Raw genomic sequence first — 144,179 nt, forward strand, 5'->3', positions numbered from 1 at the left:
TCAAACTGGGATGAGTTATGAGGTCATTTGAAGTCCATCATTCCACCGTGAGAAAGATTATCCTCAAGTGGGTCATTGCTGCCAATCTTCCCAGGAGTTGACTTCTCAGCAATCACCTGCTTCTCCAATCACCTGCAGAGTATTTTAAAGCAACTCTTTATCTCCACTCACCTTGATTACTGCGGCTGTTTCCCTTTTGTTGTATTTCTTCATTTCTTTTACAACATGTTGAGAATACTTTAGAAAGGCTGAACCTCTTTAGGCTGTAACACTTCACCATGATTTATATGTTTAAGAACAGTGAGACAGTACATCGATCTCATGTTGCATTAGAAAAAAATGTTCTGCTTTTTGGCATCTTTCAAATAAGCACTGAATTTTAGAACAAATATAAGTTACATTTTGACATGTGATAGCTGAAAAACCTAAAACAGATATGTGGGACATACATTTATAAGCATTCAGGTGCCACTATACAAGCATAGAGCATAATAGCAGTTTTTACTTTTCATTTTTCTTCATTACCCACTGGCATGTTTTCTTTTTACTGTGTGAAAGGTTGTTGTGTAAGACCGCTGTTGGTATGTCACATAGCTGACTGCAGTGCACATTATCTTGTAGTCAGGAGATAATGTTAAAGGCTGTGTGAGGTTACTCAACTGGTACAGAAGTACTAGAATAAAGCAGCTCTGTGTCAGTGAGTAGGTCAAACAAACAGTTTCAGGTCAATTTTCACTAGAGGGCGACAAAGCCAAAAAAAAAGCCGAACAACTTCACTCCTTTTGACCTGGAATGTTGTTTAGTGTCTAGGTTACGTTTTCTTAATATTGTATCTGAATACTATGACCTCTTGGGATTTGGACCTAAAAAAGACTTTGTTTTCAATTAATTGATTAATTGTTTCAAAAGAGAGTAGCAGCAAACAGAGGAAAAAGTGAGAAAATAAACAGAATTGTGTGCTTAGTCATTTAATTACATCAACATTTACCCCCATACCTTCAGAAACGCAGGCTAGTTGAATGTTGATAATAAGCTTCTTTGCATAATGGAACTTTTATCGGCGTTTGTTGATGGCACAAGGAACCGCGTTCACACACAGCGATTTTTGGAAGTGTTCCCAAGCCCATGCAGTGATTTGCATGACTGGATCATGCGTGTTTTTCATAAAGTGTCACCTGAGAACTCAAAGATCCCCAATGTTGATTTTTGGTATTGCACAAAGAGATTTCTCAAGATTAACAGGGAGAGTTGTTGGAATATTATGTACTTCTGCTGATAAGGCATTTTGATTTTATTTAAGTTTTACATTGAGGAACATTATTCTGAAATTGCTCCACAATTTGTTTTGCAGTTTTTTTCTTTGCAGATTTGTGAATCTTTGCCCATCTTTACTTCTGATAACCTCTGCCTCTCTTAGATGCTCTTTTTATATCCAGTGATGTTACTGATCTGTTTCCACTTAACCTGATTAACAGTAAAGTTTTCCTCCAGCTGTTTCTTTAAAAATATAAAATATGAGCTTATAAAATTTGCAGATCATTGGATTCTGTTTTAAGTGAGATTTTGCGCACCATGCCAACGTTTTTGGAAGTGAAAGTGTGTGATAGGAACTGATTTGTGTTTTGTGTTGATAAGCTCCTATCTACATTTAAAGCTTGCATTACACATCTAGTCCACATAGTGGCACTGCAACAGCGTGTGAATGCTGCTTCTCTCAGTACAGCTGTTGGATTGAAGTTAAAATTTATTTTAAAAAAATCTAGTGTTGCACATTAGATAAGAAAACAATTAGAAAAAGAACACATTTGTACATAGGGCTGAACAACATTATAACACACAGCATGTGATTTTGTCCTGTCAGTGTGAGTGCTCTGTCTTTACTTGGCTTCCTGTTGAGTCAGTATCTCTCCAGCTGCGTCCTAATAATCTCAAAAACCTGCAAAAGGTTTCGATTCTCTGCCAGTGTGATCACATGAGATTTTGAAGACAAAGAAAAAGCAAAAAGATGTTTTTCAAGGGGAAATTACCCATCCCATACTGGCTTACCTTTAGTTTTTACTACATGATGATCATCATCATCACCTTTATGTATAAAGCACTTTAAAACAACCACAGCTGACACAAAGTGCTGTACATTGGAACTATAAATAAAATTACATGAGATATAAATAAAAACCAAATAAAAGAAAAGTAAAATAATTAATTAAATAACTAATTCAATTAAAAGAGAAACTAAGTCTCACTGAGCAACTATACAAGATATAAAACATGACTTTCTTGATACAAATACATAGATAGCCTGAAAAACATACACTAGAAGACATTAATAAAGGGGTAGAAATACATTAGGACATCGCTACATAAAGTGGCATCCTCATATCTCAGGGTTTTGTTTTTTATGCACATTTGTCACACTTACATGTTTCAGATCACCAAAGAAATTATAATATTAAACAAAGATAACTTGAGTAAGTAAATATTCAGCGTCTAAGGGATTACTTCATTTGTTAAGGGTAAAACGCTGTCCAAAGCTATTTGACCCTGTGCGAAAAAGTAATTGCCTTTCTTTGTTAAATTATTAAACAACTGTTAATGTTACATAACAAAATTACTCCAAGACTGCACTGACAATTCATCCAGGAGTTCACAAAAGAACAAAAACAAACCAAAAAAAATACGAACTTGCCTTATATTTGCCGGAAAACAAACATCTTGATGATCCGCTAGACTTTTGGGAAAATATTCTGTGGACTGAGAAGACAGAAGCTGACCGTCTTTGAAGGTTTGAGCCCCGTTATGTCTGTTATAAAAACAATACTCCATAAAAAGAACACAATATCAACAGTCAAACACGGTGTTGGTACTGTGATGGACTCACAAGCTAGTGTACTCATAGTACTGGTGCCAAGATTGGATAAATGGAAGCGGTGTGACAGCAAGGACAGAAAATCTGTACCACATCAAACTGGAGATCTGTCAGCTGTGGTGACGCCTCGGGAAATAAGGGAGCAACTCAAATTATCTACCTGTGTGTTGTGCATGAAGATTGCTGGAAGCCTAATTTTACCCTAAAGAGTCATCTCCCCTTCCCTAAAGAAATAATTACACAGCCTATAAACTGCATGTTTGCCATGAACGTTGAACAGCTAGCAGAAAGGAACGTGGCAGATGTTGGCAAATCATCAATATGGTTTGAGGAATATAATAAAAACAGCCATAATATTTAAAAATGCAAAAAGGTTTGTTTTTCTTTTTCTTGGCTGGTTTTGATTGTTCTTTAAATTTAAACTTCACTGTCTATACACAGTGTCTGTGTTCTATGATCTTTTTTTCCCCACAACAACGAACTAAAAAGCCCTTCATTTTTACAGAATATGTGGGGGTTGGGTTTCATTTAGTGAAAACCCACTTAATTAATTCACCCTGACCTGGAAAATACTAAAGACACGCTGAAAAGGCCAAGCTGTGAGGAAGAATGATAACTGGTGGCACAGGACCACGGCACAACAGCTTGAAGGTTTAAAAGAGGGGAACGGGAGGGTCAGTGCTCGTTTATTGTTGACTTTACTTATTGTCATCCAGTCTTTGTTCATATCAACCTATTCATGAGCATGTGGAGTTTGCTTGGAGAGGATCTTGGAAGTTGGCCGGAGTTAATGTCTGTCAGAACATAAAGGAAGATGACATTAGCAGCCTATCAAGGTCAAGGTTGGTGTTGGGTGAGTTAAGCTTTACTGGAGGGGGTGGGGGCAAAATGCAACCAAAGACCCAGAGGACAGGATACACACCAACAATGGGCCAATAACTGTGTGACAGTATGTCAGTCAGAGGCCACTCTCAGGAGGGTAGACTTGTCTACGTGCTAACATCTGTTCCACGAGCACAACATAATCCCTTTGTGTTTAAAATCCATGGCTTCCTCCCTGTGCACAAACTAAGGCCCTCTTTAGAGAGTTTCCCCATCTTGTCAGTTGTTTAACTTCAGCTTCAAATCAGCTGCTTCGCATTTATTTGGCTTAAACAGATACATTTTCAGTTTTCAGATCTTCAGTTTTCTGTGAGGTAAAAATGAGTTCATGTACTGCAAATAAGGGTTTTCTTATCTTGGTTATTCCATTTTCTTTTTACATGTATCTGCTTTCCCTCTGTACTCCATATAGGACATTTTTTTGTTACTGTTTTTCTTTGTCTTTTTTAAATAACTGGGTAACACAATGGTGCTGTTGTATTACCATAATGAGAGTACAGCTTATTTGAAGTGTCATCAGAACAATAGTGGGCTAATCTCAATGGGAGCCAAGGCCAAGCAGAGATTTGGTGTGCATGTGAGGAGGTTTGGGGGGGTTTGGTGCACACATGGCACTGGGGTGAGCCTAATCACAAGCTCACAGAAATCCTCACAAATAGGAGGGGGGTTGGGGATGTCCCTGGGGTTACTCATTTAGGTTTGGTGGGCATTTAGCTCCAGTAGCACAGCACGCCTTCGTTTAAACATGAGGACCTTTTTTTTGTTCTCTCCTCCATGCATATACAAGGCTGAGGTAGCCAAGGGAACGTCACCTTATAGCAACACCAGCACGTACTTCAGCTGGTTCATAATAAAATGGACAGTTTCATCCCTCCCATTTCCTTTCTCCTGGAGTTTCTGTGGATTACTCAGCTTTCCTATTGTTGAGCCAACCCCATGTAGGCACAACAGTGTGGCACTCCTTTCCTTTCCTGTGATCACTGGAAAGTCTATAATACACTGGTGTTCTTACAGGCCTGCAATCTAACCTCAACTCCCTGCACAGTATTGCAAATATATTGTGATGTCAGATGGATAAACATGATGTGATGAATGAGAGTGAACCAAAGCATTAAAGCAGCCTGTCAGAAAAGCAAAACGGTGAGTAAAAACATGCTAAAAGGCTCCAAGGAGAGGAGCTGTGGGAAACTGGGGTTTGGATAGGGTTTCCCTTTGAATTTGGCACTGCAGGTGCTCCATTTGACATGAGCAACTAACATGAGCAAACATGAGCAAAATAAAAATGAATGATTGGTTATATCAGAAGTTGTTGCACCTGGCCGTCCCCAAAATCTACTGAAAACCTGGTGCTGTGGAGCTTTTTCAGCTCTCACCGCCAAAGTATTGTTGTTGTTGTCATTGTTTTATTGATTTGTCATGTGGTGTTTTGTACAGCAACCTGTTTGGATCGGTTGGAGAAGACATTTAGCTGGTCGTGGGCCATTTTGCATCCCTGATCCTTTTCTAAAACTCACATTCATTTTTCCGTCGTGTAAAAACTGAGCTGTGGGAAATATATAACACTTTATTCCACTTCGACAAAACGCTTCTCTGACTTCTGGTAAAACTCTCATATGATCGCCATAAAAGCTGCTTGCTATTTGTGTGTCTATTGTGCACAGTTAACAACAACATAAATATATTGGGGAGGTACAACCGCCAGTGCGAAGGGATTAACTATGCCTAATGGACTAAAACTGGCTAAGTCTGGTGCAATAGGGAATACATTTAAAATTACAGCGGTCTTACGAACATAAATTGCTGAATCGCTTTTTAAATCTCCATTACTGAAAGTAGTTAATCTTGGGCTTACTCTGATACAGTGTTTTGTTTTTAATTGTCTCTTCCGCTGAGCAATGGTGGATTTGGGCAGCAGAGAGCGCCTCTCTATTGGCTCCCAACAGCAGCAGTGGGAAATTCATCTGCCCCATCAGGGCATCAGTGGAAGGTAGCGAAGAGGAGGAGGAAGCCGGCAGGAGGCGGGGAGTGTGAATGGATGGGACTCGCCGTGTGCGTGGAGTGTGGTACAGAAGGTTACTATGCCGAGCAGGCAGCAGCCTCTTCTCCTCCTGGACTTTTCAGCACGACTTCCTCTGAAGCGGCTCCTCATTTTAGCAAGAAGTCTCATTGTGAAGAAGCACCCGCTTTTAATAAGGAGCGCGTTTTTTTTTGTCCTTTCAAACTGACCGGTGTGCGCTCAGACGCTCTGCGGACAGACAATAAGTAGGAGCGATCACATCACAACAAAAGAAATACGGTAAGAATGGTTTCATTCGTACGGGAACATACCGCTTAGAACCGTTTGTTTTTTTTCTGGAATAATCTAATGTAAACACAGTGTGAGGGGACCTGTAACAGGCTTTCTGGCAGCCACACCGTTTGTTTTGTTTGTCTTGGATTATCAGTATGTGCTCATGTGACACCTGACAAGATGTTTGCTCTTCACCATACTCCAAGCTTGTAAATTAAACACTTCATCAACTCTTTGAAAAACTATATTGTGTGGCAAAAGTTTAAAAACACAAATCTTATGACTGTGACTATGACTGGATCCTATGACTGTGCAACCCGCCTGCGTTTTCCGTGACTACTACTGACCCAGTGTCAGCTGGGTGCTGAACTGTTGACATGTCAACGTGAGTGACTTGCTGATGTGTTTATGACGTTGTCAATGATTAGTGTGTCCCAGTCAGTAACAATTGTGGTGCGCCGTCAGGTCAGCATAAAACTGAACTCGTGAACATTTTTTTTTTTAAATGCAAAAGTCTTAAAGTACTCTGTGGTCAGCCGGTCATTCTCCTGTGTGTGAATATCCTGTTTCCTGGCCAAAACAAACAATGGTTATCCAAGCACGTGATATCCTGTATGGGTCTCATATGAGTGTATTGTGTAAGTGTGTGGATGGTGAAAAACAAAAATACTTTAAACTGAGCCTCTCTATATAAGAAAAGAAGTCAAGGCAAGAGTTTCTCTTCTCTTAAAGTGGAATTCATTTGTGATGATACAGCTCTGGCATGAGGAAACCCAGTGACAGGAAGTGTGTGAGTGATACAGAACAAAGGAACGGGGCTGCTTTGTATAGGTGACTATATTGAAATTGTGCCTCATGGGTGCAACATGTGCTGCCTGTCTTTCTCTTTTGACTCACATACAGAGGCAAACTGCAAAGGCAGCGCTGCTTTGTGTTGACTTTTAGTCTAGGATGTTCAGCTGCTTTTAATGGGGTCAGCGCTTCTGATTCAATAAAGCTATTAACTGTCGCAGAATATTCCAACGCTTGCCTCGGCACATAGGAGTCATTTGCCCATTAGAGTCCATTAACAGCCTTAACCACAGGGCCGGTTTTTTAAAGGGTAAACAGTAATAAACACCACGTCAAGTCCACCTGTGCAGTGTGACCTAAGCTGCACAGGTGCACGTCATTGAAGAGACGTGTTCTCACCTCTCCTCAATGAACCTGCTTTGTGTTAAAAGTTGCTCATCAGCATTTTTTTCTTTCCCACGCATCTAATCATGCATAGGTATGAATGATAACATTTGTCAGTTAGACTATGTGATACAGTCACCATGCAGGTTCATGCAACCCAGCACTTTCAGCAAGCAGAAATCCTGCCAGACTGGTCTGAGAGATGTCTTCCACTCTGGGAGATCAAACTTACTATCAAAGAGTGCCATGTGACATGATGATGTAAACAGCAATTCTTCCAAATTTTACACAGAAGTATAAAGTTTGCTTGCTCCTTTAGCAAGCTTGTGAAAACTTTTAAAAGCGGACATCAGGTATTTCAAGGGCACGAGATTCAGACAAAATATCATAAAACTAACATAAAGTATATTTAACAGAGCAGGTGCCATCTTAATCTTAACTAGTATCGTTTGAGCACCAACAAAAATCTGCATTAGTGCATTAGTACTGTATTGACATGACATTTTTTAACACTTCAGAGGTACAGAATGCATTCTTCACTCATTGTAACTAAACGTGTGTAAATCCAATGCTTAGATAGCATTAGCTAACATAGTTTTACTGAAATGTTTAGATGCTGCCGGCCATTTACGATTTGTATCTACCAATTTGTGGTAGGTAGCATCAGTCTACAGAAACTCTAGCAGAATCTCTGTGTTTATGCTAACTTTGTTTTCTCCCTCTGTTAAAAGCAACAAATCACAGAAGAGTCTCTTGTGTGACTTGTGTTCAGATATTTCTTTTAAATTTAAGGAAGCTTGAACTCGTGGCCTTAAAATGCATTGTTTTTGTGCATCTCCTCATTTCCTTTAATTGCTACTGCATGAGGGACTTCTGGAGTCTCAATGACTGCATTAACGGGAAATGAGTGAAACTGAATTCTTCATTTGTAAAACGAGAGTTAGCTTTGCAGAAATTCCAAACATAAAATAGATGTTGCCCTTTGATCATCTGACAGTATTCAAGTGTTGGGTCAAAAAGATTTCTCATAACTAAAGCAAAAAATGTGTGTTGATTAGACCTCTCGGAGTGCTTGAGGCCTAATTAAAAGGTCAGACGCTGGAGTGTTTTTCAGTTCAGTGTTTGTGGGTCATCAGTAATCTATATTCACAGTGGAAATCTATTCAGATCACCAGACCTCAGGACATCTGAATGAAGAGGTCATGCGGACGTTTAGTGAAAATATTTAGTCCTAAATGTTTTATCACTAATGTGTCAGTCCTCCAGTGTTTGCAGTAAATGTATATACACTCCAGTCCCAGTCCTAGTTCTTTCCATAACATAATCACTGAAAAGTTGTGTCAACAGGAATCTGTTCCTCATTGGTAGTGAAACAGCTACGCAGTGTGCAGACATCTCTTTTCCTTTCAGAAAGGACATCCTGAGTAAAACAAAGAGTCTGGACCACAGTTTCGCATTCAAAGCACAGACACTGGGAAATTTCCCACTTTAATTGCCAGTTTCAAAATTTGCAGTACCAAAAATGCCACATGTGTACAGTGATAGTTTTCGCTTGGTTGCTGAGGGATGCGGTCCTTTAATGCGGTGTGCTCAGACTCTGTTTGTGTGTTTATTTCCCTTCAGAATAAAGCAGAAAACACTTGCATCAACCTTGGAGAGTGGATCTGAGCTGGGTTTGGTATTCCTCTGGGAGTCTGTTTCCATATCATTTAGATAAAAGAGACTGCATTAAAACAAGCTCCAATCTGTTTAAGGGCAGGCCCTTCCCAGTTTGTGGACAAATTCCCCCTCAAAATGCATCATTCAAGACCACCTCCTTATGAATTATTTAAAGGATGGACACAAGGTTATATTCACGGGTTACCCACGCGTATCAGTGGCTACTGAACCAGGGACAGGCACAGAATAAAAGGGTAACATTTGTGGTAAAATAAATCACAGTTTCAACTGTGCATGGCTATACCAACATAAGTGTGTTCAAATTGGGCGAAACAGGCAGTTGGCGACCGTCTTGATAAGAAAGCTGGTCCACTTCAGAAGACTTTTGCACAGTATAGCACAGCCCACCTTTTTTTAAAAATCTTTATTAGATATTGCTATATAATGTTGTTGTTTTGTTTTTTTACACACAGCTAATGTATATACACTCCAGTCCCAGTTCAAACTCCCAGTTAAGTCCAAAAACTAGCTGTGATGCATTACATTCAAACTCCTGCTTTCTGGGTGACACCGCTGTCCTGTCAGTTTTTCTACTTCCTCATTTGACAAGATGTTTATCTGGAGCATAACCCTGCAGGCTGTACGGGAGCCCAGTGAGTTAACAAATGACAACAAGGGGTCCCAACAGTATCTAAAGAGATAGGGTGACAAGGTGCTGTTAATTAGGCATCTGAAATGTTGCAGTATCACTAAAGTGTCAGTGAATACAAGCCAAAAATCCCATCTTGCAATTTGTCTACTTGTATCACCAAAAGTGTTATTAATTCATTTTTATGGTTATATTTCTGCACCTTTAAGGGTCATGAAAGGATTCTGTTCAGGATCTAAGGTTGTCCACTCCACTGTTTGGTGTCACAGTCCAGTGCTTTATTCATCCACCGTCAGCCTCATCCTCTTCCCTCTAACGTTTCTTTGGTACATGCTTTGTTTATCCAAAGAAAGTCATTGCCTGTGACCATAATCCAGCCAGCGATAATGTTTGCCAACCTTGTGTAATTCGGAGAATAACTGAGGGTGTACAGATAACAGAAGAAGCAGTTTCAGTGATACTTGTTTCTATTGCTGCAAAACCCTGTCGTGGAATTATTATTATTATTATTTTTACTATGATTCCAACAGCAAGCGGGTCAGTAATGTTCCCATTTATTCCAGAGGATAAACAGTAAAACCCACATAAATGTGTTCGGGAATAACCGGTGTCTAAAGCTTCCGGGGAGATGCATAAGCTAGAGCGGACTCACTCATTTTATGACAAATGTGGAAATTATGAAGCAGTGGATACCAGTTTTTTGGCATCATCTGATTATTTTTAAAGAAAAAGCGGTGCTGTTAATTTGAGCCAGATACAAACACATAAACTCAAAGTAATGATTCTTCATCCTAATTTTAAAATGCAAAATGCAACTGAAATATATAAAAATCAAAGATTTACTTATTCAAATAATTAATAATGAAAGAAAATCTGAATGTATACCAATTAAGTACATTTCATTTGACCTGATTTTAACTAATTTCATTACACAAGTACAGTCAGATATTTATTATTATTATTATTAATAATAATTTATTTTGAGTGTATAGACCAGGGATGTCAACCACATACAGCCACCATGAGTAAAATTGCAGAAAAAAGTCACAATAGTTGATTCCACAGACTGTAGGAAAGTCTGTGCAATGAACTATCAGGACCTTTTTAATAAAATATAAAGTTTTTGTTCATTTATCTTTTATTTAATTTGGTGGAGTATGAATGGTAATGGGAGTGAACAGTCTTCATCAACAGGAAATCGTTGCACTCCTTCATGGATTAGAGTTTTTGTCGGGCCAATTCTGGCCCCCAGGCCTTATGTTTGACACCCCTGGTATAGACAGACACAGGCATTTGAATGCCATGTTGGTATCAGGATAGGCAAATAACCATTTTTAAACAATGTCTCTCCATCCACTTACATTTCCTGGTTTTCCCAACTGTCTGTATTCATAAGACTTCTTGAATCATAACACTGTGTACTGCTGCTCAGGTGTGCAGTTGAGATGTGGATCTTCTAGCAGACCTGAGCAGAGGAGCGCCTTCCTCCTCCCAGTTTCAGCCACATCCTCGGGCATTTAAGGGAACCTTGAACCGAACAGCTCAGTGCACAGTTCCGCTCCAGAAGTGAACACCCCCGTTTCTGTTCTTCCTCCTGCTCCTCATCATTGCCTGTTTTTCCGACTAGAATATAATTGCTGTGAGGCTGAGAAAATGAAAATAACAACAAAGCAAAGCCCTCCACCACCTTTCTTTCTATCTGTGCTGCTGCTGTCGGCTTGCCCGGGAGGTTTTTTTTTTTTTTTTTTTTTTTTTTGGAGATATGGAGGGGAGTGACTCTCCCTGAAATGATGCCGCTTGTGCACCTCTATCTATTCAACAATCCCTCTCCTGTAATCATTCCCCATTTCTCTGTATTTCACTCCTGAATACACACTACACCCAAATTACACATTAGGAGAGCTGCGAGGTGGTGATGTAAAGGCGGGTGCTTAAAAGCCTGAATGTTCAGAATGAGAGTCCCTGCCCGGCAAATGTGTGTAAGGTAAAGGCGGAGGGATGGACGGAAAGGGCTTGAGTTGCTATTATTATCCTCTCAGGCACAAATGGAGAGGTACATGGTGGTGGAGCTGGAAAGAAAAAAGCAACCGTGCTTCCCAAGCAGACATACCCCACAGCTTCATACCCACAATGATCAATACTCCTCAGCTCTTAAAACCCCATGTGAGTGTTTCACACATTTAGTGCCAGAAGGGTTAGAGGCATGTTAAAGACACACACTGGAGACTTCTGTGAATATGCGATGCCCTCATAACTCCTCACAAAGTAATTTCCTGCTGAATTGGTTAGATTTTTTTTTTCAAATCATATCTCTATAAATTTATTTTGTGTGGGTCTGTGGCCGTACAGAGTGTATATATTGATGGCTGGATACTGCAGGTGCTCGCTCACTAGAGCGTAGCATTCATCATTAATAGAGGGGTTACCTGAGCTTCCTCTTGTACTGGGTTAATAGTGGAAAGCAACGCCCCCGCTCCAGCTAATACACATGCAGACACTAGCTGCTCACAGATCGCATGAGTTTAGAAAGACAGAAATCATCCAGCTGCGGTCACCTTCACCATGGCAGCTTGGGATGAGGGGAGGAGTTGGGGGCAAAGGGGGTGGAGGGTGGGTTAGAGCGATCTGCAGGAAGTAATTATCACCTGCCCTGTGGACCGAAAACGAGCATCCTGCTGGTTCACTCAGACAGATCAGACTGAGCTTTCGGACATGGATGAGCGTCTGCATTTTAGCTCTAACATGCAGGAAAGATTTAGGAGTGTGACACAATGACAAGGAAACTGCGTCATAGGGGGAAAACCTGTAATTCAATAGAAAAATACGACTTTGATCTAGAGGGTTTTTTATTTTCAAGGTTGCATTGTGTTCCTAAGAGGCTTGTGTACTGGGTTTGTACAATGTGAGAGTACCCTTTAACCTACTTTATACTATTGTATCAGCCGTGTGCTTACTAAGCACTTCACAAAAGTGTGCTAAGCAACAAGTTGAGGTCTTCCCTCAGCAATGTTACCTGCAGAATCAGACCTGGACTAGAAATAAATGATGTCAGGACAGCATTTGATGACACTCTACACTGGACTTGGATGGAAAGCTGATATGGGGGTTGTGTGCAGGGCACAGTTATAACAGGTGTCGAGCACACCGGGAAGAAAGATGACACTCGGTGTCCTCAGGGGCAGCGGTGGTTGTCATAGTGGCGAAGATGATCAGTGGTTTAAAATTTGTGTGGTTACATTTAAATGGTTTTCCAGAATGGACTTCTGAATATCATCAAAATTAATCACATTACATTTTAGGCATGCCAGAAGTACCAGACATTTGGTAGTTTGTGGTAGTACCAGTAGAACTGCATGAGTCTCGATATCAAACCAAAATTTATCCCATGTACTTAATAATTGTAAAAAAAAAAAAAAAAAAGTAGACTGGGTACTGTACTGTAGCGTTAGCAAGTTTAGCGTCATTAAGCTAGCTTACGCATTTAATGTTAGTCATTACAAACATTTTAGCGTATGGACTGCAGCAGCTAGGGGCAACACTAGCTGTCAATATGGTAAAGTGTATTTCCAGATAACATAAGCAGGATAATACTTTGGATTTTGTTGAATACTGGACTGAAACTTTGTTTAAAAAAATTGTTAAAAAGATCAAGATCAAGATATAAACAGAAGATTTAAATTTCTAGTTTATAAAATTTCACTTGCAGTCGTCACCTTTGGAAATCTCTCATCTTCCTCTCTTGTCCTGTGCTTCTCTCTCAGTCACACTTTAACATTCTACCACGTAGAAAAACGTTGCTCCGTTTACATTTGCTGCTCTTCTGTTCTACTAGCATATTGCTAAAGTACTGTTACCGCAACTTTACATCTGCCCCTTGAATGCATCACAGTGACGATGAGGGAAAAGGGAGGTTTTGAAGATGTAAGCAGGCTATGTCCTTATTTTCCGAGTAAACATCACCATGGCATCAGATGGAAAGGCATGAGAAATTAACTCATTTGACAGTATGAATTAACCTGCCCATCACATTTAATTGCTCATTAACTGAAGGTGTCAGAATGTCATTCCAGGCCTGTTTAACCTCTGGCCGTATGCAGCTTCCTTCAGTTCCAGAAGAATTGCTTCCCTGGTAGAAACGCTGCAATAAAAGACAAGCAAAAAAACAATATCAATAATATACCACTGTGTTTTCAGAATTTTGATATTGAAAAGTATTGTGCTATTTATTCAGGTAACAACTCTGATTTCATGTCATAAAGAAAAAAATTCAAACATTTGCAACATTTTCTGCCTTTATTACTTTTATCAATATTATTATTACAACTCACAAGTTATTTCAATTCAAAAGGTGACTGGGCACCAATAATTTGCACTTTGCTGACAACTTTTGCATGTTGTCTTTATCATTTTCAGTCAAGCCACAAAATTAGAGTTCAGAAAGACTCAGATCCTGTTAATGTTTCTGCTTTGATGCCCTTCGTGTTGTTTTCTTCTTGCTTCTTGCTCGCAGACCACAAAAACGGTTACATGTCATACTTAATGGTCTCTCTGGTTTTAGCTCAGTTTAGGTCTCCGCCTGCTTCACTCACTTCGTCTGATGTTTTTTGCTGTTGTTGGCATCTTGGTCAGTCTGTCATTCTGTTCTGTGGGTCTCTCTGAGTTTTTTGGCAAAGTTGTTTTTTGGAAGCTGCAAATACACAGAAGGAGAGCAGCAAGTGAGGACTTTCAAGCTGTAAAAGCAAAACGATGAACTTAAGAAATTCTCAAATTTAACACAGAGGCAGGTGGTTTGTTTGTTTTATGACCTCTTTATTTATTTATTTATTTATTTATTTTTAAACCAAAGAGTTATTTAAACCAGTTTCAAAATGCAAATACGGATTGGTTCAGCTTTGTGCTTTGCAATGCAGCCTAGTGGACTATATTTTTCAGCTACTGCCTCATCTCTCTTCCTAATCTCAATTTTTGGATGCTTGTGTGTTTCTTTACCACAAGAACTGGGTTCTTTGTCTGAGCTTTGAGCACTTTTTCTGTCTTCATGGCAACTCCTAAGAATATTTACAGTTAAAATTTTAATTTGCTCTCATGTGGTGTGTTTTCAAGTCAATAAAATATTGAAAAGCAATGAGACATGTTTTCCATCTGCTGTGTAGCAGCTGTTTCAGAATTTGTGACCATATAAACAGTAAAAGTATTGAATTAGACATACTTGCAGCAGTAAAGCAGAAACAGATGCCCTGTTTTTTTTTTAATATTTAGGCTCTTTGCACTACAAACTCCATGCACATATAAATCCCCATTTGACTCGCAATGAACTCAACTCCACTTCAAATCAAGGCACCTCATGAAATTGCTCTGACAATGCCAGCACCTTTGGGAGCTCTCGGCCCGCTGAGAGCGCTTGTATTCATACGACAGGATAAAAATAGAGGTATTCTACCATATTGGTGGCTTAATACTGACAGTACAGTATTCCCATAAGACCTCCCATAAGTCTTTACTTTAAAGTGATGTCTCCGTGAGTCTCACGGGTTCTGCAGTGTGCCTGCGCAGGACAGGGGGGTAGACATGTGCACTTCACAGCTGCACATCTGTTGTGGTTTCTCAGACATGTGTTATATGGCCAGATAAGGCCATATCACTGATCTGATTATCTAGTCACTAAATTGGATTGGGAATGATAAGCCAGAGGGACTCACATGTACAGATGCAGATATCATCTGCCAGGTCTCTACTAATCGCGAACCGTGGCCACAAAATGGATTTAGACACTTCAGAACGGAAATGTTTTGATTTAACAGATGGGAACGGGAAGACTCAAAGGAATTTCTAGTGTCGATAATTTTACGTGTGTTAAGGGCACAATTTCTGTTATCAGATGAAAACCTGCCAATACATCAGAGTATCAGATCACTTACCCGGGGTGAAAATCAGATTAAGAAGCAACATTAGGAATCAAATTGAACATCCACAAATAATGTAACCACAGATACTAAGAGTAGCATTAATGCAGGCAGGCTCAGCCACAGTACCAGCAGATCACATCTGCTGACATAATTCTAATAAATTCCTCTGGGAAATTTCTTATATAGGGCACCGACAGCTGCTGTACCTCTGCAAGCTGCTTGGCAACCCACCTTCTCCTTGCAACCTAGCTCTCCCTGTTATGCTGTATCCAGCTTAGTCAGTGTGCTGGGTCTCAGATATAAATGACTGCGGAGCAAAGATTGAAATGCATTTTTCAGCCAGCTGGTGAGCTGTTTTAAATATTTGCAAATAATTGTCTGTAAAGTGTATGAAATTTGTATGAGTTGTGTCATAATTTTCCCAGAGCCATCTTTTTAAATTGTCCAAAAGTAACTGATTGACAGCTGACTAACAGCTGTATTTCTCTTTAAATTCACTCGTGACTTCTGATTTCGTGGGGTTCCAAAGCATCATATTTCAGTTTTTTGTATTTGCAAAACAGTTCTTAGTGTTTCAGATCATAATACAGATTTAGATCATAATACCCTCTCAATAACTTCACCCCGTGCATGGCCTCAAGGCTCATTACAGACTGATAGGGTCTCCTCCCCTCCCCCCGCCCTCTGCTCCGTCCCTCTTTGTTTCACTGGGATGCCTGTGGTGATGTGCACAGTGGCCATTCATGTTTTTCGTCACTTGGATATGATATTGAAAACTTCTGACACTGGCTCTTTATGCTTCTTCTAAGAAATGCCTGGGCAAATCTGTGCACCCGCAGTCCCTTGAGGCAACATTTTGTCGTGGCAGTCAGTGTTGGGCTGTTGACTCATATTGTGGCCTCTAGGCCCCCTGCACCCTTCCCCCAGCTCCTGACCTCCTCCTCTTCATAGCATCTGGGTTATTCACACACATGGTTTGTCGTGGCCTGTGGCCTCCAGCGTGCCCCTAAGGGCCATCCTGTACAGCAAGAGGAGCTGGCCCCAAATCCCTAGTCACAACCCAAAAGCCGATAGGTGCATGGTGGCAGCCTGAAGCCCCGGGCCCTTGCCTCTTTCCCGGTCTTCTTTTCTTTTTCCACCCCCCACACTGCCCAAACACACACAGACACACACACGCAAAGCTTTTCTGTCTCACCAATGATTGCCAAATGGAGCTCTATCACACAGTGTTAATTGGCTGTAATTAAGATGTCTTGTGGTTTCTTAAACAGATGCGGTGACAATTTCAGTCAAGATGCATAATAGATATCTCTCACTTACGCTGCCTTGGTTGTCAAATCTGAAAGCTTTTGTCTTTAAAGGATTAGTTCTTTCTGATTTATTGATTTCAAGCCATGTGTCAGGGGGAGGTTAACAACAGTGAGAACACACAAGATGCATAACATCTGATAATCAGCGTAGCCATGCTTGCACTATTAAAGCCCTTTAAAAAGTAGGACATAGACTATGCATGACCAAAGATGGCCTTTTTAATGTTTTATGTTCCACATTTGTTCATCTGTGATGTATGATTACAAATCATGCTCTGATCGGGTGTCATGATCTCAGACAGCTGTGTCCACCTGCTAAATTTCTAACTACAACTGACAGTCGGGAAGCGTGATAAGTGTGTGTGGGTAGGGTCCTGTGAGGAGACGGTACTGTAAGTGAGAGTGCCGACCTGCGTGCGTTTGTATGTGTGTCAAGCGTACTGTCCAAAATGTCTTCCATTCAGTGTGTCAGCTGCAGTCTCTGTATGTGGCAAAGCTCGTCAGCTGCAGGCGTGTGTGGGTGACAGCTGTTTCCCTGCCCTGCTCCGGCTCTGTTCTGTTCACCGGGAGGCCTACCTCGTTTAGACTATTAATCTACCACTTACTGTACACGGTAATTGCCATCCCATGTTGAAAAGAGCCCCGGGACAAGAAACCGTGATGATCTTGGCAGCGTGGCTCCCCTTGTCATGCCCTGCCTTGTATTCTCTACAGATTCAAGCCTATTAACACGAAGCTTCAGGGATAGAATTTGGCTAAATTGTAACAACTTGCCTGTCTGTACTCTTATTACATTTTCAATCCACATGTCACAAGTGAAATAAGAGCTTTATGTGAGGAGAAATGGTGTGACATTGGCAAAAAAAAAAAAGCATGAGGAAAACCCTCCAAACAGAATAATTTACCACAAAAGGATTGCCTCCATTTGCCCCCAAGGGTTGTCTGACACCCTGTTACCCCATCTGCTGGCAATAAAGGTGCATTGCAGCGTCCGCAACAATGATCGTATTCTGTCCGAGGTGAAGTACAACAGCAGCTGGAAAAGAATGAGCCTTTAAGTGAGCACAGCCTTGTGAAAGCACATGACTAATTCAGAGTGACACACAAGTGACATCAGAGGGGGTGACGGACCATGCTGTGACCTCATGGTGTTTACGGCTGCTGTGACAGTGGACGATAAGAGGGAACACAGGTGATAAATTCTCTCTGTGAAAGCATTTATTTAGCTGTCGAGTAATCACTTTACCTTGAACTGAGTGGACAGATTTGTACTTGCAAGCTTGTTTTGTGTGAGATTTCAGAAGTTAGAATGAGTGTGTCACTATGATCACCAGGAGACAAAGAAACCTATTTCAGGCATGCAGAGATCAAAGCTGGTTTTGTTGTCTTTTTATGTTGTTTTTAAGCTTCAAGCTCATTTGTGCTCATGAGTTTGCAGACACAAAAAGCAGAAGATGCGCCATTAGTCACGATTGGCCGACACCACAGAGCCCAAAATGCAAGTAACTTGGGAACATAATGGAGCAATTATGTGCTAATTAGCCACACATCCCCTCTAAGAGTTAGAGACTGAATGACTATTCAATATGAGATTTAGTATTTGAGTAGTTGTCACAAGGTGTATACAGTACTGCATCTGCCCAAAAAAGCAGTTATTTAAGATTTAACATTACTTACAGATCACACAGAGTCACAGAGTATCAGATAGATATTCTAAATATGTATCTACCCAACGGATGATATTAACTTTTATCTGGAAAAGTTCATATCAGTTAGTTCCTCTTTGAAACTTGGTATAGAGAGTAAAACTGTGTGTCTTAAAGACAGCATCTGCATGTCTATACACTGATAATTGTTTGTTTAACCAGTGTACCTAGCTAATTTATTGTTCACTCTACATAATGAATGTACCCACTACCAAATGGGTTCATTTAATTTTGCAAGAATCAAAGAGTGATCTTTTTTTTTTTTTAATGCAAGAAATTGTTTTCAGGCAGTTTAAATGCTTATTAACCAGGCAGTTTATGTGACATGCTCTAAGTGGAAAGTCAAGATGTTTACATGGCAGAAATGTGTGCCACAGATGCATAAGCCCCTGTTCATGTTTCAGAATGATGTGGACCAGAACACATCGGCCTCCTTTGCACACATGGCAAGCACGTGTGTGTTCAACAGCAGCAACAGTGTCCACCATATGTTTGGCTCTCTCGACCGCTCCCCTCCAGGCAGCTGTGGCTTTGCACGCCTGTCCGTGTTTATTATAGTTAGCTGCAACTTTACATTTAGGACAGTGAATCCTTTCACTTAGAAGTAGATCCAGCTGATTCAAGTGAGATGGATTACAACATCACATGTATTTAATCCTTTCTGGACGCTTGAAATGAATGCAAGAAAATGAAAGTGTATCCCTGGCATGCTGTTCGGTACAGTGATGGCACATTACCAATCTTTTGTTTGCCAGGGGCTGCCAATCTGAAAAAAGATGACTTAAATGAAGTAGGAAGGGAGCTAAAACAGACAGTAGCCTGTGCACTTCCTGCACAGAGACGGTGCATGCATAGCTGCGCACACAATGCATTTTAGATACATGGCGGCTCCTGATGGGTGCTAAGGTTGTGTTTGTTTACACACAAACCTTCACTTCCTGCCCTGCTTTTTCATTGGTAATTAATAATACACAATTTTCACTAATAGGCTCCTTCTCTCACCTCTGTCTCCACCCTTCTTCTGTGTTGTCATTGCAGATGTAGCAGACGGTTACATTGATCATGTGCATTGAAACGGCACCTTGTTGTCTGTGGCCACTTTTAAATTTCTCAGAAACTGGGATCACATAGACAAACATCAGGATATTGCTTCGATGTGAGCCGCAGCACTCCCCCATCTCTCCTTTCGTGCTGTTTTTGCTCAACCTTCTCCAAGTTGTAGGTCTACTCAGGTGTTCAGCTCACGCGTGAAGTTCACCTATTATTTACAGCCGTATGAAAGGAAGAAACAAGGCGTGTTTGCATCAAAGCCCTCCCAACTGATTTTCCCCAGACGGTATCACTTTTAGTTTTGCCTCGTCAGTTTTGCCAGCCATGCTGATCCAAACAGGACCAATTATTTTTAGTGTTTCTGCAGAATATAGAGGGTGGGAATGTCTGGACTCCTCAGGAAATTGCTCCCCACATCCCAGACAAAGTGACGGACCATTCCCACACCCTTTCTCAGACAATGAAACTGAAATAAATGCTGAAATAAAAAAGTAATGCGAGAGATGTAGTCATTCGCTTTTGCCCAATCCCCCCCCCCTCAAAAAAAAAATTCAACATTATACTACTGTGAGCCACAGATGAACGAATGTGGGACTTTAGAGTGGCCAGCTGAGGTTTGTTCGCATGTAAGTTGTATTAGTATACAAGTGTGTTTATGTGGTGGGAGATGGAGCCTTTGCAGCAGGGGCTTTGTGGTTCTGTCCTGCCCTCCCCTGCACTCTGTGAGGCAGTGTTTTGGACTGGGGCCCAGGACCAAGCCGGAGGCACGCTGCTCTGCTCCAGCCTCTCCAGAGCGCCGACTCTCACTGACATTACATCAGCTGGGGGAGACATAGTAGACTAGTGTGTGTGTCTGTGTGTACTGGAGTGTAAGTGCTCCCTTTAAGCTTGTTGCTCTCAAGCAAAACAAAGTGGTCCACAGATCAGCTCTTCTACTCATTCTGAAAGTGCAAGGTGTCACCAGTAGAAGAAGAAAGAAAGGTGGCCAGCGGAGAGAAAGAGCATTCGGACATGGCTGTGCGTATCATACGTGGGATGGAGGATCTGGTGGCATCGGGTAGCCAGCTTGTCTGGAGCCTGGCGCATCAGACACTGAGGAGCTGGTACAATCGTGGGCTGATGCCATGCAGACGCTTCCTAGAAGCCTGGTTCAGGATTGGGAAATGCTACCAGGTATGAGGGCATTAGTGTAAATATCTCAAGTGGGAGGAAGTCAGATAAAGCTGATTTTACTAGCTGCCTGGGCAGCACTTGTGATTAATTACTGTATTGGATTTTTATGGCCAAACTTTCCTCTGACTGAAGTGAGTCAGTGCTTTTTCCTCATCTGGCTCATTAGTGCATGCATGTGTTTATTTGTGTGAACGTGAGGAGGCACAGGCTGCCTCATGCTGAGTCACAAAGTCTGTTTTTTTAACAAGGGTCCCTCTCCCAGGACACGTGGTAATCATTTGGAAAGCAGCGTGACCGGCCGTTTGATCTCGGCGTTCCGGGTAACAAGGGGCACTTCCAAAATTTTCTTTGAAATGCGTGGTTCCTGGAACACCTGAGCGCTGTCTGCGTGGTTTACGCATCTTACTTTCATGGACGTCATCTGGGCAGACTCAGGTTTCTCTCTCGGGTTTTGCTCTTTCCCTGCATGCTATCATGTGAAGGTAAAGTTCATTTGTGTCTTTGAAAGAGCAAACAGAAAACCTGACACTGACTTCTTTGAAAAGGAGTTCTGAAAAAAGACAGGTATCACATCCCTTTAATTTTAAAGCAGCGCTATTTTCATTTTCATAGTACTTGAAATTGACTTCCTCAACCCCCAAAATGCACATAATACAACAATTAAATGTAAGCATTCCTCTATGTCACTGAAAAGTTTGTTGTTTCCTAGAATTAATCTCTGAAGCATCAAAGTGGGCCTGTCTGTGTAGCTTTCAGTCTGTATTATTTGTTTAACCTCTTCATATATTTATAATATTATAATTTTGTTTTCCTTTGTATAACCACTACTTATCAGAATCAGAATCAGAAACTTTATTGTCATTGTCATGAGAACAACGAAATTAAGAATGGTCCCCGATCATTGCATCATCCCTAGCAATATCAAAATATAAATAAAACAATAAAATTCAATAAATAAAATAGATAGAATACTTAAAATACTAATAAGATATAACAGTAAAACATTCACATACATTCCCACACACATGCTTCAGGCCGTGCATAGATTAACACAAGAGTGGCGTGATGGACATTTTTTTGTAGTATTCAGATGTGTTATTGCAGTTGGATAACAGCTGTGTTTGAGTCTATTAGTCCTTGCTCTGATTGCCCTGTACCGTCTGCCTGAGGGCAACAGTTCGAACAGGGAGTGGCCAGGATGTGAGGTGTCTTTTATGATGTTTTGGGCCTTTTTAAAACAGTGGGCGTTGTGTAGAACTTCCAGTGTGGGGAGAGGGCAGCCAGTGATCTTTTGGGCGGTGTTAATGATCCCTTGGAGTGCTTTCCTCTGAGCCCCTGTGCAGCTAGTGTACCAGATGCATATGCAGTAAGTTAGAACACTCTCAATGGTGGCTCTGTAGAAGGACACCAGCAGTCTCTGTGTGATGTTATTCCTCCTGAGAATTCTCAGGAAGTACAGCCTGTATTATTTGAATGAACTGATAACTAGATTGGGAAACCATGGGTTAATTTAGTGAGGTGATAACCTGATTTTAGTCATCATAAAGAACGATACAAGACCTTGTTTCTGCTGTGCACATTATTTTACGGAGGACAGGATACCGTTATAGACACTTTTAACAAATAATTAAACATTGACACGGAGAGTAAAAACTTATGGATGAGAGGCTTTGTGTCCCACGCAGTTTTAGATAGTGAGGTCACTTTAACGACTGGCTGTGAGTTTAAAATCGGACCATTATCTAAAGACCTTTGTCCCTTTCTTTCTGTTTTGATGTCCCCGGCTTACAACAATACAGCATTGATAGATAGGCTCTTGGAAGGACTGTGGCTTGGACAGCAACAACAACTCATAAAAGGGTTGCTATAGTGATTAATCCCTGTTTAAACAATGGACATTACTGTCATCTACTATAATTCTTATCAAGGCAAATCTTGTTATGTGTGGAGTTCAGGAGAGTCCTAAATGCAAAAATGTGGCTAAGAGGTAATATAACAATATCAGCTTTAATACGACTTACCAAAACTGTTGCAAGACACAGTTCAAACATAAACCAGCAGAAGGTCAAACAGCACAACACCAAATCAGAAAGGCAACCGTACAGGTGGCCAGTAAACAGATAAACTGATGACTAACAAAGGGAGGACAGGAGTCTAAATACACAGGGAATTAATGAGACTCTGGTCAACGCAATCAGAATCAGAATCAGAATACTTTATTGATCCCTGGGGGAAATTATTTTTTGTTACAGTGCTCCATTTCAAGAGGCATGTGACAATAACAAGGCTAGAAAAAAAACCCCAACAACAACAAAAAGAGGGAGTAAAAACGTGACATGACGCACACGAAAAGATAAGAAAGAAACACTGACAGACACAGACAAGAAAGCCCAGGAGACACAAGACAAAAGAGAGCAAGACACAAAGAAGTATGAAAAGAGAACCACATAATGGGCAGACCACAACAAAGCTGCCAAAGATGTGTTTCTCATACAGTCGAGCTGCTGTGATTCTTTATGTTTGTCTTTGGCAGAGATTCAGAGGCTTAAACCTTTGGACACGTGCACAGTAGACAGAGGAGGTCGTTTTAAAATCTGGAACTTTACAGCTTTCAGCAAAATTATGGCACAATAAAAAGTTAGCATGACCGTACACACAACTGAACACACACATCCAGCTGTCTCTGGAAGCGTAAGTCTCACTGAGGTTTTGGGTGTTGAAAAACAGCAGCTTGGAAAAGCAGCCTGTGCTGTATAAAAGTGAAATGACTGCTCTGTTGTGGTGCTGAGAACGATATGTCCTAGTACATTTAAGGTTAACAAAGTGCCACAAGACGTCTTCCCTGCCTGTGGTCTCCCTGAATGGAGGTCAGTGTGACCCTCAGTTACCTCCAAAGAGGCCAAATCCCAAAAGTTGTCACCTCAAGTAGGGTAAAGACCCTGCAATGACAGAGGAAAACCCCCAACAATCAGACAACCCCTATGAGCAAGCACTTGGAGACAGTGTGAAGAAAAAAACTCCATTTTAACAGGAAGAAACCTCCAGCAGAACCAGGCTCAGGGAGGGGCAGTCATGTCCTGCGACTTGTTGGGGGTGAGTGGAGGAAGGCAGAACAAAGGACACTGTGCGAGAAAGCCAGACTTTCAAAATAAAAGATGAAATAGCATAGTGGTGTGTAAACACGTGGAGAGTTCCAATGATGGAGAAATGCTCAGTGCATCATAGCAAGCACACAGCAGCTGGGGCCTATTACATCTTAACTAAATGATCACCTGATCCAGCCCCAATGAGAAGCTTTAACATTATCACTATAAGCTTTCTTATATGTTGAGATTGTGTTTGCTGGCGCTTCTTCCCTCTAGTGTGTTTCACAGGCTCAGTCTACTACATGATATTACAAAAACCACTTTGGGCTGGTCAAACTAAGAGGGAATGAAGTTTTTGAAAGATGAAATAACATTGAACCATGTCAATGTTTCAGCTGTGCTTGTAGTCGAACTTCCTTTTGACAGTACCAAGCTAGCTGCTTCCCATTGTTTCCCATCATCATGCCAAGCTAAGCTAACAGCTGCTCATGGCAGCCTTATATGCAGCTACTCTACAGACAGGAGTGTTTGAATAAAGCCTGCAAATATGAAGTGTGTTCATAGTACATTGTAGCAGACCGATGCCTCCACTAGCAAGGAATAATATATGTTAACACAAGGAAATGAATATAGCAGTGTCGCTGCATTCCTCAGTGCTACATAGAAATCCCTTTTCTGTATTAATGGCACTTGGAGTGTGCACGTCTCAAATGATCAGAACCAGATCAAAGTGTTGGTGGCAGCTTAAAAAATTAAGTTATAAGTTATCACAAGACATTAATGTTTACGGTGCTCTGCAGTGAAAGACAGTTCTGCTGACTGCAACATAATGAGTCTTACAAACCATTCATCATAAACAATAGACTGGGAATTCAATTAAACTCTGGAGGAGGACATCATTGTCTTTCACTGCTCTTTCTTTACAGCAGAGGAAAAAGTGGGATGACGACATCTTAAATGTTTTCATAGGACTAGTGTTGATGCAGAGGAAGGATATGTGGGTGAAAAGGACACACCAGCAGACAGGATATGGGATCCTGTCTGGCGGCAAAAGAATCTCCATGTCTTTTTCTGAGATTCACTGTGGCCTTATAAAAAGCAGACCTGTGGCCAAAGTGTTGCCAGTGGACTTTTAAACAATAGTTTTCAGACATGTAAAGAGAATGATCTTGTGAAGACTTTGATCTTTGGGAGCGTGGGTCCCAAATGGGTGCTTAGCTTGTGGATTTTCTTACCTATTCACTCCTTCATCACAAAGCCAATCGTGACACTGAAGAGGACCTGAAAAGAGGCCTGAAACAGTGGAGGCACAGCTTTGAGCTGAGACGCACAGGTGGATGTGGAGACAGTGAGGTGTTCTGGTGTTGTTTTACAGGAGTTGTCTTTGTTTCTCCCCTCTAGATGACAGAGGGCCGCCTGTGCCAAGTTCACCTCCTTGATGACCGCAAGCTGGAGCTGCTGGTTCAGGTACGTCACCCTTTTAATTTATTTCACATTGTATTTATGGTGTTTTATGTTTAAAAAAATAATAGTAGTAGTAGTTTAAACTGAGCTCCTGCATATTATTTAAAACTTTACAGCCCAAGCTTTTGTCCCGTGAACTGCTAGATCTGGTAGCGTCACATTTTAATCTGAAGGAGAAAGAGTACTTTGGATTGTGCTTCATAGATGACACGTAAGTACATTTCCACATGTGTACACTTTAATGCAAAAGTGCACTTGAGGAAAATTTACTTTAACAATAAAAGGGAAATAATTGAAAAATAGCTGTATTGCAAAAATGATTTTCTTTTTTTTCTTTTGCAATTAATCCCTGCTCAGTGGCCAGAGTAACTGGCTCCAGCTAGATCGTAAAGTCCTCGATCATTACTTCTCCAAGACTTCGGGGCCTTTGGAGCTCAAGTTCCTTGTGAGGTGAGTGAGTGTTTTACTGGAAGCATCAGCCTATCATGTCTTATTGTTCTACACACTATAATAATGAGAGCCCCGTTTTGAAGCAACATCCACTGTTTCGTCATGACCAGCAGGTGGCAGTAATGGAACATGGTTTAAATCCAGCTGTATGTCTTCCAAACAGCATTACTGTGTTGAACATGATGATGTGCTTAATGCTCAAACACTGGCTGACTTGCACTGGCAATCTGTTTCTAGTAAGCCTTACTGACCCAAAATAAACTTTTCACAGGTTTTACATTGAGAAGATCACCCTCTTGAAAGACAACACAACAGTGGAGCTGTTCTTCCTAAATGCTAAATCTCTAGTGTTTAATGTAAGTGTTTGCGAGCAAAATGTGTTTTATATAATATATATGAGCAAAGAAAATCAGCTCACAGCAGGCTATGTGAAGTTGTTACATCTGAAGCAAAATATTTTAAAAAATTATTATTATTTTTAATATTTTGTATAAGGGTATCCAAAACTGGCATTTTAATAAATTGCACACAATAGCTGATTGCATTATGGGAAGGTGCATAACAGCTCTGGGTAATTTAATTTTGAGTAAATATTAAGAAAAAAAATCTACATGATGCACATTTTAAAAATAAAACATGCACTTTTCTACAGAATTAATATTGCCCATTTTGATTCCCTATTGTTTTAGCATGACAAATCACAAATTCCCATCATTTTGCTTCAGATGTAACAACTTCCCATAGCCTGCTATGCGCTGATTTCCTTTGCTCATGGTTCTTTACACTGAATTGTTGTGCCTACGTAATATTTATTCATAATATACTGTTATATCTCTCAGTAGGCCCTCTACCACCGCTCAAGAGCAGAATGCTGCTTTCAGTGGCAATTGGAAACCACCTAGTGTTGTTCTAATTTACTAACGGTGTTATCAAAGTCGAATGTTAATGTTTAGGGTACATTCAAACAGAACAAAAGGTTTCAACACAGAAATGAAAAACTCAGAGCTCCGGAGTCACTTTCCCTTTGTATTTTAGTTAAATTATTTATAAAAAAAAATTAAGCAAAATTATTGTGCTACTTGCTGACAAGAGTTAATAAACGTTAATAGATACTGGTGTTTGATTATTTTTAATCATTTTGAAATAAACTTAAATGTGTGAAGTTCTGCGCAAATTTGCTAAAAGAGGACAGGGGAACGTGGGGTATACGAGGAGCACATGAAGGCAGCACGTGATCAAACGTTGCGGTTGCCGTTTTTTCTTTTCGCGGGGAGAGCAGACTGATCTCCATGGGAGACGCAGACTGTTGAACCTGCTTTCGGACCGTACCACTTTGCCGAGGGGGCAGCAACTTCAGTCAGGGCATTAACCCAGGCTCTCTCTGCACTCCGGTGTGTGCGTTAAGTTTTAACGAGTAAACGACAGGATAAATTCGGGGACTGAAAAACATGTTAAATCCTCTTCACGGGCAGTTTTTTTTTTTTTTGTAACACGGGGTTGACTTTGCGAGAGTGGTTCAGTCGGTAACGGTGGGACCGAGGTACGGGACGGGAAGGTTTTTCTCTCAAGTCAAGTGTTTCAAACGGGCTACACATTGTCTTTTTAAATACCCTTGCCAATTTTTTTCGTCTTCTTCTTCTTCTTTTTTTAACAACAGGAGACCATTGAAGTGGAGAGTGAAAATGTGTTCAAGTTAGCCGCGTTCGCATTGCAGGTAAGAAAGATTTTGTCGCAGCCTTTCCAGGCTAAAGTGTTGTCACTCAGCCCAAACGAGGACGCTCGGTGGACTCGCAACATTTGAAAATAGTTGTCTCTTGAGGGGGTGGGGGGGCTACAGTCGGAGCTGTTGTTACCCAAACTGTGCCTTTTTATATCAACAGTGACGTCTAAAATCACCTTATGCTTCGACTACATGCTTGCTTTTAGCTATTAGCTATTGAAATGAATGAAATTCAAAATTAAACGTGTTGATGTTTACTATGTAATGTTGCCTTTGTAGTGACTGACCTCTGCGGTAATGTTAGCTACTAGCACAGTTTATTAAGTCTTGACTTTTCTAGCAATATTTTCACTAATTTCTTTGTTTTCCCATTTTTAGGAGGCCAAAGGAGATTACAGCAGGTAAGAACCCCTTGAAATATTGCCTGGCTCAAAGGTCTTTATTACATCAAGTTGATTTTCATTCAAAACAGTACTATCTGTTGAAGTTTAGAAAGATGTTTTGATGTATTGGATAAACGGATTTCCATACACATTTTTATAAGTTAAGTTATGCACTTGAATGCAGGCTTTGCATAATCTATAAAGTATTTGTTCCTGTCATCTATAAAGGAAGCAGAGTTTGCCAAGTTCATTGGTCAGTTCTGTTTGTTTAAACGATGGCTGTCTGTTAATGTACAACTTGCTGGCTCAGATTTTGTATTATGGTGGACTTATCTGAGTTAATAATTTTGTTTTTTCTTTTCTTTTTTTTTTTCTGGTTGCTCTTGTGGCATTTACCTGAACCTCATGTGGCTTGGCATTATCCACATAGTGCTTTCAAAGACAGATTTACTATTAATTCCTGCCTTTGCGTATGCAATTGCAATGATGCAATGTGTTTGTGCTCTAAACATATGGAACACTTTACAGATTTACTTTTTGGCATGTAGTGATGGCGTCATCTATTAATAGATGTCACGTACCCTAACAAACATGGCCTGAATGACACATGTACAAACATGGGACGTAGTGTACACGATTGGGTCGATGACACTGGTGGGAGATTCTGTTCCAGAGCTCAATAATCTGTTCACTAGTTGTGATAATGCTTTCATAGTCAACTTGCTCTCAGAAGCCTGCCTAGTGATAAAGTGTGTGTGTGTGTGTGTGGGGGGGGGTTGTTTGTTTTTTTTGTTTGTTTTTTTTGTTTGTTTTTTTTTGTTTTTTTTCCCCCTCCAGTCATAGAAGTGAAGGACATTTGCTGCCACTAGTAAACACTGGCCTGTCTGATTGAATGAGCAAGCAGCTTGAAGCAGCCTGAACCTGCATGTGTTGTCTCTTTGCTTTGCCTCTAAAGGCCTCTCCGTCCATTGTGCAGAAACAAAGATTTGTGCTTTGTAAGGCAAGTGCGCTTGTGTTGTTTGAATGGCGATATATATGCAATGCTGAAAATGCAGTTCAACCTCTTGTCAAACCTTTGCCTTTGTTCTCCTGCAGGAAAAAAAGGGAAAAACACAACTTGGCTGCATCTGCTTGTGCTCATTAACTTGCTCCATTTTCTTACAAGCGCGACTGACCTGATAAATATTAATTACCATTTATTATAGCTTCAATGCAGATTTATTCCTCTTGTGTTTCATTTCAGTGTGTTTTGATTTCAGGCTTGTTATATCCTTAAAGTGTAACATGCACTTTACTGTCTGAACTTTCAGTTCATGTGGGTGTAGGGATGGGCTGTACTTTGCCCTGACTCTGAAAGCACAATAAAAGAAAACTGGCCAACAAATCTGGAAGAATCAGAGAGGATGATGGGAAGTTTCCAAATCAAACAGTTCTGTTTTAGTTTTTTGGGAGTTTCGTTAGTCTGTATTTGCAGGGATATCTACTTGCATTGTGGTTGCTAGATTTTAGGCTGTAAAACACAATAGATTTTGTTTACTTTACACATTAATAAATAGAATGGATTTCCCTCAGTGGCAAAATACTTTTTTCCTTGTCTGACTTGATCATAGCACCCCCATCCCATTTATCTACCACTATTATTGTCCTGGTGCATCCCCCACTTCTCTGTGGAAGTATTTCTCATCCCTGTCAGTGATCTCCTTTATTTCTACTCCTGTGAGAGAATAGGCCAAGTAAATCCCCTCAGGAAGCATATGAATGTGCCTCCCATATACTGTATCAGCGAAGGGTCCTGGAGCAGTAAAGATTAGCTGCGGAGGAGTCAGGGAGCCCTCCGCATACAGACACAGCTGCCTTAAGAGGGATGAGCCAGACCCACTGTCCAATTGCAGACAACTTGGCGTCAGGAGGACTCACTGTAGTCATGCTTTTGTTTTGGTGTGGGCTGGCCCCCTGCTGTGATTTGAATTAATGCGCCATCAGGTCTCCCATTGTGTTCTGTGTTAGAATTCCTTTTCCTGTGCAGTATTGCATACTGATTCACACTTTATTGCTGTCCTCTCCGCACCTGCAGGTATAATTCACAGCAACAAGTTTCAGCAGTTCTCTGGGGTTTGGTGGAAGCATTGGAAATCACTGAACTGATTGATGGCTTTAATTATGCCTTACAGTTTAAAGAGCGGCTGGGGATTTTTTTTCTTTCTTTTGAGTAATTGTAATTACCTTCAAACGTAATCTTCAGACATTTGTCTATTCATCTGTTGATGATTTCGAGTTAACTTGAGTGTCTGTTTAGTTCAAAATGTGCGGCGCATAAACCGGCATTACACCCAGACAGTTTTGGTCTTCAGTTCTATTTGCAGGTGTACCCTGTAGTTAGTGGTCGATTCACAGCAACCAGCTCTCTCATTGTGCTCTCTTCCAAACTCGCCATGTCTCAGCCCTGTGGAACAGCTGACACATGAGCATTATCGCTCCCACACTGGGTAGGCTGCTCCGGGTTGGGCTGCACTGGGTGTAGGAATTGCCCCCACGCTGCATTCTGCGGGAAGATAACAGACATAGTAATGAATTCCAGATTGCTGACACGGCAGTGCGGCTGCAGAGTAGATCACCTCGACAACACCAGGCCCCAGCTCCCCATAAAATGTATGCCATCAAACACACAGCTAAGTGCCGTGGCAGCAAAACCCAGTCAACCTAGGAGAGGTAACTACAGGGGAGAATGAGTCAGGAGCCTCTGTCCTTGTGGTGGTTCACTCTTTTCCTTTGGTTTAGGGAGCAGGTTCGCATAGCTGGATCGTTAGGGTTCCGTCTTACCGTTTGATTCCATTACTCTCTGAAGATGAGCTAAAGTGATGACCACAAAGTCAGCTTGAGGTTAAATGGTTATGATCTTAAAGTCATTCAATACTTATTTTCAAGGTTATTGTAATTTAGTTAGATAGCACAAGAGCTGAGGATGTTCTAATAGCTTTATATTAAATATGGTGTGATCTACATATTAATATTATAGGCCTGTCTGAGAAGACATGGATTGTTTTGTAATAGGACTGGCCCATACAGTACTTTTCAACACAGGCAGAGGCTGCCAAGTGCTTGTGAATGGCTTTTGTTCAGGTCTCCAGTGGACTGGCCCGCCAAGCCTGAGCCGTTTTTGTCTGACAGAAACTGTAGACCCAGTGCTCCCATCTACAAGAGGCTGCAGTGACTCATGGTTCAGTATCAGAGACCTTGACAGTCAGTAACACCACAGTTCTGTACAGATAAAGTGATTACAACAGTTGGTTGGTTTGTGCATGAGAACACCCCTTCTTTGGCTTACCCGTGAAGAGGAATCGATATACTATTATTTACATGCAGTAAATTACATAACTGAAGTGGCTTACTGCGGAGAACCTGCATAGAACGGCTTTGATATTTTTTAAGAGATTATTTTTCTCCAAGCCCTTTGTGACTTAAAAGCTCTGCATGTGCTGCGCAAATGAAGTCTGGCAAGACATGAATAAAGCCCAAGTTTTGTCTTGGCGGGACGTTATACTCTTTCTACCTCAGATAAGAAAGATGAAAACAATATCCTGACAGTGCACCTTTTTTAAAGATCTACAAGGGTGAGTTATTGCTGCCATGCCTTAAGATTGAAATCCAAAACGCACTGTGAAAGTCCGAACATGTGGAGAAATGTTCTCGACACATTTTTAGACTTTGGGTTGAGATTTTTGCGTAAACACTGAAATTTTCTTTACTCATGGTCAACACAGGCCACTTACTTTAAGGCCAAAACAGGATACCTTGGACTTCTAAGCATGATTCCCATGTATAGGAAGTCTTGTACACTATTGTGTGTTAACAGGCAATAATCGGTGCAGTTTTGGTGCTTTACTGTCACACTGCCAGCAATAAAGGATAGCACAATAACTTTTTCTGTTACTGTAAATTAACAGAATTTTTTTCCCCCACTCCAGTGCTGAAACTGCTACATCAGACCTGAAACAGCTACCAGTCCTGCCCACCAGAGTATTAAGGGAACACCCGTCTCTCAACTACTGGTAAGATATCTGAGATCTTGTGGTCTGAGAAAACCACAAAATGCACGAGGATAATGAATGATTAAGTAGTTTCGGATTAGCACCAAAGAAACTTTTAGCCAACACCACAGCCCCTTTCTTCACGACTCTAACAAATCTGCTCACTGGTCAGCAACGCCTGGTTGAACACAGCAGTTAACTCTTCTGATGAGCTTTTTTAGGTGTCAAGGTTGAATGCAGACCTAGTCTCTTATTGTCAGAAGCTTTTTCCTCTGACAGTGTGACTCATTAGCGTCTGGGTCGTGTTAATTACGTTTGCTCATTAGTCCTGGAGAGCACTGGGAGGTGCTGACAGCCACAGACTGTCTGAAAGATCACTGTCTGCCTCTTCAATCCACTTTGCTCTTGCTTATCTTGGTCATCTGAGGCTGCTACAGTCTCTGAAGCTGATACAGCAGTTTAATATCCTAATTAAAATTACATTGTTATGGTGCTTGGGTGACCACATGTACACGTCTGTCGTTCTCGCTTTCTCTGTGTGTTAAGTTTCAGTATGTTTGCAGTGTGGCTGTTAAGAAATGATTACAATGGGATGTAAATGTGAGGCGTTTGCAGGAGAGGTAGACGAGAGCCATTAGCAAGCCAGTAGGGCAGACTGCATTTTCTGCATGAGCAGTCAGAAAGTGTGTTGGAGAAATGGCCCTCGCACAGCAATCCCTCTGTGGCTTCAATATGCTACACTTGATGGATTATTCATTAAATGTTTTATCTATCCATTTACAGTGAGGAAAAAGTGATTGAACATTACAAGAAGCTGATAGGACTGACCAGAGGGCAAGCCATTGTTCAGTAAGTCATGAAAACAACTGTGTGTGTGTGTGTGTGTGTGTGTGTGTGTGTGTGTGTGTGTGTGTGTGTGTGTGTGTGTGTGTGTGAGACTAAAAATGATTTAAGGCTGAACTTCTCTTCTGCATTACAGCAGCTTCTACGTCAGGTCTTACTCTTTAACTTAACATGTCTGCTCTGTGGTGGCTGTTGTTTTAAGAGGTGACTGTCACCATGCCAGAATGTGTCATTAATTAGAGGAGGTGCTCTTAGAGTCGGCAGTTTGCCAGCCAGCCTTGGGAGAGTGTCAGCCCTGCACTGTTTTTCCCAGGACTGTAATTCTGTGCAACCCTGGGTCATTTACACTCCGATGATTTCTGCCCTTGAACTGATCAATGGACTCTGTCACAGCCCTGAAACAAATCGATCAGCTTGCCACTTCAAATGATTGTGGCTTCTCAATGGCTGTAGCTTAAATCCCACTCAGTCTGTTGTATTACAACAGCCAGATGACAGTGATGAAGTGTAAGTGGCTGAATTCCTGTTAACCTGTTCCTCTTTCACTGAAGGTATCTGGCCCTGGTGGAGTCCCTGCCAACATATGGAGTCCATTATTACCCAGTGAAGGTAATGGCAGTGCCTTGTGTCATACAGTAGCTTAACATTAAAACAAGCTTACGTCTACATCTAGTCTAAACACATCAATCTAACCCCTATTCCTACTTTTTTTTCCTATGATGGTTGAAATGTGAGCTTTTTGATTCAGCTAAGACAGCAATCTATCCATTCAGCTTTTCTCACTTTCTTATTCATGCACAGTTTTATTTTTCCCTTACCAAACCTAATTAAATCAAGGTGTGTGAGGAGATCAAACAGCAGTGTTGAAGTTTTAAGAGCTTAAATGTATTTGATCTCTTCTTGAGTTGCAATTGTTGTGAGCCTAACAGGGTAATTACTTTGGTAACAGGCCTCTTTCTTTTTTTTAGACACACCAATAAAGTTACCTCTAAGGAGTGAAAGTGTGGTTTATTTGCATGTGTGTGCTTTCCTGCAGGACAAGCAAGGAATACCGTGGTGGCTGGGAGTCAGCTATAAAGGCATTGGCCAGTACGATTGGCAGGATAAGCTGAAACCTCGACAGGTGGGTTGACCTCTCGTTATAGCTGCTGTATTTGCCACAGTTGCTCTTCTTTCTCTTGTCCTGTCTTTGGTGAAGGTATACTTGTACTGCATTCATCTGTTTGTCAGATGAATCTACTTTGCCAAATTGCATGAAACTTTATGGAGACACAGAGCCTGAACTAAAAAAGGGATATGTTAAATTTTGGTTTGGATCTGCGTTCCTATTTATAATTTACTTGTTTTACTTGTTTGTTGCTTTTGTTTGGTTTGCAAAGTTACTCAGACTAGCTTAGGGTGTGGGCTTTATAAATAGACCTGGCTTTCTTACAAGTGCCATTTAATACTTGATCAAGTCACTCATCGAATGTAAAGTTGAAAGCTCTTAAGTTTGTGGAAGTATGATGCATTGAGGGTCATTGAAAGGCTTTGTCTGATGACAACTCTGCTTCCACTCATGTGTTTCTTGCTGGCTGGTTAATGATCCATCCAGACTGTAAATAGGTGTAATTAAGCCTCTGGTTCCCATGCCAGTCAGGAGAAAGAGGAACACAGATAGGGGGGGGAAATATTTTGGAGTGTCAGTATGTGCGTAGTGCTTTCAAGGCTGCAGGAGTAAATACAGTATGGACCAGTATTAGCAGGGGTGGAATGCAGAGTGGTATGGATTATAAAATCTGCTTTCTAAGTTTAAGTGGTAAAATACACAAAGACCTACACTTTGAAAAAATAGTGTCATAGTCCTTTTTTGATTAATTCTAAAAATATATCACCAGGCCAGTGTGTTAAATAAAAATAACAGCTCTTGCAAAGCTGTTTTTTTTTCTATAATTTGTAGCTTACTCCAGTTATATAAGATTAGTGGCTTTAAAATTATACTTATAACTTGTACTGAATTTGTAGTGGTGTGTGTCTTAAAACATCACTCTGGTAATAATGTAGTTTGTATAGTATCCATTGCAGTGTAAAGATTCCCTGCTTATAGGGCAAACGTTCTTAATGTGTAGCTGTGTCCGTGATTGTTGTCTCCTTTGTCTGGGAGGTGTCATTTAATAATGTTCTACCCAGGCATTTTCACTGGCCTCTTTCTTTAGTCTCATCATAGCTGCTTTTATACAGTATGAACCTGTTGACATAGCAGGGTGTGCAGTACTGAGGCAAGGCATTAATGGGCAGACGCACAGCGTGGCTCTCCCAGCAGTCCTATAGGAGGGGTAATTATGGTGCTCCAGGGAAGCAGCAAAGCTTTGGGACCAGAGTTTTCTCCTCGATAGCCAAGTGGATAGGTAGAATTTGTATTTTGGGATGTTGGAAATGTTCATCCAAAGCAAGACTGCCTTTTTGCCTTTTCTAAGTCTTCTACTCAGGGCAGGAGCATAAAAACTTCATAAGAGTTTCCTGTTGGGGGGGGAGAATGTGGCTTTTTTTTTCTTAATAACTCTTTTTGTTGTTCTTGCTGGTAATTAGAAGCCTCTGTTTCCCTCATTTTCCTTTACCTTGAAGGGAGGTCTCTATATCCGGGTAGTATTCTTGTCTTAGTTCATAGCCCTTGTATTCCACCCATCCCATCCCTCCTTGCCTCCTGCCCATCCCCTCTCAGCATGCTGCATTCATTATGGTAAGTGTGTGTGTGTGTGTGTGTGTGTGTGTGTGTGTGTGTGTGTGTGTGTGTGTGTGTGTGTCTCAGAGGGAACACAATTGATCAAACAAAACAGTTATCTGTGGATGTGGGTGAGGTGCTGGATTTTAGTATTAAGGGGAGGTCAGTTGACCATCACGGCAGTTTTAAATGTAATTTTCAATTCTGTGTGAACATTTTCCCTTCTCAACAATGTTGCTTTGAACAGTTTTTCATTAAATAGATAACAGGAAATTAGTACTTGCTGCCATTGTTGTAGTGCTGATTTAAAGAGGACAAAACATTTGCTCAGTGCTGCTTTTTTATTTTTTGATTGTATAAGTCTAGTAAAACTAAAAAGCAGCTATGATAGCTTAACCCAATATTATCTTCTTTCCACACACCCCACTTTGATCACTTTTAACTGAATACCCTGAAACTGAAAAGGCCCCTTTCCCTGCTGTGCTTTAGAAAAGTGACATATTTAGTAAAGTGAATACTCTCCCGCTTCCATTATGCATACATAATGGAACTGTATATAAGCATGTAGATAACACCCACTGATTATCTATCCCAAAGATCTGAATGTGGAATGGGAGGAAAAAGATGCAGAATTGTAATTAGGAAGCCTGTGATGCTTTAATATGAAGGAGCAAAACTGGAGTGCCACAACTGTTTCTGGGACTCAGGCAGATGGCAAGTCGACATTTAATTTCTTCTTAAATTAAACCAGGAGTCAGTCTCCCTCTCTCTCTCTCTGCGTCACTTGGGCTCTCTCCCTTCATGTAATGGGACCTCATGCTGGTCCACACGTACGATGAGCCAGCAGAACCAAAACCAGTCTTCAGGTCATTACGAGACAGTGTCAGCTGGGGGTATAAAAGTGTTCTCACTCTCTGTTCAAGAAAAATAAAAACTGAACAAACTTCTTTTCTATGGTGTGTGTTTTTGTTGTTTTCCTATTTTCACTCAACTCACCTCACTCCTGTTATGAAATAAAACAGGATGTTTTTTGTTCCAGGAGCTACATTTTTATCAGTTTATCACTACTTTGAGCTGTGTGTCATGTTGTGTCATGCCATGGAAATGTACAGTGTTCAAGTAGAACCCTGGTATGTGACGTACTCTGTGATAGGTGTGGCAGATCTTTTTCTGTATTGGCATGTGAGTCAGGGCTCCATTTTAAAATCCATGTATGATTTTTGAGGACTTGTGGCCCTGGGGGTCCTTGGGCTTGTGGGTGTGTCTCCATGAGAACAGCCTGATCCCATCTGAAACCACAGGCATTTCTGGCACACTTCCACCTGCCTGTAATGACACATTTGGCAAAAACAAGGAAGATGACAGAAAATGAAGACAGAAAATTTTTGTGTGCTGTTAATTCCGGTTAGTTTTCTGGTTTTAGCAAACTGATTCTGCTTTCTCTAAATGTGATCTGGGTGATTTCATGGACTGTTTCCTCTTTGAGAGGTCTCGTGATTGCCGAGTTTGAGGTGTGTCACATCTCTAACATTTTTTCGAGCAGTGGTTCTACCAGAAGCCGCCTTAGAGTTTTATTATGCGCTGGCACACAGGTGTGAAGTTTCTCTAGCAGAATGAGTGAGCAAACACAAGTATCAGTTGTTACTGTGTGATTGATGTTAAATGGTGGTGACTAGACAGTGGTAATTTTCGTGAGGACCTCCACAAGAAAATTAGGTCTTTAAATGTGTCTACCAGCTGCTAGGAGTGCAGTATTTAGTGGAATGATCTGTCATGCTGGAATACCCTGTTTGAACTAAGCATTTATGTACAGTTTCAGTATTGTAGGCTCAGGTTGTAGGGTAATTTGGGCCATGCTGTGTGCTCACTTGCTCTCACAATGGCAAAGAAAGCCACTGCTATTAATGATTATCCCAAAGTTACTTATTGCCAGCATGTTTTCTTGGTGGGGGAGATGGTTGTAGTGGATTATTATACATGGCAGTGCTCCGTCTTCTGTTTACAGTAAGGGCGGCAGAACACTTCCCACATTTAGTGTGGGGCATTTAAATGTCTGTGAGTGACAGTAAGCAGAGCAAAGGTGAAATATCTGGTTCATCAAATAGTTGTGTACAACCTGCTTATCTGGTTTGACCAAAAAGGAAGAGAGCTGCGTAGAAGAGAAGGGGGGGGGAAAGAGAGTGCAGAGCAGTACTAAGCACTGGAGGCTGCAGGAGGTGTCCCTGCTATCGTAGGAGGAGAGAGAGGTGGAGGAGGGGTTGGGGTTAAGGAGGGGGGTGGGGGGGCGTGGCTATCTCAACCAAAACTCTTGCAACACCTATCTGGCTTCACAACAGACAAGAGAGAGTATTGTTCGAAGAAGCTCAAGCCCTGTGGGAAAGTCAAAGGATTCAATACAAGTCCAGAGAATTCCTCAGAGATTTGATAAGCACAGATACAACGTTCACGGTAAGCCATGTTGTGGTGTCCACTAGTTACCTGTCAGGCTGATTTAAATAATCTTTAAGTTGGCATGTTTTAGTATCTTTGTGCTCTTCTCTAGATTGTTAGTGTGCTGTGCTTTCTGTAATGTGTAAAGCATTGTGTCTGTCACTGCTGTGATGTGCTGTACTTGTTTTACTGAGAATAAACTCTGAAAATGGAACTGGATACTGGATTCTTAGCCCGAGAAGCATGTGTGTGTGTATATATATATACGTTTTTGTACAATGGGGCGTTTCAGTCCTTGTCTCGTGAGTTGGTATCAGGTAAAGCAGTTTCTATGAACACTGGCAGCCCCATTGTTTTGGTCTTATTATTATGTTTTTTCCTGTACGTGAGCAGAAAAGAGTTCTTGAAAGGCAACAAAAACTTTAAATCTGTTTGAGTTGTTTCCGTATCGGTAGAACAGATGTTTCTTCTGACACAGAGAAGTCGTGTCTGTTCTCTTCAACAGAGAGAAATGAAAAGCTGGCTTGCTGCCTGGCACAGTTTTGTTCCTGCAGTTGCAGCAGCTTCATAATTACTCTTTTGTTAGCCTGAACTTACACCTGACTGGCTGGCCCACTGAGTCCCATTCATGACTTGAGCAGTTATTTTGTATACGTTATAAACCGTGTTCACAGGCAGGCTGCTGTGGCTGAATCTAAGCCAGTTTTCTAGATACCCACCTCTCTGCTTAGTATCTTTTGGTGGTATTGATTCCTCTTTTTTGTTCATGTAATGTAAATCCATATTTCTATAGTGTTGTGTTGGCTGATGTGTGCTCAGTGATGTGTAATCTATCTCTGTCTGTCCCTTCCCCTCCTTTCCGCCGAACCCTCTCTGTGTCTCTGCAGTTGTTTCAGTGGAAGCAGTTGGAGAATTTGTATTTCCGTGAGAAGAAGTTTTCAGTGGAAGTGAACGACCCGCACAGGTCAGAAGACAAACCCACTTTATCTTCACTTAACCTAATAGCTGCTTTCCTTGTATTCTGAAGTGTTCCCATTTTAGCAACTGCTCTTGCTTCCTTATCCTACACCTTACACACTGTGAAGGTCATCTGCAGCCACTGGCCCATTTAGGACACCTTGTTAAAGCCTTTTAACATGTCTGTTAAATGAGTCTTTTCCTGCTGCTCAGTGGCTGTTTATTATTCTAAGGTTGTTATAAGCCCTCTGCCCTTAACACAAGCTTTAATGTGCCACTTCCAGCAGTTAAAGCCATTATTAAACCTAACAGACAGCTTCAGATTTAAAATTATTCCTCATATCTACTTAGTATATTATTACACAGAGATCTAGAAGTTTTAATTATTAGTTTTAATTAGATTTAATAATATTTTTGTTCTCCTTGTGCTGTCTAGTTATTTCTAATTTCCTTTGATTTGTTATATAGCTGTTATGTATGTAACGGGTTCTGTAGTTGGATAACAAACACTGTTGCTGAACTACGTGAAATGCTTCGTTGACACTTGAGCCCTTACTTCCTTTATGTACCCATATAAATGTGTTATCCATGTTATCGCTCTGTAATCAGGTTAACTAGCTAGCAGCTAGTTTGGCACTCCCTTAAGCATAGAATGACTGCCTCGCATTCTCCATTTTCGCCAACTTGCTAGAGCTGTGTCCACTAGGTCTGACTTTAAAATGTTTCATCCACAAACAAGCATGTTCTTTTGCTGCCAGTAAGAGCTGACTTTTAGAAGTTTCTAATGCTCTCTGAGAAACTGAGCACCCGGTGGATTAGTTTTTGATGACAGTGTCCTCACAAGAATAGGAGAGTCTGTAGTTGCACTATGCTGCGAGCTAATGTGGCTGAAGTAAGCATTTGATCATTTGCCCACAGGCCAGAGCTAAGTGAGCACCGTAATACTGAAGGACAATCAAAAATGACTTAAAGATTGATTTGAAAACAATAAATAAGAATTGGCTGTGGGTTACTGTTTTTTCTCTTTGTGCTATAGTGGAAGCTAAACTTGGCTGGATTTTTTTTTTCTTTTTTACTGTCATTCCCTTGTAATATATATTTGTAATATAAATACATGAAAAACAAGTTGATTAAAACCTTGTGCTTTATGGGATGATATGACGAGTAGTCTTTTCTGGATACATACCAGATTCATACTGTTGATACCAGCCAACAGATCTTAGACCAGCATTAGTTTGGCTTATATTTCCTGGGACTGTTTGGGGCACACTGGGCTTTAGGTACACACCCAAAATAAAATGAGGAATCTTTAAATGAACATATTATAGGCACTCGAATTTAAGCAATTAAACAGATTGTATCTGCAATACAGCAAGTATTGGATGTCCATCTTATCTTCTACAGAAGAGCAGTGACCAAGCGAACCTTTGGACAGTCTGGCCTGGTTATTCACACGTGGTATGCCAGCCATTCACTAATTAAAACCATCTGGGTGATGGCCATCAGTCAGCACCAGTTTTACCTGGACATGAAGCAAAGCAAAGTGAGTGTCTGCCTGTTTTTTCTCCTCCATGATTCACTTTGCTTTGTTCACACTGTCTGCCAGTTTTTCTATTGTGAAACACAAAGAAACAGTCTACACCAGTTTACACCAGTAATTTACACTGTTTGATGTGTTTAGAGAATATGCATGGTGGTTTCTCGGAGTAGAGTCAATCATAAGATTGAAGAGACCATAATGGACTTTTTCCTTGTTTTTAGTTTTTAAATTTTGAATGCTAAATCTTCTTGTTATTTGCATGTTTTTAGTTTGTCTTGTGGTGTTGACCTATTTTCAGTAGGCTGTAAAAGGAGTAACCTCTAGATGGATTGCAACAAAGAAAAGCTTGCAGTCTTTTTCAGTTTGAACAGTGACCGAATGATGTTTAAACGGTTTGTTGTGTCACAGCCTTTTACAACAATGACTGTTCTTCATGTGATACACTGCCTGATCCGTGTCCCTTACTCGTGACTAGTGTAAATATCTTGACTCAGAGTTTATCGAGGGCTTCCAGTTTTAAAGTAAACAGATTCCATGCCATTGAGTTTTATGTTGGAAGGTTGTTAGGTCTTAAGTTTAAAAGCTGTTATAATTCATGTAACCAGACCCTCTCTAATTCACTTTTGCAAAATGAAACTGAAAGTGCACAAAGTGCTTGAAATTGCACCCCAGGAAATACTTTTATGATGTTGTGGATATAGTATTCATTATAGAATTGTAGTATTTTACGTATTTTTGTTTTATTTGTAGCTTAAGGTGGGGGGATAAGGGATAAGGCACATGTGCACAAAGAAAGTATTTAGTTTGGAAAGCACAGAAAAGTAAAATACACTGTGAATTAAAAGCAAAGATCCTGGAACAAGTGTTCAACTCTTCCGGAAACGCACACTGGGCTTGAGCACTGAGGCAGGTGTTATGTGTGTTATGTGCATTTCATAGTTAAGATGGTTGAGTGTGTGCGGTTGCAGTTATATGAAGTTATTCAGGCTATGTCTTGGAGGCGCATGGCATGTCAGGTTTGATGCCATGCACAGGAAGTCAATGAAGTCAATTGATGATAAATATTTAGCATGCCACTGCAGCTGTCATGATGCACTGTGCTATCAATAAAATTAAATACTATCGCCTTCCCTTTTCTCCTCCTAATCTTCTCTTTCCTCACTTACAGTCAAAGATGACCACTACCAGGAGTTCAGGAGACATCGCAGTAGACCTCACTGAGATCTCCGCCCCCCGGATCACTAAACTTTCCAGTATTGAGAGCAAAAATCACCTAATAATGGCCAGCAATGGAAGCCTAATCTCAACTGGTAAGCAGACAGATAATCAAATAATGACTTCTATTCTACATCAGATTGATAGGTGATAATGTATTAATTTTTTTTATTTTATTTTGTCCCTGTTCCAGGTTCTGCTGACTCTGAAGTCAGCGAGGAACAGAAGAAAGAGAAGATCGCTGAATTGAAAAAGAAGGAAAAGGAACTTCAAGACAAACTGTCAGCGAAACTTGAAGAACTGAAAAAGATCTGCTTAAGAGAAGCTGTGAGTGTCTGTCTTACTGGATTTGTTTCCAAAAGTGTCAAATTCTCAGCTGACTTCTGGCTGCTATTCTCATTTGCAGGAGCTTACAGGAAGATTGCCTAAGGAATATCCCCTGGCCACAGGTGAGAAGGTTCCTCACGTGCGACGGCGTGTTGGGACAGCCTTCAAACTGGATGATCTTTTCCCCTATGATGAGGTGAATGCAGATATTTGTTTGTGCTGTGGTTTTGCTGTGTGAGGCTGCTGTGAGACTTGAAACACCATTAGTGCCCCACTGTTGTTGTTTAGCTACGGCTCATTTAGATCAGCTGACTTTTTAAAGTGAGGCTTTTGGAGTTCAGTTCTGTTTTTGAGGCCTACACTGTGTAACATATCATATGAGACTCTTATGGGGAGCTGTACCTAGTTTCTGTCTTTAACTAAAGATGAGTATATAAAATGACTCTAAAAGACTGATGTCTTTGTGTTTTTAGCTTTGAGTGCTTTATGTCTGTTTCTTTGTTCATATGGGTGCCTCTGCTCCAACAAGATCTGTGTGTTTTTTGGAAAGTCCCCATTAACTGTGTCAGTCTTGTGTTTTCCTACAGGATCCACATCTGAGGAATCTGGAGAGTCGGTTTGCCTTGCAGCAAAAGATTGTGGAAGCAGCCATGAAGCTAGCCAATGAGGCTGACCTGTGCAAGACTGTGAAAAGGAAAAGGAAGCACAACTATCTTGACGCTATGAGAAACCTGGAAGAGATTGAGAAACAGATCAACGACTACAGGGTCAAAAAAGGACAGAAACCCACTCAGAGAGCCTCACTGATCTTACAAGGTAGATTTCACGAACAGTGGCAGTGACACATACTTGCATATCAGAGCTTGTAGAACATTAGTCATAGTGAGACAAGACTGTGGATAATAATATCAGAGACATTTCTTAGAACACTTGTCTCTCTCTGTCCTCTGACCAGATGATCCCCAGCCTTCAGAACTCAGCTCGCTATCTGACAGCCTCACTCTGGATGATGGTTAGTGTGCTCAGTGTGCATGTGCTTCCTAAATCCCATCTCATTTATGAATGAGTTATACTTAAAACAATGACTTTTCATTCCCAGATGATGAGCTTGGCTCCCAGAGGCAGCGGTCTCGTTCAGTCCAATACTCCCCCAGACCACACCACGCAGACACTCTGGATGCTCATTACAATAAAGACAGACGAGCCTCTGCCAATGACCAGCTCGCAGACAGCAGGTATGCGACCAGCACCCACACTCATGGAGCATACTTTATTAGTGTCCTAACACTGTGACTGAAGAGGAGACTGAATGTGAGCAACTACACAACTCTGTTCAGACACAGTATACAGGCAGAGCTCAACACACAGGCAGTTGGAAGTATGCGTGTAAAATGCTAGAAAATAAAAACAAAGATACATGTAGGCAAGTTGAGAGAACCACTGGATTGATGGGTATGATGACTGATGACAGGGAAACATGGCTGAACTGTTTTTCTGTGGAGATACGCAATGCCTGTTGTTTCTCCAGGGGCCTGAAGCGTGAAGCTAGTACAGACCTGTAGAGTAGATCCAGAGCTACATTCCTGACAGTCAACCTCCTCCCTCCTTCTCCTGCCTCTCCAACAGTCTGCTTATCAGCCCAAACACACCGGCTTTAAAAATAGATGAAAAAACAACATGTCTCTGCCTGTAAAGGAGCAAACAACAATCCCAAGCTGAGAGGAAAAGGGAAACAGAAGGCGGTGCTGGAAATGTTGTTTAAACACCAGCTACTGCGTTAGTGTTTAGAGTGGTGCGGGTGATGTTTTACTCTCAGGTTCATTTAAAAGAAGGGTGGTAAAAGTCATAATGCTTGCTGCTGCATGAAAAGATTAATGGTCTATGCAGTGGAACTCATTCAGGTGTAAGGAATGACTAAAGTGCCGCAGTCGAGCAAACCCTGTTTTGTTTTTTCCTTTTTTTTTTCTTCCTTTCCTAGATTTACTGTCAAGAAGATAGTGGTGTTAATCATCTGAACATATTTCCTATCTGTGTTCTAGATTACATTATGACCAAGACCAGGAAGCGCACCATTACAGTCACAATGACACCTTATCGGTCTACAGCAGCCCATGTAAAGCAGCTTCCAGGCAGCCACGTGATGCACGCAGCATGCCACCCACTCCCCTCCTCACCCGCAACGCATACAGCAGCACACAGCTGAGGTATGAGCTTTATGTAGTTCTTTCATTATTTTGAAGACCCGCTTCATAAACGGCTCTTATGCATTACATTCACTAAACTTTAATTTTAATTGCAGATCAGAGGATTCTCCACAACACTTCCGCCAGCGTAGCGGGAGTCTGGAGTCACAGTCTCAGCTCATGATCGAGACCAAACCATCCATGCCAACACTGACTGTCCCGTCAGCTCGACGCAGCAACAGCACCGAGATGCTCGATGACGGTTCCTCCTACACAAGCCAGTCTAGTGTGGAATACAGCGTCCCTGGTAACCACCACACCCACGGGCGCAGAGTGCGCGGGCGCCACAGAAAAGACATGTACGCCAACACGGGCAGCATGCCCAACCTGGCTCAGCCAGACACTCGGTGCTATGGCTACCAGCCTCGGGCTCGGCCCACCACAACAGCCTACTATGTCACAGGCTATCCCAACTACGCAGAACCGGAGCCTTACTCCAATGGAGTCTATGTTTACGACAATGAAATGGAGGGACACTATAATGTTAACCCTTCCTACCACCACACCCAAACAGCTTATCAAAGCCCCAGCGTGTATGGTCACTACGGTAATGACGAGATAGACGGTGCATCACAGAACGTGTACGCCACGATACGGCCATCCAGGCAGCGTCCAGTGCCTCGAAGCAACGAACAGATCAACAAGAACATCCAGAAGGCCCTGGTGGCTGAACACTTGAGAGGCTGGTACAAACGTAACACTGCACAAAAACAGGCTGCGTACGACTATGAGTATGACAGAGGCTCCCAGCAGAGTCTGGGCTATCCAACCACACATGCACCACAAGCCTACAGCAGCAGGAACCTTTCCTACTCGTCAGGTTAGACAATTTCACAATGTCCTCTGAATTATGTTTCTAACACTGGTTCTACATGTTGGTGGGTTGTTTTCTGACTTGTACCATTTTTCTGCCATGTCCTCAGTAGCCTCCAGTGGAAACTGGCACAGTCACATGACCGGCAGTGCTATGCTGGAATATGACATGCCCGTGCATGCACCGCAGTCTTTCTCTTACAGCACAGCCTCCTACGCCCACTCCACCCACAGCAGGTAAGATGGGAAAAACCTGGCCCTCAGCTCTTCTACTTATCCAATAAGCCACTCCCTGATCCTTCTTATCCTCAGAGTTAAGTGCTAGTGTTTAATTACCTAGAGGGAATGGCTACAGAAAACACGAGCTGCTATTTGGTGTTTTATCCCTTACACCCATCAGCAATGTGAAATAATGTGTTGCCAATTTCATCTTTTCTTCACCTTCACCTATAAATTATGAAACTGAATCCACAAACAGGCCAGTGTTTAATTTCACAGCCGTATTCATTGATGGGATTAGAGGATCTGTGCTGCCCGCAGTCAGTTCCTCCTAAGAGCTTAAAAATGGTTCTGCTCTCCCTAACTGTCCACTGGCCCCTGCTCTCTTATAGATATGGCGACTCCTGGCACAGCCCTGATGGCCAGAGGTGCTGTGCCTTTATCCCTGCTAGTTCTTCCTCCTCTGGTTATCCTTCCACTTCCTCCCTGCCCTCTTCTTCCTTTCCCTCCTCCTCCCCCTCCTCCTACTACTCCCCTGGCTGTCGGGTCAGGCAGGTGGCCTCCAGCCCTGCGCAGCCACAATCCTCCAGAGGGCACAGGCTCAGTAAGGTGTCTTTTTCTAAAGGTAGCTCATAGTAAGTAAACAGCATCGGCCAGACCCCGTGCAGTTGCTTCTTTTAGTGTGCCCGCAGTCTGACTCGTGAGTCTGCTTGTTGATGTTTTGAAGTGAACTTTGCATTTTTGAGATGTTTGACTGATCATTCAGTGTCATGTCTGATACTGTGATTGCATGGCTTCCTTAAGAAAAAATATAAAAAAATATAAATATGCTTGTCCTACTTCCTCCTCAACTGCCACATTGTCATCCAGTGGTCACATTTCTCCGCAGTCTTCCTTTACTGTCAAGATTTTGTTTGTTTTTGTTTGTTTGTTTTTTCCCTCCACTCTTTGCCCATGCGCTTTCATTCACCACTGACCTTTGCCCCCCTCTCATGCACAGATGTCTCCCAGAGTTTGAGTGGCGAGGATGTGATAGGATGGCATGCCCCCCTGGGTATTTAGAGAGGTGTGGTGGTGCTTCCTATGCTACTGACCAGGAAAATTATCCCCTCCCCCCCAATAATCAAAGTCACAGGAGAGAAGAAAGGGTGAGAAAGTGTAAAAACTTCCCCACATGGTGATGGTGATGTGTTAATTTTTATGCATAGCAGGGACTGACAGAAAGCACCAGATCATTTGATTCCACTGACGAACTTTGGTGCCTCGTGGTGGTGGTGGGAGAGCACTTGTGTGGCAAAGGGAAAATGTGACCCCTGAGCACTGTTGCATTGGAAGGCCATGTGTTTGTGTATAGACGGCTATTGTGTCTGTGTGCATCTGCCTTATAACTGGGTGAGAATGTTTGACCCTGGCTTTGAAATCAGCATTCACATTACAAAATCTGAAACACCGGTGATGGCTCACATTGCTGTTTTATATTGACATTTTACCTTTGTAGTTTAGATGCACAGCCCAGGGTTAATCGATTCTAACCCCGTAGTCAGTCACAGTCAGCAGTTTGCAGCCTAATGTGTTTGTTTTGTGTGTTCATTACAGATCCTATATAGATGTCAGCCAAATGGACTCCCACATCAACAGCCAAATGCACACTAACATGGACCCCGAAGAACAGCTTTACTGGCATGAAGACTCAAAACCAGGAACAATAGTTTAGCCGGATACCTTACAACTGTGCAAAAACTTCACCTTGACAAAACGTCACTGTGCCTTAAACTGCACTTCCCTGTTTTGTAATTTCCTTGTAAAAGGAACCCAAAGAATGAAGGAATTTAACTTCTGTGGAACTCAGCACGTTAAATGAAGTATTCTCATTTCTGGATCTCTTGAACGCAGTTGCCAAACTGATGCCCATCCCTGTATTTTAAATCACAACAAGAACCCCATTGGAGTGTCTAATCATGGGGTTGCGAGTGTTTGTAGTGATGGGACCTGTGCACTGAAACTATACCAAGCCCTGCAGTGGACTGAATGGTATAGCAAAGGGTATAGCATTACTCTTTAGAGATACTGAACCAAGGACGAAAACTGTCTCTCTAAGAGGATACCGAGCGGCAATGAACAAAGAACATGACTGATCCTGTTGTGCTACTTGCACACTCATATGAACACTGTAACCATGAAGGATTAGACACGGATTTATAAGGTCATTAATGAAGCACTGAACTCGTTAAATAGGAGTCGAGAGAAAAGGCTACTTCCGGAAACATTCTGCAGTCACCTGATCCACGTTTCTATTACAACATCTGTTACCGTTCCGGTCTCTACACTCGTTTGTCATTTACAAAGTATTCAGTTTGCTTCACTGTCAATACTTACACCATAATTGAGCCAAATGCTTATTTGTTGCACCACTTAAGTATTACCTGAGTCACCAGTTTCGAATATTACTGCCTCTGTGGGAAGACAGAAAAACCAGTTTTGTTTTGTTTTGAACATGGTTATTTCATCCATGCTGGAAATCATGGACTGGTGCTCCAAATTTCTCTCAAGAGATTAAAACTGTGTAAATGTTGGTATGTAAATACACTGGCTTAGTCTTTTTTTATTATTTTAGAGCATTTTTATGTATTTGAAAAGCATGTAATATATAGTAAACAATTATTGTTAAGCTGGTTCTTAGTAATTTGTATAATTACAATGGTTTGGATTAAAAAAAATTGAATTTCCCAGTGCTTTTGTTTGTGGGTGATATTTATTTAAAACTGAGCCTTCGAAGCGTCTTATCCCCCTTAGTGCAGGACAACACAGGATTTAAATCCAAATCCTTTGAATTAGCTAAATGAACGTCTGCTGGGCCAATTCAGTTAATGAAATTGGGTATAAAAGTGCAATAATCACCACTTCCAGAAGGAAAATAGGTAGAAAACCTAAAGTGTCATTTACATTTAATGACTGCAGAACACAACACAAATGAGTTTTCCTCATATAAATGGTTTGGAAGCTGCTTATCTGGTGTTCATTCAAGGAAGCAGATTATAGTAAGAGAGATAACTCTAAAGTACTGGGTTTTTTTCTTTTGAGCATCTTAAGAATGAATGAATACAGAGCTGCAATCACTCATAATGACAGTCAAGTGTGAATAAATGAGCCGGTTTTAGAAACTCACTGCTCTGCAGAGTTCTGTCGCTCTGCTGTACTTTCTCACTGCCTTGCTGTGTAACCAGGCGCTTTTTTGTGTGTGCGGGTTCTTAAGCTGTAAACCGACCAAACCAGTCTTTAAAGGCTGTCACACCCACTATGGGCTATAAAACCTCTCCTTGTGTCTTCTGTGTGAATGACAAGCTAGTGTTTATAGCATCAAACCCTCCCTGCAGGCATTCATGTTATGAGAAGTCTGTTTTACACATGTTATCCGAGCCCTCCTCCCTTCACATTGTACTATAACCTTTCACTACCATTCCCCTTCCTTTCCTTCCTGTGCTGCTGCACATTTTCTATCGATGTATCCTGCCTCGGGTCCCCTCTTTAAGACGGCCAGAGTTGAGCAGCTTTCCTTGCTCAGAGTGCCTCTCAGTTTTATGCTTCTTGAGCAAGCTCAAGGGAGGTCTTGGACAATTCCAGCTCCTCGGGCAGCGAAAGAGGGGGAGAGCTCTTCATCCAGCTGTCTCCCTGTCTCGGCCGCGCCACACCAGCTGTAGTTACACATCATGGGAGGCTGTTCCAGCTGACACTTCACTACATAAACAATAGATTTCTATTGACTTTCTCTTTATCTAAAACGCAACACACAAAACTCTTGTAATGCAGAGTGGATTAAGGCTGTACATGGACTCCAATACCTGTGTGACTAATGGAAACGTCAGTTACGCAAAGTATTGAAACCTGTCAAGTACTGGAAGTACTGGCATCAAATATCTGTATTACAAGTTCATTGACTGAATGGTTTCTGATTTAAACCTGCACTAAACAGTGTTGAATAGTGTATTAGATTACCATGAGAACCATAGATTGTACATAAATGATCGACACAGCTCCTGGATCCTGAAGTGCCTTAGACCTGCATTCTGCATAGAGGCTTATGGGGAAAAACAACCCTTGGGGCAAACTAGGGAAGAGAGTGGTTGGAGACTGCAGCACAACCCAAATTATCATGAATGTGTGTAATGAACTCCTCACTTCGTGTCCTTGATGGGGTCGCTTCGTAGACAGGGACCATGTCTACGACCACTTGCTGTCAGTTGGCTTCTTCAAAAAGACTTTGGTGCCTTGATGTGGTGATAAAATGATAAGATGGAGTCAGTCTGCTATCAGTTTGCAACTGAATGAGGTCAAGTGGCAGTTACAAGCAATGTGTGAAAATACTGAAATGAACTATAATAAACTGCAAATGTGTTACAATCAACAATGGGAACAGAAATTTCAAACAGCTCCAGAAGGACAGTGATCCAAGTGGAAAATGACCCGCCTGCTGGGCAGCCTTGCTTTATATAGGTAATATAACCAGTATAACGGTCATATTTTGTGTATGACAACTCATGAGTGGGTACTGTCCGTTGATTTTCTGTCAGGTCCCCCCCCCTCGTTCAGCAAGTCTGTTTCCAAAATGACAATAGCAATGGCGGAAACACACGCACGATGCCTGACAACTGGACTTAAATAAACAATGGGTGGCGTCATGGTGGCATGGTGTCCATCTTTTGTATACATTTTCTTTTGTGTAAATAAGTTCAAGGAAAAGAAAAACTCACCAAATCCCCTAAGCTCCATGGCTGTCCGTTTTAGGACCTTTCAGCTTCTTGTTTCCGCATTACAGCCCCGCAGCTAATATGTTTTAGTTCAGTTTCACTTTTTTCATTAATCCTTGATTTTCGTCAGTGCAGGCAGTTATATGATAAAGACTGTAATAGACCAGCTGTACACTGAGTGATTATTAAATATAGAATGTACAATGTTCCCAATGGTAGCACACACAGGAAGTGTCACACATGAAACACTAAACTGAGCAGCCACAGGGCTCAGCCAAACTGAGATTAAAATGGCTTGAAATCATGCTGTGCTTACTCCCCGAATCCTGCGACTTCCCCAGGATTCAGGGAGTAATGACTCTGACAAGCTATGAAAGGTGAACGACTGGATTAGCTGACCAGGTCACATGCTCTCACAGCTCATTCCTGTCTCTTCCTTCAAAAGGAGGCAACAGCAACAACAACAAAAAAACAAAAAGCCCATGGACAAACCGGAAGGTGGAACAGCTCACATGAGGATACAGCAGACTGCACAGGTCATGGTGGGTCATCATTAATGGGTCACATGATCGACTGTGGTGTAGGTCTAAGCAGCCGAGATCTGCTGAATGACAGGCTGTTTGAGTTATGAGGCTAGCTAACCAGCTTAGCTAGCCACAAGCCAAAGCCTCTCAGGGAAAAGGAGGGGGGTGGGGACGCAGGGGTCAAGTGGAAGGCAGCACAGCAAGTACGCGTAACCATGCAAAAGCAAGCACTGTGTACTGTACATTGCTCAGTGACCCGTGCAAGAAGCGCACAGCAGGTGAAAGCAGCTGATTTTTGCCCAGAAATGCACAGAAACAAGATTTTGGTATTGTAGAGTGTAAAAGAGGCCTCACTCCTGGAGAGACTGTGAAGAAGAAAAGACCAAACACACACACCTGTTGGGTGTGCAGCAGCACACGTGCTGATACGATCTTCGCAGCAGCTGCATCAGCAGCTAGAACAAGGGCTTCCACTGTGCCCTCTGAGACATGACTTTACTTGACTAGACTGCCACCGGTGCTTATACTCACTCGTCCAAGTTTCACAATATGGATGCTGATGAAGCACCGCAGGACATAAATCAGTGCTGAAGTACAAAAAGGAGGGGAAACCCAGCAGCTGAGTCTAACTGAGCAATGCGAAGAGATCATCATCTACAGCAAACTTAGAAAGCAAAGGGTTAACATGGACCATCCTCTCGTTTTCCCCTCGCTGCCGCTTCAAACCGAATAACAGAGCATTAGGTTCTGGATGGATTCTTGTTATCTGCAATCAATTTTAAATGGAATCCAATAAAAGAGAAGCTGACACAGCGACTAAATCAGGTTTGGAGGTGAGTGAGTGCAGATGAATCTACTGTCAGCTCTCTGCACTATAATCTACTGCAAGCCCACTGATTAGCATTTGGGGTAAGTGGAGAGGAAAGTAAAGTTAACCAATCCATCACTGTCAAGATGAAGCACTCAAAGATTCAGAGGGAACACTGATGGTCACGGGTCACCTTTGAAGTCTTTATTTTACAATATTGACAAAGCAGTTTGACTTGAGACACAGCAGTCCTCTCTCTTTTGTCTACTTTTTATTTGGATGAGCATCGGGTGGGCTGGTGGACTGAAGCTGGTGTTACATTTTGCGTGAGCAGATTATTCAATCCAGCCTCCGAGCTTCTTGGCAGTACAGCTAAACTGAGCGTGCACTCTTCATTCTTTGTTAAAAGGCAACACTCGTGCTGCTTTCGCAATTTTAGCTGAGTACAAACAGACAGGGCTGACGGCTGTTTCTGAGAATGATTGAACACAGATTTCGTACCCAGGGTTAAGTCTGCAGCTGGTTTTACAGGAACACTTGCACACTGCATAGCAGAGATGTGAGGCTGCACTCACACGCCCTCATCACTGTTCGGAGAAAGAAAAAAAAAAAAAAAAAAAAGTACCCTGACGAGTTCTGGGTAGAGTGACAGAAGCCCTGAGGTAAAGATAAAGCCCTTTAGATAACAATCTTTCATTTTAAATCACAAGCTGTGCATGAAACTTCAAGGGGTTTAGACTGAGAGAGACAAACGTATGAAATCTAAGCAAAATTAAAAAAAAAAAAAAGTCAAAATCTTTGGTGCACAGATGTGCATTTGGTTCTTCTCAAATCCAGTCACTCTTTAACTTTTAATTCAGAAAGTTGTTTATCTTTTGAATGGTTTCCTCCTGCTGACCCAGAGAATCCAGCAGAATGCCCATAAACGTCTTCTTCAGTCCAAATCCATCCATCTTGTTCTCCAGCTTATTCATCATATTGCGTTTGCGACATGAAGCATGTGCAAATATTACTGAAAAACAAACCCGTAGAAAAATGTCAGCTGTAATATCACACTTTGAGGATCTGGAAAATGTGTTTCATTGATTTTGAAACATTTCATGATGTCACAAATGCAGTGATCATTATGCTCTGAAGAATTATTAGACATTCAATCACCCAATCCCCTCTGAAAGCCAAACTTACAAGTCAGGGGTAAAGTGATGGCCCACATGAATACCAAGATGCTCCCCAGCATGGAAATCAATATGCAGCTGGTAACCATGATCAAAATGATGAACGCTGAAGGTTTCTGCTTCTTAAAGTTGTTGATCGCAGCTCCGTTCTCCCCCACCCACACCGAAACCACGAACACGACCGACACCACGACTATGGCTATGAGCGTCTCCAGAGGTTTCAGGATCCTGCAAGGCAGCAGCATAGAACATATGAGGGCAAGTTTAAATAGCTTTGGCATACTGCTGAACTTGACGCCATGGTAACGACGTACAACCCTTGTGTGCAATATTCGTCTACCCAACTCCAGGTCCTACCCCTCGGGTTATACCTCCTTATGTGCATTTTATAATATGTAAAATAACTTGTGTAAAGTGCGCTTTTCTACTGCTCAGCTTCACACGATTATGACACTCAGGTATACACAGACATACACAGCCAGTAAATAACTCATGTTCAGTCCAAGCATGCAAAAGGCCCACTTTCACTTTGTACATGCTGCATATAATGTATTTTGTCAGTATATTTATGTGATTTAAGGCTCTTTTTTTTTTTTGCCTTAATGTCGTTATGCTTGCATAATGACAATAAACAGTCCCGAATCTTGAATCTGACATGCAGCTGGAGCACAGGCGCTGTTCTTGTGTGCTAACTGGCTCCATCAAGTGGTCAGATGCTGTGTGTGCAACAGCAACTGCTGAGTGGATCAGATTGGTTTACAAAAATCAAATCTCAGATTAGTTTAATTGTACGAAACAGCAGTAGGGGCAAATCAAGAAAAATTTAGCGAATAAAAAGAATTAGAATAAAGTCAAAATTTCAAGATTAGAGTCGCAATTCTATTTCGAGAAAAAAGTCGAAATGTGGAGATTACAGTTGTTCAAGACAAAATGCCACGGTTGCTCTGCCCTCTGAGTTGGTGAAACTACTTCAGAATCAGTTTTAGCAACAATGAAGGGAATGATTTCTCTTTTGAAACAGCTTGTAATGGACAGTTCGTAGGGCATCGATAGTTTCAATATCAGAGCATGTATGTTGTATCACACGCTGGCTGATCACTAACTCATGTACACAGGCAAACGTGGCAGTTTGTCTTGAAACAACTCCATTTTTCTTAATGTGCCCCTAATACTTATAAATGTGTGTTCACTTGGGATGATTAATATTTTTCCACTGAAACTGAGAAACGCCCCTTGCTGTTTGCAACCTGATGCCACTAAACCTGTTTCATAAAAGAAAAATGGAAAAGTTGTGAAATGCAAACAAAACAAAAACAGACAAACAAAAAAACCCCAAACAACTCTGGTGGAACATTTCACACTAAAACTTAGAAATATGACTTGATAGAAAACAAGCATCCAAAACAGGTTGAGTTTGCCCGAAGTGTTGCTGTTAAAAGATTCAGAGAAGACAGTCCAAAAGTGTGGGGGTGTCACCGAGTTAGCTGTGACCTCTTCAGACCCTTGCGCAACACTGCATAATAGCACAGGAACACTTCTAAAAACTACTGATGAGAAATAAATTTTAAACTGGTGCATCCACAAATGCAAGTTAAAACTGCATATAAGCAAAACCAGAGCTGTCCTCTTTGCGCTGACCACATTCAAGATGGACTGGAAAACTGTGCTGTGGATATTCTCAGGGCTAAAGAGGAAAAGCAGAATCAGTGATGGTATCAAGGTGTGTTAGCGCACATGTGCATGCCTTCATGCATGTGTGAAGGCCCTGATAACACTTAACGATTTAAATACTTGGAGCAACATATACTGCTATGCACATGATATCCTTTTCTTTTTCTTGTTTCATGGAAACTACAGACAGTGCAAAAGATGCCAAACCACATTCTTCAACAGCAGGGCTGCTAAACTGGCTCGTCGGCGGCTCAGATGTCTCACACACTAAAAACATTTAGAGCACTAAGGAACAGAAAATAGAATTAACTTTTGTGAGGCTGAAATCTTACAAATCCAGGATAGGACAATCTGAGCATTTATTACATTTTCAAAACACAATAACACTTCTCATTGTCCAAATTTGATATAATCACATTGTCTAAGGTTTAAATAAATCAGCAGATTGAAGCATTCTATTCTCATCTCCATCAAGACATCAAGATATCTCTTGTGCCTGTGCAGACATATTTGCTTTGTGATAGAGCCAGCCTTGGCACGACGACAGTGATGCCACCAGGCCAAGTCCATGACCTCAGTAAATGTGGCTAGTGGCCTGCTAAGCAACTTAGTCAGGCTTTGTTGGATTACTGGCATCAAAAAAGCTCAAGAAAACTTCAGGAAACACGGCTTGATGAAGGTGGAAGCGGTTAAAATGTAGCATGATCAACTCATTGTCATATGCAGATGTTCGTCCTTTTATAGCAGAAAAGTTAATCTCCACAAAGTCCACAGAGGCTCTTTGGGCATTCTGTAGTACTTTTACTTGGAACTTTTCCTTTTGCAGTGACTTTTTCTTTTAATGTCTTGTTACAGTCACCTCATCTATACTTTGACGGTTTAGCTCTACTTCCTCATATTTAGCTCTATTGTTTAGTCAACATGGAGAGCTGATTTCTTGCTAATTTGTAGGAATGTTGCTCTAATCCTGAAAATCCTCTTCTTCTTGTAGGTTTGGTCTACAGGTATAATACTGAGTACACTGCACATAGTCCCTACTTAATCTGCCTACACTGACTTTTAATACTTCTTTGGTAAGCTTGCAAAAATGCCTTCAAACCGTACAAACAGTATAATATTACACTGATTTATTTTCTCCGAGTTATCATATATCATATACAATAACACTATAAAACAACTGACTTTCACAAACACACAGCACAGAGACTGTTTGCTCTACACTGAATGGAAATAGCATCACAGGGTTTTCTGATGTTAAGTGGTTAAGCCATTCTGTCCAACTTGTTTGAACTTTGACACGTCTGAAAAACCAGACGTGTCAAAGTTCTCCCTGACAAATTTTCCAGTGCTCACTAATCAGGAGACTGGGGGCCTCTGATTGAGTTGCTGTTTTATCACCAGTGCTATCTGCAATATAACAGCTGACCAGAAGGCTTATGGGGCTTTCATGACCACAGCAACAGTGTTGTGGCACAGCTCAGTGGACATCATTATTTTTAGCAGGCTGGGCTTTAGAAGGGGGGGGGGGGGGGGGGGGGGGTAGTGAGAAGCAAAGCCAGGATGTTTTAGATCAGAGATAATATATGTCACATCTACCTTGTATGTAGTTACAAGATAATAGACGACTTCAGAAAATTCCTTTGCATAGGCACGTGTCTGTGCATGGATCTTGTTTTAAGTTATTCTACTTAAGTCCATTCTCAAAATTGTTTGCAGATACCTGTTTCACTGTTTAGAGCAGCCCCCACAAACGCAGGCTGTTTCTCAACTATAGAGTTAATATATGTGCATTTTAACACTGCTTAAATTACATTCTCATTTAATGATCGGTCGTTGGTTCTGGCACCAAAGAAATAAAAGTTCATATTCAGAATATAACAATAGCAGTGCATCACAGTCATTGTACTTTATGCGAGCTGGGTAAATAAACAAAAAAGACGAAGTTCTCTGATATAACATTACTTACCCGACGAGGAGGAAAACGGAGGTGACCAAAGACAGATAATTAGTTTGATAATAAAGCAGGTTGCTGACGACTCTGTTGTTCCATTTCGTAAAATCTTTGTCTGGTTTTGCGAATCTATTTGAGCCCGGAAAGAAGTCGGTCCACGGTCGGAGCGGTGCCACCTCCACCCTAGCCATCACTTCTGCCCCCTTTACTAAATCTGACAGCGCACAGAATCTGACAGACAATCGCCCTTAACTTCAAACCAGAATCTCGCGAGACTTGTTGTTGCACGTTCGTTAAAAACACTGCCTGACGAAACCTCGCGCTATTGGTTAGTAAAGTGCCCGGTATGGAAACTCTTCCGGCCAGCTTTCACGAGAGATAACAGGACGGTGTTATGGGAAATAGTGGCGATTTATGCGCATATAATCTCCTTGTTAAGTTGTAGGTCAGTTTGTCTGTTGTTTTTGGTTACACATACGTTGGCGTGGAAAAACATCAACGTGAAATGTTCACGAGAGCTGCTCGAGCATGCGTTCAGTGACTCATAGCTAGCTAGCTCGATAGAAGTAGTGATACACAACCAAGCAGCAGCCCGTGACAACGTGTCTTTTGTCTGTGCAGATGTGGAGCAGGTTACTGAGTCCTCGTGTGAGTGGTAGAGCAAGTTTGTGTTGGAGAAGCCTGTTTACCATGCAGCTAAAGACCAGCGAGTTCCAGTCCCTGTTCACTGATGGACTGAATGGATTGGCAGGTGAGGCACAGCTGCGGAAGGACACGTGCTAGCTGCACGGTCACTTAAACCTCTGAGTTTTCGCCTATTTGTGAAATGTTAACAGAGGTGGGACCAAGTCATTGTTTTGCAAGTCTCAAGTAAGTCTCAAGTCTTTATCCTCAAGTCTCAAGTCAAGTCTCAAGTAATGTCAGGCAAGTCAGAGTCGAGTCTCAAGTCACTGGTGTAAAAGTCCGAGTAAAGTCACAAGTCTGAAACTTTGAATTTCAAGTCCTTTCGAGTCTTTAAAAAAAAAAAAACGAAAAAATAATGTTGCAGTTATATGCTAAATGTAAATATTAGACCATGTAATTTTAAAATCTGTGTTTTTCTCAACACATGACAAAATAGTGAACTTAGAAAATATACACAAATTGTGAAATTGCACCTCTTTAAAATGCAGCTCAATTAAACCTAGCTCCAAGAATAATTTTCACCGACAGTTCTGAGATAAGCTGCATGTTATTCTTGGATGCGGTTGTAGGACCGGCTTTAAAATCGCATGACAAAAATATCATACACATTAAAAAAAACTGTATCACCAACGTAGCCTGGACAACATTTGCTAGTTAGATGAAGTCAGCTATCTCATCGTAGCATATTTATATGCATATTTATAATCATACGGTTCTTGGAGTGAGTGCACACACTCATGAAGTTTAGTAACTTCAGGTCACTGCAACAAGCCCAGGTACAGTTTACCGACGGATGGGTGCAGGACCTTGAAATGCACCGTGTAGAACGAAAGACCATCGTACATATCATAAGTTTACCAGTCTCACAAATCGTCGTCATAAATACACATTCGTTAACCGTTTATTAATAGGACCTTTGAGCTCAATGGTAATTAATTAGTAGTGGAAATAATTTCTGGTAGCATCACAGAAATGTAGCAGTGACAACAATATTGTATGCTGTAATCGTACTGGGCAATTAGTGATACAAAAAACCTGTTTTATCCTGTGAATAAAAGTATATGTTTTTGTCAATGTACCATAATAACAGAAGCGAAACGCAATATTGTGTCAGGACAATTCACTGTTTATGCACAATAAACAAAGGAGCATAGCGCGACAATTTCTGTTCAGCGCCAGACTTGCTTGTAACCTATATCACCAATTATGTTATGAAAATGACGTATTAACTACTAAAAAACACTGACCTTTGTGTAAATGCTTGGAGCAGACTAACCTGTGAGCTGGAGTGTTCTGGGACGTTATATTTGGTCTTTGAATGGCTGCAATCCAGGCCATCCGTCGCATCTTTGTTACTTCGGAAACATGGCTTGAACAATTTCTCTTCAACGACGTAATCCGATAACAACCGATCTCTTTACCCGTCGGCTTCCCGTGGCTGTCATGCGACCGGCTATTGCAGTTAATAATACAACAGCTTCTTGACATTTTTGTGTTTCTTTTTTATCGCTGTATAACTGATTTTAATTGAAAGCCTGCGTGCGCTAGTACCGCTTGCCACGAGTTCCCAGAATCCTTTGCGGTTCTACCCGTGAATGACGTCACATTTTCAATCTCTATACAATATGCATGTATATTTGGGGTAAAATATCAAGTCTTTTCAAGTAAACCGGTTCAAGTCCAATTCAAGTCCCAAGTCATTGGTGTAAAAGTCCAAGTCAAGTCACAAGTCTTAGAACATTTTTTCAAGTCAAGTCTAAAGTCATAAAATTAATGACTCGAGTCTGACTCGAGTCCAAGTCATGTGACTCGAGTCCACACCTCTGAATGTTAATACCCGTGCACAATGACAGAGTGACTGACAACTTGATCACTTCCTATTAAAAATAAATGGGGACACTCGGAGAGCAGTTAAGTAACGAAGACCGCCCGTCGGTCTGTTACTTACTTTCTTATACAATTAATTATTAATGCAGTTTTTATTCAACATCGAGGTTTTTTATTAGGTACAGGTTTATTGTTTTAATGCATTGCGCTTCCATGGCGAGAAATTGAGTTTACTATACCGGAAAGAAGGGTTTGATGATGGTTCTTCTATGTTGATAGTAATAATTGCTTTATTTATTTAGTATTAAAACAGAAAGCTTGGAAATTGGGACCAAATATAAAACGGGATTTAAAAAGAAAATAAATATTAAGACAGAAAAAGCACTGCATCAGAAACGTATTATATTGTAAGAGCCAAAAAACACACGAAGCACTCTGAGAGCCCAAATCTCCACCAAGGCAGCTCACTCGCTGGACAGTAAGAAACACTTTTAAATAGCTCTGTGTAGCATTATTATTGTTTTGACCTTCAGATCAATCTACTAACCTTGAATGAGAGGTTTAAAGCCCAAATGGGACATGAAATTCTAAATCTTTATACAGTGCTAACCACACTTGTAAAAATCATAGTTTCTAAGTTATAAAGCTTTTTGTCAGTTTATGACCAACAAGTCATTAAGTTGACCTTGAAGACCTCAGTGGGTCTAAGCCAAAATTTAATGGATATCATAATTAATGTCAAACTTTTGAGCTATCGTGTTTACAGACAGAAATACACACGTGCATAAACAGTACCAGAAACACAAGCTCCTTGAACGAAAGCAAAAGAGAATTAAAAACCAAATGAGAATATAAAGCAGCAATAAGAGGGCGAAAGACAAACCAGAGAGATCAATGATGTCACAAAAGCAAGTTTATAAAAATGTGGTTTTTTTTAGTGATTTCAAGTAGTCACCAATTTTACCTTATCTCCTTGGGCAGATTGTTTTCGAAAGCTTGGGGCTGTGATGGCAATAGCACGGTCACCTTTAGATTTAAGTCTTGACTTTAGAGCAACCAGAAGGGCCTCAGCTGCTTTAAAAGTGACTAGTAAAATAATTTAAAACTTTTAAAACACATTATAAAACATGTAGAGAGGTAGAAGCAGAGCTGCTGCATTTTAATCTGGTTGGAGGCGAGACTGACTTTTCATTTATGCCAGAATGATTGAATAGCCTGTGGATGTTATTTTGAAGAAGCCGGGCCAAATAGGTTTTCAACGTTTGCGTGAAAAGTCACCAAGTTATAAGAAGCTGTCATTCCCTGATGTTGTCCCTCAACCTGCCTGAATAAATCCTGTTGATTAAAACAGCCATAGACCCTTTTTTCACATATTTTGATGGTATGAAAAGCAGAGTTGGATTTAAGTGGGAGTCACGTCAGTAAAACATGATAGTGAACTAATCAAAAACAGAACATACCCCAGAGTGACTGATTTAACTGATATTTGTGATGATGGCTGCATTTCAAACTTCACTTTAGCATCTTTGATGCAGTGCTTCACAGATGATGCAACTGTTCTTTCTCTTCTGTGTCAGAATGTCTGCTTCAGAACCAAAGCAGTGTGTAAAACTTGCCCCCTTTTTTTTTAAAGGTATATTTAGACGAGAAAGAGATCGTGAGATGTAAAACTCCCTGTTTTATTAACAGACTAAGGATGAAATAGTTAAAATTTTTAAACTTATCAGGTGATTTGCAAGATAGCAAATACACTGCAGAGGTCAAAACAACCTCCAGGCACAACTTCTGAAAAGTTTCCTGAGTGTGTTTGCACGGTTTTTCCAGAGGTGTTTGAGAAACACCAGCATGAGCTGAGGATAGCTGGAGGTGCTGTGCGGGATCTGCTGTCTGGGAAGCGGCCTGAAGATGTGGATTTTGCTACCACAGCCACTCCAGAGGAGATGAAGCACATGTTTCAAACGGCTGGGATCAGGATGATCAACAATAAAGGAGAGAAGCACGGGACTATCACTGCACGAGTAAGAGGCTCTGCTGTGTAACGCTGATGAAGTCTTTCATTTGTCTAAATAATGCTAAAAGCTATTTTGAACACAGTGTTAAACTTAACTGTCAGCGACTGCTTAACCAAACTTGCTGTCCTGGTATAGTTATGGTAGCTAATGTTGTTTGAAAGGAACAATAACTTTATTACTGATTTCTTAGAAAATGTATATTTTCTGTCTGTTTTTGTCTAATAGAAAATAAAATGCACTTAAGAAAATAATAAGTATTTAGACAGCTACATTTGAAGTGTACTCTATAGATAGATGCTGGGTGTCATTTTTAAAGATTTGCATGAGGTTCAGATTTTAGAGTTGGTGTTTATGGTAAATATGGGTGAAGGGGAGGTCATGTGAGTTAACAAGGCAAGAATTAGTGAAGCTTAAAAATGCATCGCAAATATTAGAGCTAGTTTGTCCAAATCAACACTTGTGATGATTCTTAAAATAAAAACCAAATGAAAAAAAAAACAAGCCAGTCAAACAAGGTTTTAGGCTGAATGAGCTTTCTTCATAATTAGGATTAAGAATTAAATGTTTTAAAATTTAAATGAACAAATCAAAAAGTTCGTCTCATACAGTAGCTGTTTTATATTTTAAGGTAAATAACCTACAGAATTACAAACTAAAAGTGTAATTGTCCAGATTCTTCACATCTGTTTATGACCACGTGGTCATGTGAGGGTCAGTTATAATGGTGGAATAAAGTAAGTGTGCAAATATAAAGTAAATACGTGAGCAAAGATTGTGATGATTCACTGAGCAGCCAGCTGCATCATCAGTCTGATCAGTCAAATCTTAAATCTTAATGGAAAGATTGTAATGGTTGAACGGCCCTGATGCATTGCATAAATAAGCAGCCCACTAACAGGATGATCTTGATGAGTGTTTCCTTTATTGGGTGTTTGCAGCTGCACAATGAGAGCTTTGAGGTGACCACACTGCGAGTGGATGTTCAGACCGATGGACGTCATGCAGAGGTGGAATTCACAACTGACTGGCAGAAAGACGCTGAGCGGAGAGACCTCACCATTAACTCCATGTTTCTGGGTAATTTCCCTTCTTCTCCACTGAGCCTAAAAATGGACTGTACAAAGAATTGATAACACTGAGCTTCTTTCACCTGTACCTTCACCTTCACCCAAAATCTAAAAACCATTTTCATCTAGCACGTTTTATTTTTTTTTAATTATGATGTTTCAAGTATTGTACAGCTGTGATAATGGGACAGATTCACCATTTAAGAAATAAATCTGGTCTCCAGAAAAGTGAAGCCAAAATTAGGAATGTGTTCGTGGTGTTTTTCCTGAAATCTGTTAACTGATGCTTGACAGTGAGTTCAAAAGGAAGCTTAAGCCACAGGAAGCACTCGAGCAGGTTGTCCAGAATTTTCTTGGCAATCACAGAGCAGAGAACTTGAGTTTGTATTGAGAATAAACACATTAAAACAGTTTTGGAAGTACTTAAAATGTCAGAAATTATGTTGCTATATTGATATTTAAAAATGTCAAAACATCAGTGATGTGCATCTCAAACCTGCCATGCAAGCTTAAATTAGTTTTCATATATGCGAAATCAATGTAAAAACAAACAAATTAAAGAGAACTAGAAGAAGAGTCGGTCTGAAGTTCCCAGTTGCAACCAAAAAGTATTGTTTTTGCATTCCAATTTTTTTGTGACAAGTTGTGTGACTCTGCTTCCTATAACAGGTCTGGACGGCACATTGTATGATTATTATCGTGGATATGAGGACCTGCAGAACCGTAAAGTGCGGTTTGTTGGCAGTGCTGAACAAAGGATCAAAGAGGACTACCTGAGAATACTACGATATTTTAGGTAACTTTCTCATTTCTTTTTGTATCTACTTGAGACTGCGAAGTTTAAAAAGCAGATTGTCTTCCTTGTTTGACGTGAGCCTACTAACCACCTCACTCCCATCATTTTGTCGCAGGTTTTACGGCCGAGTTGCTTCGGAGCCCGGTGACCACGAGTCTGAGACACTGACTGCCATCAGGGAAAATGGTCACGGACTGGGCGCTATATCGGGAGAGCGAATCTGGGTGGAGCTAAAAAAGTTGGCGGTCGGGAACCATGCTGCTCACCTGCTACAGCTGATCTATAGCCTGGAACTGGCTCAGTACCTTGGTGAGAGAGGGAGGGCACGGCTGGGTGTCTTAATAATTAATAACTCCAGATAAAAAATGTTTATATGTTTATGTTCAGCTGTTTTTAAAAAGAAGAAAAGGTAAATCTGACATTTTAAGAGTTTTTCACATTATATCCAGCACTACCAAAGATGAATTAGAAAAATTAATTATTTTAAAAAGGAAATCATGATGGTTGCAGCTCAGATGTCAACATTAGTTTTTCCCTGTAGGTTTTTTTTTTTTTTTTTTTAATTTTATGTATTTATTTAGCTGACGGTTACACATACACTCATACTCATAGAACTGGTTATTATTTGTGAAATATGCTTTTTGTAGACAACATTTTTTACCCAATATGGTCAAATTTGACCTCTTTGTGTAGAGCATGGTATCCCTTTTGCCTTGGCACGGATCCTTCTTAAAAGTGGGCTGAGGGGATGGCAGTGAAATCATTGTTTTCTTAGCATAGGTCTGGACATAATGGATCAAATGTGCCAACCTTTTTCTTGCAATTTGCAGCTGTTTATAACTGGGAGAAAGTTTTGGTTTCCTTCCCTGAGATAAAGAGGATTAAGTGCCTCCTGATGTCTGTGGTCCTCTGAGCTCTATTATTGTCTCGTATCTAATAAGGTTCTATTTCCTCTGATTTAACTCTTGTTAAATTAGTATTTAATAGGATTGAGGGAGAAATCATTCTACCAAACATTTTCTGTCTTGTTACACGTCAGTTCTGGTCACTCCCTCCTGTCCCTGCTGCTCCTCAGGGTTACCTCCAGATGGCGATATTGACGAGATGAAGCGAGTGTGGCAGAACGCCAAAGACCGCTCTCCCAAACCCATGACCATCCTGGCTGCTCTGTTCCGCTCCCCAGAGCAGGTGGAAAAGATGGACATCCGATTGAAGGTGTCCAGAGAGGAGAAGAACCTGGCACTGTTTCTGGTCAAATACAGACGGGAGCTCTGCAAGAGAGAAGATGAGCCAGACAGCCTCAAACCTTTCACTGACTTTATTATTGACGTAAGTTTCTTCTTCTTCCACTCAGTCTGTACAGAGAATATTATTTCCAGACCAATGTGGTCACTGATATTAGTCACATATGTGTTTAAAAAGCCAGTTTCACAGACATTAATTAACCCTTTGAGTCTGTGAATGTTCCCTACCATAGCCTGTGTCGCTAATGTTCAAGAGTTGCCAGCCTGCAGCCGTCATTCACAACAGACTGCAGCATGTTCTCATCCGACTGTTACGGCTTTGTTTTCAGAGGCAGGAAGTATTTAGGAAATGTGTGGCATCGTTAACCAGAGCTGAACCAAAACCACTGCTGATCTTTGATGAAATATTTATCTTTGCAATGTTTGTAGAATAAAAAAAAATCGTTTCCAAAACATTCTGGTAGTTATTTTTGTAAATGGTGCATATTTCACAAATCTTAGCTGAACCTTAGTTTGTGTTAAAGCAGTATTTGTTTTAGCTGTTATTTTAAAGTTGTTTTGTTTTTTTATGTGGAAATGTCAACATAAATCGCTCTGGTGTTTAGATTTGCTAAATTGATTTGACACTAGTTTAAGCTTTGATCAGTTTTCGTTACAACCCAGCTCATAAGCTGAAACACACCGGAGAGAGACTGACACCAGAGTTTATAGAAACATCAGTTTTATTTTTAATTAGTTTATAATCTCATCTATCAAAGCCAGCCAACACTGTGCACTGCCACTGCAGGAGAGCAGGGGGTAGCAGAGGAGCCTAGAACAGGTCAAAGAGCCGAACCAAAACCAGATCTGTTAGGGTCAAATACTCTACAGCAGGGGTAGGCAACTCCAGGCCTCGAGTGCCGGTGTCCTGCAGGTTTTAGATCCCACCCTGGGTTAACACACCTGAATCAAATGATTAGTTCATTACCAGGCCTCTGGAGAACTTCAAGAAATGCTGAGGAGTCATTTAGCCCTTTAAATCAGCTGTGATGGATCAAGGACACATCTAAAACCTCCAGGACACCGGCACTCGAGGCCTGGAGTTGCCTACCCCTGCTCTACAGCTACCAAAACACTCTGCTAGTTCTTTCTGTAGTTAGTGCATCTTTCACAAACCGTAGCTCAACTTCAGTTTTAGTTGTAGCAGTATTTTTTTAAAACTGTCATTGAAGTTCTTAAAGACATAAATATGAAATTGTGTTTAGATTTGCTAATTAGACACATGATTCCACATTCAAGCTAAAGTATAATAGACAATTTCAACACTATAAAGCCTACATTATTGACATTCTACACTTTCTTTATATTTCCATGTATAACTAGACATACATGCTGGGCAGTATTTATAAGGGAATAGTATTGTCTTTTATATGTAGTTATTTTGTTTTCTTTGTTCTTTTTAAATGTACTTGAAGTTTAGTGCAGTAAAATTAACACATTTTAGGGACTAATTGAAAAAAAAAGTGTTGCCAATGCAAACAAAGGCAGCAGGATTTTACAGATAAGACATTTTATGAAAGTTTAACCTAACTTGACCGCAAAGAGAGATCAGAGGTACAAAGTACTGTGATATTTAGAATCCGTATATCAGTCGCTATATGCTTGTGGTCAGTACAAACAATGGTAGTAAGAACCATAGTTTTAAATGGCTCTATACAACATTATTATTATTACTTTGACTTTAAGATCAGTTTATTGGCCAGGGGTCAAATGCGACATATTTTAAATCTTTCTACAATATTTTCTATATGTTGAAACTACACACCGCACTTGTAAGTATTGTTTCTAAGTCATAAACGCTCCCGTGCTATGGAAATGTGCTTTGCTACCAGCGCGAGTAGTCGTGTCTTGAGCTGGTGACAAAACTAATTATGGAAACTAACAAACATACTGATTGTGACATGAAAGCCTCGTAAATGTCAAGACGAGGTAGATTTTTACAATGTTTTGTACACAGACAGTAAAGAGTATGACCATCAACAGGAAGTATCCTGAAGTTTAAAAAGAGCCATCAAGACATTTATGCAAATATAGCGAGTAAAGGAGGGAGTTGGTTTATTTCTGGTTTATTTAATCCAGTGACTCTTGCTTCATGTCATTCAATTAGTGAATGAAAATCAGCTGAACAAGTAAGAGTTTTAAGTTCCACCATTTAATGGTTGCAGCTTTCTTTAAAAAATAAAAAGTGATCGGTGCAGAGTCAGCTTAGGCCAGGAGGGCTGCCTGGTTTATAACATGCTGGTGGATTCCTGACTGTGAGCGAGGAAGTGAACATGTTCAACACCTTGTAGGATTAAGCAATAATTGAAAGATGGCATGTTTACTGAATATATAAAAAGTCAGTTTGGGAGAGACAGTGTTCTGTTCTCACCATTTTTCTAAAGTTATTTTCAAAACCAAATTTAGTCGTTGTATCTTAAGCTGTCACTTTTTTTAGACTGTTTTTGTTCTTATATCTTTTAATTTAATTTTTGTTTTACTCAGGTTGACATTGATAAACAAAAACACAACCCTTCCATCACCAGAGGCACCACTGGATAAAGTAGACGGAGAAAGAACGAAGACTGGTTTCTCTGGTTTCTCACTGGGCTTGTCTCGCCTTATAGAGCAGATTTCTTTATTTGGGTTTTGCTGTGTGCATGTTGGTTTGACGTTGGCTGAGAGTCAGTTGGAAAAATGTGCAGCTGCATATTTTTAACCACTCAGGATTTAAGAGAATTTGAGTCAAAACGGTGGCGACAGTTTAAGATTTGTCTGCTTTTGTTGCCAGACCGCTGTCAGTCAAACCTGATCAGACCACAGTGTCCTGAACAATTCAGCCAAGTATTTACTGTAAATGGTAAACCTTTCTTACTGTTGCTTGTGACTGGGATGTTCTAGAAAATCCCTCTGTGGTTACTTCGATTCACACACATGTCGCATCCTTTCAGAGTCGGGAGCTGGATTCCCAGAGTAAAGTGTGCGAGCTGCTCAAGTACAAAGGTGAGGAGAAGCTCCTGTCAGAGCTGAGCAGATGGTCCATCCCTCGCTTCCCCATCAGCGGGCACGATCTGAGGAAGCTGGGCATCACCTCGGGCAAAGAGATAGGCGCCACCTTACAGAAGCTCCGTGACATTTGGAAGAAGAGTCATTACCAGATGGACAAAGATGAACTGCTGAGTTATGTAAAGCTATAAACAAGCAGAGGAGCAGAAATGTTTTTGTTGTGTTTAGATGGTAATCACATGGACGCTTGATGCTGCGACTGCACTGCTCCTGGGTATTGTTTGAGCAGCCTGATGCTCAAACAATCAGAAAGGACGCTACGGTGAGTGAGACATGAAATCGGGCGGAAAAATGCTCTTTAGCCTGAGCCTGCAGCCTTGGGCCACTATTGTTGATGCTCAGCCAGTTGAATTCTCATCTTTTGCAGTAAACTCGCTCTGACCTGTAAAGGACGACAACACATGGAATAAATTCAGTTTATTCACAGTAGATGTTTATTTTCATTGTTCACATGATGATAGGAAGCAGAGGAATGTTTGTGTCTGTGGCTTTTTTATGTTGACTGTATTTCTGTTTTCTGTACAGATCATTATACACTTCTACTAAAAGGTTGTTTTCATGGCTGCCCTTTTCTGCATGCTCTGTACAATAAAAGGTGGCCCCTGTGTGTGAATGCTAATGTTTCTGGCACTGTGAGAAATAAATTTTTCTGTGCTGGAGTGAGATTGCTCCTCCCTCCCACAGAGATGAGACATAAAACCCGCTGATCTCCTTTACTACCGCTCTCTGTGTATGAAGAAGCTCAACAGTTGTTCAGCCCGTGTCCCTCCCACCGTCGTTTTTACATTTCGATGAAATCGCCAAGAGTTTTCTGTATCGTTCGCATGCCGCCTCTGCCGCTGGATTCACCTGGAGTGGTTATTTAATCCCCTCTGTGCTGCGCTTGGGTTGAACGCATGGCTTGGATCGGTGTAAATATCAGTAACGTCTCTTCGGAGAGTGCACTGATTGGTGACGATCCTCGGGATGAGCGCTTGGCGCAGGTGGAAATCGCCCTTCTCGCCATCATCTTCATCACAGCGGGGATCCTAAACTTTGGGATTTTGCTGGTGCTGTGGAAGCGCAGGAAGCCGCTTTCCAGAATGCGCGTCTTCGTTTTCCACCTGTGCGTCGCTGACTTGGTGGTCACATTTTTCCAAGTCTGCCCCCAACTCATCTGGGACATCACCGACAGGTTCATCGGTCCAGATGTGCTGTGTCGGGCGGTAAAGTACCTGCAGGTGGTCGGGATGTTCGCCTCCACGTACATGATCGTAGTGATGACTATAGATCGGTACCAAGCCATCTGCAATCCCATGGTAACTTTCCAGAGGCGCAGGGCGCGCTGGAACGGTCCGGTGTGCGCCGCCTGGTGCGTCTCCGTCCTCTGCAGCCTCCCGCAGGTCTTCATCTTCTCTCGGGTCGAGGTCGCTCCCGGCGTGTACGATTGTTGGGCGCAGTTCATCGAGCCGTGGGGACGGAGAGCCTACGTAACCTGGACGACTTTGGTGATATTCGTCCTGCCAATTCTCACCGTGATCGTGTGCCAGGTGCGCATCTGCCGCGCAGTGCAGCTTAACTTCCACATGAAGACGCACCACGTCGGGAAAGCGGTCAGCAAGCCTCCGTCATCGAGGGCCAGCAGCGTGGCAGGAGTGTCCAAGGCCAGGGTGAAGACGGTGAAGATGACCGTGGTCATCGTGCTCGCATACATCCTCTGCTGGACACCTTTCTTCACCGTGCAGCTTTGGTCTGTCTGGGACGACGAGGCACCCACACAGAGTAAGAAGACAGTGATCCCACAACACGCAAAAAGGGCACAGTCTGACATAAAAGTCACTGGAAAGCAAAAAAAAATTGTTATTACTGCAAGTTTAAGTGGCTACAAACGCCATCATGCTCAGGAAAACAATAGAGGAGGAAACTAGAATTTTCTGCATAATTGCTTTGAACTCATTCCACTTATACAATCCCGTTACATTTAATACATCCAGTAAATTACATTATTTCTAACATCTACACCTTAAAATCTCTTAGTATTACAATGAAAGTGAACTTTAAAAGTGAAATTACGAGGGACGGATGCCCTCTCCACTTGAATGAAGTCACTGTAATCGACAGACAGTACATTAGGTCAAAGGTTAATGGTCCTTAATTTCACAAAGCATCAACAGATAACTTAAAATAGCCACAAATCTGTAAGAGACAACCAAGCCCAAATAAAGTGACTCTCATGTCCTCCTCCTCTATCTCCAGGTGCAACCTTCACCATCTTGATGCTGCTTGCCAGTTTAAACAGCTGTGTGAACCCCTGCATCTACATGCTGTTTAGCGGAAAGCTACCCAAAAGGGTGGTCAGCCTGCTTTGTGTAGGTCAGCCTGACCTGAAGGAGTCCATGCAGGAAGAAGCCACTGTGGTCAGCTCCATGTACATCAGCCTCAAGAGCCTATCGGACTGCAGATGAAAGCCCCGATGATCACACACTGATTACACCTCATTTCACATGGTGTGAAAGTACGGCTCCCTCATGGTAAAGACTGAAACTCTTCTAATAAGTGTGAAGGCAAACAGCCTAGCAGTGTAATGTTCCTACTCTACAGATGATCACTGCATACAACGCTTTCATACAGAAAATGCCAGACACACGATCTTGCACATCACATTTTGAAAACATTTTTCAAATTAAAAGAACAAAAACAATAAAAAAAAAAATAGCTGTGACTGAAATATGTCCTCAAGTACTGGATAAATTCACTAAAATCCCAAATTTGACATTCGTGGTGCTCAGAGGAAGAGTCTCTCTGCAAGCACTAACCTGAGCTTGAATATTACTTTGACTTTATTAGCAGGAAATGCTCAGATATGAATGGTCTCCAGCTGATAATAACTTGAGCAGTAGCGTTTTCGTCTGGCACCGTTATCAGGTAGGAGTTTTATTTTGTCTGAGACCAGCTGACGAGTAAAAACCTCGAAAGCCAATAATCACATCCCCACCAGCTTCAGTTGTGATTTGATTAAAAAGACTGTGGTGTATGACTCAAAATGTTGTTTCTGATATTTTACTGCGTTGAATATTTTCCACAAAAAGGTTGTTTATCAGCTGATCTTGTGAAATGTTTCACCTAAATGCGATTGTTCCCATGTCTGTGTTTAAATATCTCGTATGTCATCTGAATTAAATACTTCAAGCTCCTTTTACGCCCATGTGTACATACGATCATGTGTATGACAGTGTCCGACCTACACTCGGTGGCTGAAATAGTTAACAGGCGACATCAATAGTACTTATTTTCAGACACTCTGTGTTCAGTGCCCCTAGAGAGTCATTGATACATGTTGCCATTTTTCCTTTCATCCCCCAAGAATCTAGGGCTGTGATTTCTGATGACTTGTTTCTTTCTTCCCATCAGCACCGTCACGTTGAGAAAAGAAAAAATCCCTTTGGATTTAAAGCTCAACTGTTTATTTGCACTCGGAGGCCTCGGTTACACATACTTCTGTTTGCTCACTTTATATTTAGGCCTCAAATTTTCTGCTGAAGATCACTTAATAGCGTTTCCATCTTCCACGTGGAGGATGGAATGCAAGCGTATGTAATTATTCAATCGTGCGCTATATATTATTATGCAACATATCATTAGAACTCACGGAGAGCGAGGTGGGAAAGATTAGCAAAAACCCAGCATGCGGCACATCTTTCTGAAGCGAGCGGTTGAAGATGTGCATCTTCTGTGTGTAATTTGCTAGCCAGGAGAACTTAATAAAACATTTCTGTGAAACATCATTACGGCCACAAGAAATGCGCTTCTGTGCTTTCATTAGGCTGCACAGACAAATCCGACACAAATTGTCCAACAATAAATCTGCTTTTACCCTCATCAGCGAGCACCCAGCAGGGACTCGGCAGGGACATTTAACAGTAATAAGAACAACGGCTGCTGGGCGCTCGTGAGGTCATTAATATTTAAACCAATCAGCGCACCCCCTAAAATATAAATGGTTCCCTACACCAAGACCAAAAGTTCACCATAGAACTTGATAAATAAAAATATTGGCCACCCCACTTCAGTTTTCATGCATTACAGGGTCGCATTTCAGTTCTGCTTGGTAGTGTTTATAGTATAAAACACTATGACGTGTCCTTATTCTGGGATTATACTGACCACATACCCAGCATTCAATTGGAAATTACTTACAATAACTGACATAAAATAACGAAACACTGACAGCTCAGTAATGAAATATATAAAGGCCTACTTGTAACAATTGTGTGTTGTCTAGAAAACCTCAATAAAGTTTGTTTGTGCTGGCCTGTGCTCCCTGACTTCAGTTTCTATCATCACATTCATCCGTCGTCGAATCCCAAAGCTATATTAATGTTCTCCAGTGTCTCATGATTGGTCACAACATTTAAACTACTTGTACATGAGGGCATTAAAATAGACATGACTTGAAGGAAAAAAAAAATTATGCACCAAAGTCAGCACACATGTGAATGTGATTAACTCGTCTGTTCACTGTGTTATTCATCTCCGTCCTTAAAAAAAAAAAAATCAATCTCCGTCCTTTAATGCGAGTATTGAGCTGATTATTCTGTCTGATATTTGCTACTTTTGCGTCTTCTTTGAGGAAGCTTGAATGTGCATGCGTTAACTACTCACATCAGCGAAAACGATAATTATTACGAAGGTTCACTTTTTTCAGCATCCTCCTGTCTGTCTCAGATGTGTTTCAGCAAGAGTTTTGCAGATGCTCAAAACATTCTGCGCATTAAAAACGTACCACACCTGAGTGTTTTTGGGATATGTAGGAAATGAGCACATCTCAGCCATGTTGCTCAGCCTGACTGTAAACAATAGAGACAACTTTACCTTTGGTCTGTTAGAACAACAGAAATATTTCTGTGATCCAGCCCCTGGACAGGGCTCAGCACAAACAGTGGCCACATGAGGCCATTTTCATGTTTCCATGTTCCTAACAAGCTTGAAAGCCATTATTTGCTATGACCACTTTTACTCTTCAGCACAGTCTGAGCTCTCTTATGTAAGCTTTTCTTGTCTTTTTTCAGTGCTGTGTCAAACTCTGACAGTACCTTTCTGAGTTTGTAATTCCACCAATTTCGACAAGGTCCCCAGCACCACTGATTGACATGCAGCTTGATACCATGATGCTGTTGTACCTCTCTCTTGACTTCCCCAGTTAATGATATTAACAATGATATGAAATAAAAAGGTGAAATTTGGATCAATCACTCCATAAGCTCTTTTCAGCCCAGTGCTTTTGTAATTTGGCATACATCAGGGTTTTTTTCCCGTTTCCCTTCCATTCAGTAATGGCTTCTGGACAACCACCCTTCCCCTGACACCGAAGTATGCCAAGTTTTCAGTTAATGGCTCTTTGGGAATCACCTTATTGGTGCATCAATACTATTTTATGAGTGTCAAACTGTGTTATCGTTGACACTTTTCATAGATTTATCTAAAGAAAGTGGATATTTTTTCCAACATAGTAACAAAGAGTTAAAAGATACAATTTAAAATTGGTTCTCTGCTAAGTTCTCTGTTCATTGCTTAAGTTAAGGAACCTTGTTTATTACTGAATGATTTGTAGGTCATTGGTGGTCTAAAAAGAAGCAAAAGCAAAAAAACACCCCCCCCCCCCCCCCCCCCCGAAAGACCTTTAGAAAGCCTGCACAACTATTGCTTAAGACCACTTTAGAAATCTGAAGAAAATCTGGCTCCTTGGAAAAAAGCAAAAAGAAAGAAATGTGGGTTTGCTACATTCGGCTTTACTATAACTAAATCAAGCCTTATACGTGAAAGAATGACTTCTAGTCTCTTCCTCACAGGGAGGTATGCAGTTTACCGACTTGATAATGGTACATACCCAAAGCCAGGACACGTGTGTGTAGGTAGCACTGAAAAAACATACCCAGGCTTTCTGTCTTCACCCAGTCAAGCCAATCTTCCCTGGCAGAGATCTTCAATACGTCAGACAAAAAGCCTTAAATGACCCAGACACTTGAGATCCAATATGTCTATCTTTGTCACCACAATCGATTCTATCACTGAGCACAGTGTGTGTTCAAGAGGCATTTAAAATTTTCTTTCCTGCCTTTGTCTTCTTAAGGCTGTTGACGCCAAAACACGTAAATCTCAAAAGGTTGATTGAAGAAGGGTGTTATGATCGGGCCATTTACCATATGGTGGATGACAAATGCATTACTTAACAAACCACTTCATGTGCACAGAGAATAAACTGCTTGTGTCCTACAATTTAGAACAGATTTGAGAACAAAAAGCCTCAGAGATGTCACGAAGACACAGAACATATCGTCAACATTATAAAAATAATAATAAAAAAACACCACACTTAAGTGATACCTCATGTTCATATTGTGCGTGAGCGCAAATGTGTCAGGGCGTGACTCCTGAAGATGTTTGAAACAGTTGTGAAACTGTGAGTGTGAAATAAAACTTGGTGGAAACCACAAAAACTTCAATTGTTATGGATTACGTCTGGAATTTAAACAGAACCATTTCCTTACTTTCTCCTGTCCTGATGCAGTGAGCCAGTAAACACAACAAACAGACAGAGCACGTGCAGAACAGTGTATACCTGAGATCTATTATAGCATCCAGGACATGTGTCCAGGCTGCTGTCATTAGAATACCATACATAATCAAACAGATGTGCATTAAGGTGCTTTACAATACAACACTTTCCCATCACATGTGCCGATGATATTTGAAATATGGGAAAATTGCATTGGATTATGTAATGGAAGGAAGAGGTGTTTTGATCCAGGTGTGTCATTGTCTGAGGGCTTTTGCTATTGTCCAAGCACGAGTTTCTAATTAAACTTTTAAAGAAAGTGCAAAGATGAATAAAGCGCTTTATAATTCATGTGCATGACCTCAGCTTGATTAAAATAAAATGGGGCTGTGACTCCATAATGGCTGCTAGTCCCAGGAATAGGTCTGTCTTCTTATTATGGTCCATGCCTGAGGGGCTGTGTCCATTTATCAGAGCGGCTATTAGGCCCAGATAAGACAGCTCTATTCAGAGGCTTGAGGGAAGCGAGGTCAGGAAGTTCCAGTGTTGTTAGTATACTTAGCCTATATAATATGTGGAATATGCAATGTGCAATGATATAACCTAATTTTTGTGTTTATAAGAAGCTTAATGTTGAATGTGATCCCATTATTATAACAAGAAAATTTCATACAGATAACAGTGGACTGCTGCACATCTTACTCAACTGGTCTGATGTTCTTCTGGAGTCTAAAAGGTGCATAACACATATTATTGCTGAATAAATGATGTATTCAAAATTAATTTGAAAATCAAGAATACCTGTTTATCAGAGTTAGTAATGTTATGGGCAGGGTCTGCCGTGCATCTCACCCTGTGGTACTCCCTCAGGACACTAAACAGATGAGAAAACAGAGTATTTGCTATTTAAGATACTGCACTGTTTATTGCTTATGAATCATATATAAAGAATTGATGGCACAAATCATCTGAACTCCTTTATTCCTTTTCTTCATGATGTAACCACTGATTTTATATAAAAGATGTGCAAACCCAATAACTTAACAATGCCCATTGGTTGTCAATGAGTGGCACTTTTAGCATTTTGGTCATCACCAGGTTAGTTTACAGGGGCCACAAATGACCATATTTGGACAAAGAGGGCCGTACAAATGTAGGTATCTGATAACTAATGCAGATGAACAGTTTAATTTAGTAACATTAAAAATTTACTCACCAAACTCCCTGCATGCTTAGCACCCCACAGTAGGCCATATTATTCATCTGATAACTCCAATAAAAATGCTCCAAATGCACTGACAGCACAAATAGGATGCAAAGATTGAGTTCAGTGACTGGAATAAGCAGTGGTGAGGCCTAGCAGACAGGCAACTGCTACAGTTTCTTGTCTCAGCATGCCATAGATTATTAGAGCATGTGCACCCCTAACCATAAGCATTACCAGCGTCCGTACAGTTGCGTTGTCACGTCTTTTTTGAAGGACGTTTATCCACAAAAGCCATTTTTGTACCAGGTTTTTTACTGCTGTGAACTTGTGCATTTTAACAATGGAAAATAAGCGAATTGACTCAATTCTGAATTCAGCCTCAAGTGGCCACTTGAGGAATTGCAACCTGTTGATCATTTCTTTTTTTCTTTTTCTTTTTTATCCCACTTGATTGTATTCTTTCTAACACATGACTCAGATGACCATCAGGTGGAATAAAGCAAATAAGTAAAGGAGATTTGTTCTTCAAGTATATGAATATGATATACCGGCCACTTTATTAGTTACAACTAGCTATCACTGGATTCGTCTCCTTTCATCTTCAGAAGTGACGTCGTTGTTTGTGCCATAGATTTAACAAAGTAAGTGGCCTGTATTTGTATAGCGCTTTACTAGTCCAACTGAGGACCCCAAAGCGTTTTACACAACCAGTCATCCACCCATTCACACACCGGTGATGGCAAGCTACATTGTAGCCACAGCCACCCTGGGGCGCACTGACAGAGAGGAGGCTGCCGGACACTGGCGCCACCAGACCCTCTGACCACCCAGTCTTGCCCAAGGACACAACGACTGAGACTGTCCAAGCCGGGGCTCGAACCGGCAACCTTCTGATTACAAGGCGAACTCACAACTCTTGAGCCACGATCGCCCTGAAGTGCTGGAAACATTCCTCAATCTATTTTACTGAGCTCTGGTGACTGTGGAGCTGACCAGTTGGAGCTCAGTCAATAAGCATACATGAAGTGTTGATCTTTCTAAGTGTACTGTGGCTAATACTGCATGATGTGTGTAGTACTTTGAGGCATTTTAAACCTATAAAACATGTTTATAATTGGTGCTCTTTATAATTAGGTGGCCTTTTGGTTAAGCTTCACTTGTTTAACCCTGTCTTGAGATAATTCAATGCAAGAAAGAACAGTCTGTTTTGCTGTAATTATTTGTCCTGCTTTCAGTGTAAAATGGCAACAAAGAGGTTTATTGTGGCAGCAATAAAGGAAACGCTGCTGCGTCATAAACAGTTGCTGTTTCATGGCAGAATAAGGAGTAAAAAACAAAGCTACTGTTAAATTAACTGCATATAACATTTGCACTTTCTCTGGAAAGCCTGCAGGAGACTGCTGTAAACTTGAGCATTTTAACATTTGAAAATAAGTGAATTGACTCAATTCTGAAGTCAGCCTCAACAGAACCTTGGCAGCTTTTCAGCTTCATCAAATTATTTCAACATAATTCGTTCAACAGTAGATTTTTGATTGATTTTAAAAAATAATGTCTAAAATCTTAAAACAGAATACTTGTGGAAATGGAAACAACCGCAGCTCAGGACTCATTGTGAACAAACTGTATTCTAACACTTTTTAGACCTTGTCAGTCGTAGCACATCCTCTACTGAACACCATCAATGTAATTAATAGACAGTCCCTGAAAAGAATTTGATGGGCTTTGAATAAATGAATGTTCAAACCTTACTTCTTACAAATGAGATGGAGAATTCATTATGAATCTGTGATACGCACTGATCGTCAGCTTCATCTATTACACCGTTTGATGACTGCCTCGAATGCCCCACTGAGTTAAAGCGAGCACGGGTTGAATATTGATACAGATCTTGGCAAGATATAAGAGAAAATATATGATCAATACAAAGACAGCATGAGGATGTCAATCCTCCCTCGACCGTTGTAGACTTTGCACGAATCAGAGCGGTGGGATGGCAATATAATAAGACATGAATTCCAGATGAGCTCTTTCACACCTGAAAGCCTTCTCGCCATTAAAGGAACTTATTTATTTATTTTTTTTCCCTACACAGAGTGATTTTTCTTTTTTTTCTCACGACAAAAGAATAATCGCTCTCGCTTTCTTTTATCGTCACTCACATATGAGATGTATCCACTCTTTGTGCATTTTATAGAGCCACTTCCAGAACAGTGAAGAAGAAATGGCACTACTACCTTTTTTGCAGACACTAAATCAAATTATGCACCAAAAAATGAACAACGGTGACACCAGACCACAAGTTTAGCTTTAAATGTTGTGCAATTGTGTATGTATGTAATTCGGTCCCAGGTCTGTCTTTCCTATCAAGATGTCTTCATACTGAGGCTTCTGTGTTCTACTGATAACAGATAATTTCCCCTCATCTTCATATATATCATGATTTACTTAGTGTAAGCTGCTGCAGTAAAAAGTGAGAGGTCTGTATCCTTGTCATTGTTTTTCAGGTGTGTTGTCGCTTCAGAAAGTGTTTTACCTGCACCTCATTTCTTCACTCTGCATCGAGGTTGAACTGAACTGCTGTCAAGGGGAGGCGCGTGCCCAAAAATGAAGCACCAGCGAAGCTAGATTGAAATAGCTGCTGCATATAAATGAACAGGATGTACTCTGTGGAGCAAGGGTTTGTGCATGGCTGACTGAGTGCTGCACAGCAAACATTGACTTACATTTAATGCTTGTGAGGACTGATGTTTTAAACAGAGTGTGGTGCACAGATTTTAGCTTCATTGACAAGATTTCTGCTCTTAAGTTTTCATTTACAAACTCTGTTTTTCAGCTCCCCAGTCTGAGCTCATTTAATCTCCTTATTAAGTGAGGGAGTCGATCATCACAGTCTGCAAGGTGGCTCTGAGACACCGCTCCCACTCACCCACTCAAAGCTTTTTCACACGGGTGTATTTGATAAGCACATTAACTGTGGTTCCCTGTCACTGTGCAAAAGTCCCGAGTCACCGTTCATTTCTTAATGTCTCTCTTGGTTCGTCGGGTTCAGTATCAGAGTAACTTTTGGCTGCTTCTTCAAATTTGATATTGAGCTAAAAAAAAAAAATGCTGACTTTTAGCCAAGTTAAAGGCTTCTTAGAAAAATGCAAAATTTTGTGGTTTTACTTCTTGGCTGCTGTAGTCGTCATTTCGCATTCTCTTCTTTGTCTGTTTTTAAGCAAATAAATAAATATATACAGTGGGGCAAAAAAGTATTTAGTCAGCCACCGATTGTGCAAGTTCTCCCACTTAAAATGATGACAGAGGTCAGTAATTTGCACCAGAGGTACACTTCAACTGTGAGAGACAGAATGTGAAAAAAAAAATCCATGAATCCACATGGTAGGATTTGTAAAGAATTTATTCGTAAATCAGGGTGGAAAATAAGTATTTGGTCAATAACAAAAATACAACTCAATACTTTGTAACATAACCTTTGTTGGCAATAACAGAGGTCAAACGTTTACTATAGGTCTTTACCAGGTTTGCACACACAGTAGCTGGTATTTTGGCCCATTCCTCCATGCAGATCTTCTCGAGAGCAGTGATGTTTTGGGGCTGTCGCCGAGCAACACGGACTTTCAACTCGGACGATCTGATTTCCTCGTGTCAGCATTGTTCCCACATCATCATAATTAATGTTGTTCCAGGTTCAACATGGCAAGTGACCAATCACCTTCTTGTGACGTCATTCCTTTGCGACTTCGAAATACCCGCCTTCGAGTATTTCGAAATACAAGTGAAGAAGCGAGAAACCGCCGCCTGTCCGCCGAATTTGAAGTCAATTTAGGATACTTTCCTTTAATAAACGGTAAGCATTATACATATGTTCCTCACTTGGCTTGCTGTTTGTTTGCTAGTGATAGGCTACTTGACGACAGCATTAGCTAACCAGTGTTCTCTAGACCAGCGTTCCCCAACTTTTTGGGTGTTTCGTGGTCCGGGGGTTGGGTCAGGCAAAATTGCAGTAGCTTCCCTGATCATTTTACAAACATAAGTGAAGAGAATCTGGACTAAAAGGCCTAGACTTATGGTTGTGTGCTGAATCTATGAATCAAACTATCACCTGGAAACATAATTAACTGGTCCATAGCTGTGAAACTGGACATGAGTTCTTGATTCTATGGAGATTAACAGTAATCCAGAAATTTACAAATTTGTCCTGGTACATCGCGTAAATGTTGTCCCCGGGACATCGCGTAAATGTTGTCCCTGGGACATCGCGTAGATGTTGTCCCAGGGACATCGTGTGATAGCTTGTTAATAATAGAATGAAAATTATTGATTGTTATTAACTTGTGAAAAAGAAGTGTAACAAATCCACATGTTATGTTCTTACACCCTTACAGAAACTGTGACTCCTTCACAATGTCAGGTAAATGTCAACTCATGTTGAATAATCAACCAATCAAGCCTTTTATTATCACATGCAATGTTACACGTACAACTGCAATGAAAATTTCACCCCCTTCTGACCATACATATATTGCTTAAACATCACATTGGGAAGATAGGTCGGAAACAGTTAGGAAGGTCAGAAAACAATTTAATTAATAGATGAGGGGAGAGGAGGAGAAAAAAGAACTACAACCAGACAAAGCTCCTAGAAGACTGAAATGGATGATGGTTGCAGCATGCAAAAAGAAAATGATATCTGTTGACTACAGCATATGCTTTCTCACAGATTACCTTGTGGGAGTAGCTGGACCAAACTATTGGTATTTCAAGTTTGAAATCCCTGTTTGACCAGACTAACATTTCAGATGAGGTACCTCTTGACATAAAAATCCTTTTATGTTGTCATAAAACTAATGTTAAATTCTGCTTTAAATACACTTTATTGTACAATTTACTTAATGAATCGTATTCCTTAGTTCTGTTTTTATTTATATGTATTTATTTATTTGTTTTATAAGGTAATAGATGGCCTAATCTATTTGCAGTGTGAGGTATGTTGAAAAGCTTTTTTGATCATAATGACATAGCATGTTTACGTTTTTTGTAATGTATTTGAAAACATAGGTGTATTTATGTTATTTTTATAGAATTTCCCTCACATTTATCCAATACCAAGCCAAATCACTGGAAAAATTTTGGATGGGTCCACAAGAGCACAAAGTGCATACTTTTTGAAGGTATGACTTGGACTGTGGTAACTATGTTCTTATCACAAAGGGTTTATAAGTTGCCACTATAAACAAACAGCATTTTCCAAAATTGAAGCCTTGTCAGAAGAACCTGAAAAATACCTTTCTGAAACCTTTTCTGTGTAAAGACTTGCTCAAAAGCAATGCACACAGATTAAAACATTTCTGTCTTGGCCAACTGATAAAGAACACCAAAAATTGAGTGGTGCGTGTTGAGTCTGTGGTCTTGATTTGTTTTGTACACACTATAGAAATTAATTAATGTAAACAAAAAATGACACTTTCTATATGTTTGTGTATCTGCAGAATTAATTACAAGTCTCACCTGACAAGCTTTCGCAGTTTTGCAGTGTCATTCTTGACAGAAAAACATACTTGTCACATTCTTTTTATTTCCAGAAAAACATCTTTCAGATGTATGAGAAATTGATTGGAGCCTGTCTGGAAAACGGCAGCCACTGGACCTTGTTTTTTAAGTTGCACAGATTTTGCACTCTCTCTTGTGCATGATACTTTTCAGTGTCCCTCATTAGGAAAGCTCAAGGCCCAAGCCTACCATATCCATCTTTTTACAAAACAGTTTTGTGATATACCCAAGAGGACCATAGTCTATATGAATTCATTTGGCGAGTCGGAGGTCAGAAAAAGTGCGGTGTTGAAAAACTGGAGGTAATTAATTAACATATTTAACATAACATATTTAATTTAATTGAAATCATTACCGAACGTGGTTATTGATTTCTCTATATGCTTTTTATTTGTAATAACTGCGATCTCTCAACTCATTTGCTTCAGCAAGAGGCTGCGCTGGAGAGTGGACCTTGTCACATGTGAGCCACCCACATCAACAGGATGGGAACTCATGTGGAGTGCATGTCATAATGGTACTGAAAACTATAGCTTTAACCTATATAAGTAATGTTTACATTTTTGCCTATTCAGTTTTTAAAGCCTTAGAGGCAGGATGGTAAAATCTCAATTTTTTTTGTAGATTGAACCATTTCAGCAGTAATGCTTTGCTTTGGTTGCTCTGTTTTTTTTTGTGTGTTTTTTTCTCGGGGGGGGGGGTTAAAAACAAACAAACATTTCTTTGTTAATCTAATTCTTTTTGCTCTTTTTTTTTTTTTTTTTTTCTTCGTCAATTATTAGTTTGCCCAATCTCTCATTGACGGTAAAACACAAGTGGAGGAGTACAACACTGAAGTCACAAAGCTCAGGTCCCGACTTTGCCACTACTTATTTTCCTCAATAGGTAAAGATAAAATTAGCCGCCTTCTTTTTCTCTAACATTGGAAAATGTAACTTGTACTTAAACAAATTATATTTTGCAGATCGAACTAGGAAGTGCAGTCAGTGCTGGTGTGTGATTGCAGCCAAAGACCGGGTACACTATGACATGTCCTTAGCCATATAGATTGTTTATATAATGGACTTTGTTCATTTGTTTTTTATTTGTTTATTTCTTCTTCTTCTTCTTCTTCTTCTTCTTCTTCTTCTTCTTTAATTCACAGGTGCAGTGCCAGAAATGTGGTGCCTACAAGCACATGCGTTGTTCAAAGTCTGGTTGTGGCATCTGTATCTTCTATGAGAGTAAGTCACAATATAACTAAACAATGTCCAAAAATGTTTAAAGTGAAAATTTTTTTCGTAATTTTGCCTTTGCACACCAGGACTGTGTTATTAAAGTGGATGTTTCAAGATCCAGTTTTTACACAAAACTATTTTAGACATAACTGTGTCGTATTGTGGGGATTTCTCTTCACAATTAAATTGATATAGTGCTGTTTATATCATTCTTCTTTATGTAACAGCACAGTGCAGCACAGCAGAGGGAAAGGAGTTGTGCAGCATAGTAGGTGGCTATACAGGAGGAGCAATAGAAGTAGCCAGTGAAGAATGTCATCAGGGAAAGCATCAGGCAGCGAATGACAAAGGAAAAGTTCCTAAGGGAGAGAACATCTGCAGCAAATCGACAAGTAACAGTGAGATAGGAAGACTGACAGTCAGAGATGAAGGTACACAGACTGAAAGAGATGAAGGTACACAGATTGAAGACAATGAAAAAGAAGCAGAAGTATACAGCACAAGTCTGAGTACAGATAATGCTGCTGCTGATGATGTTGACAGGATCGATGCAGATACAGAATTCCAAACTGATTCAGAAGGAACTAGTACAGTTTACAGAGTGCATGGTCGCTTATCTGTACCAAAAAAGAAAACCTACACAATAACAGAAGACGAGATCAAGCGCAGAATCAACGCAGAGAACATGTCAGTTCATGTTTTCAGAGGTTTGATTGGGGTAGGTATACATTTCGTGATTTTGATGTCACCTGAAATAAATCCGGGTTACTCGTATCAATGAAGTGACAATGTGGCTGGAAGTTGTGCATTTGCTGCAACATATACACAATTACACCATGTAAACAAAAGCATTTAACTTTGTGCGTGTGTGTGTGTGTCTCTCTGCTCTTTTGGTGTTTGCACTTTTTCTTTTTTAGGGCCGTAAAGCCAAACTGCCCGCAATGATTCTTGACAGGCCTAAGAAGGCCAAAACTAAAGTAACAGTGTTTAGTGTTCTGAGTGAAGAGGAGGCTGGGGAGCTAGCCCTCGGGTTTGCCGGAAGATTGGCCTGCGATGTCACAACAGACATGGTCTGTAAAGGCAGCGACCATTCAAGTGCTGATATGACAAAGTAAGTTAGTAAAACAATATGAAAGTTGTATCTTTTTTGGTATTATTTGTCATTTCCCCGTATTTGGGTTATTGGTGTAACATTGTTAATCTTACTTTCTAATAACAGACAGACTCTTCTCAAAATCCAACACAACCTTAAACAGGAACTGACTGATTCCTCAACCTTCAGTTTGCTGACACACACCTTTGGCCCCGCTGCACTGGATTCTGTCATTTCATTCCTGTGTGAAAAACTTGATCTTGTCTCTTAAATAATGAAACCTTTTGTGACTTTTGTTTGTTCTGTAAATCAGAATCTTGAAAATTGTTCACTGTTGTTCTAAGTTTGTGTTAACTATTTGGCAAAAATGATTGGTTCCTAATCCAAACAGCATAATGACTGTTCTAACACACATCTTAAAAATGCTACAAAGAAAGAAAATTATCACATATGTTTCAATATGAATGTAATTGTGTCACACTCGGTTTGTAGTAGCGTTCCTGTTTTATTTTGAGTTTTGGTATGTTTACACTGTTATTTTTGTTTCCCGTGTGTTCGTCTTCCCTTATTAGTTTTACTGTATTTAGTTAGTCTGATTTAATAACTTATAATTATTTACTTTCCAGTGTGTATATATGCTCCTCGTTTGGATTATTGTTTGTTTGAGTTCTGCCTGTCTTTTCTATTAAAGATTTGGACTTTTGGACTATTAGTGGACCTCGTAGGTTTTTATTCTGTGCAATTGGTAATTGACTGGGTTTAATTTAGTGGCCTGGAAAACAGGCCGGAGGGGTCTGGTCATTTTAACCCCCTAAGACCCGAAATCTTCCATGGCATGCATTTTTAATTTCTCTTTGATATTTGGGCCGATTGGAACCCGATGAATGTAAAAAGAAAGAATTACCAGGTTTTGTTTGTTTGTTTTTTTTTTTTTTTTACCTAATTTTTGTTTCTGAGAAAAATGAGAGCCACATGAGGACATTCATTTGAAATTTCGATAGAACAGTTGCAGTATAATGTCCTCGTAACTGTATATCAGGCGCTTGTTGATCAAGATTTAGTATTTTGGTCTAAATAACCCAAAATGTGATGTCCACATGTGTGGACGCCAGGCTGGAGTAAAGTGTTAGAGCTATTTATACCTATGTAAACTTTTATACACTGGTTTTTACCTGTCTTGTTTCAGAAAGGTTTAAAAGGGTAATGTCCACAGTTTGTTTATTTATTTGTTTGAATTCCACATATTTTATTAAAGTAATTGAGCTTGAACACAGAAAAAACTGAATCAAATAATCACTTGCACTATACTGAAGTCTAATCTACTCTGAGCTAATGCCGGTTTCCAACACTAATGATCGGGTGAAGGAGAGAGATGAGGGTGTGCACGGCCACTGGTGCTCTTATCCCTGTTCTTTGTGATACAATCCAACAGGAAAGCAGTCAAACCCTTGGACATTAGCCAAGTTAACGTTCACAAATATATACACACAGAGGAACTCTGAGCCCCAATGTCAGCATTAGCACAAACATGCCACTTCATACCAAATCTCAGTGTGAGGTCAGGTGTTAGTCTCATTCCATTATTCTGGCTATATTTTCTTACTCATTACTATTAAACTTATACTTAAGACTAACTATTAACAAAATCACACCCCAATAACTCTGTTATTACACTTTGTATTTAATCATAAAAAGGCTGGATGTTGAAACCTTTTACTTCTATTTTGTATGAGCCGGGGGTTCTCAACAGCTGATACTCTATGTCCAAAAAGTGACAGGTATCGTTTTATGGAGCAAAAAATTTAAGAGCGCATATTTTATAAATAATACCAACAATTACAAATGCAGACCTTTAATAGTAATAAGTAATCCTTTATTTATAATGCATAGCAATATAAAAATAGTAACATATGAAAATATTACAATGGGCACAGATGAATTTGTATCAAAAACAGCAACCAAGCCAAAGTAATGAATAACACACATAAATAACAACTGCTTGAGAGAGCAAACAATTTCTTTTCATCTGTTCCTTGGCAGAAAGTTAAGACAGCTATTCAGCTTTAGGTTTCAATAAACAGAAGTAATGGATGCAGTCCCTTTGAAATGTCACACAAAAGTCTACTTGTGCATATACTTAGCTTTAACTCTTCTCTTTTTTGTTTTGTATTCCAAAAGGTTTTCATTTTCTCCAGAGGATGTCTCTCTTTCAGTGGTTATCGACTGTTCACATTCATTTTCACAGACTGCTGGAATGTCGATGCTGGCCGAACGTTTCTTGCTAGAATACAATGGCCTAATTTTGCGTGCATTATCTGTCGTCTTTATTTCGTACTGGCATATACTTTTGCCTACTTGTTTTGTTTTTAAGACATTTGTATGCAGTTCATCTATCATTGCAGTAATGCCCTCTGGAATGAATGCCCACTGTTTAACTGTGTCTAAAACAGCATTTAGTTTTCCAACCGCATCTTCTGTGCATTTTTTGTCTGTGCTTTCAACTACAGGAGTGTCATTCAAAGTTGATAGAGGACTTTTCAGAGAGTTTTTCATTTGTTTAAAATGGCTACAAGCCACCTTCAGGCAAGCACATGTGTTATAGTGAGAGAACGTACAACAAGTGCACTGAAGTGTTTCAGCCGATGCAAAAAAACACAGATTTCCAAACAAACTTGGCATTTTTATCACTTTCAAGTCCTCACAGTGTACAAAGTAATGCCTTTCTTTCACTGCAATTCTTGCCAAGGTAGAAATGTCTGTTTCCATGTTTGGATAGATGTCATTGTCAACCTCTGCTAATTTTGCAAGTAACACTAGATGCTTGCAAAGAAGTCCTCGTAAGCCATATGTACAGTTGCAGTAGGACTCAACAGGGCAGACATCATACACTATGTCTTCTCTTGACTCAGATGGGACTTGATATGCATTAACTCCATGGCTGTTCTTGACTGTAATTTTAAGAGCCCAACCACTTTCCATCAGTCTTGAAGCAGAGTCTGAAACTTGAGACAAGGTGTCAGCAAACCTGTTTTTCATGCGGCCCACATCTTGCAGGGTTTTTATGACTGAGAAGTAGTCGTCGGCCTTCCCTAGGAGCACTTCAATCAGATCATCCAGACGCCTATTCGTGTAGCCAGATAAAAACTGGTATTTCAGGCGGTGGAAAAATCTGAACAAAAGTTATTTGAAATGATTAGTAACTGTAATTGAAGGAATTTAAAGTTTTAATCAAGACTGTATTATTTTTAAAAAAAATTGGAATACCTATTGCACACGTCTTTTATAAAGGAATGCTCTGTGCCGGTTTAGCTGATTTAGGCAAATCCACCTACTCTGTTTTTTGTTGTGATAACATAAAAAACGCTGCTAGAATTTAAAGGATTTGCCTAAAACCTGTTCTGGCAATGACATGAAGAACCTACTCAGTTTAGCCTCTTGGACTAAAGCATAATATCTTTTTTTCAGCAATACAATCGAATGAGGTCAAAATAATAAATCATACCTTTCAATCACATTGTTTGTTTCAGAACGAGCGTGACTGAACCGACGGCTGTAGTCACACCACATGTGGCCAATGCCTTCCCAGTGCTTCTGAAAATACTGGCACACCAAAGGGTATTGCTTAAATGTCTGGCAGAACTCTGCTGATGTGGCTTTAAAGTCGTCCTCCTAAGAGAATTGGATGCAACAGAATATATTTCAATCCATTTAACAGACCTATTGAAATCTTTAATATTATGTATTGAAGCCCTTTTCCTTTTATTGAATAACATTAAGAATTTTAAGTTATTAATAATATGTCGTGTTTTTGTATTAAGAAGCAATTATTTCTTCCCTTACAATGGCTAAGAAGGAACACTAAACCTATAAGCATATTTGGTTTCAGCATCTGTCTGTGAAAGAATCCCACTCACAAGTTCTACTGCACAGTGGGTGACACAATGATGGTCTGCACAGCTTAAGTACTTGTTTTGATAAGCAAGATAAGAAGCCAGTTTTAGAAATTGTTTCAAAAATCTATTTTGTATATCTCTGTAACTTCTTTTAGCAACTGAAAGTTATTATGCTCATAGTGTAATCAAGAAATCAAAATGTGAAATAGACAAATTACACTTACAGATGTGCAAGCTTTCAGCTTACAAAAGAAAGAAATGATTTCATTTCTCTTTTGGGTGTTAGAAAGCCCATGGACCCCAGACTCTGATTTTGAAAGCCATCGATTAACAGCCTGTGAATGTAAGAGAAAAAAAGTTAATCTGGAGAGAGAGACAGAGGAGCAGCTGTACAAAAAGCATAAAAGAAAGCTGACGTCCAAAAATAACTTTGTCACTCACTGGACAAGAGGACCTGTGCATTACAGAAATCAACCAGGCAAACATATTTTTAAATGTCAAAAAGAGCTTTGAGAAGCAGCCACCAGAAGATGAGTGCACTGTGGTCTTAAATGAATGGACAAAGTCACTCAACATTTTATCCCTTTATATTCATTAACCTGAGTAGGTGAATATCACAATGAGGCAAATCATAACAACAGGACCCTGTTGTAAAAATGTGTTTCAGGTGCATCTTAGACAACGTGAAAAGAAAGGTTTACCTGCAAGACATGGTACCAGCATAGAAGGATAGCTGACTCTGGAAAAACCTTCTGCAAAGCATTTATTTCCGCAAAGTCTTTGTCAACCATAAATGCTCTACAGAAAAAAAGAAAACACTAAATGAGATTAAACAGTATGAAAATGTTTTTGCTATCTCAAAGCACCACTTCAATGCCAAATTAAACATTTCAACTCACAAGTAGATATATAAAATACTGCATACAGCCTATAGGAATAACTTTAACAACTGGAAAGGAAAGTTTTTTGCAGCCCATGCTGCAGCTATAGCATTAGATTCTGGCATGTTATAACTTTTTTGAAAAGGAATTATTTCAAAATTAATAGCTGTCAATGTATTTTTAACCTCAGGGAAGTTGGGAAATGCTCACAAACTATTCCAAGAACAGTTTCCAGGGTTTTCTGACTTTCGTTGCTGACAATAGCATAGGCCACAGGGACTCCATGCCCATGATCATCTCTTACAACAAGTGTGAATAAGGGAAATGAATACTGGTTAACGCAGTGCATGGTGTCAACAAATACTAACTGTTTTGCACAGTTCTCCATGTTTGATTTCATTACAGGTGTCTGCAAAACAATCATTAGTTCTTGGTCAGATGTGTATGGTTGATAGAAGAGAACATGTTCTTGATGTTTTCCATTAAGTAAGGTATGTACACTTTGACTGTCTCCACAGTTAAAGTGCTTCTTCCTCATCATGCAGGTTCTAACACTGTCAATGTCACGTGGTGTGACAAAATGCTCTCTGTTGTGAAGATCTGTGTCCATGTTCTTTGGCCCATTTACGACATTCGGTTAGTATGATGGCTGGCTTAGTTCCAAGGGAAAGCAGTTCCTCAATCTTCCTCCTCAAATCACTGGAAATATTGTTGAAATGTGCGTCTTTTGGGTCCGAAGGATCATGCCCATCATGCTTATCATATGTACGCTGCACGATGACTGTGTGGTCTTTCCAACATTTGAGTACTTTAAATGAAACATAGGCCTTACAGCCCACTGCTCTGTAGCTGTTTCGACTTTTTTCCCCAGCTCTGATGCAGTTGAATTTGTAATAGTCTCTTTTCCTGTCTTTACCTGAGGCAACATTTAAACATTTATAATGTCCATGAAGGGTTAATGAGTTCAATTTTTCTAACACAACACTGAATGGGTCCTCCTGGCATTGTGACACATGCACACAAAGTTGTGTGTCTTTTCCAGTTCTTTTTTTTTCGTCATTCAGAACACTTCTTCTAATTATATCGTCCATTTCTGGTGGAAAAATAACGAAGGTTTAATTAGTCAATATTCATTAATTCATTTTAACTTGTTTTGGTTTTTTTTGCAATACAATGTAAATTATATATATATATATATATATATATATATATATATATATATATATATATATATATATATATATATATATATATATATATATATATATATATATATATATATAAACTTTCATATGGTATGTCTCTGGCAACTTTAACATGATGTCCCGGGGACAACATTTACGCGATGTCCCGGGGACAACATTTACGCGATGTCCCGGGGACAACATTTACGCGATGTCCCGGGGACAACATTTACGCGATGTCCCGGGGACAACATTTACGCGATGTCCCGGGGACAACATTTACGCGATGTCCCGGGGACAAATTTGTAAATTTCTGGATTACTGTTAATCTCCATAGAATCAAGAACTCATGTCCAGTTTCACAGCTATGGACCAGTTAATTATGTTTCCAGGTGATAGTTTGATTCATAGATTCAGCACACAACCATAAGTCTAGGCCTTTTAGTCCAGATTCTCTTCACTTATGTTTGTAAAATGATCAGGGAAGCTACTGCAATTTTGCCTGACCCAACCCCCGGGCCACGAAACACCCAAAAAGTTGGGGAACGCTGGTCTAGAGAACACTGGTTAGTTAATGCTGTTGTCAAGTAGCCTATCACTAGCAAACAAACAGCAAGCCAAGTGAGGAACATATGTATAATGCTTACCGTTTATTAAAGGAAAGTATCCTAAATTGACTTCAAATTCGGCGGACAGGCGGCGGTTTCTCGCTTCTTCACTTGTACTTCGAAATACTCGAAGGCGGGTATTTCGAAGTCGCAAAGGAATGACGTCACAAGAAGGTGATTGGTCACTTGCCATGTTGAACCTGGAACAACATTAATTATGATGATGTGGGAACAATGCTGACACGAGGAAATCAGATCGTCCTTTCAACTCCGCCACAGATTTTCTATGGGGTTGAGGTCTGGAGACTGGCTAGGCCACTCCAGGACTTTCAAATGCTTCTTACGGAGCCACTCCTTTGTTGCCCAGGCGGTGTGTTTTGGATCATTGTCATGTTGGAAGACCCAGCCTCGTTTCATCTTCAAAGTTCTCACTGATGGAAGGAGGTTTTGGCTGAAAATCTCACGATACATGGCCCCATTCATTCTGTCCTTAACACGGATCAGTCGTCCTGTCCCCTTGGCAGAAAAACAGCCCCATAGCATGATGTTTCCACCCCCATGCTTCACAGTAGGTATGGTGTTCTTGGGATGCAACTCAGTATTCTTCTTCCTCCAAACACGACGAGTTGAGTTTATACCAAAAAGTTCTACTTTGGTTTCATCTGACCACATGACATTCTCCCAATCCTCTGCTGTATCATCCATGTGCTCTCTGGCAAACTTCAGACAGGCCTGGACATGCACTGGCTTCAGCAGCGGAACACGTCTGGCACTGCGGGATTTGATTCCCTGCCGTTGTAGTGTGTTACTGATGGTGACCTTTGTTACTTTGGTCCCAGCTCTCTGCAGGTCATTCACCAGGTCCCCCCGTGTGGTTCTGGGATCTTTGCTCACCGTTCTCATCATCATTTTGACCCCACGGGATGAGATCTTGCGTGGAGCCCCAGATCGAGGGAGATTATCAGTGGTCTTGTATGTCTTCCATTTTCTGATGATTGCTCCCACAGTTGATTTTTCACACCAAGCTGCTTGCCTATTGTAGATTCACTCTTCCCAGTCTGGTGCAGGTCTACAATACTTTTCCTGGTGTCCTTCGAAAGCTCTTTGGTCTTGGCCATGGCGGAGTTTGGAGTCTGACTGTTTGAGGCTGTGGACAGGTGTCTTTTATACAGATGATGAGTTCAAACAGGTGCCATTCATACAGGTAACGAGTGGGGGACAGAAAAGCTTCTTACAGAAGACGTTACAGGTCTGTGAGAGCCAGAGATTTTCCTTGTTTGAGGTGACCAAATACTTATTTTCCACCCTGATTTACGAATAAATTCTTTACAAATCCTACCATGTGGATTCATGGATTTTTTTTTTCACATTCTGTCTCTCACAGTTGAAGTGTACCTCTGGTGCAAATTACTGACCTCTGTCATCATTTTAAGTGGGGGAACTTGCACAATCGGTGGCTGACTAAATACTTTTTTGCCCCACTGTATATCCAGCCCTGATATATTTTAGTTTAGTTTTTAAGCAGAGATGATAGCGCACTGATCACTTTATTACAGAAACAGCTTCGTGCGCACTGCCTTTATATCCAGCCACACACACAAACCAAACCGCTGCACACTGTTGTAGACCGTCCTGTTTAACAGAAACTGTAGCAAAACCTTTATTGTCAATCACTCACAGTATTAGACTCCCCACAGCTGACCTCCCGTCCATCTCACAGCTTGATTTTATGACTGCTTTGTTGTTTTTATATTTGTCTGTGTTTTTTCCCCCGTACTCCAGTCAACTCTATTGTGTGGCTGGTTGACTTAATCTTTGCTGTGCTTTTACTGTTGTTAATACGTCCATAGGTGTAGTTTGTGCTGTTGTGTGATTTTGTTTTGGGGGTTTTTGCACTTTCTGAACTCTTTTGAGAGTAAATTTGACCCTTTCACAGCAGCTCGTAAATCACACAGAATGGCAACATATCTTCTGCAGGGATTATTCTGCTTACTAATGCATTTGGTACCTACTGTGACAGGGAATACATCTGCAGATGTTTATGGTTTGCATGTATAAAACCCCATTCCCTCATTTGGAAATTCTCTTTCTGCCTGAATGTAAACAACATAGTGCACATTTATGCAGGGCAAAACCTAACTGAGTTCAGAGTGCCGTGGGGCGTCATTTTACATGCACGCCAAACTCTGGCTGCTGGAAATAATGGAACTCCATTTGCATGTTGACCTAAGCTGTGGCTACAGCTGCTGTGTAAACATTTTTTATTCAAAAACTAGAAAAACACTTTCTAGTTCCCTGATAAACAGAAATACTAAACACTCTGTGGTACACCTTGATGTTTTAATTACTAACAGAGCCCAGGAGGGGACTGAGAAGAGATGTGGAAAATGGAAATATGTGTGGGAAAAAATACTCAGAGAGGGAAGAGCGAGGCAAAAGGTTAGCCTTTCAGAAGTATAACTAACTAACTGATACACTGGTGATGGACACTATACTACTGCAGGATGGTTGATATCTAATTTAGATTGACATAATGTCTTGTTTTTCATCTTTGCTAAAAAAAGAGGAAGGAATTTTTGTGTTCAGATACCTTCCAAGGATTGTGTGACTCTGGACAAAACTTGAAGTACACTTGGACAGGTGTAGCGTCCTCCCCGATTCTGTACTACCCTTTAAATGGCAAGCTGAGCTGTGCGTAGGCCCGTACAGACAGATGTAATTGTCAGAGTCAATACCTCCTCACGTATCCACACCAAGCTGCAAACTATTGAGAGAGACAGAGCAGCTGGACGAGGCAACGGGGAGCATATAGATTTCCTCTTTCTGCTGAGCAGGAGGAAATCTATCCGATTGTTAAGTGATGACGCGACGAATCCTACTTCCGGGCCTAAAGTAGTCTGCGTTTAATATGGCTTTTGTGTTGTTAACATGTTTAATGTTTTGTATTTTCTTCTATTTAATCTCAAAAAGCTCCTAAAACAGTCAGTGATCACTGTTGACCACCCTCGGCTTTTATTACCGCTAATCATTTATTTAAGCTCAGTTTTTAAAACCTTAGGATGTAACTACAGCCCAGCCCATGCAGCAGTATATGAATGACTAACCTCGTATTGTGGATGGATTATCTCAGTTGTTCTCCTGGCTGAAGTTTGGTCCTTTTACAGCATCCTGCCATGCGATTACATTTGTTCCTGACCACTGAGAACACTCACGTTAACTTTTATCGAGCGGAAAAAAAGTTAGCTTGTGTATATTATGCTAACATAGCTGTGTCGCTAGCGGTCACGTAGCACATCATTATATACCAGCTAGCCAAACTTCAGTAACCCTACAAACGTCACTGCTGTTTAGTTTCCTGTCTTCATTTATGCTGGAAGTGATAACAGAGCTGTACGTTTTAATTTGTTTCCAAAACCCCGCAGTCAGGACATGCTATATTGTATTTAGATAGAAGCTAGCAAGCTAACTCCCTGCTAACTTCTATCTCCGTTAAATGTCATAAATTACGTTTTTATGGATGCCTGGATGTTAAACTCAATTGTTACACCTGGTAGAGCAGAACGCGTTTTCATTTTATTAAAGATGAAAGACTTTAGACAGTTTTTCAACTCTCAGTAATGCCATAGTGATCGTTTGATATATGGACCTGCAGCGGAGTTTAGGTCCAGACACGGCTAGTGACGTCAGACTGAACAACCGGATACGATCTTCCTCCTATCAAAGGCGATATTCAGGTACAGTTCAGGGTGTCACTTTGTTTGCAGAACAGCAGACTGAAATGCTCGCTACTAAAGAGTAGTCGCTGTGGTTGTTTGTTTGAGTCTTAACCAGCCCAAGATTTATGGATTTTAAGAACTGCTTTTTGCTTTTCTGACGTCTTTTTTCCTTCAGTGCTGAGAAAAGGGCCAGTCCAGTTGTTTCTTTTTAACGATGACATTTAGCTTGCAATAGCTACTTTTTTTCATTATTATACTCGTCTCTTCTGCGTTTCTCTGTCTACATTTACTGCAAATCATCCCTGTCTCCTGTTTAGTGTCTTTTTGTCTTGTTTTGGTTTTTATTTGTTCTTCTTACTTTCACCGGTTTCATGCCTCTCCTCTGTCTCATCACTAATCAGTCCATATTTTTAACTTGTATATTCTTCTTTAGTGGATCATTATTATATAACGTGTTCTCAATGCATTCGTTAGATTATTTATTTATTTATTTGTGACTGACTCTTTATGTTTTGGACTTGTATTACATCTGGCTCAAGGGCTTCCTTTCATCTTACCTCACATATCTCATCCATTGAGTTAGGTGCCTTTTTTCTGCTTAAACGACTCTTAGGTTACAGTTAAGTATATTAAAAAGAAGCAAATAAAAGCACTTCTCTGAAAATGGTTATGTACAAGGAAAAAGCAGCCAATGCCCAATGGAAAACTTTGAAAGATCCTCAGAAAGCCTGAAGAAATATTACTCAAAACTGCTTTAAAAAAATCAGAAGAGAGTCTGACTCCTTAAAAACAAAATATAAAGAAATGGCTGGTGGCTCAAGATTTTTGAACAGTAATATATCTCCAAAATGGAACTGAGGTTTAAGCAGAATAATGTGCACAGCTGTAGAGAGACCCCCGCTGCTTGCGAAAAAGCTAGCGAGATTAGTTTATTGATTCGGGCAAAGCAGCGAGGGAAAACAATAGCTGGTTTCTTTTCCAACTTTAGCTGCAATTATGGTTCTGAATTACTAATTGGACTCTGAAGAGGCCATTTACATGGAAATGCTGTCTGTGGCTTTTCTGTGAACTTGCCCCTTACCTGTGTTTTTAGATTTCCTGTCTTGCTTGTTTAAACTGACAATAGGTTCCCAATGTTGACCAGATCACAGTGAAACAACAGGAGAAAAAAACTGCAGAACGGACTTCACTAGGGAGTCATTCTTAACAGCAGCTGTTTGTGGGGTCAGTGCTGCTCTTATCTAATATTTGTGTCACTGACGATGTAACTGTGGTCCATCCAGTCTACTTTAAAGCAACACCTAAAGCTTTTTCCACTTTCAGTCTAAGGCTAATCCACCTTTTGCACTGTTCCTTTGTACATGACAATAATCACTGTATTTTTTACATCTTCCATATTTTAATCAGTCTTTCAAAACTTTGTATTAACAGAACTGTAAGGGTAATCTTCTACAACAATGCCTCTTTTTAGTCCTCAGACCCAGCTATCAGCACGCACATCCTTAGACAGGAAATATATACAGAAGCAGTCCAGCTGTTCTACACTGAAAGAATCCTATCTCACTTTGCTTATTACTAAGGAAGTGTTCCCACTGCATGCGTTTTCCTTTCAGTGGATGTCAGCAACTCTATCATGCATTGTTTCAGAGACTCGCTGTGCCACATTCGGGACACATACAAATGACTCATCTTTGACACAGAAGACTTTTTCTTTAGCTTTGTTGTTCCTGCTGGTAAAATCATTTATTGTTGTCACGATCTGTGAATAAAGAGCTTTCCACGGGAGCCTTCTGTTTAGCTTTGTAAATACAAAATTGTTTTTGATGTGATTTTTCTGGCTTGCAGCAACATTTTTGTAGGTCATGAATTTTAAAACAGCACAGTTCCCCCTCCAAACAAAAAACAACTAAAAAACAGTGGTTACTGTGCCAGAATATCACACCAACTTAAAACTGATGGAGAATTTGTTTATTACTAGAGACAACTGCTGTCTTGCAAGGAGTAGAAAAACAGTACATAAAACCGATGCCTGCGTTCAGCCACGTGAACTCAGGCATGGAGTAATAATAATTATTTTAAAAAAAAAAGTGGTTGTGTTGTAATGTATTGAGAGCTGACTTGTTGTATAGTCTGATGGCACTAACAAGCATTCCTAATGCTGAGAAGGCTGTGCCGCCGCACACTGTGTACAATATAATGATGTTCCCGTACAAGCAGACTGCTCAACTACATCTACATCGGATACAGCTTCTCTCCACAGAGGCTTACATTTCAAAAGACTGAAGTCCACATAAAGCATTTTGGAGGCATAACTTACTTGACCGTCATCCAAGAGACCAGGTTTTGATTGCATTTTTTTTAACTTACTTTACACATGCTTTTTTCATAGCTTTGTTGTCTAAACCTTACCAGTTAACAATAATACAAAATCAAAACACTGGGCCACTCATTGCAAAAATCTACTTATTTTAAAATATATCTATTTCAAATATTTTGCCTTATAATCAGTTCAAAACTATCTTTTGTAGGCCGAATTTGTACAAAAAGAGATACAAGAGACACTGAAGTCAAAGAATCCTGAACTGAAATTTCCAAAACAAATTCCACAACAAAACCATGTTGGTAGAATTACAAGTTCCTGAGAGGAAAAAGCTTTAAAGTCTTAAGGCAAATCCAGAGAAGACTTTATGCAATTTGTAGCAGACTTGGCCTGGTGATCCTATGATGGAGTTATGTTCCTGAGACCATTAAGTTTATTTGATAATGCATCAAAAGAAAAACCTGTACAAAACCAAGGTTGAATCCCTTCAATATGACTGCAGAGTGATGAGACTTGCTTATTGAGGTTTCTGTGACATCATCCATACATTGCTCAAGAATTGTCCACCACCAGTCATGAGGGGAAAATGCATATTCTGAATGCTTTACTGCTAAGCGGTTTCTGGAGTTCACAAGCAGCAAGGTGAAATTAAGTGCAGTATTATTTTAGGGTGTTGAGGTGACTGTTGTTGTGATTTGGTGCTATCACAACAACAGTCGCTGTGTATATATAAACAAACGACCTAAATTGAATTATTGCACCAAGAACCTCCTTCTGATTGCTTTGGTTTCTAGCAGATTGGCACAGCTCAGGTAACAATGTTACCTCTTGATCTGAAGTATCATTAAAGTTGAGAAAAAATGAATGCTGGATCAACATTTAAATACCTGATGAAATGATTAAACCTGACACTGTCATGTCCTGGTGATGACTGCCAATAAGGATTTTTTACTCCTAAATATTCATACTCCTTGAACTTCATCACATTTTGCTCCATTACAACCATGATCTTAAATATATTTCATTGTAATTTTTATGTTATAGGCCATCAAAAAGTTGGGCATAATTGTTGAGCAGAAGGAAAATAATAAGCATTTTTGAAGATTTTTCACAAATAAAAATCTGAGAAATGTGCTGTACATTTCTATTCAGCACTCCTGAGTCTACATATTGTTGAATCACCTTTCACTTCAGCTTTTGCACATTCTTCTTTGCCAAATCGCTTCATTTCAGTCAGTTAGAATAGAATAGAATAGAATAGAATAGCCTTTATTGTCATTGTACAGAGTACAACGAAATTGGAGTGCCACTCCCTTGGTGCAAGTTTCAATAATAAATATAAATGTAAAATATAAAAAGTACAAAAAAAACAATCGTAAGTACTCAAACAATAGTATGTACAATATATACAGGATAGCAGCATTAATATAATGACAGTATGAATAGCAGCATAATATAATGACAGTGACGGTATGGAATAGGTTCAATTGTTTTTGTGCTTATTTACTACGGTGATCGCTCTGGGAAAGAAGCTATCCCTGAATCTGTTTGTCCTGGTTTTATGTGACCTGTACCGTCGGCCTGACGGTAATAGTTCAAACAGTTGGTTGCTGGGGTGAGAGTGGTCCTTGATGATATTGCCAGCTCTGCTGAGGTACCGAGAGTTTGCAGTGACCTCCAGGCTGGGCAGAGAGCAGCCAGTGATCTACTGGGCTGTGTTGATGACCCTCTGCAGTACTTTCCTGTCTGCAGCTGAGCACCCTGCATACCATGTTGTTATGCCGTACGTTAGGATGCTCTCTATGGTGGCTCTGTAAAATGTCACCAGCAGCCTCTCCTCCAGGTTGTTCCTCCTGAGCACTCTCAGAAAGTGGAGACGCTGCTGGGCAGTTTGAACTGAGTGTCTGTGAACAGCAATCTTCAAGTGTTGCCAGAGATTCCCAATAGGATTTAGGTCTTGACTTTGTCTGGGGCACGCTAACACGAATGATGCTGCCATCACCATTTTTTACGGTGGGGATGATGTGTTGAGGCTGACGCCCCCACCCCCACCCACCCGATCCCACCTGCCAGATATGAAAACGTCCTGCATTTATAGTCTACATTACTGTACCCTAGAAATTTCATCTGTCAATACACAAAGTAAGAATTCACTTACTGTTTTATTATATCTGAATTGTGCAAAATGTATTTTATGCATATTGTCAAACACTACATTCAGTGATGCATACTGTAGACTTATAACTGTCACTATCAGATGCTTCTTAAATTTAATTTACTGAAATTAGCTTTCTAATATAACTGAGAATTTAAGTGATGGAAGGATTATATTAGCTGGGATGATTTAGGGAAAGAGAGACAAATATTAGGGAAAACCCCCAAATCTGAGCAGAACATGCTCCTTGCATATTTTTTTTATATGCATAAGCAAATGGCACTTTAGTGGCACTCTGAGAATTCTCCTTTACATACAGGCTGTTCACAGCTCTGATCCAGACCAGGTGGAGGCAAGTCGTGGTACCAAGTAGGAGTGAATTCATCAAATGTGATTTTAAAATAGTAATGATTTGATAAATTAAATAAGTCAAGTGGCTTTACTGTCATTCCAACCATGATTTATTTATTTTATTTAGGACAGTGCATGTTAATGAACATAAATGTAAAAAAAATTACATGAATGTAAACATACCAGATTATAGCCAAGGGCTAATTTCCATCTGTTGTCCTTAAGCATAAAAAATAGACATAATAATTCATAAAAATTCATCATTCATTCATAATAAAAACGCCATCACCAAACTTACACATACACACCATTCTGTTCCCAAATAAAACATTAAAACTATACAACTCATACATGATCACATACTTGATTTGTCCATAACCAGTTTTTAACCTTTGCCTTAAACAAATTGAGTGTAGAGCATTCTCTAATGGGTTGAGGAAGACTGTTCCACAGATGGCCTCCCTTGACAGAGAGGACGTCCTGCCCAAATGCTGTCCGTCTGTGGGGACAAGTCTCCTCGCATTGAAGCTCGAGTGGTCCTGTCTGAGCTTTCTTTATGCCTAATGAACTGCTTTAGTGGTGGTGGAGCAAGGGTGTAAGACTTTATATATTAAACACACTCTTTTAAGTTTCACTAAGTTATTGAAGTTCAGTAATTTATGTTTTTTTAACACATGACAGTGGTGGTGGGAAGTCGGTTTTTTGTCAAGTAGTTTTAAACTTCTTTTATAAACGTTTTCAATAGTTTTAAGTGTTGTTGGACAAGCAAGTAACCAGGACGTCAAACAATAGTCCATATGTGCAGTGGTACAGAACACAGTGAAACAAGACAACGTTCCTCCAAGACCCTGGTGCTACATATGACATATAATAGACAATAAACACAGGACTACATAAAGTGCAAGTGTGCCAAAACTGCAAAAAACCAAAACAAAGACAGTGCAAGACCAGACAGAACAGAACGATAAAGACACAACAGTACAATAGAAATGTGCAAAAGACTGTGTATTGTGCAAAAAACACACAATAACATGTTTTTCCTTCTAACTGATGTCAAGGTTTTTGTTGTTATTTACAGGCCAGATAGAACCTAATATTTAATGATAAAGTTCTAAGGTTATAATTTGATACATTTTGACTGGAACATTTCTTCTGGCCGTAGATAAAGAAGTACATGTCCTGCTGATCTTTAGTAGTGATGTCGGTGCTGTGTCATTATTAACCGTCAGCTGAAATACCACTGGATCACTGTTTATCTTTGGTCATGAATTCAACATTACTTCAATATTAACTGCAAATGCAAAAGGGATTAAGAATTTTGGTTGGGGTTTAATGTTATTCTGGTAAATTTAGTCTAACAGTACAATCTAGATTTAATATAAGTTTGCAAACTATCAGTATTGTACCAATTTTACCTGTATACTCACTTTTACCTTGAGACCATTCACCATTAGGCTGGGGAATACAGACTTTTCCTTTGGGCCTGTATTCGTTGCCACTACAGTGTCAAACGTCCAAAGAGACGTTAGAGTCCATTGGTTAGTGCTTACACAGGAAATGTTAGCATTGTTAGCCAGTCTTGCAGTACAGCAGTACATGTAGCTTTGGAAAGTCTCAAATGATTTGGCATTTATCTGTTTCACACACGTTTCACAAACCATCAACCGCACGTTACATTTACAACTGACAATACTGACTGACATAATCCCAAAGCCATAGATTTGATTGTTATGTATGCGTAATTCACAGATCTGTCTTTTCCTCTAGGCCATGTGACAAGACCTAAACATAAACTGACACATAGCCTTAACAAATGCTGCAGTGTTGCTATGGCAATAACAGGAAGGATTATGATTGTGAGCTAGGGGTTTTAAGGTCAGCAATCCTTGAACCCGAATCTAATGAAAACACAGAGTACGTCAGTTTCTTTGTCTCCGGAAGTGTCATGTTGTGGACAGAGCTCAGTCGACCAGGCTTGCATATTTCTGCTGTATCTCTAATAGCAAAGCATTTACCTTGTAGTGCACTGTGTTTGAGCTTTACCATAAATGAGCTTTTTACACCATCAGATAGCTTTTCACAAGCCCTAATTTTTCAACTCTAAAACCGTAAATAACCCAGCATGAATAATTCAGCTGAACGATATGCATAGCCACAGATTAATTTTAATGAAGTCAGCTTGACTAATGAAGCTGTCATCAAGTGCTGTGTCTGCCTGGTCCAGATACACAGAGGGAAGCATGGAAACAAGCCCAACCCGGCAGAGGAAATCGATGGACGGCTTTTTAAGCCAACAATTTTATGCTGGTGAGCAGCCTACGCTCAGACCCTAAAAGTCAATAAAAGACACAATTAAGGTAGTCGTTATGTGCACTGGAACACAAAACACCACTGTCTCATTAACTGCCATCAAAAACTACAGATGATATCGAGTCACCGCGCCATACTCGGCAAGATAGAATTTCAGGTTCAGTGTCAGCCGAGAACTTTGCAAAAAAACAAAACAAAACCCCAAAACAAACTCTATTATCCAGTGAGAAAACAGTGGCTTATTGTTTCTGAGAAGTTCCTCTTGGTAAAAACTAAGCATCATTTGCAGAGTTCTTGCTCTAAACCCACACCAATCCCACGTACACTACCGTATCCTACCACACTGTTTCAATTCAAGGGAACTTATTTTTTTTTAAACGTTTACAAGTTTTGTAAAACAAACAAACAAACAAAAAAAAATCATCTTACCTTTTATTAGTGCTATGGTCCTACCTTTGATGCATGTTCCAAACTGGGGCTGGTTATTTTCTGTAGACCACCACGTCTGAACATTTGATATTTGCACAAACATGCAACATGCAACATGCATTAGTGTCATATTTTCTAAGAAAGCTGGATTGCTCACTGGCTCGCCTTAGTAACTTAAACAGTGATAGTATGTACATGCAGTGGTTGGTTGGTTATTTTTCAGCATTTTATCAAATACAGCATAGCCTAGGCCAAACCATACACAGCACAGACATGGTGTTAGGACCTTTGGTAAATGGTCCGTGACTTTACACCAAACAGCTTTGGATTGCCTCAAGCAATTCACAGATAATTCCACAATTGCAGCCCTCATATTCTGATTCACCTGCTAATTTTATTCCCACAGAAATTACCTTAACTTCTGCTCTTCAAAGACACCAAGAACAGTACTAGATCCACTGTAGCCCATGCTGGTATCTGATATTTATTCTTTCAGTAGAAATATCCAACATTATTTCTGTGTATCACAATTATGTCGCTGTTTTCCCAGTTTAAATGGGGTAACAGGAAACATAACCTGGGTAGCAATTATCTTATCCAAAAGCTATAATTGCTAAAACCATTTAGCAATTATAGCTAGGTCTGTGGATTTTTTTTTTTTTTCATTTCATGAAGGCAAGCCAGCACTGATGATTATCTCTGTAATGGCTTTGATGGACTTTGCTTTTCTTCCAATTAGCATTGACTGCATGGACCGCAGTAAACTGCCGAGCAGAGATTCATGACAGAAGATGATTTGTGCTGCACTGTAGTATTATCGTCATCAGCTCAACATTTTAATTTGTCTAATTCTTACTAATGACTAAATACCATTAGCCCCTAATGTACTTGTTTTATGTGTTTGCGTTTATTGTCAATTGTTTAGAATCAAACTTAATAAGCTGGTGAAAGGATATCTGCTTAGTATCAGTACGTTAACATTATTATTGTGAGTAGCAGCGCGCTGACATTAGCATTTAGATGAAATCCCAGTTGCATCTACATCCAGCCTGACAAGCTGTTAGCATGGCTGTTGTCTCTTGTTTAAATGTAATTTCCATTGCTTTGAATGCACACCATACATTTGCAGTGGGTAGATACTCAGACGGAGCTCTACAATCAACATTCCTGCTTCTGATCACACACAGTCGATGAGTCAGTAGACATGTAAAATTGGCTCGTCTTTCATGTCAACAGTGGGCTTGATTCAAAGCAATCTGCCTGCGACACTCACCCTGCATTGCTGTATCTACTTTAATGTTCAAAGCACCAGGCAAACTAACATGGCTGAGAGTGTGCTTTCCTTTGTAGAAAAGTACAAATTTCTGTACTAGTCTTTAATAGCTCAGTGGCTTGTGGAGTGAGTGGATTTGACATGATATAGACAGATACACAGACCTGATGCTTTTTCTTCTTTCTTGTTTCTTGAAGGTTAATCCTATCTTTGCAAAACTAAACACATTGGAAAAAATAATTTTAGAATCGAGTGATAAGATGTACTGTATTGAAATCTGATACTTATTATTAATATTCTTCACTGTAGCTTAATTAACACCAGACACAGCAGAAAACACATGGCAGGTTATATGTGTGTGTGTGTGTGTATATATATATATATATATATATATATTTATTAGGGGTGCAACGATATTCGTATCGATATTGAACCGTTCGATACAGTGCTTTCGGTTCAGTACGCATATGTATCGAACAATACAACATTTGTAATTTATTTTATCAACTTTCCTTCTGACGATGCTGTCTGTGTTGAGCGCTCAGTGAATCTGCGTTCGACTACTCCGCCTAGGCTGCACTGTCGAGCGCAGATCCACTGAGCGCTCCACACAGACAGCATAGTCAGAAGGAAGAGCGCAGGGCAAGCTAGCATGACAGAAGTTAAGCTCTCCTTGCAACATGGCAAATTGAACCTCCCCCACCCTCATTCAGATCTGGCGTTTGGAATTATTTTGGTTTTCATGTGACGTGTGACCCTGAAGGTAAGCGAGTCATGGATTAAGTAAAACAGTATGTTGGATGTGCCATGCAATGCTCAATTACATGGGTGGGAGCTAGCGTGTTAGCGCAGTTAGCTCGTTAACGTGTTGGCTGTCTAGCCCCATGCACGGGGCTATCAGGGGTAGCTCGTTAACGGAGATTTGCCGTGTTGTGGCGTTAAGGTCATTTTAACGAGGTTAACCTGAAAGCACTAGTGGGAACACAACGAATATGACTGCACATTTACGCCGACATCATCCTAGTGCAAAGACAAAAACAACAAGCATGCATGCTACAAACTTTACCCGAGTCATTTAGACAGCCGTTAGCACAGGATTCTCCTTATGGGGACCTGATATGTTTAATATGCTGCTGAGAATATAGCCCAGAAGAAGCGGATAGTATAGCTTTTATTTTGGAAAGAGCCATTTCTCTGTAATAAACTCTCTTTTCCAAAGATGAGTGATTCCTCAATCAGATACAGGGCTCGCAAAATCGCTAGCCCGACGTCCTGGGGCTAGAGATTTTTCCAGTCGGGCTACCAAAATCTATCTCTTCCCTATCGTAGGAAGGAAAAATATATGTCAATGCTTTTGCATTCTTTCAGAAATGTAGCTGGGTAATTATGTCATTGGCATCGGTGAGCCACTGTCAATATGTGACATATTGAAATCGCGTTTGAATTTGCGCTTGTTTTTTGCTTTCACTTTGCAATCGCGCGAACTGTGTATAGAGAGCGACAGCACTGATCTGTGAGTGATGATAATTTGTGCACCAATTCCTCTGACATTGTCTTATTAATCGTTAGCTTACTACGCAAACATGACAAGTGAAATCTCCCGCAGCAAGCTTAAACGTGAGAGGTTGATCGCGCAGAGAATCGCTGAGCTTATGTGAGTGCGTGTGTAAAAGCAGCAGGATATATATTTCAGTTCTGCTGAGACAAATAAGACAGGTCAGGGTGAAGAAGTGACAGCCAAAGAAAAGCTTACCGCAAAACGGAAAAGTTATGACAAATCAGACTATAAGGCAAAAAGAAAGTGCAGCTTTATGGTTTCATGGACAAAAGAATTTCTGTGGCTGCAATATGACGAGCTATATAACCAGGGCTGCACATAAGTGGTCTGCAGGTGCGCATTCGCTGTCAAAATAAAAAACACGCACAAGGGTTACGGTTAAATTTAAAAACTGTACTTTTGAGTTAAAATATATATTTATAATTTTAATAAATGACAAATTAAAAAGGCATGAACATTTTATTTTGTATCGAAAAAATATCAAACCGTGACACCAAAGTATCGAACCGAACCGAACCGTGAATTTTGTGTATCGTTGCACCCCTAATATATATATATATATATATATATATATATGAATAAATGTTGGCGCAAGCCAGAAAAATCACATCAAAAACAATTTTGTATTTTAAAAATATAATATAATATTACATATTAACTATTGTTACTGAGACAATACAATTACCCAGAAGGAAAAGCTAACAAAAATGATTATGTGGAAAGGTCGAGGCTGAGCGTAATAGCAGTGTGCTTCTTCTCTGTCTATTTATGCCAGTAGAGAATTTATTTTTCTGTCCTGTTCTGCATACTTTATATGCAGCTACTTCCGTTATTAAGTTAGCAGTTTTTACTTAGTGCTGAAGGGAGTTTTTCCCATATTTGTACTCTGCACACTAATGCTGGGCTCGGCATTAGTGATTGTGGAAAAGCAGAGGACATTTTACAGTCTTTCCTACATAACCTTTTGGGCAGAATACTTCCAGCAGACTGTTAAACCTTTTAAATCAATTCAGTACAATCTGCCTGGAAGAAAGGTCTAGAAGAAAAGACGTAAAATTGAATTAGCATTACCCTTGGACATGTTGACTTTATTCACTTTATTGGTTGCTGGAAATGGGATTGAATTCCTTTTATCAGCTGATGTACCCAAATCTTTAATCTTTAATAATTGTATACACAGTCACGGTCAAGGATACAAGTCAATTTGATTTTAAGCTGATGATGCTCTTTTGTATCATTTGTTGAATCCCACATGTACACTGACCAAGGATTGAATACTAGCTGCTGTAATTAAAATCCATTTGTCTTAAACTATAGAGAGCAGTCATCTCAGATAAAGCATAGGTCAGCTGATCGCTGCAATGCCCCCCCCAAAAAAGATAAAGAAATATCAGTGCAAATTATTTTGTAATTTCCATGTCTCCCTCTGCACTGCTACACTAGATCTTAGTGTTTCCCAATCTACCAAATTCCACATCAACCCCTGAGTTTAATTAACAATAGTGTGAATTAATCTGAGTCATTATTCAATATGTATTAAAAAGTTGGTGCAAAGACGTACAAATAAAAAAGAATCAAGCAGTAATGAAGAATCCATTTCTGAAAATCTGATTAAAATGTACTAAATGTTTGAGAGACATATGGATATAAAAACTTTCAACAAGGCTTGGAAGCAAGAGTGGAAAGAAAAGTATAAAATAACAACAACTCTTTAACTGTTCAGAAATGGGAAAATGCAGTTAGGTATTGCAATTAAAGGATGAATACAGCTGTGCATGTCTACACATCTGGTGATCAAAGCTGGTTCTGATCGACTGCAAAGATGTAGCCATGACAGATTCTCTCTTTCCTTTATGCATGTTAGTTAGAAGAGGAAGAGGCCATTCAAGACATACAAAGCATGGTAGATGACCAAGAGACCAGCATCAAGTAATCAATGAGGGGACACTGGTTTATATGGTTTAATAAGCTCAGACAGCAAAGTTTCTACAAATTTCGCTCTTGTTTTACTGATAATTAGTGAAAAGAAGCCAGACTGGTCGCTAATTAATGCAGTTTTAAACTTCTGGCTGGATTCTAGCTTCAGATTTCTTGTTGGGTCAAAGAGTTTGAGTAGACGATCTACAAAAACACAGCACCAGCATTTACACTTTGATGGAATGGCTTCAATTAGCTTTGATACAAGACACGGATATAAGATAACAATCAAAAAGAACTCCACTGGCTTTGATGGTTGAGTTTCCACACTTATGTGGCAATCTCCTGACAAGTTACGAGGTTATTACTTTATTATTCACTTTATTACTTCTTAATTACTCTTAATAATAAACGAACTCTATAACGTGTTAGGAGTTGTTCTATACTTAAAGTTTCCAGGGGAAACACTTCATTGGCTACTTTTCTGCTTACATTTAACTTATTCTGTCTAACTGCTTGTTCCACCATAATGCTGCTGCTGGCACCTTGTTTCACACTTTAAATGAGGTAGTCTGTCATCAGTGACGGTAAGTTATTGGAAAAGAAGGATGGGAAATGTTAGTAATTTACTTATGCTTAAAAATGATGCTGCCTGCAAGCATCGATATAATGTTATGTTTTTTTTTAATAATGAAAATATCATTACTGCAAATTTTCTTGAAATGTCCTGATTTTGTCCTAATTTTGAGGTTGTGCTGCCCACCCCTGGGTACACAACCAGTTCAGATCCTGCTATTTCCCATGTTTTTGTGTTGCTAATTTTGTCATGAAAGAATCTGTATTCTTTGTTTTAAATGTTTCATCTTAGTTATACTGAAATATTTACTGTGACAATGATGTTAGCAAAACAGAAGCATCAAACGAGCCTTCATATGAGTAAGTGTATGGTGAGCTTCAGTTGTACATTGTAAAAAATCACAGGCGTCACTATTGGTAACTTGGCTTTAGCTCGCTAATCAGTTAACAGCCAAGTAACCATATGTGCTCTTCATGTTTTAATCATGTTTCTAAGCCTTTCACTTATTAGAATATCAGTTATAGCAAGTTTCACTCTAAAGATAACCCGTCACTAGTTAGTTTACTTTTTTCTGCAAATGTAATTAGATTTTTTCCGAACTGGGGGACTATGCTAGTAACATGTAAGGGATATTCCTGGATCCTCACCTTATCCTGGTCCCAGGCTGAATTATATCCCATTGCTTTGTGACAAGCATCGTCTCATTATGAAACAAAACTTGTACTTCATGGCTCTGAATTACTTTTTGGAGTTTTTGCCGTTATATTTGGTAAGACCTGTTCTGGATGTTGTTGTTTTGCTTATTCTGACCTAAATTAAACTCCATCAACCTTTAGGAGCACTGTTAAAATATTTTGGAACACCAACAACCACAGGTGAGTTTTTCCTGCCAGATGAATATGGACCAGCCTGTCAGATACTTTTAGCATTCATTAGTATTTATTAGTATTTAATATGACATGGGTTTTTTAATCCATTGGTCAATAACAAAAATACAACTCAATACTTTGTAACATAACCTTTGTTGGCAATAACAGAGGTCAAACGTTTACTATAGGTCTTTACCAGGTTTGCACACACAGTAGCTGGTATTTTGGACCATTCCTCCATGCAGATCTTCTCGAGAGCAGTGATGTTTTGGGGCTGTCGCCGAGCAACACAGACTTTCAACTCCCGCCACAGATTTTCTATGGGGTTGAGGTCTGGAGACTGGCTAGGCCACTCCAGGACTTTCAAATGCTTCTTACGGAGCCACTCCTTTGTTGCCCGGGCGGTGTGTTTTGGATCATTGTCATGTTGGAAGACCCAGCCTCGTTTCATCTTCAAAGTTCTCACTGATGGAAGGAGGTTTTGGCTGAAAATCTCACGATACATGGCCCCATTCATTCTGTCCTTAACACGGATCAGTCGTCCTGTCCCCTTGGCAGAAAAACAGCCCCATAGCATGATGTTTCCACCCCCATGCTTCACAGTAGGTATGGTGTTCTTGGGATGCAACTCAGTATTCTTCTTCCTCCAAACACGACGAGTTGAGTTTATACCAAAAAGTCCTACTTTGGTTTCATCTGACCACATGACATTCTCCCAATCCTCTGCTGTATCATCCATGTGCTCTCTGGCAAACTTCAGACTAGGGCTGCCACGATTTGTCGACTAGTCACGATTACGTCGACTATCAAAATCGTCGACGACTGATTTAATAGTCGACGCGTCGTTTGAAGCTTTGTAAGATCACAAAAGACGCAGGAATAAGTGGCAGGATTTAAGAGTGTAATAACGGACTGAAACAGAAGATGGCAGCATTGCATGTACAAGGATGTCAGCTACCGTTAAACCCCGAAGAAGAAGAAGAAGCAGCTGTGTCCCAGAATTCATAGCGCGGCCCAGCGCAGTTTCCAACAATGGCGGCAGCTGGTTAGTTTTAATGTTACTCTTATTATTCTTTCTGGGTCACAAAATAAACGTTTAACATATTTTCAGGCGAGAATGTAGCTGTGTAAACCTCAAATATCTGCTCAGTTTATCAGGACACCACATATTTTCAAAAGCGCTCCGACGTTTTCGGAGACATCTGTTACCCACTAGCTCGTTAGCGAGCCGGGGGCTAGGCTCACTAGCGCCGTGAGAACACCGGACTCCCCGCAAATCGTTTTCAAACCCACCGCCGTCTTTCGCTACTCAGGTTAAATATATATGAGTCACTTAGATAACTTAAAATGTTATTGTTTGGCTTTTTTTTTTTGTATTTTATTTGTTCCTGAGTAAATCAGTTTGTCTGAGATTAAAGTTATAGTTTTTACACAGCTGAATAAACGTCAAGCAGACAGCTGATTATCAGAAGTGTGAGATGCTCCAGAATATACTCCAGTGTCCTGTTATATTTTAGATAGCAAGGAGTTTATTAAACTTCACCGAAACAATCCGCAAATTTCATTAAAATTTAATAAACTATCATCTTGTCTTTATTTTTAGTTAGCACAGACCTTAAACACTTAAAGCTGTAAGCTAATGATAGTTATATAAGAGCAGATGCTGCTGGTGCAATAAGCTGTAGTTTTGCGTCCAATGGATGATGATCTGATTAGTCGACTAATCGCAAAAATAATCGGTGACTAGTCGACTATCAAAATAATCGTTTGTGGCAGCCCTACTTCAGACGGGCCTGGACATGCACTGGCTTCAGCAGCGGAACACGTCTGGCACTGCGGGATTTGATTCCCTGCCGTTGTAGTGTGTTACTGATGGTAACCTTTGTTACTTTGGTCCCAGCTCTCTGCAGGTCATTCACCAGGTCCCCCCGTGTGGTTCTGGGATCTTTGCTCACCGTTCTCATGATCATTTTGACCCCACGGGATGAGATCTTGCGTGGAGCCCCAGATCGAGGGAGATTATCAGTGGTCTTGTATGTCTTCCATTTTCTGATGATTGCTCCCACAGTTGATTTTTTCACACCAAGCTGCTTGCCTATTGTAGATTCACTCTTCCCAGTCTGGTGCAGGTCTACAATACTTTTCCTGATGTCCTTCGAAAGCTCTTTGGTCTTGGCCATGGCGGAGTTTGGAGTCTGACTGTTTGAGGCTGTGGACAGGTGTCTTTTATACAGATGATGAGTTCAAACAGGTGCCATTCATACAGGTAACGAGTGGGGGACAGAAAAGCTTCTTACAGAAGACGTTACAGGTCTGTGAGAGCCAGAGATTTTCCTTGTTTGAGGTGACCAAATACTTATTTTCCACCCTGATTTACGAATAAATTCTTTACAAATCCTACCATGTGAATTCATGGATTTTTTTTTCACATTCTGTCTCTCACAGTTGAAGTGTACCTCTGGTGCAAATTACTGACCTCTGTCATCATTTTAAGTGGGGGAACTTGTACAATCGGTGGCTGACTAAATACTTTTTTGCCCCACTGTAGTTAATTTGGGCTGTGGTGAGGTGGGTGGTAGGAAATGTCTTTAACCTGGAGTCAATCCCAAATCAAATTCTGAATGCCCATAACACCTGGGGCAGTTCTGCCTTGGTTCATTGGATTAAATTGGAGTCTCTGTTCTTTATTTACCTATTGCCACGGGGAATCCTCATATTAAAGCTCCATTGATGATGGTTTTGTTGCTCAACGCACACATGCACTCAACTCAGCCAAACAAACTCAGAGCTGATTGAACTCTGAGATATCGGTTCCAGAGCAGCCAATCACAGTTGCTGATCTCAAAGTTAATCAACTCAAAGTTTATGATAGGACTCAGTTTGTTGAACATGCTTACATGTTACTTATAAAAAACAACAACAACAAAAATACTGACCTGAATACTACAATTCAACAATAATAACTTTATAGAAAGAGGAGACTGAATGAAGGAAAGTCGCGATTACAGATCTGCTCCAAAGCCTCCTGTTAGGATCCTGATCACCACAGAGGACAGATCGCTGCTGTAGTGTGAGGACAGGACAGTGATGGACGCCTCCGTCCTGCTGCAGAGCCACAGGTGTCATACAGAGGAGACCGCTACTACATCACCACTGTGACCAAGACAAAGACCAACCTCTTCCTCTGTGTAGCCACGCTGAGGGATCAGCCATGTGACTGATGACGAGATCCACGTGCATTATAAACAAGAAAGAAACTGAAAAGAAACTCAACAAACCAGAGGAGTAAAGAAGGAGACAGCAAAACCAAATGAAAGTCTATTGAGTTCTAGAAGATCATGTTGATCATCTTCAAGTGTTTAACTCTTTAAAAATAAATCAGGGACTAAAATCAAAAAGGCGATCTGAGAAATCTGGAGATTTTTTTGTGCACTCAAAGAAATTTTATAAAATGCAGTAATAGTGACTGATGTGTTGTTGATTAGTGGTTAATAAAGGGGTGAAAAGACCTGAGGGATGGAGAAGAAGAAGAAGCACATTCTACTTTTGTATGAGGTTGTTTTAAACATCAGTGCAGCACAGATTCTTCCTTCAAGGGAAAAACAGATTTAAAGGGTTTAGGGGTGGAAACAAAAATCAGCAGCTTTCAGTTGCTTAAACAGGACTCGGCTTCACGTTAGGATGCACTTTTCACCATCGCTTCAGTTTTTCGTTTTTTTAGTGCCTTTTGAATGGATGGTCATAAAAAGAAGTCTGAGACAAAGACTCATTGTTTCTTCTAAAACAATCTGAATGATCACATAAAAGCTTTAGTATCTGAGGTTTGCACTAAAACAACCCTCCTTGTGTCTGTTGTGCATATTTGTGTAGCGCTGACATTCCCAAACGTCAGACTGTCACGACTCATTTTGAGGTGTGAAAACCTTCTGCTGTCCTCCTTTAAGCACAACACTGGTCATCACAGCAGCCTCGGATGATTTTTGTTGATTCATTTTCATTTCTCTTGATCTTCTCTCCTCTTAACAGCTTTACCGCTAAAGTCAGAGGATCTTCATACTCAGCAACACGCTGCCATCTGCTGTTCAAAATGAACAAAATGTCTGATCTGCTGTGGGTCTCTGAGCAGCTTCACTGGTTCTAGTACTGGGTGTACGGGGCACTCGGCCATCCTGCTGCATATGCTCCACATCTGAGGGATTCGGGTTCTTTTCCGGGATCAGATTTTAATTTTATATAAGATATAAAACTATTTAAAATTCAAATCCTCCCTTAGTTACACTGCAAGAGGTGTAGGCTGCTGGGGGCTTCTCTCGCACTGAGCTTATTTTTCTAATTAAAGTTTCTTCCTGTTAAAATGATGTTTTTTCTTTCTACTTTCACCAAGTGCTTGTTCATAGAAGGTTGTCTGATTGTTGGGTTTTCTCTTTATTACTGTAGGGTCGTTACCTTATAATATAAAGCTCCTTCAGGCGACTCTTGTGATGTGGTTCACTGGTCCACAGACTGTCAAATTCATATTTGATTCGTGAGTTAACATGTGAGTCCGTTTTTTACATTTAAGACTGTCACAGAGAAACAAACACAGCATCAAATAATTACAGTGACAGTGTTTGAATGTCATTCAGCTGCCTCAGTTATTGTGGTCTGCTGTCAGTTATGCTGTCAGACTATTATTGTCCTTTCAGTGACGCTCTAACTGTTTATATTATAACTAACAGCTGGGATTTTTATAACAGGAAAAATCAAAAGGAAAATGTTCTCCACAGCCACAGTGTTGGAAAACACTGTTGTGTCAGTGATCTATTGCAAAATCATCCATGAAAAGGAGTTCTCACCTGTGGAAAGTCGGCGGCTCACAGCCTTATTCTGGCATGAGTGAGTTTATCTGTGGTAAGGATAATGTTTTAGTTTCGATGATCCTTTATTTTTATTTTTTATTTTGATGTCTCACTATGACCAGTGATTTGACATTAGTTTTAGTTCGTCCGCACAGCTTTTTAGAGCCATTGGACAAAAACCTAACGTTCTTTTTTCCCCCATTTCTTGACCCATTGTGGGTGACATATAGCTCTAATTCATAGCAGCACTGAGCCCGACTCTCAGTGAGAGTGTATAAACTGAACTGCAGTGCTTTCAAAGAGGGCTTGATCGATTGTGTAGTGACATATTTTTCTGATTGTTTTTTAAGGCCTCAGTTACATCCAGGACGTTAGTGAAGACCTCAGACCTTTTGGGGGTGACGAGGGAAGTTAATTTGACCTATTGCTCTTAAATATAAACAGCAATATAAATACACATTTATCTTCTTTTGTCTCGTGTTGTAGTTATAATTGCTGCAGAAAAATAAAACTATTAATTCTTGCTGCTTGTTTACCACAAGCTCATAGGTCAGATTATTCTGTAGTCGTTCATTTCACAGACTCCAGATGTTGAGCAGCTCCTCCTTTTTTCAGTCAGTGTGCAGCCGCTCTCAGAGACGAATAGAAGTAGATGGTTTTAGTCCACGTCAAAAACAAAAACTGTGGTGCAAAAAGAAAGCGTAAGCTTGCCATTAAAGGGTGATGTGAGGAGCAGCAGAAAATGAATTCAGCTCAAGCTCAGCCTTCATCATTCTTCTCTGCACCACTTTCTGCTCAACGAGTGTCTGTCAAGTAATAACGTGTACGTGTCTCCTCGGCTGCTGAGTTCGTTATTTGCATCCATCACTTAGAAGAAAAAATTTAAACGGGCCATAAAAAGACAAAAGCCTTCATTTGTAGGGGGACATTGCAGGTTAATAAACCAGTTTCAGTGACAAGTCATTAATACAACATACACAAAACACATGTAGCTTTTAACGTCATCGTGTATGTGGCAGCCGTGCCAGCCTCAGTGTCATTTTTAAGGTTTCTGAGCATGCACTGGTGTTCAATTTCTTTCTGACTTTTACGGGGAGACCACAGACTTGTCTCCAGAAATGAAAGTCTTGGAGCTGACATTTAAAGGCTCAAACTGTCTCAGTACTGACCCCTCTAGGTTACGCCCACACTACTGTAATACTGTGAAGCCAGATCTCATCACAGTCAAAGAATCCACCGTTTGCTATGTTCCAGTGAAACTGTTTAAAGGCAGAGACAGCTTTTACAAACCGAAGATCGCAAAGAACCAGGGCTTTGAAAATTAAGTGGATGAGCACATTCACTTGTTGCAGGAAAAGAAGGTGAAGAAATGCAGGAATCACAGTTTTTTTCTTCAAAGCATTAAACGTGTTGAGGATCCCAACCAAGATAGAAAGGTGAGCCAGCCACTAAAAATCGCACTCACGGAGACCCTGCCTGACACTTAGGAGAGTATGTTAAGGTGTTAATAGAATAGAATAGAATAGAATAGAATAGAGAATAGAATAATCCTTTAATTCTCCCACAAGGGGAAATTTGGTTGTAACAGCAGCCAGAAACAAACAACAAACAGTACACAGAATAGAAACATACACAATTTTTCTTACATATTTACATTAAGGATAATGGTTACTATAAACAGAGTACTGTACAGTTATTAAATAAAATAAAATAAACTACAGATAAGAGGCAAACCAGGTTGTAGTGCGAATCGGTTGATTAAATTATTGCATTTACAGCGCAGATGTAAACATCTATGATTGTTGGGAGCAGTTTTGATTGTACAGTCTGACAGCTGCAGGGAGGAAGGACCTGCAGAAACACTCCTTCATGCATCGAGGATGCAGCAGTCTGCCACTGAAGGAGCTCTGCAGTTCAGCAACATTTACATGCATGGGGTGGGAGACTCTGTCCATCAGAGATGTTATTTTGGCCACAGTCCTTCTGTCTCCCACCACCTGCACTGGGTCCAGGGTGCATCCCAGAACAGAGCTGGCCTTCCTGATGAGTTTATCCAACCTCTTCCTCTCAGCTGCCGATAAACTGCTGCTCCAACATACAACACTGTAAAAAATGACGGATGCCACCACAGAGTCATAGAAGGTCTTTAAAAGCGCTCCCTGTTAAGGGCTCCTTTGTGGCCTGTAGCCTCACAGCCAAACAGATTATAAACAACCTCAATCCTGCTGTGAAATTTGCAGATGACCACAACCTTTTATGCATCCATATAGTATCAACATACAAAGCATCAGCCAGCGAAGAGATCTTCTCGGCAGAACTGCCTATGGATCCTCAACAACAACAAAAAAAAGAAGAAGAAAATGTTGTCTTGGCTGAGTAAACTGGTTGGATTTACAGCGCCATCAAAAACTTTGCAGAGATTTCATGGTGTAACCAACCAACCCACACATAATTCTAAAAATAACATTAATACATTAACTTTATGCTCTTTTTTCAGGTTTGATTTACTGATTTGAATGAGCATTTTTAGTATGCAAATGTTGGGAGACAAGCATCAAGAAAGCAATTAGGGCACACTGTTTCATGTAGCTAATTAGCTCAGGTAAGAACGTTGGTACAAACTCAGCTCTTGTTTTACTTTAATGAAGAAGCCAGAATGGTTGCTAACGGTTTTAAATGTTTGTCATGAGTTCTAGATTTTTAATCAAGCAAAAGAGTTTGTGTAGCACATCTAGCAAAGCCAAAGAAAGGGCATGAATTAGAGCATCGGCATTACACAGTGATGGAATGAGTTCAAGTCTCTTTGAGTTTCCAGAAATATATTTATATGCTTTACATTAGAGTTGACACTCAAATCCTTGCATGAATCCACACCTCTGCTTGATCTAACAGTGACTGCTTTATTAGCATTTAACTAGAAGTTTGCATTTATCATTTTTATGGCTCTGTAAATTCAGCTGTGTATTCCTCTTTGCACTAATGTGTTATGGAAGGAGCGACTCTGTCATGGCTTCAACTTTACAATCTAAGAATCAGCCTTAATGACTAAATATCAATTTTTAAAGAGTATCACAGTTTTGTTGTTTTATAGATTTTATTTACACACTTCCTTCCAATTTTGTTCACGGCTTCTTATGGAGCCTCAACACAAAAGAAGAAAAAAGGGAAGTTATTCTCTAGGCTATGTGAACTGAACATATTGAGAAAGCATGCACACAGGCCCGCAGCAGAGTGAGACACTGAAATATGAAATACAAAGAATTTGAAGCACATTGGGGCTTTTGATCTGTCATAGTTTTACATCATTTATTTTTTTGTCCAGTTTTGGACTTTGTCACAGTTTAGTTTTCAAGTTTCCTGTTTTATTAAGTTAGCTTCTGTCTATGTGCATTATGTCTAGGTCTACTTCCTGTGTTATTAGTTAGATGAAGTTCAGCTGTGTACTAACAGGTCTCTTATCATCATCATTAGCCTCTGCATTTAAACCCTCGGTTTCTCTCAGTTCATTGTCTCGTCATTGTCAATTCCGCATGTGAGTTTCAGTTCAGTTCAGCCAACGCTTCAGGCAGTCTCATGTTCTGTTCTTCCTGCCTTCCTAATAAAAACTGTCCACATGCTTCACCAACCCGTGAGTCCTGCGTTTAGGCCTTTTCTTCCTTCTCTCCACATCGCGACGTTCTGACATTTACAGGATAGTCTATTCTTTTTTCCTATCATTCAAGTAAAAAAAATTTGAACTGAGACAATATCATTACAGTTTTTAATCTTAAAATAATTTTTAAGTTCTTTAAGTTTGCATAATAAATGATCTAATCGCTCCAACACACATGATTACACCTTGAACCACACACTGAATGGCCATACAGTAATTTCAATTTCAAACTTTTTTTTGCAGACTAAATGCAACACATTTAAAATCTAAAAGGCTATTGCACATGTTAGCTGCAGTAACGTGTACGGAATTTCTAGTTGGCTTAAAAAGTAAGCAGTGATTAGCAGTACACTCTTAACACACTTCTTTACGCTGTCACAAATTCTGCCTTTACCATTATAACCATTTACAGTTTTGACTGTTAAAAAGATGTCAGTTTAACTACATATTTAATATTTTGGTTGTTGAGGTTTCACAGTTGTGTGGACTGAGCTGCATTAATATGACATGTTGTGTAATATTGTCTATACATATGAGTGCAGGGCGGAATATTGGACACTCCATCAAAGTCTGAAAAATTATGAAGTGCATTTATCTTCATGTATGCTGCTGTGTAGAAGGAGGACTGCTCAATGTCACTACCATAAAGTTTACCACCCAGCATAGGAATCTTAAAATGCTACGAGTCAAGAGTCCCTCCACATCAAACTGGTCAAAATATTCAGTCTTTTACCTTAAAATGGACCATGGCACAGTGACGGGTTTCAGTATTCAATATCACTCAAAAATGTTCAAATTTAACTCAAATGTAGTGACTGTAGACTAATTATCTGATCTTTCTTACAGTTTGAAACCGTTAATAGCTTTGGTGCTGTTCTGTAGTCTTCACATTCCCTCCTGACTCTTGCCAGTTTGTCCAGAAGGTGTCAGTGCTGTCCTTTAGTTAATGTTGTGGATTCTGACGACGATGAGGGGATGATGATCATTTACAAAATGAGCTGTGGATAATTGTCTGGAAAATGAATGATTAAGCATGATATTATCTGGCCCTCTTGATCTTCTGCCATGATCTTATAACACAGGACCAACTGAAGAGCTTATTCCTGCTGTAACGCGCTGTGCAGCAAGCTGTATAAATGTATATGTGTTACATAATGTGATGAATCTACCCTGCTGCACAATTACACTCAATGCAGAGTTTTTACAGAGTGACTGCAATCTAAAAAGTTCATTATCTCCTTCTGCATTGCAGTATCCCCATAAAAGAACACATAAGCAATGCATTGTAACAATACAAGGTAATGATATAAAACTTCCTCTTTACTGAAACAGTTCAGCCGGTGTGATCCCCAGCCAGAGGATCAATGAGGGCTCAGTAAGTCCTAGCCAGATCGATCCCTTTATCTATGTTGCACTAGGCATCTATCTGCCATCAATCAAAGAGTGGTAGACACCTCCCAAGGTCAGAGCCCCAGCTGTCAATGATACACAGGATTCGGCACTTTGTCAACAGGCAAACGCACCAGTCTGTCAGATACATATTTATCCAACTGCAATAATATACTGTACTTAACAGGTAAAGAAGGTTACTGACTAAAAACAGCTAACTGGTGAAGTAAGAGTTAAAGAGAGTTATCTGAACTAATAAGTGAACTGTAGACCTGGGTAGAGAGGCTCAGAATAATCAGCTCCTTGGATAGATACAGGAGGAGGTCTCTGCTGCAGCTGGCAGGCACAGGCTGCCACTTACTGAACATTATTATTCCAGATTATTCACAGGGCTGCTTTCAGCCAGCCACAGACTCCAGTAAGAAAACTTGTGCGGATCCTTTGCTGACCGACCCAAATGTACATTACAATGCACGCAGACAAAATCAGTAAAGAAAAGCTTTTTATTCACCGGTCATTAATCGGTCCTGTTTGGCTGATGAGCTGTGAATAATTCCTTGTCATAAATAAGCCACTGATTGTTTTTTTTTGTTTTGTGTTAATGCAAAAGTCATATAGCATATGAAGAGGCAGGACTTATAGAGATATCAGTGCTCACAGACCTGGCACTGGCAGATGTACTGCAGGATGTGCTGAATCTTTGGTGTCTGGAAGTTTCACAGCTGTTCTCAAAACCTCTGGCATCCTCCCAGCCATCCTGCAGCATAACGACAAAGAGCCCGATCAAGCTGCGTGTACTGCTGCTGTAGTCAGGAAATGGCTGTGAAGTAAACATGTGTGTAAAATGTGTGTATGTCATTGCCTGCTTCTTGTTCTTTGCTTCCACACATGGTCTGTATCCCATCTGCGCAGTAGCAGGTTGAGGTGGTGGAGAAGGTCACATGTTGTGCATTGACATCGTCCCTCTGGGACATCTTTGCCTCGGTTGTTATCACGTCTCAACTGTCACGTTCCAAGCTATAAATCTCCTGGAAAATTCATAGTGTTAAAGATGAAAACAAAAAAAGTTACACACACAAAAAAAAGCATTCTGATGTACACCCCTCCCATCTGATGAGCACAGGTTTGTGCCTAAAAATAGTTAGAATTCAAACCCTACTCCCCCAGGTGAAAGCCCTCTGGTCACCCACTGTCACCCCTACATTTATCTTTCTTCGTGGACTTGTCACCTGCTCTGAAAAGACCCATGACTTGAGTCCCCTGTCACATACTTGATTTTTAAAGCCAGAGGAAGTGAAGGAGCTATTGCCATTACAATGTGCTGTAAGGTTATGATGGATTTTTTCTCCATCACTAAAACAAGATGCCAGCTTTGCGTCAAGTGGTAACAATTTCTAGAATATATTTCTGGTCAGGCTTAAGATAAAATCCAATAAAAACAAGCACGGGCTGAAAAAGTTAACTTATATGGCCCAGTGTCATCACATTAGGCTTTCCGTACTATTCTCCAGCTTGGGGAGCCTGGAGGCCAAATGATTGCTATTGGGGAGAAGTAAAGCTGTGTAATGCTGCAAAGACTATGGGGGTTATTGGTTTGGAAACCCAAGAGAAATAATCAACACAGTTTATATTTGCATATATATTTCACATTCGTGAAATGAAAGGTTCTATAAATGGGGATTCTGGGGGAGTTTAATGTAGTTTAAAAGGACAGGCCATCTGTCTTGTGTTTTAATGTGTAAAATACAAAATTTGAAGCAATACTTTAAAATGTACGAAGGAATACTAGGGTCACATAAAGAAAAAAAATACATTATTGATCATTTTGAGTATAAAGTTGAATTTTCGAGAAAAAGTCCAAATATGCAGAAAGCAGTTGTTGTTTCAAGCCCAACTCCCACGATTGCTATACCCTGTACAAAATGCCCTGTGTAGATGGATCAGCTTATACTGATCACCACACTGTGCTTTTGTGCTTGAAGAGAAATAATTTCATTCCATGTTGCTAAAAGTGAATCTGAAGTACGATTTCACTAACTCAGAGGGTATCCGGTTGTTCAGTGATGACGCGACGAATCCTACTTCCGGGTCTAAAGTAGTCTGCGTTTAATATGGCTTTTGTGTTGTTAACATGTTTAATGTTTTGTATTTTCTTCTATTTGATCTCAAAAAGCTCCTAAAACAGTCAGTGATCCCTGTTGACCACCCTCGGCTTTTATTACCACTAATCATTTATTTAAGCTCAGTTTTTAAAACCTTAGGATGTAGCTACAGCCCAGCCCATGCAGCAGTATATGAATGACTAACCTCGTATTGTGGATGGATTATCTCAGTTGTTCTCCTGGCTGAAGTTTGGTCCTTTTACAGCATCCTGCCATGCGATTACATTTGTTTCTGACCACCGAGAACACTCACGTTAACTTTTATCAAGCGGAAAAAAAGTTAGCTTGTTTATATTATGCTAACATAGCTGTGTCGCTAGCGGTCACGTAGCACATCATTATATACCAGCTAGCCCAACTTCAGTAACCCTACAAACGTCACTGCTGTTTAGTTTTCTGTCTTCATTTATGCTGGAAGTGATAACAGAGCTGTACGTTTGAATTTGTTTCCAAAACCCCGCAGTCAGGACATGCTATATTGTATTTAGATAGATGCTAGCGAGCTAACTCCCTGCTAACTTCTAACTCCGTTAAATGTCATAAATTCCGTTTTCATGGATGCCTGGATGTTAAACTCAATTGTTACACCTGGTAGAGCAGAACGCTGATCATTTTATTAAAGATGAAAGACTTTAGACAGTTTTTCAACTCTCAGTAATGCCACAGTGATCGTTTGATATATGGACCTGCAGCGGAGTTTAGACCCAGACACGGCTAGTGACGTCAGACTGAACAACCAGATAGAAACCATGGCATTTTGACTTGAAACAACTAACCTCCACATTTTCTCAAAACAGAATTTCGACTTTTTTCTCAAAACAGTATTTAGATTATTTTCTCACAATAGATTTTTGACTTTAATCTCAAAGTTTTGACTTTGTTGTCAAAATGATCAATATATGTTTTTTCTGATTGTGGCCCTAATGCTCCGTTGTATAAATGTTACTTGCCTTAAAAGCTTTGTTGAAAGGAATAAAAAAGACTGTCACATTGGTGTGCCACTTGCATGGTAATTTAGCTTAGCATCAACTGGTAATTAAAAAGATTTCTAGTGTGGTTTTTCCAAAGAACAAATTTGCAGTTAGAAACTGTTATCTCTGTGCGACCTAAGGTAAAGCTATCACCCCTCACCCCATTTTTATTCTGTTGCTGGGCTAAGCCAAGCTAACCTTTGGTATTTTTGTCAAAAGCCACTTTCATATCACATAAAAAGACAGTGAAAACCTTTAAAGAACTGTGTGTTGGACCCTTGCAGAAACTATCAATCATCTTAACTAACCAAGTAGACTACAGTCCAGGAGTCGCATAATATAAATTTCAAAGCTGTCTAAAGATTTGGACCCAAATCCAGCATTAGAACTGACTGGAGCTGAAGGCTGGTGTGGATTGAGTTGTGAATCGGGCAGAAGAGCAACTAGCGGAGCGAATGAAAATGACAGCTTCATGCTCCTGTCACCCTGACGGAGGGAAGACAGATGAGCCGCTTTTTCCCCGGCAACCCTGGTCTCCATCCGTCATCTCCTTTTAAACTGATTTGCCGAAGAGAACATGTCGCCGTCATCAATTACAGCGGATTTCACCGCAACAAAGCTGATCAGATAAAAATATTGCAGAAGTTCGCTCTCCTCCGGTGAACACGTCAAGCTGCCCTCCCTGCTGTGAAGTCGCATGAATAAACTGATTTCCAGGATTTTTAAAGTTGTTGTGTAACAGTGTGCTACAGAAGTCGTATTAGATTTGTTTATGCATGAGCTATGATTTCCCTTCACTTTAACAACACTGAGCCAAATCAACCGCGTGTATTAGATTATCTCCAGCAGGGCATTCATCATTCCTAGTAATTGATGTGCCACTTTCATAGCCAATTACCTGATAAGCTGTTGATCTGACGTTTTTCTGACTGTGTAAAAGTCACTGCATTAACATTTTTATTTCATATATATATATATATATATATATATATATATATTATTATTATTATTATTATTTAATATCTTATCACTCCCTTTTGCATTTTAAACCTTAAAACACTAATGAATTAATATTAAACCTGACTGTCTTAATGTTTTTGTGCTCAGTTTGGATTCAATTATAAACCGTAATTAAAGGATGTACTAAAAGGTGGTTGATGACAGCTCTTTAGGTTTCTCAGAGATCTAGGACTGAATTGGTTATACCATCTTTTGCAAAACGTTCTCATGGCTGGATGCAAAATCAGGTTTGACTGACTGACTTTTTAGCTTTTTAAAAAAAAAAAAAAACAACAACTTTCATCTCTCTTGGTGGCCTTAAAAAACACTAAATTAAACAACACTAAATAAGCTATACTTTATCTCAAATGTTTCTGAAGGATCAGTAAAAAAATAAAGCTAAAATAATGCTTTTCCCCCAAACGATGCAGTCAAAACAGGAGCCTTTTCTCTTTATGTTTTTAAATGCAAGATTAATAGAATGATCCAGGTTTGACTGATCCTGGTTATGGTAACTGGACTCCTTTAGTTTTTCACATTACAAAGTAATTAAATGTAACAAGTTTCATTCAATCATCCAAGATGACTGTATCATGGTCAATAGGGGTAATTTTATTAATAGGAAACCCTGAACTCTCAACTCTTTTATTTTTACTTTAATCACAAAGTTTTAAATAAAATACAAAAATATAACAAGTAGTATTCTTCTACAAAGCTAATATTTTTTCGGCCTCTAAGCAAATAGGATAATTATATGAATACAAGTCAGATGCCCAAACCACCTCAGCTGACTCCTTTCAATGTGGAGGAGCAGCTGCTCTACTCTAAGCCCCTCCCAGATGGCCAACCTTCTCACCCTATCTCTAAGGGAGAGGCCAGCCACCCTTCAGAGGAAGCTCATTTCTGCCGCAATCTCGTTCTTTCGGTCATTACCCACAGCTCGTGATACTTAAACTCCTCCACTTGGGGCAGGAACTCATCCCTGGCATTGGACCATCCCTCCTTTTTTCTTTTTGTTAAGAACTGTTAGAAGGCAGTGATTATTTCCCAGTATATGGCAATAATAGATTACATATGTAAACAATTCCTACCTAACTGAGATGGCAATTCCATTTATATAGCGCATTTCATTATCAGTAAAATCAATCTGCTTAACACAGAAGATAAAAAAAAACAGAACTCCTCTCTCCGTAATGGAGCTGCATCATGTATACATTAAATAAAAGTGCTCATAAAAGAGGTCTGCCTTCTGGATTTATTGCTAACACAATCAAACACAATTGCTTTAAGGAAGCAAAGAGAAAAAATGAGTTTGACCCAGCTGAAATAATCATCCACGTATAAAGTACATGCCCTAGAGCTAACAGAGTAAATAATACGTACAGTATTAGGTGTACAGAGAGACAAATCTAAATTAATCCCACAGTTACACAACATGTTGTATCGCTAGATTCCCCCCCTGCAAAAAACCTGATTGTAGCACAGTAATATCCTGTATACTGTTATAATAAGGCATGTGTATTTTGGAGAAGAGCTCATAAAAAATCCAAAGTTTCAGACCCATCCATCTCTCCTACCAGAATCCCATTTGCTCAGAACACATAAATAAGGCTCTTTGAATAATCAGATCTGCGCTGTTCTTTATTGTGCCTTTGGGAAAACTAGTTTCCACTAAGCCCAGTGGATTTAAGCACTTTTATATAAAAATACCACAACATGGAGGGGTAACATTAAGGTTTCAGAACACCAAAGCACATATTTTCAAAACTTTTTCGCTTCATTGCAGGAGAATCTTTGAGCACCAATGGTCCTTAAGATGACCAAGTGTTTTAATACCAGATGATGAGTTTGTCTTACTTCCGTACGTACATGTGTCACAATTAGATTGTGGGAGATATTTCTTACAAGAGATGCAGTATAGACAAGACATTTATAACTTAGAGGCTGTTTAACGTGAGCAGCACAGGCGGGACTGTAGATTCACACCAGCATCTCTGACTTTCAGCAAAACATGAGCACAAGTGGAGAAAAACTAAATGTGACAAATTTGTTGTTGGAGCAAAAGAAGTTGAATACAAGGAATAAAAACAGAGACACACACACAGAAAATCACAGACTGCAACAGTCCACCATCATCGTACGATGTTTCCCACTGAGTGAGGACACGTGATCCAGTGGGTAGAGCAGAGTGGGCCTCGCTGCACTGAAGTGATCAGACTTGTTTGGGCCCTGAACTGAATTCACACAGCAGGATCAATCCAAGCTCGATTACACAAAACATTTAAATTACACTAATTTGTGTAGTTTAATATGTTATGATAATATTACACTGAAGTAATTGCCGTAGAAATTCGATTATTTAAGCCCTCGTTTAGTCAACAATGCCTAAAACAACAGTTAAAGTAAAAACGTTAAAATTGAGCTGGGTGAAAAGTTTGGTATACTAGCCAAACTATGTTCCTTGTGATCAAAGCATTGCTACGTATTAATTCACTGGAAAAAGACCTCCAAGAAATATAATACTAGTGTGTGGTGTACGGCATATTCCTTTTACTTGGTCCAGTCACATCTGGAAAGTCTATAGAAGCCCTGTTATGTATAGAGTGTATATAAAACATTGAAGTCACCCATTAGTTTTGGACCTTACTGTAGCCACATAGGTTGCTCTCCCTGCTCCACTACTCTCTGTGTTTCTGTTCAAGTTGTGCTGAGTGGAAACACACCTGTGCTCTATATACAGCGTGGCGTCTATCTCCATACAAGGCCACACTGGTTTCATTTCCCCAATCACTGTTCAATGCCTTCTCTCTAAGCGTTTGTAACCCAGTGAGTTTACACGACTCAGTAATGCACTACAACATGTTATTGTTAATTGGGATTTATCATTACTCTGTTAATCACTGAGTTGATCAAAAATAAATCAATAATAAAAGATAAATACTATAAATATAAGAATAAAACCCAAAGAGTATATTTAACACCCCTACTGGTTAGGAAGGAACAAGCCCCGCCTTCCCCTGCTCTGTACCGTCACGTGCTCAGACACAGAGAGAGACGGAGGTGCACGAGACCATCACTGATTTTCACCGCCAAGCTTTTCGCTGTAAAATAACTATTAACTTGATAAATTGAGCAAATATCCATACCGGAGATCTGCATGGACCTTGGAGAAACGGACCTGATTTATTGTGAACATTTCGGACCTTGAAACCATCGCGGTGAGTCAGAAGCTGTTAAGCTAACCTTGAAGCTAAAAAGCTAACAAGAAGTTAACAGGGAATATTAATGGCCCGATTTCAATGTTGTAGATCTGCGCGGGAGCGGATGAAGTGGACAAGATCCTCTCTGAGAGTTGAACAAGATCCTCTCTGAGAGTTGAACATTAGAAGTGTGCTGGTGAGTTAAACTGGGACTGGGCGAATCAGGCTAATTGAAAAGCTAACTAGCCTAATGCTCATAGCTGTAGCTGACCACGTTTTCACTGTGGGAGAACACACGGGGTTTCTCACTGAGTTCAGCCATTTTGAGCACTCAGCTTGTGTGCTGATGATGTTCTAGTATTACTTGTTGAATATTAAATGCACTAAAATTAGATGATGAAATAAGTTAATGTTGATCTTAAAGGTCATGAATCTACTTTATTTTGTTACATTTGATGCTCGAGCGGCACTGGATAGATGTCCGTGTGTATTCTTACTGTGCTGATACGTTACCACATACTGTAAAACTACAGCCTGTGGGTTTTTGTATATTCTTTTGGTAATTTTATTCTGTACATTGAGTGTAAATAATATATTGCTTCATTGCTATGCAGTGTAAAGCAATGCTCCTGTAATTCAGTTAAAGGGCAATACTGTAAAAAAATAATCTACCATAGTTTATGGTTTATTTCTGATCTCTTTTTTTTTTTTTTTCTTTTTTTTTTTCTAAATGACATCAGAAACAGCAGTATGCGACATTACGTGATGGCAGAGCTTCAGTTCATCCTTTGTCTTTTTTTTTTTTTTTTTTTTTTAATAAATAGGACAGGGGGAATGAATGAGAGAGAGAGGGGGAGAGAAAGAAAGAAAACCCAAAGGGGAGAAGAGACGGTGAGAAGGGGGGGGGAAGAGAGAGAGAAAAAAAAAAAAAACTCCTGGGTCACCTGTATGGAGAAAAAACAAACAAACAAACAAAAACAAACAGAGGAGACAGCAAACAACAAAGAGCAACATAATAATAGAGAAAACAAAGCACCATCACAATAAACTAGCTAGTCATAGATATCAATATTTACTAAATAATAAACGATATTGTGCAGCACGCAAGATAGACAGCGCACAGTGTGCTTTGAGGCAGCAGCCAAGAAAGCTTTAGTCCGTGTCTGTGAATACCCATGTGTGCATACCTGTGTGGATCAGCATGCTTGCATTCCAAAGGTTTCTCCATGTAATGATCTGCTAGGGAGTGTGGGGGGGCCACAGCCCCGTCCTCCAGGGTGTGAAGCGGGTATGGAGGAGATCAAAACTCCAGACATCCAGAGGCCCCCAGAACACAAGAGACCATGGAAGACCAACAGAGGGGCAGCCGCGCCACTGTTCCAGTAAGAGCTGAGGAGAGTCCCAGATGAGGGCTCGCCCAGCAGCCGCGGAGCAGAAGTCAGGGGGAGTTGCAGTGACGCGCCCGTGAGCTCCGCCGGCCCCCAGCTGCGCCTGAGTGACCGAGCCCTAGGCCGAGAGGCTGGGGGCACCCCACCTCCAAAGGGGCCCGAGCGAGCCCCAGGCCCCAGGCCCCGACAAGCGGCCGCCAAGGAGTGAGCCGGTGTGCACCCGGACACCCACCCCCAGACACAAAGAACCACCAACACACCGACACCTGAGGGAGTCCGCCACCGGCAGGGGAAGTGGTGGTGGGTGGAGATAGGCCTCCAAACCTTGGAGGGCCTGAGGTGTCCCCAGAGAGGTGGCGTCTGATACCCAGCCTGACATATAGACACAGACATACAGGCACACACAGACACAAACATCCATTCCCACCCTCATGCTCTCATATGCACTCACTCCACACTCAACCAACGTGGAGACAGACATAAAGAGACGCTGTACACACAATCACACTCCCCAAGCGTACTCTACAAACCGGGTCTAGGTACCCTTGCCCCTGGAGGGGGGAATTGCACCCAGACCCAGGTGGTGTTACCCTTTTCCCTGCGGTGGGGAGAGGCAGACCACCCCGACTCCGCAGCAGCAGGGAGGCCCCACACCCCAGACCGCAGTCGGACGGCCAACTCCTCCTACTAGCCCTCCCGCTCCAGCAGGCCGCAGAGAATGGGGGGTGGGAGAAGACTCCACTCCATTATTTCTGATCTCTGATAGAAATGTGCACCTTGACGATAGAATAAGCTGATTGTGATTTAAAGATTGCATTCATGATTAAGATGCACTGTATAGACTATAGTTAGAAATTAGAATTAATGTTTTGTGCTTGTTTTGTTATAGCACTTACATTATTTACATATGGCCATGTATATCATTAGAGTGTGAACTGAATTAGTAATAGTCCTGTTGTTTACAGGCTAGGTTTTTTTATGGGATCGTGAGACCTGGATCTCTTCCTGACGAGGAAGATGGCGAGCCTTTCCCTTTGAACCGAACCGAACCACAGCCATTCTGAGTTGGCCCAGAAGGGCAGGTTGCTCTTCTCTCACGAACAATTGCAACAGTGCGGTAGGACGAAATCGCACCAATCACAAACTTTTGACCTGTTGGATTTGACTTGACTGAACACTGACTATTAAGCCGGCAAGACTGACATATCTGAGCTCAGATAGGATTCTGACTGTTATTATTATTGCTGTCACTGTATTTTATTTTATGTTTTCATTCCTGTTCATAAAATGCTGTTAAATTGTTGCTAAATAGTTTAATACAATTCATAGCAACTTTACCTGTGGCTCCAGTCATTCTTCTCCACGCAACTCCCTTTATCCCTCCTGCGAATCTAGCTATTGGCCCATTCTCTCCATCTTACTTTAATTTCCCCTACCCTATCCTGTACTTGGCTACACGTTACATCAGGCACCAGCAAATTTCTGGGGTAACCCAGGTGATTTTTTTCAGGTTCTCCAACAGTTGCAGTACGGCTGATTACCTATCTGTGGAGGGTGCAGTTGTATTGGCTTCAGCAGCTGGATATGGCGTCTTTTTAATTCTGGGGACTTGACTGCAGCCAGCCATAACCTCCATAACCGTGTTTCGGCCCAGTCAAATTAAAGGAAACACCTGCAGCAGCTGTTTTATGGCCCATCCTTTGCCTACACTCCTGTCTTGCTCATACTCCTGTTTTGTCCGTTATTGCCTGTGTGTCGTGATAGTGTTTAACTGCATCATTTGGTTATTTTTATTAGCTTGTTTAGTGATTCGCTCCAGTCACCACAGAGAGCATCGAACAGAAAGATCTTTTTGGAGTGTTTGAGCTCAGATTACCGTATTTCCCAGACTACAAAGCGCACCTGAATATTAGCCGCACAAGCTAAAATCAGTGGAAAATCCTGTTTTGTACATGCATTAGCCGCACCTGACCAAAAGCCGCAGGTGTTTCAATGTTGACTTATCATATGTAAGAGAATATGCACAAAGGGAATTGTCAGGAAAGAGATGGCTGTTTGGAGACATCACTTTTATTAATATTTTGAAAAACAAGTTATGGGTACATATTTGCATAACTTTTTAGGTATATGTACAAGTAGCGGTAATTACAAGTACAAAACATGTACTGTGCTTCATAAATGAGTAACAAATGTAGTACATAACAACCTACAGCACACCAGAAAAATAGATTCGGCCTACCTTTTAGGCTCAGGTGCAGTGACACGGCTTTAACAAGAAGAAAAGTCAGTCATTCACCACCATCTTCCTGCGCACTAAAACCACCAAAGTCCTCTCCTCCAGTGTCGGATACGAACAGGCTCAGGATGGCTTCGTCATCCACTCTCAGCTTCTTTCATTCGTTGTCACTTACAAAACCAAAGAAATCCTCGTTGTCAGTGTCAGAGTCGAACCCCCTCTGAAGGGCCGTGGCGGTGTCTTCCTCTCCATCATGCAGCAGTCCAGCCCTTCGAAATCCGTTGGTGATCATGGATATTTTCACACTTTTCCACGCTGTCAGATTCCACCGGTGGAGTTGAGCATAACTTGCTTTTCGCAAGTTTATCGCCGCTCGTCATCCACGACTCCCGCTGAACGCATAGCGTTAATTTGAAGTTTATTTTTCGCGCTACTTGTACGGCACTATGTTGCCTGGCGGATGGACACGTGACCAACATACCACTCTTGAACCCCGATACTGTGTGTCTGATCACATGCCCTCCTGCCAGTCAACGTAGTGCCGTACAACAGCGGAACAAACAAAATAAATCCTCTTACGATATGACAAAAATCATGGACAATCCATAGAAAAGCCGCACCTGACTAAAAGCCGCAGGGTTCAAAGCTTGTGCAAAAAGTAGCGGCTTATAGCCCGACAATTACGGTAACTGGTATAACGACCATCACCGGTGCAGGAGACAGCTTGTGGAGTGTGTATCACTATTTGGCTTGTGTACTGTCTTTTATTGTTTTGTTTTTTACTGTGTGTGACATTTTAAGACTGTTTGTGGGTCCTTTTCCACACTCCTTTAGTTGTACAGCACTTTGGGGTTAAAGTTGGTTGGTTTGTATGTGTGCTCCTTATCTTTTCATGGTCCTCAGCTGCTGGTAAGTCCAGTTCAGTATTTCTCTGTTTTATTTAATCTAGGACACTACTAAAGCTGATAGGCTGTGCTACAGTCAACTTTTAGTACTGCATTTTTGAACCTGTGTATTTTTTGGTTATTTAAACACGTCATTTTGTATTTCCCAGGGGTGACATTCCCCTAGGTGGCGTTGTTGCAAACTAAATCACAACCCCCTGACCACCGCGCCATACTACATTATAAGCCTTTAACATGTTTTCTTTTTTGAAGCTAGAAGGCGCCATATTTGGAGACTGAGCATCAGTTATCAGCTAATGCTAGCAAGCTTAGTTAGCAAGCTGCATAAATGTAATAATTAGTTCTAACACACAGACATAATAGTCGTTTAACAAAATTGAAACACAAACCTCTGACAGGCTGTACCTGACATGACACTCTAGTATTTACATGGAGGAGAAGTCCAGTTTGGTGACTTTAACAGGCCTAGCAGACTGCTACACCCACAGCTTCCTGTGTCAGGACATTTATCAATCAAAGTGGTAGGGCTTGTAACTCCAGCATGGATGGATGTGCTATAAAACAATTAAGCCCAGAGTTGTTACAAAGTGGGAAACTATCCACAAAAGGTACCGGGCCATAAACATGCTTTTTCTTGCTGCTTAGTCAAACACTTTAACATGGAAATCAATGGGGACTGATACCGGTCTGTGGCCCAGGGGGTTGGAGACCGCTGTTGTAGAGAGAAAATGGACTCTGCTCACATGTGGTATATAACATAAACAGACGATCAGCACTGACAGGATAACAGTGACGGTAAAAGTGGACAATAAATCCTAACCATTAACTCAGTCCTTTTGATGAACTCAAATTCTAACTAAAAGCACATAGCTCTAGCTAATACCTAGGTCAGCTATTTGATAGTTTTATTACACAATTACATAGTTTTCAAGATTCTAATACATATTAGAAATAGGTTTTCCTCTGAAAATACAAAGGTAAACATCAGTTTTAGGAGTAACTACAGTGAACCCAATAGTTATTAAAGCTAGTCGGTGGTGCAGCAGTTTAGAAAAACATGATTTAGCTCTCTACAGTGTTTTCCTACCTAAATTGTTTAGTCACGCAGCTTTCCCCCCATTTTTGCGGCGCTGTCTCGTATGGAAACAGACGAGTCAAGCAGCTTTCTCACCTTTTTCCTGCCTCAAATGTGGAGACAGGAAAAACAACTTCCTATTAAAATCACCGTGGAGGGTTCCCTTTGGATAACTAAAACAGAACGCTTTCTCTCTTTTGGTGGAGCCACCGGAGATACAAGCTAAATTACATGTGGGCCAGAGTGAGATCACAGTGAATTATTTATGTGCTTCCCGCCCTGTGACCTGCTCATCTCAGTATAGCAGAGTCAGGCCAGAACATGCCTTCAAGCTGTTATGAGAACATAGTATTCCTCAGGCAGCCATCACTGCAATCGATATGGTCTTTCCCCGGCAGGGTTTTACTTGACTTCACAAGCAATACAGGGAGGGTGAGCCGCATTTAAAACAAAAAAGCTGCCCTTCAAAGACAGGTGTGGTGGTTTTAAAAAGGTAAGAATTGGATTGTAATTTTTTAGCCTGGAGCAGGTGACAAAGTCTTTGTTTTGCAGCTGTTTACCACCAGCAGTCAGATTAGCTATTTAGTGTGCTATTGAATTATAATTTCCAAGCAGTCCGTGGTATTTTAAAGATCACTGGCCACAAGTTTCCTCTCGCTCAGACACTGACACAGATGCATTGTAGAAGTGATTGGATTGTTGGATGTGGTTAAATTGGTTTGGCTGCGAGTGTTGTTTCCCCAGAGCAAAGCTGGAGGACAGACGCTGAGGGAAGATGATAAGGGACAATGGCACCTGATGAAGATGATGTCTGTGGGGGAAGTCTTCGGAAAGAACACAACATGTTAGGTTTGTCTCCTTGAGACCACGGCTAATCCGATTACTGTCTCCATGCACTGTGGGATGTCATCTGAGTTGGGTGCAATAACAGAGCCCAGATGTGCGCGGCTCAGGCTTAGAGCTGTCTTTTGATGCCTGCGTGTTGTTTGAAGGGAGTGCAGATAAAAAAATTTTAGACCCACGAGAAGACTTAATTCTCAAAGGGAAATTCTTAAGTAAACCAGTAGATTTGTGGGTAAGAAACTATTTGTTCTCATGATATCAGGTCCAGTAAAATTAATAAAAAGTAGGTGTGTATTTATAAGCCTTTTTAAGTGACTAATAAAAAAGTGCCATTACATGTTAGAAAGCTACTGGGGAGCAGTTTGAATGTCACTTTTTGAAAATGAGTATAAACTAGATGTTAGCCTAGTATGTAAATTAATTTAGCATAACTGTCTCTGTTCACTGGTATGGCAGCATATGGAAATTATATGTAATTTATAAAATTAAGTTTGATTCAAAGTTGCAAAATAAAAGTGATGATCTTGAGGGTTTTTTTTATTACCACAAAGTTTCTCTTTTAGAGTTCTGACTTTAATTTTGCAGTCATCATGATTGCTTAGTTTTTTGCATATTTGCAACATTTACATTTTTCATATCAAACAAATTTTAATATTTTAATATTTTTTTTTAAATTTTGTTTAGTTATTTAGTTTTTATTCTTTGTTTGCTTTTTTATTATTATTTATTAAAGGAAAGACTTCCAAACACTATTTAAAGAAAATTAGATCAACTAAACTATCTGATGTCAAACGTCCTGTGCTAAAGTAAATTGTTAGTTAGAGATAATTATTCAGAATTATAACACAATTAATATTACAAATATTATATTATGAAACCTTTGAAAGCCCAGTTTCCCAGTCCACAGGAGACAGGAGTTGAACAGAAAGGGATCATTTAATGCTGATAAATTCAGCAATAAAGAAAGAAAGAATCCAAATATAAGAAAGCATTAGAGAAACAAGTTTAGCATAGGAAATACAGAGCTACACACACAAGACACAGGAGAACAGAGTCAATATATACATAAGAAGTAATGAGCGGGACTAAACATCTGGAACCCATGAAGTGTGAGGATACAAGGAGAGTAAAACCAGGAATAACTTTGGGTTTTTTTGTGTTTTTCATGAATTGCGTCCTGCATGATCACATTAGCACATGGGTAAGATAAGGGAAATTCTGTGGCCTCGGTTAAAGAGTCGAAATCTTAGTCGTGTTAGAGATGATGAGTTCTGGATTTCTGATTGACCTTCACTGCCTTCTTTCTTTTTTGATCTTGGCTCCACAAAGGGTGAAGTGTTTTCTGCATGGACAGAAAATAGTTGTGTGCAGAACTATCAAACAGTAACATAATTGCTAAAATACCAACCTGACCAATGACACGGGAGCAGTCAAAAGAAAGCTGCCGTTAAAGACGCTCTAAGCAATTTTTTAACATGCAGCGGAATAAATGATTTTAGAAGAAGTAGAGGTCATATGTAATGAACCACAGGTCCTCTATGATAGTGATAAAGCTGTGGCAAACTAATTACAAACACAACTATTTGTCACGGCACAGTGGCCCGTAGGAATGGGATGGACTCAAGTGCAGATGCAAAATCGGAGGCTCGAAGTGCGATGCAAAAAAAAAACTTTATTCACAACTGAAAACTCAGACTATTATGTAGAATAAACATAAACTAGAACTGGCCAGGAAAATTTTCACCTCATCTCTGCTGAAAATCTCAGACAATGCTTTTTTCTTTCTATGGTGACCAGATCATTTTTTATTCCAGTTATATTTTCTTTGTTCCTATTTAATATTTTACTTTTAAATCCCGATTCACTAAATTTTTTATTCTTCTTTGTATTTATTTGATGCATTTCACCAGATACATTTAGAAAAAGGATGTTTACCTTGGGCCTGATGCTGCCTTCAAAATTCCCACTCTTTTTCTTACAGGATTACAGCTTGATTGTTCCTGTATCAGATTCAGACCTGAAAAAGTTGGATGGATGCATCCCCAGCCCTCCTGTTGTGTTTTTTTTTTCACCACCAAATTCAGTTCAATGGGTCATTCAGTGGGTTGTTCAGTGGGTCAGAGACCAAAGGGGTGGGTGGGGGTGGATTCATTTTCTTTGACCGGGAACACCACAGATGTAACAAAGTTGATTAACACACTCAAAATTCAACGAAAGAGGTGCTCATCACTTTTATATAAGTGCATAGTGTGGAGGATGTCATAAGGCCTCAAGGCAATCAGATGTAAAACACAATATTTATGAGTTTTTTAATTTGTAAATCGGTCAGATTTAACCCAAACATGACAGGAAGGCTGGTTTAAATAACAGAATGTAAAGGCAGAATATGAGCATATAGTCACATTTGTCTCTATTTGCGTAAGTTAAGTGCAGCTATATATGACTTATCTGCAACTTTGACGTTTATTTGGGTTTTGTTTCAGTTCTGTTTTTTACAAGCATAAAATGTTGCTGCTTCTTTACATTTACACAAATGGCGAAGCTTGAAAAACACACTCACACAAAACAAAAGCAAAACAAACTAAAGCAATATTTAGATCGCTTCAATTTCAGGGCGCTGACAGTTTTTCTTGTGTGCTCCACTTTCTTTGACTGCCTGTCAACAGATATTGCTATATTTGGCGACGACTCACATTGTGCTAAAATTGAAATGGTCTTTTTGATCCTTGAAATGTGCGGAGATGTATCAGAAGTACTGGCACAGTTCCCCTTAGTAGAAGAAAAATAAAAGCTACACTTTAAATGACTGACTGACATTAAATGATCCAATAAAGAGTCTTTTTTTATTGTTCACACAATGAAGACGAATAAGAACAGACGAGAATACACAGCATGTATATAACACTTGCATTTATAGAAACATTGTTGCTTCATTTTCACTCATTTTCAAGGTTTTAGTAATTACCCCCAAAGATTTAATGATGCAGTTTTCCGCTGTTGAAAATTGACTATAGGAAGCCTGTCATACTTATTGCTTTGCATGAAATCAGCATCACTGAACAAAGATTTCAGAACAACACAGTGAAATCTCATTAAAACTTTTAACAAAGTGCTCTAACACTTCAACAGTCTACCACCCCGCAAAGATGAAAATTGCCAACATGGATCACATCTGCTGAATGTATTAATCAGCTCCATCTGATTATGCATGTACCCGCTACTCATTCACTTAGATGAATATGGAAAAAAAAAGTTCTGACACAGAACATTAGCTGTCACGGAGAAGAACATTTGCTCAAAACTTTATAATAAAACCCAAAAGTCTCTCAGACTCTCCACTGTTCTGATTACATTAAGTTAATTAAGCTAGTGAAAGTGAGCTCACCTTTGCAAAAAAAATGTGGTTAATCACAGTTAATTCATCAATCATCACACAGGGCCAGGGAGGTGTAGATAGCTTTCACCCCGTATAAAAGACATTGTTTCAAAACTGCATTATGTGTTTTCTCTGTTATCTTTGTTTAAAACCTGTTTGATGATCTGAAACTTTTAAGTGTGACGAATGTCCAAAAAAAGCAACAAATACTTTTTCACAACACCGTATACACCACAAACTGTTCAATAAGTTTGCGAGATATTGCAGACAGTTAAGATAAACACTGGATATATTGGAAAGTGTGGTTGCATCATTGCTTGGGTCTCTTTGTGCACAGATTCTCAGTGTGCATCTATGGCTAGCTTTTTGGGTGTTGTGTCATAAAGATTAGCACCCACAGTATGCTGCTATCAGACAAAACACTATGCCAGTATTGAAGTGTTAACATAGTAGAGAAGAAGCTAACAATGAGGTATTATTAGCAGTATGGCAATCTTCCACTCATTTTATGCTAACAAGTTCTGCTTGTTTGCGGTAGTTTAATACTGTGATTAAAGGCAGATCGTGGTCAAGTAAGTTACTGACCAAAAATCAGTGTGACTTTTTGTGTTGCCTGCTCCCTCTCACACTCTTCTTCACTTGTTATGCTGGCTTTAATACTTGTTTTACACTATACAACAGTGTAATGTAACACGTTACTGTACTAAGCTCAGTAATTACATGACAGTAACAATTATGTCGTTACTTAGGTTACGATCTTCAGTTTTCTGCAAGCCAGGTGGATAGAAAGAAGAAAACATCAAACAAACATGCTTTTTACTACTTGCGCACTTGTGCTACATTTAGTTTGTGTGCGTTTGTAGGAAAATTGCAGCTTTTATTGCGCAGTTGTAAAGTGGAAACTGTATATAGGACAGAAACAACTGGTTTTTACTGATAACACATTTTAGTTTCTTTGCAAGTTTCCAAACAGACAACATCCTGACACAAAGCTAGCAAAGAACCAAGAGTGGCGTTGTAGCTTGCAAAACACATTCTCCTGCAAGTAATTTAGTAAAGTGCTGCATTACTTCTAAGTAACGAGTAATGTGTAATGCATTATGTTTTTGACGACCGAGCACTGACACCACCAACGTGTTGCCAATTAAAACCAGATTTAGAAAATGCTCCGATCATAATCTTTGTGAATAAACAGAAAGTGTAGTGAATATGTAGTGAATATGAACAATACAGTTCACTCACGCATACGCACACAGACGACGCACACAGGTAAAGTTTGGCCTAGGCTCCATCTGAGAAGCCCCGGCTGACAGTTTTTCCAATTATAGCAACAGAAAGACTGGTTACAGGGGAGTCAACTCAAAAATTGCCTGGTGTGATTCAATGTGGCCCATGCGACATGTGTAAAACTGACAGTATGATTTCTGACTGGGCTCCCAACAGAGATTACGTCCCACAGGACATTTCTTTTACAGAACCATGGGTTCTCAGCCAGACGGAGAATGTGAATATTGTATAGTACTGTGGGCTGTTTGCTTTTTCAGCTGAAATTTCTAATAAAAGCCTCTTAAAGCAGCGTGACTGATCTATAAATATAGAAAAACACTTTTGAAAGCATTTGTTGCATAAGGTGTGCTAGATGCTATCTGTCTGGATGTTAGCTCAAAGCAAAGTAAACAAAGCAGAAACAAAGGCCATGTCTGTGTGTTTGTTCACCAAGCCCTGATAAGTGGTCATGTGAGTGATTCGTGCGGAGCACCTCAAAAGGCCACGTCCACTGTCGTCTCTCTTCACTTGCTGTACAAACACTTGCATCTGATGCAACTTCCACAGTGATACAAAAAGTGTATGCTGTTGCCGAGCTGTATTATTGACTCTTAACATGTGTTTGACCAAGGGAAGCAAGCAGAGCCTCTCATAAACTGTCTCTGTTTCCCCATTCAAATATTTATATTAGCTTTTCTATCCTCTTAAGATATTCACATGGTGCTGAGCAGCCCCACTCATAACTACTTGACGGTGACGGTGAGCAGAAACTGGTGCCGGAGTCGGTATCAGGCTGAGACTGATGGAGGCTGAATTCTTTTTGTCACAGCTGCCTTTGGTTACAAACTTCCACTGCAAACTAACAGAAGTTGACTTCTGGTTCTTGAAAGCAACAAACACGAAACAAGAATTATTTTTATGCAACTTGTGGCCTAGTCGGTTAATTAAAACAGTATTTATTTACTGCCATACTCCTAGTGAAGACCGTAAAAGAAACAAAAGGCGAGGAGTGGATGAATTACTACATTTTTTTCTTGTCACAAGCCCATTTAACTGTAAACAAGTGAAACATAGCTCGCGGTCCCACTGTAATTAGTTTGCATTCGGGTAATGGATGGGCTTGTTTTCAGCCAAAACAATCTTGAACTGGATTTTGAACAATCTAAAATAAGCCTTGACACTGTTGCAAACAGACTTCTTTTTCTCAAAGCCTGTGCAGAGAAGGTAAGGCCAAGGCCAGGAAGCAATTTCTTTCCATTTCCGCGGCTAACTTCTCTGAAGCAAACCGTAGAAGTTAAATGGACAAAGCACTGCAGAAAGACTTGGAAACACTCTGAAACGAGGTCATGGGGTCGCTCAGCACAGAAAATGCTGCTTTTGTTTTATTCCTGGTAACAGCAGCACCAACTTTTTTAAAAATACTAGAGATTGAAACCTCTTCCTTTTGGTGCAAGTTAAATTTTGACCCAATAAAACTTACCTAACTTAATAAAAGTCAGTTCAGTGCTATTGATTATGGTGCAGAAAGCGACTGGTTGAACTCCATATTGTTTCAGATGTATCAAAGTGCTCTTTCAGGTCAGCTTAACTGCCAAAACAAGTTTTATTGACCACAAATTCCTCTGTTTGTCATTCAGCCCTGTGTCGCTATCTTGCATTTACACTGAAGCTGGGTGAAAGTTTAAAGAATGTACAAGCGACAAGTTAGACTGTTATGAAATGAAAATCCTAACCTGGCATATAATAACTCAGCAGCACATCTTCTGCGAGCTTCTAGAAAATGTACGAGTAGCTGTTCCAGCAGCTCCAAACTCCCATCTTCTTTGGTAATAAATAATGTGGTTTGCTGTGAGGCTGACATGCAGCAAGCACGGCTCACTTTGAAAAAGTGCTTTTTTTTTCCTGCTTTAGTCAAAGTCGCAGTTGCCATGCAGAATATTCATCAGTTTGCCTCAAATATGACACCCCTTTTGATGTGCCTAAAGCTTACACTGATTTGCTGTGAAGACGTTCCTCTCATTAGAAATTCTTTAAACTCACGGCTTCAAATCGCATTAGCCGAGCATGACAGAATCCCTGGTGATGCAACCCCACGCAGTTACTGTACGAGTACACCTATTGTGCGGATGGTGAAGCACTATTTATCATAACAGGCCCTTAAGACACAAGCAAGGAAGTTTTACCCTCTCAAGGTCAGCAGAGTCAGACATCAGACATGCATATTGATGATGGACATGATAGGCTATCCTGTGCGTTGCATCTGCCACAGAGCAAGTAAAAATGAGTCTTGGGATGAAAACTAATTAGCTTGCCAAAATGTGTGGTGATTGACAGCAATTAAAGCATGCTCACTCACTCACTCCCTCACACAGAACCATTCCGTAATATGTCTTTAATATACTTTTCTGCAAAGTCATCCAAGGAAGCCCAAGTGCAATGTCTGCAGCTTTTTCCTTGTTTTTGTCATACAAACACAGAAAACAAAGTCCCAATAAATGTTCCAGCTTGCCGAGTCAATAATGCACGGAGCTGGGTAAATAATTGATCACACGCTTCTTATACTTTCTGTTCTTGCCTGTATTGAATAATTAAGGGAGGGGAATTGTTATCTTCTGGGGTACCCCAGGGTTTCTGCTTCCCTGCAGCGGATGGAGATGTAATTACATTTCCAAGTGCAAGTAGACCTGTGTTGGGGATTAAATGGCACCTCGTAGTTGGGAAGAGTTACATCACTGTTGGCAGAATGTGTGAATGAGCGTGGGTCAAGTAGAGTAATGTGACACGAGAGGATCATTCACAGCGAATTAAAAAGAAAATAATAAGGAAAACTACAGAAACCTCCAGATTATCAGACATTTCTCTTCCCAGCTTTATGTTCTTTTCTGCATTTCACTTGGAGTGTATGATGGTGAAGAATATTGTAGCTTCCAGCTGTGAGGTGTGCAACAAGGATTTGAGTGAATCTTTTCTCGTGGAGCACTTCAGTGAGATCCAGCTTTTTAAAGATTTCTTTATGCTTTCTTGTGTGATGAAAATTAATTAGTTTCTGTGTTAAACACGACAAGCTTTTCGAGCTGTGCAGATGTTTCCTCATTGTGTAAAAAAAATCTGTGTAAATATCTCAGCTTGGCAGCCCATACAACTCATAGCAATAATCATAACGTTTCAGTCACTGTAGCCAGCTTTTCTTATCCAACAGTCCCGTAACCCTGTCTGATTAAAAATGCTACTTTTAAGATTTGTTTGTTTATTCATGTCTTTCTTTCTCAGCTTTCCTCCTGACCACACTTTTCGCTGTGTTTCTGGGTTTTTCACTCAATGTTTCCACTGTTAATTTATTATCGTTGTATATTTTATATCTCATCTTTCATAGCTCATCTCCTGTTTATCGTCTCCTTTTGTGCAAAATCTTGATTTCGTGCATGCAGACGAAAATTTGTAGATATGAGGCGAGTCAGATGAGAAACTGGATTTGTATAAATGAAAAGGGAAGGAGGGCATTTGTGTCCAGGAATGTAGAAATGGGGGGGAACTCAAGGATCAGACTGGAATGAGAGTGTGTTGGGTTTATAAGGTACTTTAGCTCACTGGGTGTTTTGAGTTGTGTTTTTTGGTTTTCTAATTTAAATATAAGTGAACTGAAAGGTACATTTATTGCTAAAAGGCACCTTACCACTTTATGCTTTATAATCAGACCATCAAAGTTTTTCCTTTATGTCCAGAAATCTATGTTGAATCATGATTTTAAAAAAATACCTCTGTTCAGAGTAGGGGTGGGTTTAAAAAACAGATTACCCGATTCAGATTATTCTCAGATCAGATTATCTGCTATAAAAAGCCAGGCCAGGAAAATCTCCTTCATGTTTTATCCTCAGTTACTTTGACACAAAGACATCTGCTGTGATGCTCACACCTCTGATGAAGTCTCCCAAGTGTCAGCTTCGTTTTTATACATAGATATAAAAATGTGGATATGATACTCCACACACAAAGGCCCCAGCCAGGTGGTGGGATTGAACTCACAACCTTCTTGAAGTGAAGCAACACTGCTCGTGACCGTGCAACTTTATGCTTTTATAAATATAATATTTCTGACGCTCTGAGTCAAACTTGAATCACATCGAATCGAATCTGGATCTTGTGAATCAGAATTGAATCAGCTGTAGAAATCAGTGATGACACCCAGTCCTAGTTCAAGTGTGTGAATGTGTGTGTGAATTTGTGGATGACTGCATGTCACATCAACACCCTGGTTAAGAAAGCCCGTCAGCGTCTCTTCTTCCTCAGAAGACTTAGAGACTTCCATCTGCCACTGAAGGTGCTCAAGAACTTCTACTCCTGCACCATAGAGAGCGTCCTGACGTCAAACATCTGCACCTGGTTTGGGAACAGCACCAAGCAGGACAGACGAGATCTGCAAAGGGTGGTGCGCTCGGCAGAACGCATCATTCAATCAGAGCTCCCTGACCTGCTGTCCATCTACACCAAGCGGTGCAAGTCCAAAGCTAGGAAGATTATGATGGACCTCTCCCATCCCAACAATGGACTCTTCTCACTGTTGAGGTCTGGGAAGCGCTTCCGCTCCCTTAAGGCCAAAACAGAGAGAATGAGGAGGAGCTTCTTCCCCCAGGCTATTCGGGCCCTGAACCAGGTGTAGGACTGGACTCTCCCAAACACGTCACTATAAGACTGGACTCTCACACACGTCACCACACGCACCACCACACATTTCCTATAATCCTATAATTCCTATAATTTATAATCCTTATCTTTATAATCTCTTCTGCTATTTGCACATTCTTTACTGTAAATTCCTAAGTTAATTTGTAAATTTTTGTAGTAAATTGTAAATATTGTAAAACGTTTCTTCTGTCATTTAATGGTCGGGCATTGTACAGCTACAAGCATTTCACCCCCATGTCACACACACAACATATGAAATAACTCCTACTACCAATAGAATTAACTACAGTTGTGTTACGACTGCCTATTGTAGTACAAGTGATTAAGATTCTGCATCTTTCTACTATCAGTCTCAAGAACTGCTGCAGCACAGTAAAGTGCTTTATAGGGCCATATTGATCTATAATGTCATGCATTTAGAACCGTCTGGCTCAAATTTAAATATACAATAATAAAAGTTCCTTATTTTGAGTCATACTCATGTCTGGAGAGACAAAACAATTTTTTTTCTTTTCTTTTAATATACATATGTATGTATACTTCTGAGGATGTCACTGTATATTCTTGGCGCACCAATCACAATGTTGCAGTTCCAAGATTTACAAAAGCAGTCGACTTGGGAGGTTTCCAAGCACAGAGGCTTGTTTCTATTCTGTGAATTTATGATACGATACAATAAAACATTTTTAATTGGGTGCCAAAATTCATTGCTGCCTCTGTGATAAAACACTAAAAAAAACAGCTATTCTAAATCTAACTACATTGTCATAAAAACAAACAAGAAAACAAATTGTTATATATGGAGAGAATATTCAGCTTTTTTAACATCACCTGTGATGTTTGCAGCATTGAAGCATATGCCATAGGAACACAGCCTCACAGCAAGAAGGTTCTGGATTAGACTGGCAGCTGACTGAGGCCTTTCAATGAGGAGTTTGGATCTTTTACAGCGTGGGTGCTTTCCAGGTACTCTGGCTTTTCCCCACAGCTCAAAGGCATACATGTTAGTTTAATTAGCGCTTCTAGGAAGGTGAGCATGAATGGTTGCCTTAATGTGTTAGTCCTGTGATGGCCCGGCAACCTATGCAAGGTGTACCTAACCTCTCGTCTACTTGGGATAGGCTCCAAAGCCAATACGCACAAAAGCCTACGCTGATGGATGGAAATTGCACAGGTGCAGGTCTCGAGTTTTACAGAACATCCAGATCAAACTTCAGAACAGTCAAAGGAGAAGACCCAGACGTACAGAGAGAAAGTGTGATGGGGCTGTCTAGCACAGACCCACCGCTGGAACGAGGCAATTCTACTACAACAGCAAAAAGCATTGGACACCAAGCAGAGCTCTTTGTTTGATCTCGTGCACAAGGGAGAGAACTGTGACGAGCGCCGCTCCTTCCACTCGAACCCCAGTCGCTCTCATCTGCTCCCTCGTAGCACTGCTCTTTATTGCAGTTACATGACTATGCATAAGTTCATTAACATATGACGTCTTACATAGGCATACATGTGAACAAAGAGTACCTTGTCTGTGTGTATGTATAGGCACGCAGACAAGGTGGGTGTGCGTGTGTGTGTGGGGTCAAGATGTGACCCTGTGAAGACTCCCCAAAGCTGGTGCCAGGAGTCCAGCGGTCCACCTAAACAAAGGGCTCTTATACTTAAACAGATACAGAGTAGGTGACCTCCTATAGTATAAGTCTCATGACCTTAGTGTGTGTGTGTGTGTGTGTGTGTGTGTGTGTGTGTGTGTGTGTGTGTGTGTGTGTGTGTGTGTGTGTGCATGCCAGAACACTCTGGAAGGCACACAGAGTCTTTACAGACTGCTAAGGATCAAACCTCAATCTACAAACATTTATATACTTCTAAGCATAAATTATTATGAATTTCTAAGCATAAATGACAATAATAAAACATAAACCCAACAACGTGCAAACCTAATAACGAACATGGGAATCAGTCTTCAGAAAGTAACCAAACTACCATATCTGACATCTGGAGCTTGGGTCATCCAAGTCATGCGCTTTCTCTCCTTCGCAGCCCAAAGAACCTCTGTGTTTGCCTGCTTTCCATATTCCATATTATGGCGTTTGTCAAGAGAAAACTCTTAGGAGGCAAGAAACTCAGACTCAAAGATATTGCATGTACATGGGCGACGCCCCGAAACGATCTGTTCTGCACAAAAGTGTGCACTAGATGTGTCACGGAGTAATTGCGCGGGGCGTCAGTACATCCTTTATTTTATACTCAGACAGCCTACATAACATTAATAGGTGTGGCATATATAGAATTCAATAACAACTCCTTAATAGGAGAAACCGTTAGCTTAGCTGGTTTATGTTGAAACAGGACGTAGGCGTTTAAATGTCATAGCACATATTCTCTGCATGCAATGTCTTACTTCCCTATTCTGCAGTTGTACAACTCATAAGCTCTTCTTCCTTTAAATGAAGCTACAAAATAAACATGACACAAAACTCAAAAAATCTCCCAACAGCGTTGGACAACCAAGGCCACTTTCTTAGCACTAGATTTACTAAACCTGCGCAAATTTGCGTAAATCCCCTGAACCTAAAACCTCCTAGAATTACTGACTTTTTTATTTTCTGGCGCAATTCCCAAGGTGTTATTCACCCCTGCTGAGATTTTCACAGGTCGTCAGCTCGATTCTCCTCCTGCTTTTGTTGTGCAAACCACCCATTATCTTTGAGGCCTGGCACATTTGCATTTGTTGACTCAGACTAGCTCAGATCCAAGGCAGGAGTAAAATCTGTGTTACAACCCTCAAAAATGCCTGCCGTATCTATACAAAATATCCCACACATTGACTGACCTGCAAATATGAAAGACACGCATTCACAATATATGGAAATACAAGTCTGTTTAATTTATAAAAAATGCAATGACATGAGTGACATGTGTAATCTCTCCAGCTTTGCACGTTCTCTCCTCTGCCTGTTCATGTAAAAATAGCAAAAATAAAAAAATAAACTCTATCTCTCAGTTCCCTCAGTTCAGTTCTTTTGCAACACGGCAAAAGACGGCACTGTATGGGTAGAGGAGGACATTGGAATGCCCAGTGCAGTAGTCGCTCGTGTTTCACTGCGCAAGCTGGGCCCACAGAGGTCTGCTAAGGTTTGTCATTGCCATAGTACATATGATATTTATATAAACCCATTTAGAGTGAGGTTCATGTAAATTGACCATTCTCTATTTATTTATTTATTTACTCCCCATCAGGGAGTGTACGGTCAATCAATCCCACAGAACACAGCAGGACTGGAATTTGTCAATTAATGAACTGATGGCATTCATTTCAATTCTGTTTGTAAAAGCAATCATGTGTCCCGTTGGTGCCATTGTGGATTGCTGGTCAGAAAGATTTCTGGTGCCAGTAATCAAAGAGACAATGATAGATAGAGATAGAGTCAATTCAATTATGCGATTTGATGACAAGGACACGCAGAAAGGGTAAAAACAGAGAAATTTGTGGTGATCTCTGACATCTGGACACGCTTCGACGAAAACTTTGCTAAGAGTTTCACGCCAGGAGAACACATGACCATAGATGAACAGCTGTTCCCTCCCATATGGAAAAAATATATATAAATCTTATAAAGTTTGTATCTGTCTTGTGTGAAACTTGAATGAAAAGCATACAAGAGTGAAAACAGATATAAGATCCCTTGAAAAATTCTATAAATGAAACTTGTATGTTTTGGATACTTACTAAAACTGGCAGAGAACGTGGTCATCAAACTGATGGAGTCGTTTTTGGATGATGGGAGAAATGTCACAATGGACAATTTATTTCACTGTCAATGTCACACAGACTGTTGCAGCGCAAAACAACATTGCTGGGCATGGTGAATAGAGCCCGGCGTGAAGTTACTCAATTTGCAAAAGACACTGCACAGCGAGAGGTACTGTCTCCTTGACAATTTATGCACCTAAAAAAAAAACAAGACTGTGTGTGTTCTCAGTTCCATGCACCAAGACGTGACGATCGGTGAAAGAGGAAAGAGGAAACCTAACACGATAACAGACTATAACCACATGAAGGTATGTGAATGTGTGTATAATTTTACACCAGTGCTACAATGTTTTTTGATGTGTGCTATACAGGCCTATAGAAAAAAAAGCATATATACTCACGACTCTCTCTCTCTCTGCTTTTACAGTGTGGTGTAGACGTGTTGGACCAAATGGCACGGATGCATTCCATAAGAGCAGCAAGCAGGTGGCCAGTAGCGGTTTTCTACAATATGCTGGACCTGGCGGCGGTGAATGCCTACATTTTGTACAAGGCATGTACAGGGTGGACAGGCAAAAGAAGATTGTTTCTGAGTCTTCTAACCAAGGAACAGCGTTGCCGATTCATGCAGCACAAGGAAATATTAGCACAGAGGCAGGCTGCTGAAGCTGCTGCAGCTGCTGCTGTGCCTGGGACTGTAAAGACAACGCAGTGCCAGGTGCAAGAGAGCTGCAACAGAAATCGCAGCAGGCTTACCTGTGCAACATGTCACAAATTCACCTGTGCCAAATGCAGGGATGATGGACACTGGCTCTGCAAACGCTGTAAAGTTTGAAACACTTTGAAATAAAACATACGTGTGTACCAATATATATTGTGAATGTGTGTCTTTTGCAGTGTTGGGACTAACGCGTTATTAAGTAACGCGTTACAGTAACTACGTTATTATTGTGGTAACGAGCACGGTAACTAGTTATTATGCCAAAATCAGGAACGCGTTAGTCGTTACTGGGATTTAGATAGGGTCGTTACTCGTTACTTCGTGTGGTGGCTATCGCGGAGCTTCCACAGATTCAGTAACATTAGCAAGTGGTGGAGGCAGCAGGTGGATGAAGGAAAGGG

The 144,179-nt window shown here is 40.3% G+C and overlaps 6 protein-coding genes across 14 annotated transcripts; 4 read left to right on the plus strand and 2 right to left on the minus strand.

The window, feature by feature from the left end:
- Positions 1–20,445: 20,445 nt before the first annotated feature.
- On the plus strand, positions 20,446–47,818 carry frmd4ba (FERM domain containing 4Ba). 8 transcript variants are annotated; one of them, XM_086291415.1, is made up of 24 exons: positions 20,446–20,667; positions 25,155–25,220; positions 25,334–25,428; positions 25,575–25,667; positions 25,939–26,023; positions 27,325–27,381; positions 27,766–27,788; positions 31,736–31,819; positions 32,582–32,647; positions 33,193–33,250; positions 33,678–33,764; positions 38,660–38,736; positions 40,134–40,272; positions 41,438–41,579; positions 41,678–41,811; positions 41,891–42,007; positions 42,399–42,627; positions 42,767–42,823; positions 42,911–43,046; positions 43,851–44,015; positions 44,111–44,874; positions 44,981–45,104; positions 46,087–46,234; positions 46,683–47,818. In XM_086291415.1, the coding sequence occupies exons 1-24, from the start codon at positions 20,506–20,508 to the stop codon at positions 46,737–46,739; spliced, it is 3,165 nt and encodes a 1,054-aa protein (XP_086147541.1). In that variant the 5' UTR covers positions 20,446–20,505; the 3' UTR covers positions 46,740–47,818. The 8 variants fall into 8 exon arrangements, with proteins under 8 accessions (XP_086147541.1, XP_086147537.1, XP_086147538.1 ...); XM_086291411.1 differs by lacking the exon at positions 46,087–46,234 and adding an exon at positions 45,479–45,721 and having other exon boundaries at positions 20,447–20,667; positions 44,978–45,104; XM_086291412.1 differs by lacking the exon at positions 46,087–46,234 and adding an exon at positions 45,479–45,711 and having other exon boundaries at positions 20,447–20,667; positions 44,978–45,104.
- Positions 47,819–51,329: 3,511 nt separating this feature from the next.
- arl6ip5a (ADP-ribosylation factor-like 6 interacting protein 5a) lies at positions 51,330–56,211 on the minus strand. Its single transcript, XM_086291422.1, has 3 exons — positions 55,976–56,211; positions 52,349–52,566; positions 51,330–52,175 (listed from the first exon to the last, which is right to left on the minus strand). The coding sequence occupies exons 1-3, from the start codon at positions 56,149–56,151 to the stop codon at positions 52,015–52,017; spliced, it is 555 nt and encodes a 184-aa protein (XP_086147548.1). The 5' UTR covers positions 56,152–56,211; the 3' UTR covers positions 51,330–52,014.
- A 58-nt stretch (positions 56,212–56,269) lies between these two features.
- trnt1 (tRNA nucleotidyl transferase, CCA-adding, 1) lies at positions 56,270–67,279 on the plus strand. 2 transcript variants are annotated; one of them, XM_086291420.1, is made up of 8 exons: positions 56,270–56,288; positions 56,582–56,711; positions 60,296–60,489; positions 61,422–61,560; positions 62,220–62,346; positions 62,462–62,655; positions 63,422–63,675; positions 66,560–67,279. In XM_086291420.1, exons 2-8 carry the CDS (start codon positions 56,582–56,584, stop codon positions 66,803–66,805), a joined length of 1,284 nt encoding a protein of 427 aa, XP_086147546.1. In that variant the 5' UTR covers positions 56,270–56,288; the 3' UTR covers positions 66,806–67,279. The 2 variants fall into 2 exon arrangements, with proteins under 2 accessions (XP_086147546.1, XP_086147544.1); XM_086291418.1 differs by having other exon boundaries at positions 56,271–56,405.
- An 83-nt stretch (positions 67,280–67,362) lies between these two features.
- On the plus strand, positions 67,363–71,000 carry avpr2b.1 (arginine vasopressin receptor 2b, tandem duplicate, 1). The gene is made up of 2 exons (XM_086291421.1): positions 67,363–68,435; positions 68,910–71,000. Exons 1-2 carry the CDS (start codon positions 67,571–67,573, stop codon positions 69,116–69,118), a joined length of 1,074 nt encoding a protein of 357 aa, XP_086147547.1. The 5' UTR covers positions 67,363–67,570; the 3' UTR covers positions 69,119–71,000.
- A 7,100-nt stretch (positions 71,001–78,100) lies between these two features.
- Positions 78,101–82,246, plus strand: LOC147329960 (uncharacterized; the record flags this gene model as incomplete). The annotated part of the gene is made up of 11 exons (XM_086291113.1): positions 78,101–78,269; positions 78,808–78,833; positions 79,375–79,407; positions 79,504–79,593; positions 80,005–80,076; positions 80,186–80,274; positions 80,387–80,489; positions 80,755–80,857; positions 80,937–80,989; positions 81,117–81,195; positions 81,417–82,246. Coding segments are annotated over 11 exons (1,371 nt in total), but the record flags the coding sequence as incomplete, so codon positions are not given.
- A 1,883-nt stretch (positions 82,247–84,129) lies between these two features.
- LOC147329961 (uncharacterized) lies at positions 84,130–87,229 on the minus strand. Its single transcript, XM_086291423.1, has 5 exons — positions 87,075–87,229; positions 86,877–86,973; positions 86,400–86,510; positions 85,785–85,951; positions 84,130–85,451 (listed from the first exon to the last, which is right to left on the minus strand). The coding sequence occupies exons 2-5, from the start codon at positions 86,964–86,966 to the stop codon at positions 84,404–84,406; spliced, it is 1,416 nt and encodes a 471-aa protein (XP_086147549.1). The 5' UTR covers positions 86,967–86,973; positions 87,075–87,229; the 3' UTR covers positions 84,130–84,403.
- Between the last annotated feature and the right edge of the window lie 56,950 nt (positions 87,230–144,179).

Source organism: Aulonocara sp. 'chitande type north' Nkhata Bay, linkage group LG5 (assembly GCF_057382095.1).
Source record: "Aulonocara sp. 'chitande type north' Nkhata Bay isolate Kocher_YH1m ecotype deep benthic linkage group LG5, A_spYH_male_GT1.1, whole genome shotgun sequence".
NCBI lineage: Eukaryota > Metazoa > Chordata > Actinopteri > Cichliformes > Cichlidae > Aulonocara > Aulonocara sp. 'chitande type north' Nkhata Bay.

What these genes read in the sequence shown, in the direction of transcription:
- frmd4ba (XM_086291411.1), top strand. Translation starts at nt 20,506, where the DNA reads ATGGCTGTGCGTATCATACGTGGGATGGAGGATCTGGTGGCATCGGGT. An exon ending in AGCTGGAGCTGCTGGTTCAG is followed by an intron (nt 25,221 to 25,333) that starts GTACGTCACCCT and finishes AAAACTTTACAG; the next exon opens with CCCAAGCTTTTGTCCCGTGA. An exon ending in GCCAAAGGAGATTACAGCAG is followed by an intron (nt 27,789 to 31,735) that starts GTAAGAACCCCT and finishes CCCCCACTCCAG; the next exon opens with TGCTGAAACTGCTACATCAG.
- arl6ip5a (XM_086291422.1), bottom strand. Translation starts at nt 56,151, where the DNA reads ATGGCTAGGGTGGAGGTGGCACCGCTCCGACCGTGGACCGACTTCTTT. An exon ending in TCCGTTTTCCTCCTCGTCGG is followed by an intron (nt 52,567 to 55,975) that starts GTAAGTAATGTT and finishes GCTGCCTTGCAG; the next exon opens with GATCCTGAAACCTCTGGAGA. An exon ending in CATCACTTTACCCCTGACTT is followed by an intron (nt 52,176 to 52,348) that starts GTAAGTTTGGCT and finishes TTTGTTTTTCAG; the next exon opens with TAATATTTGCACATGCTTCA.
- trnt1 (XM_086291420.1), top strand. Translation starts at nt 56,582, where the DNA reads ATGTGGAGCAGGTTACTGAGTCCTCGTGTGAGTGGTAGAGCAAGTTTG. An exon ending in ACGGGACTATCACTGCACGA is followed by an intron (nt 60,490 to 61,421) that starts GTAAGAGGCTCT and finishes GGGTGTTTGCAG; the next exon opens with CTGCACAATGAGAGCTTTGA. An exon ending in CATTAACTCCATGTTTCTGG is followed by an intron (nt 61,561 to 62,219) that starts GTAATTTCCCTT and finishes TTCCTATAACAG; the next exon opens with GTCTGGACGGCACATTGTAT.
- avpr2b.1 (XM_086291421.1), top strand. Translation starts at nt 67,571, where the DNA reads ATGGCTTGGATCGGTGTAAATATCAGTAACGTCTCTTCGGAGAGTGCA. An exon ending in CGACGAGGCACCCACACAGA is followed by an intron (nt 68,436 to 68,909) that starts GTAAGAAGACAG and finishes CTCTATCTCCAG; the next exon opens with GTGCAACCTTCACCATCTTG.
- LOC147329961 (XM_086291423.1), bottom strand. Translation starts at nt 86,966, where the DNA reads ATGGTTGACAAAGACTTTGCGGAAATAAATGCTTTGCAGAAGGTTTTT. An exon ending in GCTGGTACCATGTCTTGCAG is followed by an intron (nt 86,511 to 86,876) that starts GTAAACCTTTCT and finishes TTACATTCACAG; the next exon opens with GCTGTTAATCGATGGCTTTC. An exon ending in ACAAACAATGTGATTGAAAG is followed by an intron (nt 85,452 to 85,784) that starts GTATGATTTATT and finishes ACTTTTGTTCAG; the next exon opens with ATTTTTCCACCGCCTGAAAT.